Source organism: Pseudophryne corroboree, unplaced genomic scaffold, assembly GCF_028390025.1.
Source record: "Pseudophryne corroboree isolate aPseCor3 unplaced genomic scaffold, aPseCor3.hap2 scaffold_606, whole genome shotgun sequence".
NCBI lineage: Eukaryota > Metazoa > Chordata > Amphibia > Anura > Myobatrachidae > Pseudophryne > Pseudophryne corroboree.
This window is the reverse complement of record NW_026970202.1, coordinates 1-118,754: the sequence shown is the minus strand read 5'-3', so window position 1 is coordinate 118,754 and position 118,754 is coordinate 1. Positions and strand designations below refer to the sequence as shown.

The 118,754-nt window shown below is 40.0% G+C and overlaps 14 non-coding genes and 5 pseudogenes across 14 annotated transcripts; 7 read left to right on the top strand and 12 right to left on the bottom strand.

The window, feature by feature from the left end:
* Nucleotides 1–12,526: 12,526 nt before the first annotated feature.
* On the top strand, nucleotides 12,527–12,690 carry LOC135035423 (U1 spliceosomal RNA). The gene has a single exon (XR_010230460.1). It is a non-coding gene; the product is annotated as a U1 spliceosomal RNA (small nuclear RNA).
* A 59-nt stretch (nucleotides 12,691–12,749) lies between these two features.
* LOC135035586 (U5 spliceosomal RNA) lies at nucleotides 12,750–12,866 on the top strand. The gene has a single exon (XR_010230594.1). It is a non-coding gene; the product is annotated as a U5 spliceosomal RNA (small nuclear RNA).
* A 274-nt stretch (nucleotides 12,867–13,140) lies between these two features.
* On the top strand, nucleotides 13,141–13,256 carry LOC135035575 (U5 spliceosomal RNA). Its single transcript, XR_010230584.1, has one exon. It is a non-coding gene; the product is annotated as a U5 spliceosomal RNA (small nuclear RNA).
* Nucleotides 13,257–13,531: 275 nt separating this feature from the next.
* On the top strand, nucleotides 13,532–13,647 carry LOC135035585 (U5 spliceosomal RNA). The gene has a single exon (XR_010230593.1). It is a non-coding gene; the product is annotated as a U5 spliceosomal RNA (small nuclear RNA).
* A 13,649-nt stretch (nucleotides 13,648–27,296) lies between these two features.
* Nucleotides 27,297–27,475, top strand: LOC135035563 (U1 spliceosomal RNA; annotated as a pseudogene).
* A 2,083-nt stretch (nucleotides 27,476–29,558) lies between these two features.
* Nucleotides 29,559–29,721, bottom strand: LOC135035486 (U1 spliceosomal RNA). Its single transcript, XR_010230522.1, has one exon. It is a non-coding gene; the product is annotated as a U1 spliceosomal RNA (small nuclear RNA).
* Nucleotides 29,722–37,947: 8,226 nt separating this feature from the next.
* Nucleotides 37,948–38,126, bottom strand: LOC135035561 (U1 spliceosomal RNA; annotated as a pseudogene).
* A 3,402-nt stretch (nucleotides 38,127–41,528) lies between these two features.
* On the bottom strand, nucleotides 41,529–41,692 carry LOC135035418 (U1 spliceosomal RNA). Its single transcript, XR_010230456.1, has one exon. It is a non-coding gene; the product is annotated as a U1 spliceosomal RNA (small nuclear RNA).
* Nucleotides 41,693–42,390: 698 nt separating this feature from the next.
* Nucleotides 42,391–42,526, bottom strand: LOC135035526 (U1 spliceosomal RNA; annotated as a pseudogene).
* A 152-nt stretch (nucleotides 42,527–42,678) lies between these two features.
* LOC135035487 (U1 spliceosomal RNA) lies at nucleotides 42,679–42,842 on the bottom strand. The gene has a single exon (XR_010230523.1). It is a non-coding gene; the product is annotated as a U1 spliceosomal RNA (small nuclear RNA).
* Nucleotides 42,843–45,266: 2,424 nt separating this feature from the next.
* LOC135035525 (U1 spliceosomal RNA) lies at nucleotides 45,267–45,430 on the bottom strand. The gene has a single exon (XR_010230559.1). It is a non-coding gene; the product is annotated as a U1 spliceosomal RNA (small nuclear RNA).
* A 152-nt stretch (nucleotides 45,431–45,582) lies between these two features.
* On the bottom strand, nucleotides 45,583–45,746 carry LOC135035416 (U1 spliceosomal RNA). The gene has a single exon (XR_010230454.1). It is a non-coding gene; the product is annotated as a U1 spliceosomal RNA (small nuclear RNA).
* Nucleotides 45,747–46,657: 911 nt separating this feature from the next.
* Nucleotides 46,658–46,836, top strand: LOC135035565 (U1 spliceosomal RNA; annotated as a pseudogene).
* Nucleotides 46,837–55,062: 8,226 nt separating this feature from the next.
* LOC135035485 (U1 spliceosomal RNA) lies at nucleotides 55,063–55,225 on the top strand. The gene has a single exon (XR_010230521.1). It is a non-coding gene; the product is annotated as a U1 spliceosomal RNA (small nuclear RNA).
* Nucleotides 55,226–57,308: 2,083 nt separating this feature from the next.
* On the bottom strand, nucleotides 57,309–57,487 carry LOC135035560 (U1 spliceosomal RNA; annotated as a pseudogene).
* A 12,093-nt stretch (nucleotides 57,488–69,580) lies between these two features.
* LOC135035582 (U5 spliceosomal RNA) lies at nucleotides 69,581–69,696 on the bottom strand. The gene has a single exon (XR_010230590.1). It is a non-coding gene; the product is annotated as a U5 spliceosomal RNA (small nuclear RNA).
* A 275-nt stretch (nucleotides 69,697–69,971) lies between these two features.
* LOC135035574 (U5 spliceosomal RNA) lies at nucleotides 69,972–70,087 on the bottom strand. The gene has a single exon (XR_010230583.1). It is a non-coding gene; the product is annotated as a U5 spliceosomal RNA (small nuclear RNA).
* Nucleotides 70,088–70,361: 274 nt separating this feature from the next.
* On the bottom strand, nucleotides 70,362–70,478 carry LOC135035587 (U5 spliceosomal RNA). The gene has a single exon (XR_010230595.1). It is a non-coding gene; the product is annotated as a U5 spliceosomal RNA (small nuclear RNA).
* A 59-nt stretch (nucleotides 70,479–70,537) lies between these two features.
* LOC135035422 (U1 spliceosomal RNA) lies at nucleotides 70,538–70,701 on the bottom strand. Its single transcript, XR_010230459.1, has one exon. It is a non-coding gene; the product is annotated as a U1 spliceosomal RNA (small nuclear RNA).
* Nucleotides 70,702–118,754: the final 48,053 nt, after the last annotated feature.

The following is a 118,754-nucleotide window of genomic DNA, read 5'->3' as shown; positions in this document are numbered from 1 at the left end:
CTAGGCATTGGAAAATTCAGGGCTATAACGTGTAGATGAAGCACTAACAGGAGGCTTTAAAATTTTCATTCTAGTGTCTTTCGTTTGGGAGAAAAATGTAAAAGTACAATACAGCATTTCCTTGCCGATATCTCTCTTTTGCAAAGAGATAGGCATTGGAAAATTCAGGGATATTACGTGTAGATGAAGCACTAAAAGGAGGCTTTAAAATTTTCATTCTAGTGTCTTTCGTTTGGGAGAAAAATGTAAAAGTACAATGCAGCTTTTCCTTGCCGATATCTCTCTTTTGCAAAGAGATAGGCATTGGAAAATTCAGGGCTATAACGTGTAGATGAAGCACTAACAGGAGGCTTTAAAATTTTCATTCTAGTGTCTTTCGTTTGGGAGAAAAATGCAAAGGTACAATACAGTTTTTCCTTGCCGATATCTCTCTTTTGCAAAGAGATAGGCATTGGAAAATTCAGGGCTATAACGTGTAGATGAAGCACTAATAGGAGGCTTTAAAATTTTCATTCTAGTGTCCTTCGTTTGGGAGAAAAATGCAAAGGTACAATACAGCTTTTCCTTGCCGATATCTCTCTTTTGCAAAAAGATAGGCATTGGAAAATTCAGGGCTATAACGTGTAGATGAAGCACTAACAGGAGGCTTTAAAATTTTCATTCTAGTGTCTTTCGTTTGGGAGAAAAATGCAAAGGTACAATACAGCTTTTTCTTGCCGATATCTCTCTTTTGCAAAGAGATAGGCATTGGAAAATTCAGGGCTATAACGTGTAGATGAAGCACTAACAGGAGGCTTTAAAATTTTCATTCTAGTGTCTTTCGTTTGGGAGAAAAATGCAAAGGTACAATACAGCATTTCCTTGCCGATATCTCTCTTTTGCAAAGAGATAGGCATTGGAAAATTCAGGGCTATTACGTGTAGATGAAGCACTAAAAGGAGGCTTTAAAATTTTCATTCTAGTGTCTTTCGTTTGGGAGAAAAATGTAAAAGTACAATGCAGCTTTTCCTTGCCGATATCTCTCTTTTGCAAAGAGATAGGCATTGGAAAATTCAGGGCTATAACGTGTAGATGAAGCACTAACAGGAGGCTTTAAAATTTTCATTCTAGTGTCTTTCGTTTGGGAGAAAAATGCAAAGGTACAATACAGTTTTTCCTTGCCGATATCTCTCTTTTGCAAAGAGATAGGCATTGGAAAATTCAGGGCTATAACGTGTAGATGAAGCACTAATAGGAGGCTTTAAAATTTTCATTCTAGTGTCCTTCGTTTGGGAGAAAAATGCAAAGGTACAATACAGCTTTTCCTTGCCGATATCTCTCTTTTGCAAAAAGATAGGCATTGGAAAATTCAGGGCTATAACGTGTAGATGAAGCACTAACAGGAGGCTTTAAAATTTTCATTCTAGTGTCTTTCGTTTGGGAGAAAAATGCAAAGGTACAATACAGCTTTTCCTTGCCGATATCTCTCTTTTGCAAAGAGATAGGCATTGGAAAATTCAGGGCTATAACGTGTAGATGAAGCACTAACAGGAGGCTTTAAAATTTTCATTATAGTGTCTTTCGTTTGGGAGAAAAATGCAAAGGTACAATACAGCTTTTCCTTGCCGATATCTCTCTTTTGCAAAGAGATAGGCATGAGAAAATTCAGGGCTATAACGTGTATATGAAGCACTAACAGGAGGCTTTAAAATTTTCATTCTAGTGTCTTTCGTTTGGGAGAAAAATGCAAAGGTACAATACAGCTTTTCCTTGCCGATATCTCTCTTTTGCTAAGAGATAGGCATTGGAAAATTCAGGGCTATAACGTGTAGATGAAGCACTAACAGGAGGCTTTAAAATTTTCATTCTAGTGTCCTTCGTTTGGGAGAAAAATGCAAAGGTACAATACAGCTTTTCCTTGCCGATATCTCTCTTTTGCAAAGAGATAGGCATTGGAAAATTCAGGGCTATAACGTGTAGATGAAGCACTAATAGGAGGCTTTAAAATTTTCATTCTAGTGTCCTTCGTTTGGGAGAAAAATGCAAAGGTACAATACAGCTTTTCCTTGCCGATATCTCTCTTTTGCAAAGAGATAGGCATTGGAAAATTCAGGGCTATAACGTGTAGATGAAGCACTAACAGGAGGCTTTAAAATTTTCATTCTAGTGTCTTTCGTTTGGGAGAAAAATGCAAAGGTACAATACAGCTTTTCCTTGCCGATATCTCTCTTTTGCAAAGAGCTAGGCATTGGAAAATTCAGGGCTATAACGTGTAGATGAAGCACTAACAGTAGACTTTAAAATTTTCATTCTAGTGTCTTTCGTTTGGGAGAAAACTGCAAAGGTACAATACAGCTTTTCCTTGCCAATATCTCTCTTTTGCAAAGAGCTAGGCATTGGAAAATTCAGGGCTATAACGTGTAGATGAAGCACTAACAGGAGGCTTTAAAATTTTCATTCTAGTGTCTTTCGTTTGGGAGAAAAATGCAAAGGTACAATACAGTTTTTCCTTGCCGATATCTCTCTTTTGCAAAGAGATAGGCATTGGAAAATTCAGGGCTATAACGTTTAGATGAAGCACTAACAGGAGGCTTTAAAATTTTCATTCTAGTGTCTTTCGTTTGGGAGAAAAATGCAAAGGTACAATACAGCTTTTCCTTGCCGATATCTCTCTTTTGCAAAGAGATAGGCATTTGAAAATTCAGGGCTATAACGTGTAGATGAAGCACTAACAGGAGGCTTTAAAATTTTCATTCTAGTGTCCTTCGTTTGGGAGAAAAATGCAAAGGTACATTACAGCTTTTCCTTGCCGATATCTCTCTTTTGCAAAGAGATAGGCATTGGAAAATTCAGGGCTATAACGTGTAGATGAAGCACTAACAGGAGGCTTTAAAATTTTCATTCTAGTGTCTTTCGTTTGGGAGAAAAATGCAAAGGTACAATACAGCTTTTCCTTGCCAATATCTCTCTTTTGCAAAGAGCTAGGCATTGGAAAATTCAGGGCTATAACGTGTAGATGAAGCACTAACAGGAGGCTTTAAAATTTTCATTCTAGTGTCTTTCGTTTGGGAGAAAAATGCAAAGGTACAATACAGCTTTTCCTTGCCAATATCTCTCTTTTGCAAAGAGCTAGGCATTGGAAAATGCAGGGCTATAACGTGTAGATGAAGCACTAACAGGAGGCTTTACAATTTTCATTCTAGTGTCTTTCGTTTGGGAGAAAAATGCAAAGGTACAATGCTGCTTTTCCTTGCCGTTATCTCTCTTTTGCAAAGAGATAGGCATTGGAAAATGCAGGGCTATAACGTGTAGATGAAGCACTAACAGGAGGCTTTTAAATTTTCATTCTAGTGTCCTTCGTTTGGGAGAAAAATGCAAAGGTACAATACAGTTTTTCCTTGCCGATATCTCTCTTTTGAAAAGAGATAGGCATTGGAAAATTCAGGGCTATAACGTGTAGATGAAGCACTAACAGGAGGCTTTAAAATTTTCATTCTAGTGTCTTTCGTTTGGGAGAAAAATGCAAAGGTACAATACAGCTTTTCCTTACCAATATCTCTCTTTTGCAAAGAGCTAGGCATTGGAAAATTCAGGGCTATAACGTGTAGATGAAGCACTAACAGGAGGCTTTAAAATTTTCATTCTAGTGTCTTTCGTTTGGGAGAAAAATGCAAAAGTACAATGCAGCTTTTCCTTGCCGATATCTCTCTTTTGCAAAGAGATAGGCATTGGAAAATGCAGGGCTATAACGTGTAGATGAAGCACTAACAGTAGGCTTTAAAAATTTCATTCTAGTGTCTTTCGTTTGGGAGAAAAATGCAAAGGTACAATACAGCTTTTCCTTGCCGATATCTCTCTTTTGCAAAGAGATAGGCATTGGAAAATGCAGGGCTATAACGTGTAGATGAAGCACTAACAGTAGGCTTTAAAAATTTCATTCTAGTGTCTTTCGTTTGGGAGAAAAATGCAAAGGTACAATACAGCTTTTCCTTGCCGATATCTCTCTTTTGCAAAGAGATAGGCATTGGAAAATGCAGGGCTATAACGTGTAGATGAAGCACTAACAGTAGGCTTTAAAAATTTCATTCTAGTGTCTTTCGTTTGGGAGAAAATGCAAAGGTACAATACAGCTTTTCCTTGCCGATATCTCTCTTTTGCAAAGAGATAGGCATTGGAAAATTCAGGGCTATAACGTGTAGATGAAGCACTAACAGGAGGCTTTAAATTTTTCATTCTAGTGTCTTTCGTTTGGGAGAAAAATGCAAAGGTACAATACAGTTTTTCCTTGCCGATATCTCTCTTTTGCAAAGAGATAGGCATTGGAAAATTCAGGGCTATAACGTGTAGATGAAGCACTAACAGGAGGCTTTAAAATTTTCATTCTAGTGTCTTTCGTTTGGGAGAAAAATGCAAAGGTACAATACAGCATTTCCTTGCCGATATCTCTCTTTTGCAAAGAGATAGGCATTGGAAAATTCAGGGCTATTACGTGTAGATGAAGCACTAAAAGGAGGCTTTAAAATTTTCATTCTAGTGTCTTTCGTTTGGGAGAAAAATGTAAAAGTACAATGCAGCTTTTCCTTGCCGATATCTCTCTTTTGCAAAGAGATAGGCATTGGAAAATTCAGGGCTATAACGTGTAGATGAAGCACAAACAGGAGGCTTTAAAATTTTCATTCTAGTGTCTTTCGTTTGGGAGAAAAATGCAAAAGTACAATGCAGCTTTTCCTTGCCGATATCTCTCTTTTGCAAAGAGATAGGCATTGGAAAATTCAGGGCTATAACGTGTATATGAAGCACTAACAGGAGGCTTTAAAATTTTCATTCTAGTGTCTTTCGTTTGGGAGAAAAATGCAAAGGTACAATACAGCTTTTCCTTGCCGATATCTCTCTTTTGCTAAGAGATAGGCATTGGAAAATTCAGGGCTATAACGTGTAGATGAAGCACTAAAAGGAGGCTTTAAAATTTTCATTCTAGTGTCCTTCGTTTGGGAGAAAAATGCAAAGGTACAATACAGCTTTTCCTTGCCGATATCTCTCTTTTGCAAAGAGATAGGCATTGGATAATTCAGGGCTATAACGTGTAGATGAAGCACTAACAGGAGGCTTTAAAATTTTCATTCTAGTGTCTTTCGTTTGGGAGAAAAATGCAAAGGTACAATACAGCATTTCCTTGCCGATATCTCTCTTTTGCAAAGAGATAGGCATTGGAAAATTCAGGGGTATTACGTGTAGATGAAGCACTAAAAGGAGGCTTTAAAATTTTCATTCTAGTGTCTTTCGTTTGGGAGAAAAATGTAAAAGTACAATGCAGCTTTTCCTTGCCGATATCTCTCTTTTGCAAAGAGATAGGCATTGGAAAATTCAGGGCTATAACGTGTATATGAAGCACTAACAGGAGGCTTTAAAATTTTCATTCTAGTGTCTTTCGTTTGGGAGAAAAATGCAAAGGTACAATACAGCTTTTCCTTGCCGATATCTCTCTTTTGCAAAGAGATAGGCATTGGAAAATTCAGGGCTATAACGTGTAGATGAAGCACTAACAGGAGGCTTTAAAATTTTCATTCTAGTGTCTTTCGTTTGGGAGAAAAATGCAAAGGTACAATACAGCTTTTCCTTGCCGATATCTCTCTTTTGCAAAGAGCTAGGCATTTGAAAATTCAGGGCTATAACGTGTAGATGAAGCACTAACAGAAGACTTTAAAATTTTCATTCTAGTGTCTTTCGTTTGGGAGAAAAATGCAAAGGTACAATACAGCTTTTCCTTGCCGATATCTCTCTTTTGCTAAGAGATAGGCATTGGAAAATTCAGGGCTATAACGTGTAGATGAAGCACTAAAAGGAGGCTTTAAAATTTTCATTCTAGTGTCCTTCGTTTGGGAGAAAAATGCAAAGGTACAATACAGCTTTTCCTTGCCGATATCTCTCTTTTGCAAAGAGATAGGCATTGGAAAATTCAGGGCTATAACGTGTAGATGAAGCACTAACAGGAGGCTTTAAAATTTTCATTCTAGTGTCCTTCGTTTGGGAGAAAAATGCAAAGGTACAATACAGCTTTTCCTTGCCAATATCTCTCTTTTGCAAAGAGCTAGGCATTGGAAAATTCAGGGCTATAACGTGTAGATGAAGCACTAACAGGAGGCTTTAAAATTTTCATTCTAGTGTCTTTCGTTTGGGAGAAAAATGCAAAGGTACAATACAGCATTTCCTTGCCGATATCTCTCTTTTGCAAAGAGATGGGCATTGGAAAATTCAGGGCTATTACGTGTAGATGAAGCACTAAAAGGAGGCTTTAAAATTTTCATTCTAGTGTCTTTCGTTTGGGAGAAAAATGTAAAAGTACAATGCAGCTTTTCCTTGCCGATATCTCTCTTTTGCAAAGAGATAGGCATTGGAAAATTCAGGGCTATAACGTGTAGATGAAGCACTAACAGGAGGCTTTAAAATTTTCATTCTAGTGTCTTTCGTTTGGGAGAAAAATGTAAAAGTACAATGCAGCTTTTCCTTGCCGATATCTCTCTTTTGCAAAGAGATAGGCATTGGAAAATTCAGGGCTATAACGTGTATATGAAGCACTAACAGGAGGCTTTAAAATTTTCATTCTAGTGTCTTTCGTTTGGGAGAAAAATGCAAAGGTACAATACAGCTTTTCCTTGCCGATATCTCTCTTTTGCTAAGAGATAGGCATTGGAAAATTCAGGGCTATAACGTGTAGATGAAGCACTAAAAGGAGGCTTTAAAATTTTCATTCTAGTGTCCTTCGTTTGGGAGAAAAATGCAAAGGTACAATACAGCTTTTCCTTGCCGATATCTCTCTTTTGCAAAGAGATAGGCATTGGAAAATTCAGGGCTATAACGTGTAGATGAAGCACTAATAGGAGGCTTTAAAATTTTCATTCTAGTGTCCTTCGTTTGGGAGAAAAATGCAAAGGTACAATACAGCTTTTCCTTGCCGATATCTCTCTTTTGCAAAGAAATAGGCATTGGAAAATTCAGGGCTATAACGTGTAGATGAAGCACTAACAGGAGGCTTTAAAATTTTCATTCTAGTGTCTTTCGTTTGGGAGAAAAATGCAAAGGTACAATACAGCTTTTCCTTGCCGATATCTCTCTTTTGCAAAGAGCTAGGCATTGGAAAATTCAGGGCTATAACGTGTAGATGAAGCACTAACAGTAGACTTTAAAATTTTCATTCTAGTGTCTTTCGTTTGGGAGAAAAATGCAAAGGTACAATACAGCTTTTCCTTGCCAATATCTCTCTTTTGCAAAGAGCTAGGCATTGGAAAATTCAGGGCTATAACGTGTAGATAAAGCACTAACAGGAGGCTTTAAAATTTTCATTCTAGTGTCTTTCGTTTGGGAGAAAAATGCAAAAGTACAATGCTGCTTTTCCTTGCCGATATCTCTCTTTTGCAAAGAGATAGGCATTGGAAAATTCAGGGCTATAACGTGTAGATGAAGCACTAACAGGAGGCTTTAAAATTTTCATTCTAGTGTCCTTCGTTTGGGAGAAAAATGCAAAGGTACAATACAGCTTTTCCTTGCCAATATCTCTCTTTTGCAAAGAGCTAGGCATTGGAAAATTCAGGGCTATAACGTGTAGATGAAGCACTAACAGGAGGCTTTAAAATTTTCATTCTAGTGTCTTTCGTTTGGGAGAAAAATGCAAAGGTACAATACAGCATTTCCTTGCCGATATCTCTCTTTTGCAAAGAGATAGGCATTGGAAAATTCAGGGCTATAACGTGTAGATGAAGCACTAAAAGGAGGCTTTAAAATTTTCATTCTAGTGTCCTTCGTTTGGGAGAAAAATGCAAAGGTACAATACAGCTTTTCCTTGCCGATATCTCTCTTTTGCAAAGAGATAGGCATTGGAAAATTCAGGGCTATAACGTGTAGATGAAGCACTAATAGGAGGCTTTAAAATTTTCATTCTAGTGTCCTTCGTTTGGGAGAAACATGCAAAGGTACAATACAGCTTTTCCTTGCCGATATCTCTCTTTTGCAAAGAGATAGGCATTGGAAAATTCAGGGCTATAACGTGTAGATGAAGCACTAACAGGAGGCTTTAAAATTTTCATTCTAGTGTCTTTCGTTTGGGAGAAAAATGCAAAGGTACAATACAGCTTTTCCTTGCCGATATCTCTCTTTTGCAAAGAGCTAGGCATTGGAAAATTCAGGGCTATAACGTGTAGATGAAGCACTAATAGGAGGCTTTAAAATTTTCATTCTAGTGTCTTTCGTTTGGGAGAAAAATGCAAAAGTACAATGCTGCTTTTCCTTGCCGATATCTCTCTTTTGCAAAGAGATAGGCATTGGAAAATGCAGGGCTATAACATGTAGATGAAGCACTAACAGGAGGCTTTAAAATTTTCATTCTAGTGTCTTTCGTTTGGGAGAAAAATGCAAAGGTACAATACAGCTTTTCCTTGCCAATATCTCTCTTTTGCAAAGAGCTAGGCATTGGAAAATGCAGGGCTATAACGTGTAGATGAAGCACTAACAGGAGGCTTTACAATTTTCATTCTAGTGTCTTTCGTTTGGGAGAAAAATGCAAAGGTACAATGCTGCTTTTCCTTGCCGATATCTCTCTTTTGCAAAGAGATAGGCATTGGAAAATGCAGGGCTATAACGTGTAGATGAAGCACTAACAGGAGGCTTTTAAATTTTCATTCTAGTGTCCTTCGTTTGGGAGAAAAATGCAAAGGTACAATACAGTTTTTCCTTGCCGATATCTCTCTTTTGAAAAGAGATAGGCATTGGAAAATTCAGGGCTATAACGTGTAGATGAAGCACTAACAGGAGGCTTTAAAATTTTCATTCTAGTGTCTTTCGTTTGGGAGAAAAATGCAAAGGTACAATACAGCTTTTCCTTGCCAATATCTCTCTTTTGCAAAGAGCTAGGCATTGGAAAATTCAGGGCTATAACGTGTAGATGAAGCACTAACAGGAGGCTTTAAAATTTTCATTCTAGTGTCTTTCGTTTGGGAGAAAAATGCAAAAGTACAATGCAGCTTTTCCTTGCCGATATCTCTCTTTTGCAAAGAGATAGGCATTGGAAAATGCAGGGCTATAACGTGTAGATGAAGCACTAACAGTAGGCTTTAAAAATTTCATTCTAGTGTCTTTCGTTTGGGAGAAAAATGCAAAAGTACAATGCAGCTTTTCCTTGCCGATATCTCTCTTTTGCAAAGAGATAGGCATTGGAAAATTCAGGGCTATAACGTGTAGATGAAGCACTAATAGGAGGCTTTAAAATTTTCATTCTAATGTCCTTCGTTTGGGAGAAAAATGCAAAGGTACAATACAGCTTTTCCTTGCCGATATCTCTCTTTTGCAAAGAGATAGGCATTGGAAAATTCAGGGCTATAACATGTAGATGAAGCACTAACAGGAGGCTTTAAAATTTTCATTCTAGTGTCTTTCGTTTGGGAGAAAAATGCAAAGGTACAATACAGCTTTTCCTTGCCGATATCTCTCTTTTGCAAAGAGATAGGCATTGGAAAATTCAGGGCTATAACGTGTAGATGAAGCACTAACAGGAGGCTTTAAAATTTTCATTCTAGTGTCCTTCGTTTGGGAGAAAAATGCAAAGGTACAATACAGCTTTTCCTTGCCGATATCTCTCTTTTGCAAAGAGATAGGCATTGGACAAATTCAGGGCTATAACGTGTAGATGAAGCACTAACAGGAGGCTTTAAAATTTTCATTCTAGTGTCTTTCGTTTGGGAGAAAAATGCAAAGGTACAATACAGCTTTTCCTTGCCGATATCTCTCTTTTGCAAAGAGCTAGGCATTGGAAAATTCAGGGCTATAACGTGTAGATGAAGCACTAACAGGAGGCTTTAAAATTTTCATTCTAGTGTCTTTCGTTTGGGAGAAAAATGCAAAGGTACAATACAGCTTTTCCTTGCCAATATCTCTCTTTTGCAAAGAGCTAGGCATTGGAAAATTCAGGGCTATAACGTGTAGATGAAGCACTAACAGGAGGCTTTAAAATTTTCATTCTAGTGTCTTTCGTTTGGGAGAAAAATGCAAAGGTACAATACAGTTTTTCCTTGCCGATATCTCTCTTTTGCAAAGAGATAGGCATTGGAAAATTCAGGGCTATAACGTGTAGATGAAGCACTAACAGGAGGCTTTAAAATTTTCATTCTAGTGTCCTTCGTTTGGGAGAAAAATGCAAAGGTACAATACAGCTTTTCCTTGCCAATATCTCTCTTTTGCAAAGAGCTAGGCATTGGAAAATTCAGGGCTATACCGTGTAGATGAAGCACTAACAGGAGGCTTTTACATTTTCATTCTAGTGTCCTTCGTTTGGGAGAAAAATGCAAAGGTACAATACAGCTTTTCCTTGCCGATATCTCTCTTTTGCAAAGAGCTAGGCATTGGAAAATTCAGGGCTATAACGTGTAGATGAAGCACTAACAGGAGGCTTTAAAATTTTCATTCTAGTGTCTTTCGTTTGGGAGAAAAATGCAAAGGTACAATACAGTTTTTCCTTGCCGATATCTCTCTTTTGCAAAGAGATAGGCATTGGAAAATTCAGGGCTATAACGTGTAGATGAAGCACTAACAGGAGGCTTTAAAATTTTCATTCTAGTGTCCTTCGTTTGGGAGAAAAATGCAAAGGTACAATACAGCTTTTCCTTGCCAATATCTCTCTTTTGCAAAGAGCTAGGCATTGGAAAATTCAGGGCTATACCGTGTAGATGAAGCACTAACAGGAGGCTTTTACATTTTCATTCTAGTGTCCTTCGTTTGGGAGAAAAATGCAAAGGTACAATACAGCTTTTCCTTGCCGATATCTCTCTTTTGCAAAGAGATAGGCATTGGAAAATTCAGGGCTATAACGTGTAGATGAAGCACTAACAGGAGGCTTTAAAATTTTCATTCTAGTGTCTTTCGTTTGGGAGAAAAATGCAAAGGTACAATACAGCTTTTCCTTGCCGATATCTCTCTTTTGCAAAGAGATAGGCATTTGAAAATTCAGGGCTATAACGTATAGATGAAGCACTAACAGGAGGCTTTAAAATTTTCATTCTAGTGTCCTTCGTTTGGGAGAAAAATGCAAAGGTACAATACAGCTTTTCCTTGCCGATATCTCTCTTTTGCAAAGAGATAGGCATTGGAAAATTCAGGGCTATAACGTGTAGATGAAGCACTAATTAGGAGGCTTTAAAATTTTCATTCTAGTGTCCTTCGTTTGGGAGAAAAATGCAAAGGTACAATACAGCTTTTCCTTGCCGATATCTCTCTTTTGCAAAGAGATAGGCATTGGAAAATTCAGGGCTATAACGTGTAGATGAAGCACTAATAGGAGGCTTTAAAATTTTCATTCTAGTGTCTTTCGTTTGGGAGAAAAATGCAAAGGTACAATACAGCTTTTCCTTGCCGATATCTCTCTTTTGCAAAGAGCTAGGCATTGGAAAATTCAGGGCTATAACGTGTAGATGAAGCACTAATAGGAGGCTTTAAAATTTTCATTCTAATGTCCTTCGTTTGGGAGAAAAATGCAAAGGTACAATACAGCTTTTCCTTGTCGATATCTCTCTTTTGCAAAGAGATAGGCATTGGAAAATTCAGGGCTATAACGTGTATATGAAGCACTAACAGGAGGCTTTAAAATTTTCATTCTAGTGTCTTTCGTTTGGGAGAAAAATGCAAAGGTACAATACAGCTTTTCCTTGCCGATATCTCTCTTTTGCAAAGAGCTAGGCATTGGAAAATTCAGGGCTATAACGTGTAGATGAAGCTCTAACAGTAGACTTTAAAATTTTCATTCTAGTGTCTTTCGTTTGGGAGAAAAATGCAAAGGTACAATACAGCTTTTCCTTGCCAATATCTCTCTTTTGCAAAGAGCTAGGCATTGGAAAATTCAGGGCTATAACGTGTAGATGAAGCACTAACAGGAGGCTTTAAAATTTTCATTCTAGTGTCTTTCGTTTGGGAGAAAAATGCAAAGGTACAATACAGCATTTCCTTGCCGATATCTCTCTTTTGCAAAGAGATAGGCATTGGAAAATTCAGGGCTATAACGTGTAGATGAAGCACTAACAGGAGGCTTTAAAATTTTCATTCTAGTGTCTTTCGTTTGGGAGAAAAATCAGCTTGAATGCTTCAGGGGCTGGGGCATAGCCAACATGAGCCCCACACCGAAGGAGGGTGGAGGTGTTTAATGCAAACTAGGGGTCAGACAAGCGCCGCAAAAGGCCACCATGCCCTGCACGCCCCTTTTCTGTTTTCATATGCAGACGAGGGTTGAAGCCAACTTTGACCCACTGCTTGGATGACATCACCATATGCAAATCCATCTGCGGCAGGCCTTCCCCCAGGAATGCTTGCACTAGTTGTTGCATTTGGTTTGTTGTTTGGGGGTGCTTCAGTATTAGGCAGCCTTCTGCCCTCCCATGTTCATCTGAAAATATGTGTTCTCCCTGCAGTTGTTGTCCCCAGATGAGAGTTCCCTTGTGCTGCCTCAGTTGAATCTCCTTAACTTGACAGAGATGTGCCTGAGCAGCGGCCCTCCCCAGCTCTATCCCAAATCATACTTATTTTGCATAGGAGATACCATGGTCATGAAGATTATTCTCCCAGGGTGAGGTTCATTCATTGCATTCTGGGTATGCTGACCCCTGTGATTTCCCCAAATGTGGGAAACTCGACTGCTTTATTTGTGGTAGTGGGGGACTGTGTTTGTGTTTTCCTCTGGTCAGCTCTGGTAAAAGTCAGATTTCTTTGTTTCAGAGCCTTGTTCTTCTTTTGAGAGTTCCCTTGTGCTAGTTCTTCAGAACGAACAAATCTTTTGCCTTTTACTAAAGATTTCCGTGGAGAGGAGCAAAACTGAGTTTTATCTCAATTTTTGCATGCCCCGTCTTATTGGGGTTTCTTTTATCAGTTTAAAGATAGAACGAGTGTGCTTTAATGTAAGCTCATTTGCGTAGAAATGACAGTAAATGTTTGTTTCTTTTCAAACAGAACTTTCTTGACTATACTAATTGCTTGAAAGATCTGGGAGCACATGGAAAAGAGTACAAACCATGTTTATAGCAAGGGGAAGCCTGGTGAGAAATCTGCTTTCTTTCTTTCAAATTGGGTGCTCACTTTGAGCTGAATGAGGACTGCTGGCATGGCACTCAGGCGACAGGTAGAATCTTGGTCATGCTGTGGTTTCTCTTCAGAACGAACAAATCTTTCGCCTTTTACTAAAGATTTCCGTGGAGAGGAGCAAAACTGAGTTTTATCTCAATTTTTGCATGCCCCATCTTATTGGGGTTTTATTTTATTGGTTTAAAGATAGAACGAGTGTGCTTTAATGTAAGCTCATTTGCATAGAAATGACAGTAAATGTTTGTTTCTTTTCAAACAGAACTTTCTTGACCACACTAATTGTTTGAAAGATCTGGGAGCACATGGAAAAGAGTACAAACCATGTTTATAGCAAGGGGAAGCCTGGTGAGAAATCTGCTTTCTTTCATTCAAATTGGGTGCTCACTTTGAGCTGAATGAGAACTGCTGGCATGGCACTCAGGCGACAGGTGGAATCTTGGTCATGCTCTGGTTTCTCTTCAGAACTAACAAATATTTCGCCTTTTATTAAAGATTTCAGTGGAGAGGAGCAAAACTGAGTTTTATCTCAATTTTTGCATGCCCCATATTATTGGGGTTTCTTTTATCAGTTTAAAGACAGAACGAGTGTGCTTTCTTGTTAGCTTTAATGTAAGTTTATTTGCATAACAATGACAGTAAATGTTTGTTTCTTTTCAAACAGAACTTTCTTGACCATGCTACTTGCTTGAAAGATCTGGGAGCACATGGAAAACAGTACAAACCATGCAGTATCACAAGAGCCTTTATTTGATCTTTCATGAAGATAGAGCAGAATTGAGGACACGTCAACAATTTCTGCCGAAGGTGGTTCATCTTTCCACATGGTGCCTTTGGCCACTGACACCTTCGTTGAGTCAAAGTCTCTGGCTGTGGTCAGAACTTTGAAAATTTATGTCACCAGAACGGTTCAGATTAGGAAAACAGAGGCTCTGTTTGTCCTGTATGCTCCCAACATGATTGGGTGTCCTGCTTCCATGCAGACCATTATGCGCTGGATCTGTGGTAAAATTCAGCATGCTCATTCCACGGCAGGATTGCCGTTACTGAATTAGGTGAAGACCCATTCTACTAGAAAGGTGGGTTCATCCTGGGCAGCTGGTCGGGGAGTCTCGGCATTGCAACTTTGCCGAGCAGCTATTTAGTAAACACTTTTGCTAAGTTTTACAAGTTTGATACCTTGGCTGATGATAACCTCAAGTTGGGTCATTCGGTGCTGCAGAGTCGTACGCACTCTCCCACCCGTTCAAGAGCTTTGGTATAACCCCATGGTTCTTAATGTGACCCCAGCATCCTCTAGGTCGTATGAGAAAATAGGATTTTAATACCTACCGGTAAATCCTTTTCTCTTAGTACGTAGAGGATGCTGGGCACCCGTCCCAGTCCATACTGTGTCTGCAGTTATTACTTGTGGTTATACACATGTTGTGTTACGGTTCTGGTCAGCTTTTTGCTGCAATTGTTCATGCCGTTGGCTTGTGTTCTGTTGAATGCCACGTTCTGCGGCATGCTTAAGGTGTGAGCTGGTAAGATGCTCACCTTAGTTTAACAATAAATCCTTTCCTCGAAATGTCCGTCTCCCTGGGCACAGTTCCTATAACTGGAGTCTGGAGGAGGGGCATAGAGGGAGGAGCCAGTTCACACCCTTTGAAAGTCTTAAAGTGCCCATGTCTCTTGCGGATCCCGTCTATACCCCATGGTTCTTAATGTGACCCCAGCATCCTCTACGGACTAAGAGAAAAGGATGCCCTTGTGTACTATCCTGACTTCTCCTCCCGTCTGCTTACTTTGTGCCTTCCAACGCACAATGCGAACTACAGGTGGTGCTGCAGGGCCCACACCCTTTTACTTGCCTTACAGAGCAGCTCTGGAGCTGTTACAGTGCCCAGCTGCTGCAAGAAATCAGCATGAATGCTTCAGGGGATGGGGCATGGCCAACATGAGCCCCACACCAAAGGAGGGTGGGGGTGTTTAATGCGAACTAGGGGTCATCCAAGCACTGCAAAAGGCCGCCATGCCCTGCATGCCCCTTTTCTCTTTTTATATGCAGATGAGGGTTCCAGCCAACTTTGGCCCACTGCTTGGATGACATCACCGTATGCAAATCCGTCTGCTGCAGACCTTCCCCCAGGAATGCTGTTACTAGTTGTTGGATATGGTTTGATATTTGATGGTGCTTCAGTATTAGGCAGCCTTCCGCCATCCCATGTTCATCTGAAAAGATGTGGTCTCCCTGCAGTTGTTGTCCCCAGACGAGAGTTCCCTTGTGCTTCCTCAGTTGAATCTCCTTAACTTGACGGGGGAGGGGCTGCCCGAGCTGCCACCCTCCCCAGCCCTATCCCAACTCATACTTATTTTACATATTAGATCTCTTGATCATGAAGATTGTTCTCACAGGGTGAGGTTCATCCATTATATTTTAAAATAGGAAGGTACAAATTACATATTTGAATTGCATCTATGTGCTGGATTCAAATGTCCCCCCCCCTTCCTTTCTCAATTGTGCCCGTCAGCAGCTATTCTAAGGTTGCTGCCAATGGGTGTGACACATTAATTTCTTCTGTGGGGTACACTGGACTCCACAAGGATTCACATTGGGGTGTAGAGTAGGATCTTGATCTGAGGCACCAACCGGCTCAAAGCTTTTGACTGTTCCCAAGAAGCTCAGTGCATTCTCCTCTATAACCCCGCTTCCATGAACAGGGAGCTCAGTTTGTAGTTGGTGCCTTCAGTAGCAGGCCAATTAACAGGGGCCTGCCTCAGGCAGCCTATTCTTAGCTATTAATTTTGACAAGAAAAGAAGAACTTGTTTTATGAGAATCTACAAGGGCTGCAGCAGGCTAGGTCTAATAGACATCTTTACTGCAGCTTCATCACTCCCAGCGGCGCTATATACTCCCGTGCCCTGGTTGCTGGGTCACTGCAGCGGAGGCTCCGGTTTCATCCTAAGGTCAGTCACACACACACCACCCTTCCGGATCACGAGGCCGCTGATGAAGGGGAGCGAGGCCGTAGGGGGTGGGCCGTGTGCGCACTGCGGTGGACACTGATTACTGGGCAGCCGCTCCACTAGCCACCAGGTACAGTTAAGGAGCACAGGTCTGGGGGTTTTTCTCCTATATTAACCCAATTTTGTACTGCCCGCAGCGCATTGTGATAGGTAATAGGGCCTGATTCAGGTTGGATTGCAATCACAATAAGCGATCCAACTGCAAAAATTGCTAAGAGCATACGCATGTGCCTGCATTTTCTGCGGCACCCCGCAGAGAATGTGATCGCCTCTGCCTGTCAATCGGGGTGGGGAAGGGGGGGAGAGGTGGGTCAGCAACACTCCATTTCCAAGTCAGGGATGGAGCGGTGCGGGGGCAAGGCTTCAAAATGGGGTCTGCAACGGAGGAGACACAGGGGGCGTGGTCACAGCGGCTGTATGACATCACATTCAGCCGCTGTGATCACAAAAATGGTGGCGGCTTCCTGCGCGTATATACAGTCTGCACCAGCAGGAGCCTACACCATTTTTTATGATCACGCTGAACTGCAGTGCGACTGCAATTACAGCATGGTCAAGAAGGGAGGCGTCATGCTGGGTGGCCATGCCCTGTCACTGTGCAGGAGCCAGCACCGCTCACACACTAGTCCCCGGGTGCAGCCCCCAACCCCCGGGACACCCGGAGCAACAAAATGTAGATTCAGGCCACCAGGCCACGCCCCTACCTATGAAACCATGCCTCCTTTTTACCATTGCGCTGCTTATCTGCGCGCACTGCATTACAATCTCCCTCGCCACCTCTCTGTGTGTCACCAGTGATAGTGACACCTCTGCCATGCTTGTAGCAGCTGGTCCTAAGATCTACGCCTCAAACCCTGAGTGTTTGCCCTTGTGACTTGTTGATCATCATAGCGAAGCAGATGCTTACAGAAAACTGCAGGGGCTTAGATTGAAAATAAAAAAATTGATGGGTATAAGGTAGAGAGGAGCGGGTTCGGTTCTCCGAGAACCGAATTCCCCACGAACTCCACGTGGTTTACACTGGTCCGAGGCAGGCTCGGTTGTTCCCGCCTGACTCGGAAAACCTGAACAAGGGAAAATGTCATCATCCCGCTGTCGGATTCTCGCGAGATTCGGATTCCATATAAAGAGCTGCGCGTTGCTGCCATTTTTACTCGTGCATTGAAGAGAGAGCGGAGAGGACGTGGCTATGTTCTCTCAGTGGAAATCTCAATATCAGTGCTCAGTATCAGTGGTTACTTATTGCTGCTCAGTAATACTAGTAGTGTGTCTCTCCTGCTCAGTGTCAGTTCTCAGTAGTATCCTCATCAGTGCTCAGTATCACTGCTCATTGTCTTGTGCTGCATTGTGGTGCTCAGCATACTACAGTACATTACTAATAGTCCAGTGCTGCATCTTGCTGCTCAGTGTCAGTTCTAGTATCCTCATCAGTGCTCACTATCACTGCTCATTGCATTGTGGTGTTCTGTATACTACAATAACATAGTAATATAGTAACATAGTTTTTGAGGTTGAATAGAGGCAAATTGCCCATCGTGTTCAACCTGTTTTAAGTTGTGATGATTCTACATACTTGCTGAATAATGTTTTATGACTAGTTAGCTACTATAACTCATGTTACCCCCGGATTAACCATGTTGATATTTTAAGTATTATAACCTTGGATAGCTTTTTCATTCAGAAATGTATCCATTCCTTTTTTAAATCCAATTACAGAGTCCGCCATTACCACCTTCCCTGGCAGGGAATTCCACATCCTGATTGCCCTAACAGTGAAGAAACCTTTCCTCCATTGCGTTCTGAACTTTCCTCCAGTCGCAGCGAGTGACCACGTGTTCTTTTAATAAATAATTCCTCTGATAACTCTTTGTTATGTATCTTTACATATTTGAAGATATTAATAATATCTCCTCTTAGGCACCTCTTTTCTAGTGTATAAATATTCAGCCTAGTAAGTCTTTCCTTATAGTCCAGTACTTTTAGGCCTTTAATCAATTTAGTCTTCAGGATCTCTTACACTTCCATGAGCAGCAGAGTAGTGCAATGGAAGCATGCTGGGCCCATAACCCAGAGGTCGATTGATCGAAACTATCCTCTGCTATGTGCATTTTTTTTTTTATAATTAAAGTAATCAAAAACTGGGATTGATATTTTGGCTCTTTTATTTTTACTTAAAGTACAATAACTTTTATCATTTTAATTTGTTTTAATAGTATATTGACAGCATTGTTTTCTTTAAAAAATCCACTTAATTTTCTTTACCCTATTACTGAAATGGTAATTGACAAAAACAAACTACATTGTCACCAGAAGAGCAATGCAAAATGTACAAGTGATATATGAAAATCATCTTCCATCTTGAATTTCAATGATGCATTGGGACAACAATTTGTGAGAAACATCTTCACCCACAAAGAAAGATTTTCTTAATTCCTTACCTGTGTGCTGATTAGATATCACCTTGTTTTCACATTAAACAGACTTCCCCGTGAGGAAGCAGCAAGGATGCAGTGACGTTTCCTGGTGTCAACCTGTATTATTTCAGTAGACATTGAAATGAGGATGCATCTTTGATGCCTTTCCAATGAAGCAAGTTTATTTCAGTAATAGGTGAAAAACCATTCCTACAAAGGTGTTAATCAGAGACTTGGCTTTGTGGACACTATTCAGAGAGCAAATTTGTTAGCATAAACATAAAATCAGAAAATGAAGAGCTGTTTAATCACTCAATTGGACTTTTCTGCCAGCATATTTTTTTTCTCTGCAACCCACTGCTAAATTGTGCTTCCTAGCTGTTTTTTTATAAAATCACTTAATCAAATCTAACTCTGATTACATCAGAGAAGGCCAGGTACCCTACACCATAAGGGGGGTTTTTGAAATTTTGACTTGTCTACTTAAAGATCACCAAAATCTGATTACAAGGTCAATTACATCCCTGGGTGGGATTGAACCACCAACCTTTTGGTTAATAGCCAAACATGCTAACCGATTGCGCCACAGAGACACCTTGCAAAAGTCAATACTGACAAAGGCTAATAATCATTCATCTAGAACGTTTCCTAGAAAAACTTTAAAAAGTCAATAATCTGGAGAATTTTTGTAAGAAACACATTGGTACTTTCCCATGATGAGTGAGTGCTTCAGGATTTCTTGCACTTACATGGGCTATTAACCAAAAGGTTGGTGGTTCAATCCCACCCAGGGATGTAATTGACCTTGTCATCAGATTTTGGTGATCTTTAAGTAGACAAGTCAAAATTTCAAACCCCCTCTTATGGTGTAGGGTACCTGGCCTTCTCTGACGTAATCAGAGTTAGATTTAATTAAGTGATTTTATAAAAAACAGCTAGGAAGCACAATTTAGCAGTGGGTTGCAGAGAAAAAAATAACATTTTAAACCTACCGGTAATTTTTTTTTCTCGTAGTCCGTAGAAGATGATGGGGACTCCGTAAGGACCATGGGGGATAGACGGGCTCCGCAGCAGACATGGGCACTTTAAGAAAGACTTTAGATCTGGGTGTGCACTGGCTCCTCCCTCTATGCCCCTCCTCCATACCTCAGTTAGAGAAACTGTGCCCAGAGGAGACAGACAGTTCGAGGAAAGGATTTTTGTTAATCCAAGGTCAAGATTCATACCAGCCACACCAATCACACCGTATAACTTGTGATATACTACCCAGTTAACAGTATGAATCAAATCTAACTCTGATTACATCAGAGAAGGCCAGGTACCCTACACCATAACAGGGGTTTTCGAAATTTTGACTTGTCTACTTAAAGATCAACAAAATCTGATTACAAGTTCAATTACGTCCCTGGGTGGGATTGAACCACCAACCTTTTGGTTAATAGCCGTACACACTAACTGATTGCGCCACAGCGAAACTTTGCAAAAGTACATACTGACAAAGGCTAATAAGCATTCATCTAGAACGATTCCTAGAAAAACTTTAAAAAGTCAATAATCTGGAGAGTTTTTGTAAGATGTTTCTTCCAGCAACCAATGAAGAAACACATTGGTACTTTCGCATGATGAGTGAGTGCTTCAGGATCTCTTGCACTTACATGTGCAGCAGAGTACTGTAATGGAAGCATGCTGGGTCCATAACCCAGAGGTAGGCAGATTGAAACTATCCTCTGCTATATGACTTGTCTACTTAAATATTACCAAAATTTGATGACAAGGTCAATTACGTCCCTGGATGGGATTGAACCACCAACCTTTTGATTAATAGCTGAACACACTAACCGATTGCGCCACAGAGACACTTTGCAAAAAGTACATACTGACAAAGACTAATAAGCATTCATCTAGAACGTTTCCTAGAAAAACTTTAAAAAGTCAATAATCTGGAGAGTTTTTGTAAGATGTTTCTTCCAGCAACCAATGAAGAAACACATTGGTACTTTCCCATGATGAGTGAGTGCTTCAGGATCTCTTGCACTTACATGTGCAGCAGAGTACTGCAATGGAAGCATGCTGGGCCCATTACCCAGAGGTAGGCAGATTGAAACTATCCTTTGCTATATGCATTTTTTTTTTGTTCATTAAAGTAATCCAAAACTGGGATTGATATTTTAGCTTTTATTTTTACTTAAAGTACAATAACTTTTACCATTTTAATTTGTTTTAATAGTATATTGACAGTGTTGTTTTCTTTCAAAAATCCAATTAATTTTCTTTACCCGATTATTAAAATGGTAATTGACAAAAACAAACTACATTGTCACCAGAAGAGCAATACAAAATGTACAAGTGATATATTAAAATCATCTTTCCAGCTTGAATTTCAATGATGCATTGGGGCAACGATTTTGTGAGAAACATCTTCACCCTTAAATAAAGATTTTCTTTATTCCTTACCTGTGTGCTAATTAGATATCACCTTGTTTTCACATTAAACAGACTTCCACATGAGAAAGCAGCAAGGATGCAGTGGCGTTAATGTTTCCTGGTGTCAACCTGTATTATTTCAGTAGATATTGAAATGAGGATGCATCTTGCTGCCTTTCCAATGAAGCAAGTTTAATTTAGTAATAGGTGAAAAACCATCCCTACAAATATGTTAATCAGATACTTGGCTTTGTGGACACTTTTCAGAGAACAAATTAGTTAGCATAAAAATAAAGCCAGAAAATGAAGAGCTGTTTAATCACTCAATTGGATTTTTCTGCCAGCATATTTCTTTTTCTCTGCAACCCACTGCTAAATTGTGCTTCCTAGCTGTTTTTTTATAAAATCACTGATTCAAATCTAACTCTGATTACATCAGAGTAGGCCAGGTACCCTACACCATAAGAAGGGGGTTTGAAATTTTGACTTGTCTACTTAAAGATCACCAAAATCTGATAACAAGGTCAATTACATCGTTGGGTGGGATTGAACCACCAACCCTTTGATTAATAACCAAACACACTAACCGATTGCGCCACAGAGACACTTTACAAACATACATACTGACAAAGGCTAATAAGCATTCATCTAGAACGTTTCCTAGAAAAACTTTAAAAAGTCAATAATCTGGAGAGTTTTTGTAAGATGTTTCTTCCATCAACCAACGAAGAAACACATTGGTACTTTCCCATGATGAGTGAGTGCTTCAGGATCTCTTGCACTTACATGTGCAGCAGAGTACTGCAATGGAAACATGCTGGGCCCATAACCCAGAGGTAGGCAGATTGAAACTATCCTCTGCTATATGCATTTTTTTTTGTTAATTAAAGTAATCCAAAACTGGGATTGATATTTTTGCTCTTTTATTTTTACTTAAAGTACAATAACTTTTACCATTTTAATTTGTTTTAATAGTATATTGACAGTATTGTTTTCTTTCAAAAATCCACTTAATTTTCTTTACCCTATTATTAAAATGGTAATTGACAAAAACAAACTACATTGTCACCAGAAGAGCAATACAAAATGTACAAGTGATATATTAAAATCATCTTTCCAGCTTGAATTTCAATGATGCATTGGGGCAACGATTTTGTGAGAAACACCTTCACCCTTAAATAAAGATTTTCTTAATTCCTTACCTGTGTGCTAATTAGATATCACCTTGTTTTCACATTAAACAGACTTCCACATGCGAAAGCAGCAAGGATGCAGTGGCGTTTATGTTTCCTGGTGTCAACCTGTATTATTTCAGTAGACATTGAAATGAGGATGCATCTTGCTGCCTTTCCAATGAAGCAAGTTTAATTCAGTAATAGGTGAAAAACCATTCCTACAAAGGTGTTAATCAGAGACTTGGCTTTGTGGACACTTTTCAGAGAGCAAATTTGTTAGCATAAACATAAAATCAGAAAATGAAGAGCTGTTTAAACAGCTACTGCCTGAGGGTCTCTTGACCTGGTGCAATACCTCTGTAGCTTTTTGTTGAGGCGGGACGCCATCATGTCTATCTGGAACAGTCCCCACCGACTTGCAATCTGTGCGAAGACTTCCTGATGGAGTCCCCACTCTCCTGGATGTAGGTCGTGTCTGCTGAGGAAGTCTGCTTCCCAGTTGTCCACTCCCGGAATGAACACTGCTGACAGTGCGCTTACATGATTCTCCGCCCAGCGAAGAATTCTGGTGGCTTCCGCCATCGCCACTCTGCTCCTTGTGCCGCCTTGGCGGTTTACATGAACTACTGCGGTGACGTTGTCTGACTGGATCAGAACTGGTTGGTCGCGAAGTAAGGTCTCCGCTTGACATAGGGCGTTGTATATGGCCCTTAGCTCCAGGATGTTGATGTGAAGACAAGTCTCCTGACTTGACCAAAGACCTTGGAAATTTCTTCCCTGTGTGGCTGCTCCCCAACCTCGGAGGCTCGCGTTCGTGGTCACCAGGATCCAGTCCTGAATGCCGAACCTGCGGCCCTCTAGAAGGTGAGCACTCTGCAGCCACCACAGGAGAGATACCCTGCCCCTGGGGGACAGGGTGATCAACTGATGAATCTGTAGATGTGACCCGGACCACTTGTCCAGTAGGTCCCATTGCAAGATCCTCGCATGGAACCTGCCGAAGGGAATGGCCTCGTATGATGCCACCATCATTCCCAGGACTCGAGTGCAGTGATGCACTGACACCTGTTTTGGTTTCAATAGGTTCCTGACCAGAGTCATGAGTTCCTGGGCCTTTTCTATCGGAAGATAAACCCTTTTCTGGTCCGTATCCAGAATAATGCCCAAGCAAAGTCAGACGAGTCGTAGGAACCAACTGCGACTTCGGGATATTGAGAATCCAGCCGTTTTGCTGTAACACCTTCAATGAAAGTTATACGCTGTTCAGCAACTGCTCTCTTGATCTCGCTTTTATGAGGAGATCGTTCAAGTACGGGATAATTGTGACACCTTGCTTTCGCAGGAGCACCATAATTTCCGTCATTACCTTGGTGAAAATTCTCGGAGAAAATTCTGGAGAGACCAAACGGCAACGTCTGAAATTGGTAATGACAATACTGTACCGCAAATCTTAGGTACGCCTGATGAGGTGGATAAATGAGTACATGAAGGTATGCATCCTTTATGTCCAGAGATATCATAAAATCCCCCCCTTCTAGGCTGGCGATGACCGCTCTTAGCGATTCCATCTTGAACTTGAACCTTTTCAAGTATAGGTTCAGGGATTTTAAATTTAATATGGGTCTGACCAAACCGTCCGGTTTTGGGACTACAAACAGGGTCGAATAATTTCCCTTTCCTTGTTGAAGCAGGGGAACCTTGACCACCACCTGTTGAAGATACAATTTGTGAATTGCATTTAACACTATCTCCCTTTCCTGGGGAGAAGATGGTAGGGCCGATTTGAAAAACCGGCGAGGAGGCACCTCTTCGAATTTCAGCTTGTAACCCTGAGAAACAATTTCTATTGCCTAGGGATCCACCTGCGAATGAACCCAGATGTGGCTGAAAACACGAAGACGTGCCCCCAACTGGGCGGACTCCTTTAGCGGAGCCCCAGCGTCATGCGGTGGATTTTGTAGAGGCCGGGGAGGACTTCTGTTCCTGGGAACTAGCTGTGTTGTGCAGCTTCTTCCCTCTGCCCTTACCTCTGGCAAGAAAGGACGCACCTCGTACTTTCTTGTTTCTCTGTGATCGAAAGGACTGCATTTGATAATGTGGTGCTTTCTTAGGCTGTGAGGGAATATAAGGCAAAAAATTTGATTTACCAGCTGTAGCTGTGGAGACAAGGTCCGAGAGACCTTCCCCAAACAATTCCTCACACCTGTAAGGTAAAACCTCCATATGCCTTTTTGAGTCGGCATCACCTGTCCATTGCCGGGTCCATAGGACTCGTCTAGCAGAAATCGACATAGCGTTTATTCTAGAACCCAGTAGACTAATGTCACTTTGAGCATCTCTCATATATAGGACAGCATCTTTTATATGCCCTATGGTCAATAACATAGCATCCTTATCTAGGGTCTCAATCTCTGCTGATAAGGTATCTGTCCATGCTGCCACCGCGCTACAACCTCGGCCGACGCAATTGCCGGTCTGAGTAAGGTACCAGAATGTGTGTAAATGGACTTTAGGGTAACCTCCTGCTTGCGGTCAGCAGGGTCCCTGATGGTAGCCGTATCCTGGGATGGCAGCGCTACCTTTTTGGATAAGCGTGTCAATGCTTTATCCACCCTAGGGGAGGATTCCCACCGTATCCTGTCCATTGGCGGGAAAGGATACGCCATAAGAATCCTTTTGGGAATCTGCAGCTTTTTGTCTGGAGATTCCCAAGCTTTTTCACATAATTCGTTCAACTCATGTGAGGGGGGAAAGGTTATCTCAGGTTTCTTTCCCTTATACATGTGTACCCTCGTGTCAGGGACAGGGGACTCTGTGATGTGCAAAACATCTTTTATTGCAATAATCATATATCGAATACATTTAGCCAATTTTGGTTGTAACTTTGCATCATCGTAGTCGACACTGGAGTCAGAATCTGTGTCGGTATCTGTGTCAACTATTTGGGATAGTGGGCGCTTTTGAGACCCCGAAGGTCCCTGCGACATAGGGACAGGCATGGGTTGACTCCCTGACTGTTCCCTAGCTTCAGCTTTGTCTAATCTCTTGTGTAATAAGTTTACATTAGCACTTAAAACATTCCACATATCCATCCAGTCAGGTGTCGGCGTTGTCGATGGAGACACCACATTAATTTGCTCCTGCTCCTCTCTAGGAGAGCCTTCTACCTCAGACATGTCGACACACGTGTACCGACACACCATACACTCAGGGAATCCTCTTATCTGAGGACAGTTCCCCAACAAGGCCCTTTGGAGAGACAGAGAGAGAAAGTATGCCAGCACACACCCCAGCGCTATATGACCCAGGAAAAAAACACAATCATTTTATGTTTACCCAGTAGCGCTGTATTTCCATATATATATGCGCCTAATTATGTGCCCCCTCTTCTTTAAGACCCTCTTTCTACCGTGGTATAAGCAGGGGAGAGTCCATGGAGCTTCCCCTCAGCGGTGCTGTGGAGAAAATGGCGCTGGGGAGTGCTGAGGGAGAAGCCCCACCCCCTCAGCGACGGGCTTCTGTCCCGCTCAAATAGCCCCCCCCATAAAAAAATGGCGGGGGCTCTTATATATATATACAGTGCCTAGCTGCATATATATTTATTTTGCCAAAGAGAGGTCTATATTGCTGCCCAGGGCGTCCCCCCTGCGCCCTTCACCCTTACACTGACTGCCGTGTGTGAGGTGTATGGGAGCAATGGAGCACAGCTTTACTGCTGTGCGTTACCTCAGTGAAGATCATGAAGTCTTCCGCCGCCTCTGAAGTCTTCTTTTCTTCTCATACTCACCCGGCTTCCATCTTCCGGCTCTGCGAGGGGGACGGCGGCGCGGCTCTGGGACGGACGGCGAGGGTGAGACCTGCGTACCGATCCCTCTGGAGCTAATGCTGTACAGTAGCCTAAGAAGCAGAGCCTATCAACTCACAGAAGTAGGTGTGCATCTCTCCCCTCCGCCCCTCGATGCAGGGAGTCTGTTGCCAGCAGGCTCCCTGAAAATAAAAAAATCTAACAAATATACTTTCTGTCAGGAAACTCAGGAGAGCTCCCTGAAAAGCACCCAGTCTCCTCTGGGCACAGTAGTAAACTGAGGTCTGGAGGAGGGGCATAGAGGGAGGAGCCAGTGCACACCCAGATCTAAAGTCTTTCTTAAAGTGCCCATGTCTCCTGCGGAGCCCGTCTATCCCCCATGGTCCTTACGGAGTCCCCAGCATCCTCTAGGACGTAAGAGAAAAATTATGCTGGCAGAAAAATCCAATTGAGTGATTAAACAGCTCCAGAGCTGCTCTGTAAGGCAAGTAAAAGGGTGTGGGCCCTGCAGCACTACCTGTAGTTTGCATTGTGCATTGGAAGCCTAGTTTGCTGTCTGTTTCCACTTCTTTTTTCTTGATCCCCTCCCGTCTATACCCTTGTGCACTATCCTGACTTCTCCTCCCGTCTGCTTACTTTGTGCCTTCCAATGCACAATGCAAACTACAGGTAGTGCTGCAGGGCCCACACCCTTTTACTTGCCTTACAGAGCAGCTCTTGAGCTGTTACAGTGCCCAGCTGCTGCAAGAAATCAGCGTGAATGCTTCAGGGGCTGGGGCATGGCCAACATGAGCCCCACACCGAAGGAGGGTGGGGGTGTTTAATGCGAACTAGGGGTCTTGCACAATGCGAACTACAGGTAGTGCTGCAGGGCCCACACCCTTTTACTTGCCTTACAGAGCAGCTCTGGAGCTGTTACAGTGCCCAGCTGCTGCAAGAAATCAGCTTGAATCCTTCAGGGGCTGGGGCATAGCCAACATGAGCCCCACACCGACAGAGGGTGGAGGTGTTTAATGCGAACTAGGGGTCATCCAAGTGCCGCAAAAGGCCGCCATGCCCTGCACGCCCCTTTTCTCTTTTCATATGCAGACGAGGGTTGAAGCCAACTTTGACCCACTGCTTGGATGACATCGCCATATGCAAATCCATCTGCTGCAGGCCTTCCCCCAGGAATGCTTGCACTAGTTGTTGCATTTGGTTTGTTGTTTGGGGGTGCTTCAGTATTAGGCAGCCATCTGCCCTCCCATGTTCATCTGAAAATATGTGTTCTCCCTGCAGTTGTTGTCCCCAGATGAGAGTTCCCTTGTGCTGCCTCAGTTGAATCTCCTTTACTTGACAGAGATGTGCCTGAGCAGCGGCCCTCCCCAGCCCTATCCCAAATCATACTTATTTTGCATAGGAGATACCATGGTCATGAAGACTGTTCTCCCAGGGTGCGGTTCATTCATTGCATTCTGGGTATGCTGACCCCTGTGATTTCCCCAAATGTGGGAAACTCGACTGCATTATTTAATGCGAACTAGGGGTCATCCAAGCACCGCAAAAGGCCGCCATGCCCTGCATACCCCTTTTCTCTTTTCATAAGCAGACGAGGTTTGAAGCCAACCTTGACCCACTGCTTGGATGACATCACTTGCTGCCTTTCCAATGAAGCAAGTTTAATTTAATAATAGGTGAAAAACCATCCCTACAAAGGTGTTAATAAGATACTTGGCTTTGTGGACACTTTTCAGAGCACAAATTTGTTAGCATAAAAATAAAGCCAGAAAATGAAGAGCTGTTTAATCACTCAATTGGATTTTTCTGCCAGCATATTTCTTTTTCTCTGCAACCCACTGCTAAATTGTGCTTCGTGGCTGTTTTTTTTATAAAATCACTTAATCAAATCTAACTCTGATTACATCAGAGAAGGCCAGGTACCCTACACCATAACAGGGGTTTTCGAAATTTTGACTTGTCTACTTAAAGATCACCAAAATCTGATAACAAGGTCAATTACGTCCCTAGGTGGGATTGAACCACCAACCTTTTGGTTAACAACTGAACACGCTAACTGTTTGTGCCTCAGAGACACTTTGCGAAAGTACATACTGACAAAGGCTAATAAGCATTCATCTAGAACGTTTCCTAGAAAAACTTTAAAAAGTCAATAATCTGGAGAGTTTTTGTAAGATGTTTCTTCCATCAACCAATGAAGAAACACATTGGTACTTTCCCATGATGAGTGAGTGCTTCAGGATCTCTTGCACTTACATGTGCAGCAGAGTACTGTAATGGAAGCATGCTGGGTCCATAACCCAGAGGTAGGCAGATTGAAACTATCCTCTGCTATATGCATTGTTTTTTGTTAATTAAAGTAATCCAAAACTGGGATTGATATTTTTGCTCTTTTATTTTTACTTAAAGTACAATAACTTTTACCATTTTAATTTGTTTTAATAGTATATTGACAGTATTGTTTTCTTTCAAAAATCCACTTAATTTTCTTTACCCTATTATTAAAATGGTAATTGACAAAAACAAACTACATTGTCACCAGAAGAGCAGTACAAAATATACAAGTGATATATTAAAATCATCTTTCCAGCTTTAATTTCAATGATGCCTTGGTGCAACAATTTTGTGAGAAACATCTTCACCCATAAAGAAAGATTTTCTTAATTCCTTACCTGTGTGCTGATTAGATATCACCTTGTTTTCACATTAAACAGACTTCCCCATGAGGAAGCAGCAAGGATGCAGTGACGTTTATGTTTCCTGGTGTCAACCTGTATTATTTCAGTAGACATTGAAATGAGGATGCATCTTGCTTCCTTTCCAATGAAGCAAGTTTAATTCAGTAATAGGTGGATAATCATTCCTACAAAGGTGTTAATCAGAGACTTGGCTTTGTGGACACTTTTCAGAGAGCAAATTTGTTAGCATAAACATAAAATCAGAAAATGAAGAGCTGTTTAATCACTCAATTGGACTTTTCTGCCAGCATAATTTTTTTTCTCTGCAACCCACTGCTAAATTGTGCTTCCTAGCTGTTTTTTATAAAATCACTTAATCAAATCTAACTCTGATTACATCAGAGAAGGCCGGGTACCCTACACCATAAGAGGGGGTTTGAAATTTTGACTTGTCTACTTAAAGATCACCAAAATCTGATAACAAGGTCAATTACGTCCCTGGGTGGGATTGAATCACCAACCTTTAGGTTAATAGCCATACACACTGACTGATTGCGCCACAGCGACACTTTGCAAAAGTACATACTGACAAAGGCTAATAAGCATTCATCTAGAACGTTTCCTAGAAAAACTTTAAAAAGTCAATAATCTGGAGAATTTTTGTAAGAAACACATTGGTACTTTCCCATGATGAGTGAGTGCTTCAGGATCTCTTGCACTTACATGGGCTATTAACCAAAAGGTTCCCACCCAGTGATGTAATTGACCTTGTGATCAGATTTTGGTGATCTTTAAGTAGACAAGTCAAAATTTCAAACCCCCTCTTATGGTGTAGGGTACCTGGCCTTCTCTGACGTAATCAGAGTTAGATTTAATTAAGGTGCGCAAGGACATAGAAGGGAGCGGTTTAAGAAAAGAGAAGTGGAAACAGACAGCAAACTAGGCTGGAGAGAGACCTGAGACAAAGAGATCTGAATTATACGAGAGCCGACCAGGGGAAACACAAATTATGCAGTCAAGTTTCCCACATTTGGGGAAATCGCAGGAGCAGCACACCCAGAGTGCAATGGGTGAGCCTTGCCCTGGGAGAAGCACCTTCATGATCATAGTATCTCACCTGGCAGGTAAGTAGGAGTTGGGCTAGTGCTGGGGAGGGTCGCTGCTCGGGTACGCCCCTGTCAAGTGAAGGAGATCCAACTGAGGCAGCACAAGGGAACTCTCGAAAGAAGAACAAGGCTAGAGGAAGATCTGAGACAAAGAAATCTGACTTTTACCAGAGCTGACCAGAGGAAAGCACAAACACAGTCCCCCACTACCACCAGGAAACATTAACGCCACTGCATCCTTGCTGCTTTCTCATGTGGAAGTCTATTTAATGTGAAAACAAGGTGCTATCTAATTAGCACACAGAAAAGAAAATTAAGTGAATTTTTGAAAGAAAACAATACTGTCAATATACTATTAAAACAAATTAAAATGGTAAAAGTTATTGTACTTTAAGTAAAAATAAAAGAGCAAAAATGTCAATCCCAGTTTTGGATTACTTTAATTAACAAAAAAAATGCATATAGCAGAGGATAGTTTCAATCTGCCTACCTCTGGGTTATGGACCCAGCATGCTTCCATTACAGTACTCTGCTGCACATGTAAGTGCAAGAGATCCTGAAGCACTCACTCATCATGGGAAAGTACCAATGTGTTTCTTCATTGGTTGATGGAAGAAACATCTTACAAAAACTCTCCACATTATTGACTTTTTAAAATGTTTCTAGGAAACGTTCTAGATGAATGCTTATTAGCCTTTTTCAGTATATGCTTTTGCAAAGTGTCGCTGTGGCGCAATCAGTTAGTGTGTAAGGCTATTAACCAAAAAGTTGGTGGTTCAATCCCACCCAGGGACGTAATTGACCTTGTTATCAGATTTTGGTGATCTTTATGTAGACAAGTAAAAATTTCAAACCCCCTCTTATGGTGTAGGGTACCTGGCCTTCTCTGATGTAATCAGAGTTAGATTTGATTCAGTGATTTTATAAAAAACAGCTAGGAAGCACAATTTAGCAGTGGGTTGCAGAGAAAAAGAAATATGCTGGCAAAAAAATCCAATTGAGTGATTAAACAGCTCTTCATTTTCTGGCTTTATTTTTATGCTAACAAATTTGTTCTGTGAAAAGTGTCCACAAAGCCAAGTCTCTGATTAACACCTTTGTAGGGATGGTTTTTCACCTATTACTAAATTAAACTTGCTTCATTGGAAAGGCAGCAAGATGCATCCTCATTTCAATATCTACGGAAATAATACAGGTTGACACCAGGAAACATTAACGCCACTGCATCTTTGCTGTTTTCTCATGTGGAAGTCTGTTTAATGTGAAAACAAGGTGATATCTAATTAGCACACAGGTAAGGAATTAAGAAAATCTTTATTTAAGGGTGAAGATGTTTCTCACAAAATCGTTGCCCCAATGCATCATTGAAATTCAAGCTGGAAAGATGATTTTAATATATCACTTGTACATTTTGTATTGCTCTTCTGGTGACAATGTAGTTTGTTTTTGTCAATTACCATTTTAATAATCGGGTAAAGAAAATTAATTGGATTTTTGAAAGAAAACAATACTGTCAATATACTATTAAAACAAATTAAAATGGTAAAAGTTATTGTACTTTAAGTAAAAATAAAAGAGCAAAAATATCAATCCCAGTTTTGGATTACTTTAATTAACAAAAAAAAATGCATATAGCAGAGGATAGTTTCAATCTGCCTACCTCTGGGTTATGGACCCAGCATGCTTCCATTACAGTACTCTGCTGCACATGTAAGTGCAAGAGGTCCTGAAGCACTCACTTATCATGGGAAAGTACCAATGTGTTTCTTCATTGGTTGATGGAAGAAACATCTTACAAAAACTCTCCACATTATTGACTTTTTAAAATGTTTCTAGGAAGCGTTCTAGATGAATGCTTATTAGCCTTTGTCAGTATGTAGTTTTGCAAAGTGTCGCTGTGGCGCAATCAGTTAGTGTGTATGGTTATTAACCAAAAGGTTGGTGGTTCAATCCCACCCAGGGACGTAATTGACCTTGTTATCAGATTTTGGTGATCTTTAAGTAGACAAGTCAAAATTTCAAACCCCCTGTTATGGTGTAGGGTACCTGGCCTTCTCTGATGTAATCAGAGTTAGATTTGATTCAGTGATTTTATAAAAACAGCTAGGAAGCACAATTTAGCAGTGGGTTGCAGAGAAAAAGAAATATGCTGGCAAAAAAATCCAATTGAGTGATTAAACAGCTCTCCATTTTCTGGCTTTATTTTTATGCTAACAAATTTGTTCTCTGAAAAGTGTCCACAAAGCCAAGTCTCTGATTAACACCTTTGTAGGGATGGTTTTTCACCTATTACTAAATTAAACTTGCTTCATTGGAAAGGCAGCAAGATGCATCCTCATTTCAATGTCTACTGAAATAATACAGGTTGACACCAGGAAACATTAACGCCACTGCATCCTTGCTGCTTTCGCATGTTGAAGTCTGTTTAATGTGAAAACAAGGTGATATCTAATTAGCACACAGGTAAGGAATTAAGAAAATCTTTATTCAAGGGTGAAGGTGTTTCTCACAAAATCGTTACCCCAATGCATCATTGAAATTCAAGCTGGAAAGATGATTTTAATATATCACTTGTACATTTTGTATTGCTCTTCTGGTGACAATGTAGTTTGTTTTTGTCAATTACCATTTTAATAATAGGGTAAAGAAAATTAAGTGGATTTTTGAAAGAAAACAATACTGTCAATATACTATTAAAACAAATTAAAAAGGTAAAAGTTATTGCACTTTAAGTAAAAATAAAAGAGCAAAAATATCAATCCCAGTTTTGGATTACTTTAATTAACAAAAAAAAATGCATATAGCAGAGGATAGTTTCAATCTGCCTACCTCTGGGTTATGGGCCCAGCATTTTTCCATTGCAGTACTCTGCTGCACATGTAAGTGCAAGAGATCCTGAAGCACTCACTCATCATGGGAAAGTACCAATGTGTTTCTTCGTTGGTTGATGGAAGAAACATCTTACAAAAACGCTCCAGATTATTGACTTTTTAAAGTTTTTCTAGGAAACGTTCTAGATGAATGCTTATTAGCCTTTGTCAGTATGTACGTTTGTAAAGTGTCTCTGTGGCGCAATCTGTTGGTGTGTTTGGTTATTAATCACAGGGTTGGTGGTTCAATCCCACGCAGGGATGTAATTGACCTTGTTATCAGATTTTGGTGATCTTTAAGTAGACAAGTCAAAATTTCAAACCCCCTTCTTATGGTGTAGGGTACCTGGCCTACTCTGATGTAATCAGAGTTAGATTTGAATCAGTGATTTTATAAAAAAAACAGCTAGGAAGCACAATTTAGCAGTGGGTTGCAGAGAAAAAGAAATATGCTGGCAGAAAAATCCAATTGAGTGATTAAACAGCTCTTCATTTTCTGGCTTTATTTTTATGCTAACGAATTTGTTCTCTGAAAAGTGTCCACAAAGCCAAGTATCTGATTAACATATTTGTAGGGATGGTTTTTCACCTATTACTAAATTAAACTTGCTTCATTGGAAAGGCAGCAAGATGCATCCTCATTTCAATATCTACTGAAATAATACAGGTTGACACCAGGAAACATTAACGCCACTGCATCCTTGCTGCTTTCTCATGTGGAAGTCTGTTTAATGTGAAAACAAGGTGATATCTAATTAGCACACAGGTAAGGAATTAAGAAAATCTTTATTTAAGGGTGAAGATGTTTCTCACAAAATCGTTGCCCCAATGCATCATTGAAATTCAAGCTGGAAAGATGATTTTAATATATCACTTGTACATTTTGTATTGCTCTTCTGGTGACAATGTAGTTTGTTTTTGTCAATTACCATTTTAATAATCGGGTAAAGAAAATTAATAGGATTTTTGAAAGAAAACAATACTGTCAATATACTATTAAAACAAATTAAAATGGTAAAAGTTATTGTACTTTAAGTAAAAATAAAAGCTAAAATATCAATCCCAGTTTTGGATTACTTTAATGAACAAAAAAAAAATGCATATAGCAAAGGATAGTTTCAATCTGCCTACCTCTGGGTTATGGGCCCAGCATGCTTCCATTGCAGTACTCTGCTGCACATGTAAGTGCAAGAGATCCTGAAGCACTCACTCATCATGCGAAAGTACCAATGTGTTTCTTCATTGGTTGCTGGAAGAAACATCTTACAAAAACTCTCCAGATTATTGACTTTTTAAAGTTTTTCTAGGAAACGTTCTAGATGAATGCTTATTAGTCTTTGTCAGTATGTACTTTTCGCAAAGTGTCTTTGTGGCGCAATCGGTTAGTGTGTTCAGCTATTAATTAAAAGGTTGGTGGTTCAATCCCATCCAGGGACGTAATTGACCTTGTGATCAGATTTTGGTAATATTTAAGTAGACAAGTCAAAATTGCAAACCCCCTCTTATGGTGTAGGGTACCTGGCCTTCTCTGATGTAATCAGAGTTAGATTTGATTAAGTGATTTTATAAAAAAACAGCTAGGAAGCACAATTTAGCAGTGGGTTGCAGAGAAAAAGAAAAATGCTGGCAGAAAAATCCAATTAAGTGATTAAACAGCTCTTCATTTTCTGGCTTTATTTTTATGATTACAAATTTGTTCTCTGAAAAGTGTCCACAAAGCCAAGTATCTGATTAACATCTTTGTAGGGATGGTTTTTCACCTATTACTAAATTAAACTTGCTTCATTGGAAAGGCAGCAAGATGCATCCTCATTTCAATATCTACGGAAATAATACAGGTTGACACCAGGAAACATTAACGCCACTGCATCTTTGCTGTTTTCTCATGTGGAAGTCTGTTTAATGTGAAAACAAGGTGATATCTAATTAGCACACAGGTAAGGAATTAAGAAAATCTTTATTTAAGGGTGAAGATGTTTCTCACAAAATCGTTGCCCCAATGCATCATTGAAATTCAAGCTGGAAAGATGATTTTAATATATCACTTGTACATTTTGTATTGCTCTTCTGGTGACAATGTAGTTTGTTTTTGTCAATTACCATTTTAATAATCGGGTAAAGAAAATTAAGTGGATTTTTGAAAGAAAACAATACTGTCAATATACTCTTAAAACAAATTAAAATGGTAAAAGTTATTGTACTTTAAGTAAAAATAAAAGAGTAAAAATATCAATCCCAGTTTTGGATTACTTTAATTAACAAAAAAAAATGCATATAGCAGAGGATAGTTTCAATCTGCCTACCTCTGGGTTATGGACCCAGCATGCTTCCATTACAGTACTCTGCTGCACATGTAAGTGCAAGAGGTCCTGAAGCACTCACTTATCATGGGAAAGTACCAATGTGTTTCTTCATTGGTTGATGGAAGAAACATCTTACAAAAACTCTCCACATTATTGACTTTTTAAAATGTTTCTAGGAATCGTTCTAGATGAATGCTTATTAGCCTTTGTCAGTATGTACTTTTGCAAAGTGTAGCTGTGGCGCAATCAGTTAGTGTGTAAGGCTATTAACCAAAAGGTTGGTTGTTCAATCCCACCCAGGGACTTAATTGACCTTGTTATCAGATTTTGGTGATCTTTAAGTAGACAAGTCAAAATTTCAAACCCCCTGTTATGGTGTAGGGTACCTGGCCTTCTCTGATGTAATCAGAGTTAGATTTGATTCAGTGATTTTATAAAAACAGCTAGGAAGCACAATTTGGCAGTGGGTTGCAGAGAAAAAGAAATATGCTGGCAGAAAAATCCAATTGAGTGATTAAACAGCTCTTCATTTTCTGGCTTTATTTTTATACTAACTAATTTGTTCTCTGAAAAGTGTCCACAAAGCCAAGTATCTGATTAACATATTTGTAGGGATGGTTTTTCACCTATTACTAAATTAAACTTGCTTCATTGGAAAGGCAGCAAGATGCATCCTCATTTCAATATCTACTGAAATAATACAGGTTGATACCAGGAAACATTAACGCCACTGCATCCTTGCTGCTTTCTCATGTGGAAGTCTGTTTAATGTGAAAACAAGGTGATATCTAATTAGCACACAGGTAAGGAATTAAGAAAATCTTTATTTAAGGGTGAAGATGTTTCTCACAAAATCGTTGCCCCAATGCATCATTGAAATTCAAGCTGGAAAGATGATTTTAATATATCACTTGTACATTTTGTATTGCTCTTATGGTGACAATGTAGTTTGTTTTTGTCAATTACCATTTTAATAATAGGGTAAAGAAAATTAAGTGGATTTTTGAAAGAAAACAATACTGTCAATATACTATTAAAACAAATTAAAATGGTAAAAGTTATTGTACTTTAAGTAAAAATAAAAGCTAAAATATCAATCCCAGTTTTGGATTACTTTAATGAACAAAAAAAAAAATTCATATAGCAAAGGATAGTTTCAATCTGCCTACCTCTGGGTTATGGGCCCAGCATGCTTCCATTGCAGTACTCTGCTGCACATGTAAGTGCAAGAGATCCTGAAGCACTCACTCATCATGCGAAAGTACCAATGTGTTTCTTCATTGGTTGCTGGAAGAAACATCTTACAAAAACTCTCCAGATTATTGACTTTTTAAAGTTTTTCTAGGAAACGTTCTAGATGAATGCTTATTAGTCTTTGTCAGTATGTGCTTTTTGCAAAGTGTCGCTGTGGCGCAATCAGTTAGTGTGTAAGGCTGTTAACCAAAAGGTTGGTGGTTCAATCCCACCCAGGGACTTAATTGACCTTGTTATCAGATTTTGGTGATATTTAAGTAGACAAGTCAAAATTGCAAACCCCCTCTTATGGTATCGGGTACCTGGCCTTCTCTGATGTAATCAGAGTTAGATTTGATTAAGTGATTTTATAAAAAAACAGCTAGGAAGCACAATTTAGCAGTGGGTTGCAGAGAAAAAGAAAAATGCTGGCAGAAAAATCCAATTGAGTGATTAAACAGCTCTTCATTTTCTGGCTTTATTTTTATGATTACAAATTTGTTCTCTGAAAAGTGTCCACAAAGCCAAGTATCTGATTAACATCTTTGTAGGGATGGTTTTTCACCTATTACTAAATTAAACTTGCTTCATTGGAAAGGCAGCAAGATGCATCCTCATTTCAATATCTACGGAAATAATACAGGTTGACCCCAGGAAACATTAACGCCACTGCATCTTTGCTGTTTTCTCATGTGGAAGTCTGTTTAATGTGAAAACAAGGTGATATCTAATTAGCACACAGGTAAGGAATTAAGAAAATCTTTATTTAAGGGTGAAGATGTTTCTCACAAAATCGTTGCCCCAATGCATCATTGAAATTCAAGCTGGAAAGATGATTTTAATATATCACTTGTACATTTTGTATTGCTCTTCTGGTGACAATGTAGTTTGTTTTTGTCAATTACCATTTTAATAATCGGGTAAAGAAAATTAATTGGATTTTTGAAAGAAAACAATACTGTCAATATACTATTAAAACAAATTAAAATGGTAAAAGTTATTGTACTTTAAGTAAAAATAAAAGAGCAAAAATATCAATCCCAGTTTTGGATTACTTTAATTAACAAAAAAAAATGCATATAGCAGAGGATAGTTTCAATCTGCCTACCTCTGGGTTATGGACCCAGCATGCTTCCATTACAGTACTCTGCTGCACATGTAAGTGCAAAAGATCCTGAAGCACTCACTCATCATGGGAAAGTACCAATGTGTTTCTTCATTGGTTGATGGAAGAAACATCTTACAAAAACTCTCCACATTATTGACTTTTTAAAATGTTTCTAGGAATCGTTCTAGATGAATGCTTATTAGCCTTTGTCAGTATGTACTTCTGCAAAGTGTCGCTGTGGCGCAATCAGTTAGTGTGTAAGGCTGTTAACCAAAAGGTTGGTGGTTCAATCCCACCCAGGGACTTAATTGACCTTGTTATCAGATTTTGGTGATCTTTAAGTAGACAAGTCAAAATTTCAAACCCCCTGTTATGGTGTAGGGTACCTGGCCTTCTCTGATGTAATCAGAGTTAGATTTGATTCAGTGATTTTATAAAAACAGCTAGGAAGCACAATTTAGCAGTGGGTTGCAGAGAAAAAGAAATATGCTGGCAGAAAAATCCAATTGAGTGATTAAACAGCTCTTCATTTTCTGGCTTTATTTTTATGCTAACAAATTTGTGCTCTGAAAAGTGTCCACAAAGCCAAGTATCTGATTAACACCTTTGTAGGGATGGTTTTTCACCTATTATTAAATTAAACTTGCTTCATTGGAAAGGCAGCAAGTGATGTCATCCAAGCAGTGGGTCAAAGTTGGCTTCAAACCTCGTCTGCTTATGAAAAGAGAAAAGGGGTATGCAGGGCATGGCGGCCTTTTGCGGTGCTTGGATGACCCCTAGTTCGCATTAAATAATGCAGTCGAGTTTCCCACATTTGGGGAAATCACAGGGGTCAGCATACCCAGAATGCAATGAATGAACCGCACCCTGGGAGAACAGTCTTCATGACCATGGTATCTCCTATGCAAAATAAGTATGATTTGGGATAGGGCTGGGGAGGGCCGCTGCTCAGGCACATCTCTGTCAAGTAAAGGAGATTCAACTGAGGCAGCACAAGGGAACTCTCATCTGGGGACAACAACTGCAGGGAGAACACATATTTTCAGATGAACATGGGAGGGCAGAAGGCTGCCTAATACTGAAGCACCCTCAAACAACAAACCAAATGCAACAACTAGTGCAAGTATTCCTGGGGGAAGGCCTGCAGCAGATGGATTTGCATATGGCGATGTCATCCAAGCAGTGGGTCAAAGTTGGCTTCAACCCTCGTCTGCATATGAAAAGAGAAAAGGGGCGTGCAGGGCATGGCGGCCTTTTGCGGCACTTGGATGACCCCTAGTTCGCATTAAACACCTCCACCCTCCGTCGGTGTGGGGCTCATGTTGGCTATGCCCCAGCCCCTGAAGGATTCAAGCTGATTTCTTGCAGCAGCTGGGCACTGTAACAGCTCCAGAGCTGCTCTGTAAGGCAAGTAAAAGGGTGTGGGCCCTGCAGCACTACCTGTAGTTTGCATTGTGCATTGGAAGGCACAAAGTAAGCAGACGGGAGGAGAAGTCAGGATAGTGCACAAGGGTATAGACGGGAGGGGCTCAAGAAAAAAGAAGTGGAAACAGACAGCAAACTAGGCTTCCAATGCACAATGCAAACTACAGGTAGTGCTGCAGGGCCCACACCCTTTTACTTGCCTTACAGAGCAGCTCTGGAGCTGTTTAATCACTCAATTGGATTTTTCTGCCAGCATAATTTTTCTCTTACGTCCTAGAGGATGCTGGGGACTCCGTAAGGACCATGGGGGATAGACGGGCTCCGCAGGAGACATGGGCACTTTAAGAAAGACTTTAGATCTGGGTGTGCACTGGCTCCTCCCTTTATGCCCCTCCTCCAGACCTCAGTTTACTACTGTGCCCAGAGGAGACTGGGTGCTTTTCAGGGAGCTCTCCTGAGTTTCCTGACAGAAAGTATATTTGTTAGATTTTTTTATTTTCAGGGAGCCTGCTGGCAACAGACTCCCTGCATCGAGGGGCGGAGGGGAGAGATGCACACCTACTTCTGTGAGTTGATAGGCTCTGCTTCTTAGGCTACTGTACAGCATTAGCTCCAGAGGGATCGGTACGCAGGTCTCACCCTCGCCGTCCGTCCCAGAGCCGCGCCGCCGTCCCCCTCGCAGAGCCGGAAGATAGAAGCCGGGTGAGTATGAGAAGAAAAGAAGACTTCAGAGGCGGCGGAAGACTTCATGATCTTCACTGAGGTAACGCACAGCAGTAAAGCTGTGCTCCATTGCTCCAATACACCTCACACACGGCAGTCAGTGTAAGGGTGAAGGGCGCAGGGGGGACGCCCTGGGCAGCAATATAGACCACTCTTTGGCAAAATAAATATATATGCAGCTAGGCACTGTATATATATATATAAGAGCCCCCGCCATTTTTTTACTATATTTGAGCGGGACAGAAGCCCATCGCTGAGGGGGTGGGGCTTCTCCCTCAGCACTCACCAGCGCCATTTTCTCCACAGCACCGCTGAGGGGAAGCTCCACGGACTCTCCCCTGCTTATACCACGGTAGAAAGAGGGTCTTAAAGAAGAGGGGGGCACATAATTAGGCGCATATATATATGGAAATACAGCGCTACTGGGTAAACATAAAATTATTGTGTTTTTTTCCTGGGTCATATAGCGCTGGGGTGTGTGCTGGCATACTCTCTCTCTCTGTCTCTCCAAAGGGCCTTGTTGGGGAACTGTCCTCAGATAAGAGGATTCCCTGAGTGTATGGTGTGTCGGTACACGTGTGTCGACATGTCTGAGGTAGAAGGCTCTCCTAGAGAGGAGCAGGAGCAAATTAATGTGGTGTCTCCATCGACAACGCCGACACCTGACTGGATGGATATGTGGAATGTTTTAAGTGCTAATGTAAACTTATTACACAAGAGATTAGACAAAGCTAAAGCTAGGGAACAGTCAGGGAGTCAACCCATGCCTGTCCCTATGTCGCAGGGACCTTCGGGGTCTCAAAAGCGCCCACTATCCCAAATAGTTGACACAGATACCGACATAGTGTCGACTACGATGATGCAAAGTTACAGCCAAAATTGGCTAAATGTATTCGATATATGATTATTGCAATAAAAGATGTTTTGCACATCACAGAGTCCCCTGTCCCTGACACGAGGGTACACATGTATAAGGGAAAGAAACCTGAGATAACCTTTCCCCCCTCACATGAGTTGAACGAATTATGTGAAAAAGCTTGGGAATCTCCAGACAAAAAGCTGCAGATTCCCAAAAGGATTCTTATGGCGTATCCTTTCCCGCCAATGGACAGGATACGGTGGGAATCCTCCCCTAGGGTGGATAAAGCATTGACACGCTTATCCAAAAAGGTAGCGCTGCCATCCCAGGATACGGCTACCATCAGGGACCCTGCTGACCGCAAGCAGGAGGTTACCCTAAAGTCCATTTACACACATTCTGGTACCTTACTCAGACCGGTAATTGCGTCGGCCGGGGTTGTAGCGCAGTGGCAGCATGGACAGATACCTTATCAGCAGAGATTGAGACCCTAGATAAGGATGCTATGTTATTGACCATAGGGCATATAAAAGATGCTGTCCTATATATGAGAGATGCTCAAAGTGACATTAGTCTACTGGGTTCTAGAATAAACGCTATGTCGATTTCTGCTAGACGAGTCCTATGGACCCGGCAATGGACAGGTGATGCCGACTCAAAAAGGCATATGGAGGTTTTACCTTACAGGGGTGAGGAATTGTTTGGGGAAGGTCTCTCGGACCTAGTCTCCACAGCTACAGCTGGTAAATCAAATTTTTTGCCTTATATTCCCTCACAGCCTAAGAAAGCACCACATTATCAAATGCAGTCCTTTCGATCACAGAGAAACAAGAAAGTACGAGGTGCGTCCTTTCTTGCCAGAGGTAAGGGCAGAGGGAAGAAGCTGCACAACACAGCTAGTTCCCAGGAACAGAAGTCCTCCCCGGCCTCTACAAAATCCACCGCATGACGCTGGGGCTCCGCTAAAGGAGTCCGCCCAGTTGGGGGCACGTCTTCGAGTTTTCAGCCACATCTGGGTTCATTCGCAGGTGGATCCCTAGGCAATAGAAATTGTTTCTCAGGGTTACAAGCTGAAATTCGAAGAGGTGCCTCCTCGCCGGTTTTTCAAATCGGCCCTACCATCTTCTCCCCAGGAAAGGGAGATAGTGTTAAATGCAATTCACAAATTGTATCTTCAACATATGCCGCTGTTCGGGCACCCCCCTGTCAAGTGAAAGAGATCCAACTGAGGCAGCACAAGGGAACTCTCGAAAGAAGAACAAGGCTAGAGGAAGATCTGAGACAAAGAAATCAGACTTTTTCCAGAGCTGACCAGAGGAAAGCACAAACACAGTCCCCCACTACCACAAATAATGCAGTCGAGTTTCCCACATTTGGGGAAATCACAGGGGTCAGCATACCCAGAATGCAATGAATGAACCTCACCCTGGGAGAAAAATCTTCATGACCATGGTATCGCCTATGCAAAATAAGTATGATTTGGGATAGGGCTGGGGAGGGCCGCTGCTCAGGCACATCTCTGTCAAGTAAAGGAGATTCAACTGAGGCAGCACAAGGGAACTCTCATCTGGGGACAACAACTGCAGGGAGAACACATATTTTCAGATGAACATGTGAGGGCAGAAGGCTGCCTAATGCTGAAGCACCCCCAAACAACAAACCAAATGCAACAACTAGTGCAAGCATTCCTGGGGGAAGGCCTGCAGCAGATGGATTTGCATGTGGTGATGTCATCCAAGCAGTGGGTCAAAGTTGGCTTCAACCCTCGTCTGCATATGAAAAGAGAAAAGGGGCGTGCAGGGCATGGCGGCCTTTTGCAGCGCTTGGATGACCCCTAGTTCGCATTACACACCTCCACCCTCCTTCGGTGTGGGGCTCATGTTGGCTATGCCCCAGCCCCTGAAGCATTCAAGCTGATTTCTTGCAGCAGCTGGGCACTGTAACTGCTCCAGAGCTACTCTGTAAGGCAAGTAAAAGGGTGTGGGCCCTGCAGCACTACCTGTAGTTCGCATTGTGCGTTGGAAGGCACGAAGTAAGCAGACGGGAGAAGTCAGGATAGTGCGCAAGGGCATAGAAGGGAGCGGCTCAAGAAAAGAGAAGTGGAAACAGACAGCAAACTAGGCTGTAGAGAGACCTGAGACAAAGAGATCTGAATTATACGAGAGCCGACGAGGGGAAACACAAATTATGCAGTCAAGTTTCCCACATTTGGGGAAATCGCAGGAGCAGCACACCCAGAGTGCAATGGTTGAGCCTTGCCCTGGGAGAAGCACCTTCATGATCATAGTATCTCACCTGGCAGGTAAGTAGGAGTTGGGCTAGAGCTGGGGAGGGTCGCTGCTCGGGTTCCCCCCTGTGAAGTGAAGGAGATCCAACTGAGGCAGCACCAGGGAACTCTCGAAAGAAGAACAAGGCTAGAGGAAGATCTGAGACAAAGAAATCTGACTTTTACCAGAGCTGACCAGAGGAAAGCACAAACACAGTCCCCCACTACCACAAATAATGCAGTCGAGTTTCCCACATTTGGGAAAATCACAGGGGTCAGCATACCCAGAATGCAATGAATGAACCTCACCCTGGGAGAACAATCTTCATGACCATGGTATCTCCTATGCAAAATAAGTATGATTTGGGATAGGGCTGGTGAGGGCCGCTGCTCAGGCACATCTCTGTCAAGTAAAGGAGATTCAACTGAGGCAGCACAAGGGAACTCTCATCTGGGGACAACAACTGCAGGGAGACCACATCTTTTCAGATGAACATGGGAGGGCGGAAGGCTGCCTAATACTGAAGCACCATCAAATATCAAACCATATGCAACAACTAGTACAAGCACTCCTGGGGGAAGGTCTGCAGCAGACGGATTTGCATACGGTGATGTTATCCAAGCAGTGGGCCAAAGTTGACTGGAACCCTCATCTGCATATGAAAAGAGAAAAGGGGCATGCAGGGCATGGCGGCCTTTTGCAGTGCTTGGATGACCCCTAGTTCGCATTAAACACCCCCACCCTCCTTTGGTGTGGGGCTCATGTTGGCCATGCCCCATCCCCTGAAGCATTCAAGCTGATTTCTTGCAGCAGCTGGGCACTGTAACAGCTCCAGAGCTGTTCTGTAAGGCAAGAAAAAGGGTGTGGGCCCTGCAGCACCACCTGTTGTTCGCATTGTGCGTTGGAAGGCACAAATTAAGCAGACGGGAGGAGAAGTCAGGATAGTGCGCAAGGGCATACTTTTCTCTTAGTCCGGGGGCAAGGCTTCAAAATGGGGTCTGCAACGGAGGAGACACAGGGGGCGTGGTCACAGCAGCTTTTCTCTACAGCCTGCACCAGCAGGAGCCTACACCATTTTTTATGATCACGCTGAACTGCAGTGCGACTGCAATTACAGCATGGTCAAGAAGGGAGGCGTCATGCTGGGTGGCCATGCCCTGTCACTGTGCAGGAGCCAGCACAGCTCACACACTAGTCCCCGGGTGCAGCCCCCAACCCCCGGGACACCCGGAGCAACAAAATGTAGATTCAGGCCACCAGGCCACGCCCCTACCTATGAAACCATGCCTCCTTTTTACCATTGCGCTGTTTATCTGCGCGCACTGCATTACAATCTCCCTCGCCACCTCTCTGGGTGTCACCAGTGATAGTGACACCTCTGCCATGCTTGTAGCAGCTGGTCCTAAGATCTACGCCTCAAGCCCTGAGTGTTTGCCCTTGTGACTTGTTGATCATCATAGCGAAGCAGATGCTTACAGAAAACTGCAGGGGCTTAGATTGAAAATAAAAAAATTGATGGGTATAAGGTAGAGAGGAGCGGGTTCGGTTCTCCGAGAACCGAATTCCCCACGAACTCCACGTGGTTTACACTGGTCCGAGGCAGGCTCGGTTGTTCCCGCCTGACTCGGAAAACCTGAACAAGGGAAAATGTCATCATCCCGCTGTCGGATTCTTGCGAGATTCGGATTCCATATAAAGAGCTGCGCGTTGCTGCCATTTTTACTCGTGCATTGAAGAGAGAGCGGAGAGGACGTGGCTATGTTCTCTCAGTGGAAATCTCAATATCAGTGCTCAGTATCAGTGGTTACTTATTGCTGCTCAGTAATACTAGTAGTGTGTCTCTCCTGCTCAGTGTCAGTTCTCAGTAGTATCCTCATCAGTGCTCAGTATCACTGCTCATTGTCTTGTGCTGCATTGTGGTGCTCAGCATACTACAGTACATTACTAATAGTCCAGTGCTGCATCTTGCTGCTCAGTGTCAGTTCTAGTATCCTCATCAGTGCTCACTATCACTGCTCATTGCATTGTGGTGTTCTGTATACTACAGTAACATAGTAATATAGTATATATAGAGGAGCGGGTTCGGTTCTCCGAGAACCGAATTCCCTACAAACTCCACGTGGTTTACACTGGTCCGAGGCAGGCTCGGTTGTTCCCGCCTGACTCGGAAAACCTGAACAAGGGAAAATGTCATCATCCCGCTGTCGGATTCTCGCGAGATTCGGATTCCATATAAAGAGCTGCGCGTTGCCGCCATTTTTACTCGTGCATTGAAGAGAGAGCGGAGAGGACGTGGCTATGTTCTCTCAGTGGAAATCTCAATATCAGTGCCCAGTATCAGTGGTTACTTATTGCTGCTCAGTAATACTAGTAGTGTGTCTCTCCTGCTCAGTGTCAGTTCTCAGTAGTATCCTCATCAGTGCTCAGTATCACTGCTCATTGTCTTGTGCTGCATTGTGGTGCTCAGCATACAACAGTACATTACTAATAGTCCAGTGCTGCATCTTGCTGCTCATGTTGGCTATGCCCCAGCCCCTGAAGCATTCAAGCTGATTTCTTGCAGCAGCTGGGCACTGTAACAGCTCCAGAGCTGCTCTGTAAGGCAAGTAAAAGGGTGTTGGCCCTGCAGCACTACCTGTAGTTTGCATTGTGCGTTGGAAGGCACAAAGTAAGCAGACAGGAGAAGTCAGGAGAGTGCACAAGGGCATAGAAGGCAGGGGCTCAAGAAAAGAGAAGTGGAAACAGACAGCAAACTAGGCTGGAGAGAGACCTGAGACAAAGAGATCTGAATTATACGAGTAGCCGACCAGAGGAAACACAAATTATGCAGTCAAGTGTCCCACATTTGGGGAAATCGTAGGAGCAGCACACCCAGAGTGCAATGGGTGAGCCTTGCCCTGGGAGAAGCACCTTCCTGATCATAGTATCTCACTTGGCAGGTAAGTAGGAGTTGGGCTTGAGCTGGGGAGGGTCGCTGCTCGGGCTCCCCCCTGTCAAGTGAAGGAGATCCAACTGAGGCAGCACAAGGAAACTCTCGAAAAAAGAACAAGGCTAGAGGAAGATCTGAGACAAAGAAATCTGACTTTTACCAGAGCTGACCAGAGGAAAGCACAAACACAGTCCCCCACTACCACAAATAATGCAGTCGAGTTTCCCACATTTGGGGAAATCACAGGGGTCAGCATACCCAGAATGCAATGAATGAACCTCACCCTGGGAGAACAATCTTCATGACCATGGTATCTCCTATGCAAAATAAGTATGATTTGGGATAGGGCTGGGGAGGGCCGCTGCTCAGGCACATCTCTGTCAAGTTAAGGAGATTCAACTGAGGCAGCACAAGGGAACTCTCATCTGGGGACAACAACTGCAGGGAGAACACATATTTTCAGATGAACATGGGAGAGCAGAAGGCTGCCTAATACTGAAGCACCCCAAACAACAAACCAAATGCAACAACTAGTACAAGCATTCCTGGGGGAAGGTCTGCAGAAGACGGATTTGCATACGGTGATGTTATCCAAGCAGTGGGCCAAAGTTGACTGGAACCCTCATCTGCATATGAAAAGAGAAAAGGGGCATGCAGGGCATGGCGGCCTTTTGCAGTGCTTGGATGACCCCTAGTTCGCATTAAACACCTCCCCCCTCCAGGTAGTGCTGCAGGGCCCACACCCTTTTACTTGCCTTACAGAGCAGCTCTGGAGCTGTTACAGTGCCCAGCTGCTGCAAGAAATCAGCTTGAATCCTTCAGGGGCTGGGGCATAGCCAACATGAGCCCCACACCGACGGAGGGTGGAGGTGTTTAATGCGAACTAGGGGTCATCCAAGTGCCGCAAAAGGCCGCCATGCCCTGCACGCCCCTTTTCTCTTTTCATATGCAGACGAGGGTTGAAGCCAACTTTGACCCACTGCTTGGATGACATCGCCATATGCAAATCCATCTGCTGCAGGCCTTCCCCCAGGAATACTTGCACTAGTTGTTGCATTTGGTTTGTTGTTTGGGGGTGCTTCAGTATTAGGCAGCCTTCTGCCCTCCCATGTTCATCTGAAAATATGTGTTCTCCCTGCAGGTGTTGTCCCCAGATGAGAGTTCCCTTGTGCTGCCTCAGTTGAATCTCCTTTACTTGACAGAGATGTGCCTGAGCAGCGGCCCTCCCCAGCCCTATCCCAAATCATACTTATTTTGCATAGGAGATACCATGGTCATGAAGACTGTTCTCCCAGGGTGCAGTTCATTCATTGCATTCTGGGTATGCTGACCCCTGTGATTTCCCCAAATGTGGGAAACTCGACTGCATTATTTAATGCGAACTAGGGGTCATCCAAGCACCGCAAAAGGCCGCCATGCCCTGCATACCCCTTTTCTCTTTTCATAAGCAGACGAGGTTTGAAGCCAACTTTGACCCACTGCTTGGATGACATCACTTGCTGCCTTTCCAATGAAGCAAGTTTAATTTAATAATAGGTGAAAAACCATCCCTACAAAGGTGTTAATCAGATACTTGGCTTTGTGGACACTTTTCAGAGCACAAATTTGTTAGCATAAAAATAAAGCCAGAAAATGAAGAGCTGTTTAATCACTCAATTGGATTTTTCTGCCAGCATATTTCTTTTTCTCTGCAACCCACTGCTAAATTGTGCTTCCTAGCTGTTTTTATAAAATCACTGAATCAAATCTAACTCTGATTACATCAGAGAAGGCCAGGTACCCTACACCATAACAGGGGGTTTGAAATTTTGACTTGTCTACTTAAAGATCACCAAAATCTAATAACAAGGTCAATTAAGTCCCTGGGTGGGATTGAACCACCAACCTTTTGGTTAACAGCCTTACACACTAACTGATTGCGCCACAGCGACACTTTGCAGAAGTACATACTGACAAAGGCTAATAAGCATTCATCTAGAACGATTCCTAGAAACATTTTAAAAAGTCAATAATGTGGAGAGTTTTTGTAAGATGTTTCTTCCATCAACCAATGAAGAAACACATTGGTACTTTCCCATGATGAGTGAGTGCTTCAGGATCTTTTGCACTTACATGTGCAGCAGAGTACTGTAATGGAAGCATGCTGGGTCCATAACCCAGAGGTAGGCAGATTGAAACTATCCTCTGCTATATGCATTTTTTTTTGTTAATTAAAGTAATCCAAAACTGGGATTGATATTTTTGCTCTTTTATTTTTACTTAAAGTACAATAACTTTTACCATTTTAATTTGTTTTAATAGTATATTGACAGTATTGTTTTCTTTCAAAAATCCAATTAATTTTCTTTACCCGATTATTAAAATGGTAATTGACAAAAACAAACTACATTGTCACCAGAAGAGCAATACAAAATGTACAAGTGATATATTAAAATCATCTTTCCAGCTTGAATTTCAATGATGCATTGGGGCAACGATTTTGTGAGAAACATCTTCACCCTTAAATAAAGATTTTCTTAATTCCTTACCTGTGTGCTAATTAGATATCACCTTGTTTTCACATTAAACAGACTTCCACATGAGAAAACAGCAAAGATGCAGTGGCGTTAATGTTTCCTGGTGTCAACCTGTATTATTTCCGTAGATATTGAAATGAGGATGCATCTTGCTGCCTTTCCAATGAAGCAAGTTTAATTTAGTAATAGGTGAAAAACCATCCCTACAAAGATGTTAATCAGATACTTGGCTTTGTGGACACTTTTCAGAGAACAAATTTGTAATCATAAAAATAAAGCCAGAAAATGAAGAGCTGTTTAATCACTCAATTGGATTTTTCTGCCAGCATTTTTCTTTTTCTCTGCAACCCACTGCTAAATTGTGCTTCCTAGCTGTTTTTTTATAAAATCACTTAATCAAATCTAACTCTGATTACATCAGAGAAGGCCAGGTACCCTATACCATAAGAGGGGGTTTGCAATTTTGACTTGTCTACTTAAATATCACCAAAATCTGATAACAAGGTCAATTAAGTCCCTGGGTGGGATTGAACCACCAACCTTTTGGTTAACAGCCTTACACACTAACTGATTGCGCCACAGCGACACTTTGCAAAAAGCACATACTGACAAAGACTAATAAGCATTCATCTAGAACGTTTCCTAGAAAAACTTTAAAAAGTCAATAATCTGGAGAGTTTTTGTAAGATGTTTCTTCCAGCAACCAATGAAGAAACACATTGGTACTTTCGCATGATGAGTGAGTGCTTCAGGATCTCTTGCACTTACATGTGCAGCAGAGTACTGCAATGGAAGCATGCTGGGCCCATAACCCAGAGGTAGGCAGATTGAAACTATCCTTTGCTATATGAATTTTTTTTTTTGTTCATTAAAGTAATCCAAAACTGGGATTGATATTTTAGCTTTTATTTTTACTTAAAGTACAATAACTTTTACCATTTTAATTTGTTTTAATAGTATATTGACAGTATTGTTTTCTTTCAAAAATCCACTTAATTTTCTTTACCCTATTATTAAAATGGTAATTGACAAATACAAACTACATTGTCACCATAAGAGCAATACAAAATGTACAAGTGATATATTAAAATCATCTTTCCAGCTTGAATTTCAATGATGCATTGGGGCAACGATTTTGTGAGAAACATCTTCACCCTTAAATAAAGATTTTCTTAATTCCTTACCTGTGTGCTAATTAGATATCACCTTGTTTTCACATTAAACAGACTTCCACATGAGAAAGCAGCAAGGATGCAGTGGCGTTAATGTTTCCTGGTATCAACCTGTATTATTTCAGTAGATATTGAAATGAGGATGCATCTTGCTGCCTTTCCAATGAAGCAAGTTTAATTTAGTAATAGGTGAAAAACCATCCCTACAAATATGTTAATCAGATACTTGGCTTTGTGGACACTTTTCAGAGAACAAATTAGTTAGTATAAAAATAAAGCCAGAAAATGAAGAGCTGTTTAATCACTCAATTGGATTTTTCTGCCAGCATATTTCTTTTTCTCTGCAACCCACTGCCAAATTGTGCTTCCTAGCTGTTTTTATAAAATCACTGAATCAAATCTAACTCTGATTACATCAGAGAAGGCCAGGTACCCTACACCATAACAGGGGGTTTGAAATTTTGACTTGTCTACTTAAAGATCACCAAAATCTGATAACAAGGTCAATTAAGTCCCTGGGTGGGATTGAACAACCAACCTTTTGGTTAATAGCCTTACACACTAACTGATTGCGCCACAGCTACACTTTGCAAAAGTACATACTGACAAAGGCTAATAAGCATTCATCTAGAACGATTCCTAGAAACATTTTAAAAAGTCAATAATGTGGAGAGTTTTTGTAAGATGTTTCTTCCATCAACCAATGAAGAAACACATTGGTACTTTCCCATGATAAGTGAGTGCTTCAGGACCTCTTGCACTTACATGTGCAGCAGAGTACTGTAATGGAAGCATGCTGGGTCCATAACCCAGAGGTAGGCAGATTGAAACTATCCTCTGCTATATGCATTTTTTTTTGTTAATTAAAGTAATCCAAAACTGGGATTGATATTTTTGCTCTTTTATTTTTACTTAAAGTACAATAACTTTTACCATTTTAATTTGTTTTAAGAGTATATTGACAGTATTGTTTTCTTTCAAAAATCCACTTAATTTTCTTTACCTGATTATTAAAATGGTAATTGACAAAAACAAACTACATTGTCACCAGAAGAGCAATACAAAATGTACAAGTGATATATTAAAATCATCTTTCCAGCTTGAATTTCAATGATGCATTGGGGCAACGATTTTGTGAGAAACATCTTCACCCTTAAATAAAGATTTTCTTAATTCCTTACCTGTGTGCTAATTAGATATCACCTTGTTTTCACATTAAACAGACTTCCACATGAGAAAACAGCAAAGATGCAGTGGCGTTAATGTTTCCTGGTGTCAACCTGTATTATTTCCGTAGATATTGAAATGAGGATGCATCTTGCTGCCTTTCCAATGAAGCAAGTTTAATTTAGTAATAGGTGAAAAACCATCCCTACAAAGATGTTAATCAGATACTTGGCTTTGTGGACACTTTTCAGAGAACAAATTTGTAATCATAAAAATAAAGCCAGAAAATGAAGAGCTGTTTAATCACTTAATTGGATTTTTCTGCCAGCATTTTTCTTTTTCTCTGCAACCCACTGCTAAATTGTGCTTCCTAGCTGTTTTTTTATAAAATCACTTAATCAAATCTAACTCTGATTACATCAGAGAAGGCCAGGTACCCTACACCATAAGAGGGGGTTTGCAATTTTGACTTGTCTACTTAAATATTACCAAAATCTGATCACAAGGTCAATAACGTCCCTGGATGGGATTGAACCACCAACCTTTTGATTAATAGCTGAACACACTAACCGATTGCGCCACAGAGACACTTTGCGAAAAGTACATACTGACAAAGACTAATAAGCATTCATCTAGAACGTTTCCTAGAAAAACTTTAAAAAGTCAATAATCTGGAGAGTTTTTGTAAGATGTTTCTTCCAGCAACCAATGAAGAAACACATTGGTACTTTCGCATGATGAGTGAGTGCTTCAGGATCTCTTGCACTTACATGTGCAGCAGAGTACTGCAATGGAAGCATGCTGGGCCCATAACCCAGAGGTAGGCAGATTGAAACTATCCTTTGCTATATGCATTTTTTTTTTGTTCATTAAAGTAATCCAAAACTGGGATTGATATTTTAGCTTTTATTTTTACTTAAAGTACAATAACTTTTACCATTTTAATTTGTTTTAATAGTATATTGACAGTATTGTTTTCTTTCAAAAATCCTATTAATTTTCTTTACCCGATTATTAAAATGGTAATTGACAAAAACAAACTACATTGTCACCAGAAGAGCAATACAAAATGTACAAGTGATATATTAAAATCATCTTTCCAGCTTGAATTTCAATGATGCATTGGGGCAACGATTTTGTGAGAAACATCTTCACCCTTAAATAAAGATTTTCTTAATTCCTTACCTGTGTGCTAATTAGATATCACCTTGTTTTCACATTAAACAGACTTCCACATGAGAAAGCAGCAAGGATGCAGTGGCGTTAATGTTTCCTGGTGTCAACCTGTATTATTTCAGTAGATATTGAAATGAGGATGCATCTTGCTGCCTTTCCAATGAAGCAAGTTTAATTTAGTAATAGGTGAAAAACCATCCCTACAAATATGTTAATCAGATACTTGGCTTTGTGGACACTTTTCAGAGAACAAATTCGTTAGCATAAAAATAAAGCCAGAAAATGAAGAGCTGTTTAATCACTCAATTGGATTTTTCTGCCAGCATATTTCTTTTTCTCTGCAACCCACTGCTAAATTGTGCTTCCTAGCTGTTTTTTTTATAAAATCACTGATTCAAATCTAACTCTGATTACATCAGAGTAGGCCAGGTACCCTACACCATAAGAAGGGGGTTTGAAATTTTGACTTGTCTACTTAAAGATCACCAAAATCTGATAACAAGGTCAATTACATCCCTGCGTGGGATTGAACCACCAACCCTGTGATTAATAACCAAACACACCAACAGATTGCGCCACAGAGACATTTTACAAACGTACATACTGACAAAGGCTAATAAGCATTCATCTAGAACGTTTCCTAGAAAAACTTTAAAAAGTCAATAATCTGGAGAGTTTTTGTAAGATGTTTCTTCCATCAACCAACGAAGAAACACATTGGTACTTTCCCATGATGAGTGAGTGCTTCAGGATCTCTTGCACTTACATGTGCAGCAGAGTACTGCAATGGAAAAATGCTGGGCCCATAACCCAGAGGTAGGCAGATTGAAACTATCCTCTGCTATATGCATTTTTTTTTGTTAATTAAAGTAATCCAAAACTGGGATTGATATTTTTGCTCTTTTATTTTTACTTAAAGTGCAATAACTTTTACCTTTTTAATTTGTTTTAATAGTATATTGACAGTATTGTTTTCTTTCAAAAATCCACTTAATTTTCTTTACCCTATTATTAAAATGGTAATTGACAAAAACAAACTACATTGTCACCAGAAGAGCAATACAAAATGTACAAGTGATATATTAAAATCATCTTTCCAGCTTGAATTTCAATGATGCATTGGGGTAACGATTTTGTGAGAAACACCTTCACCCTTGAATAAAGATTTTCTTAATTCCTTACCTGTGTGCTAATTAGATATCACCTTGTTTTCACATTAAACAGACTTCAACATGCGAAAGCAGCAAGGATGCAGTGGCGTTAATGTTTCCTGGTGTCAACCTGTATTATTTCAGTAGACATTGAAATGAGGATGCATCTTGCTGCCTTTCCAATGAAGCAAGTTTAATTTAGTAATAGGTGAAAAACCATCCCTACAAAGGTGTTAATCAGAGACTTGGCTTTGTGGACACTTTTCAGAGAACAAATTTGTTAGCATAAAAATAAAGCCAGAAAATGAAGAGCTGTTTAATCACTCAATTGGATTTTTTTGCCAGCATATTTCTTTTTCTCTGCAACCCACTGCTAAATTGTGCTTCCTAGCTGTTTTTATAAAATCACTGAATCAAATCTAACTCTGATTACATCAGAGAAGGCCAGGTACCCTACACCATAACAGGGGGTTTGAAATTTTGACTTGTCTACTTAAAGATCACCAAAATCTGATAACAAGGTCAATTACGTCCCTGGGTGGGATTGAACCACCAACCTTTTGGTTAATAACCATACACACTAACTGATTGCGCCACAGCGACACTTTGCAAAAGTACATACTGACAAAGGCTAATAAGCATTCATCTAGAACGCTTCCTAGAAACATTTTAAAAAGTCAATAATGTGGAGAGTTTTTGTAAGATGTTTCTTCCATCAACCAATGAAGAAACACATTGGTACTTTCCCATGATAAGTGAGTGCTTCAGGACCTCTTGCACTTACATGTGCAGCAGAGTACTGTAATGGAAGCATGCTGGGTCCATAACCCAGAGGTAGGCAGATTGAAACTATCCTCTGCTATATGCATTTTTTTTTGTTAATTAAAGTAATCCAAAACTGGGATTGATATTTTTGCTCTTTTATTTTTACTTAAAGTACAATAACTTTTACCATTTTAATTTGTTTTAATAGTATATTGACAGTATTGTTTTCTTTCAAAAATCCACTTAATTTTCTTTACCCGATTATTAAAATGGTAATTGACAAAAACAAACTACATTGTCACCAGAAGAGCAATACAAAATGTACAAGTGATATATTAAAATCATCTTTCCAGCTTGAATTTCAATGATGCATTGGGGCAACGATTTTGTGAGAAACATCTTCACCCTTAAATAAAGATTTTCTTAATTCCTTACCTGTGTGCTAATTAGATATCACCTTGTTTTCACATTAAACAGACTTCCACATGAGAAAGCAGCAAGTTTGCAGTGGCGTTAATGTTTCCTGGTGTCAACCTGTATTATTTCTGTAGATATTGAAATGAGGATGCATCTTGCTGCCTTTCCAATGAAGCAAGTTTAATTTAGTAATAGGTGAAAAACCATCCCTACAAAGGTGTTAATCAGAGACTTGGCTTTGTGGACACTTTTCACAGAACAAATTTGTTAGCATAAAAATAAAGCCAGAAAATGAAGAGCTGTTTAATCACTCAATTGGATTTTTTTGCCAGCATATTTCTTTTTCTCTGCAACCCACTGCTAAATTGTGCTTCCTAGCTGTTTTTTATAAAATCACTGAATCAAATCTAACTCTGATTACATCAGAGAAGGCCAGGTACCCTACACCATAAGAGGGGGTTTGAAATTTTTACTTGTCTACATAAAGATCACCAAAATCTGATAACAAGGTCAATTACGTCCCTGGGTGGGATTGAACCACCAACTTTTTGGTTAATAGCCTTACACACTAACTGATTGCGCCACAGCGACACTTTGCAAAAGCATATACTGAAAAAGGCTAATAAGCATTCATCTAGAACGTTTCCTAGAAACATTTTAAAAAGTCAATAATGTGGAGAGTTTTTGTAAGATGTTTCTTCCATCAACCAATGAAGAAACACATTGGTACTTTCCCATGATGAGTGAGTGCTTCAGGATCTCTTGCACTTACATGTGCAGCAGAGTACTGTAATGGAAGCATGCTGGGTCCATAACCCAGAGGTAGGCAGATTGAAACTATCCTCTGCTATATGCATTTTTTTTGTTAATTAAAGTAATCCAAAACTGGGATTGACATTTTTGCTCTTTTATTTTTACTTAAAGTACAATAACTTTTACCATTTTAATTTGTTTTAATAGTATATTGACAGTATTGTTTTCTTTCAAAAATTCACTTAATTTTCTTTTCTGTGTGCTAATTAGATAGCACCTTGTTTTCACATTAAATAGACTTCCACATGAGAAAGCAGCAAGGATGCAGTGGCGTTAATGTTTCCTGGTTGTAGTGGGGGACTGTGTTTGTGCTTTCCTCTGGTCAGCTCTGGTAAAAGTCAGATTTCTTTGTCTCAGATCTTCCTCTAGCCTTGTTCTTCTTTCGAGAGTTCCCTTGTGCTGCCTCAGTTGGATCTCCTTCACTTGACAGGGGCGTACCCGAGCAGCGACCCTCCCCAGCACTAGCCCAACTCCTACTTACCTGCCAGGTGAGATACTATGATCATGAAGGTGCTTCTCCCAGGGCAAGGCTCACCCATTGCACTCTGGGTGTGCTGCTCCTGCGATTTCCCCAAATGTGGGAAACTTGACTGCATAATTTGTGTTTCCCCTGGTCGGCTCTCGTATAATTCAGATCTCTTTGTCTCAGGTCTCTCTCCAGCCTAGTTTGCTGTCTGTTTCCACTTCTCTTTTCTTAAACCGCTCCCTTCTATGTCCTTGCGCACCTTAATTAAATCTAACTCTGATTACGTCAGAGAAGGCCAGGTACCCTACACCATAAGAGGGGGTTTGAAATTTTGACTTGTCTACTTAAAGATCACCAAAATCTGATCACAAGGTCAATTACATCACTGGGTGGGAACCTTTTGGTTAATAGCCCATGTAAGTGCAAGAGATCCTGAAGCACTCACTCATCATGGGAAAGTACCAATGTGTTTCTTACAAAAATTCTCCAGATTATTGACTTTTTAAAGTTTTTCTAGGAAACGTTCTAGATGAATGCTTATTAGCCTTTGTCAGTATGTACTTTTGCAAAGTGTCGCTGTGGCGCAATCAGTCAGTGTGTATGGCTATTAACCTAAAGGTTGGTGATTCAATCCCACCCAGGGACGTAATTGACCTTGTTATCAGATTTTGGTGATCTTTAAGTAGACAAGTCAAAATTTCAAACCCCCTCTTATGGTGTAGGGTACCCGGCCTTCTCTGATGTAATCAGAGTTAGATTTGATTAAGTGATTTTATAAAAAACAGCTAGGAAGCACAATTTAGCAGTGGGTTGCAGAGAAAAAAAATTATGCTGGCAGAAAAGTCCAATTGAGTGATTAAACAGCTCTTCATTTTCTGATTTTATGTTTATGCTAACAAATTTGCTCTCTGAAAAGTGTCCACAAAGCCAAGTCTCTGATTAACACCTTTGTAGGAATGATTATCCACCTATTACTGAATTAAACTTGCTTCATTGGAAAGGAAGCAAGATGCATCCTCATTTCAATGTCTACTGAAATAATACAGGTTGACACCAGGAAACATAAACGTCACTGCATCCTTGCTGCTTCCTCATGGGGAAGTCTGTTTAATGTGAAAACAAGGTGATATCTAATCAGCACACAGGTAAGGAATTAAGAAAATCTTTCTTTATGGGTGAAGATGTTTCTCACAAAATTGTTGCACCAAGGCATCATTGAAATTAAAGCTGGAAAGATGATTTTAATATATCACTTGTATATTTTGTACTGCTCTTCTGGTGACAATGTAGTTTGTTTTTGTCAATTACCATTTTAATAATAGGGTAAAGAAAATTAAGTGGATTTTTGAAAGAAAACAATACTGTCAATATACTATTAAAACAAATTAAAATGGTAAAAGTTATTGTACTTTAAGTAAAAATAAAAGAGCAAAAATATCAATCCCAGTTTTGGATTACTTTAATTAACAAAAAACAATGCATATAGCAGAGGATAGTTTCAATCTGCCTACCTCTGGGTTATGGACCCAGCATGCTTCCATTACAGTACTCTGCTGCACATGTAAGTGCAAGAGATCCTGAAGCACTCACTCATCATGGGAAAGTACCAATGTGTTTCTTCATTGGTTGATGGAAGAAACATCTTACAAAAACTCTCCAGATTATTGACTTTTTAAAGTTTTTCTAGGAAACGTTCTAGATGAATGCTTATTAGCCTTTGTCAGTATGTACTTTCGCAAAGTGTCTCTGAGGCACAAACAGTTAGCGTGTTCAGTTGTTAACCAAAAGGTTGGTGGTTCAATCCCACCTAGGGACGTAATTGACCTTGTTATCAGATTTTGGTGATCTTTAAGTAGACAAGTCAAAATTTCGAAAACCCCTGTTATGGTGTAGGGTACCTGGCCTTCTCTGATGTAATCAGAGTTAGATTTGATTAAGTGATTTTATAAAAAAAACAGCCACGAAGCACAATTTAGCAGTGGGTTGCAGAGAAAAAGAAATATGCTGGCAGAAAAATCCAATTGAGTGATTAAACAGCTCTTCATTTTCTGGCTTTATTTTTATGCTAACAAATTTGTGCTCTGAAAAGTGTCCACAAAGCCAAGTATCTTATTAACACCTTTGTAGGGATGGTTTTTCACCTATTATTAAATTAAACTTGCTTCATTGGAAAGGCAGCAAGTGATGTCATCCAAGCAGTGGGTCAAGGTTGGCTTCAAACCTCGTCTGCTTATGAAAAGAGAAAAGGGGTATGCAGGGCATGGCGGCCTTTTGCGGTGCTTGGATGACCCCTAGTTCGCATTAAATAATGCAGTCGAGTTTCCCACATTTGGGGAAATCACAGGGGTCAGCATACCCAGAATGCAATGAATGAACCGCACCCTGGGAGAACAGTCTTCATGACCATGGTATCTCCTATGCAAAATAAGTATGATTTGGGATAGGGCTGGGGAGGGCCGCTGCTCAGGCACATCTCTGTCAAGTAAAGGAGATTCAACTGAGGCAGCACAAGGGAACTCTCATCTGGGGACAACAACTGCAGGGAGAACACATATTTTCAGATGAACATGGGAGGGCAGAAGGCTGCCTAATACTGAAGCACCCCCAAACAACAAACCAAATGCAACAACTAGTGCAAGCATTCCTGGGGGAAGGCCTGCAGCAGATGGATTTGCATATGGCGATGTCATCCAAGCAGTGGGTCAAAGTTGGCTTCAACCCTCGTCTGCATATGAAAAGAGAAAAGGGGCGTGCAGGGCATGGCGGCCTTTTGCGGCACTTGGATGACCCCTAGTTCGCATTAAACACCTCCACCCTCTGTCGGTGTGGGGCTCATGTTGGCTATGCCCCAGCCCCTGAAGGATTCAAGCTGATTTCTTGCAGCAGCTGGGCACTGTAACAGCTCCAGAGCTGCTCTGTAAGGCAAGTAAAAGGGTGTGGGCCCTGCAGCACTACCTGTAGTTCGCATTGTGCAAGACCCCTAGTTCGCATTAAACACCCCCACCCTCCTTCGGTGTGGGGCTCATGTTGGCCATGCCCCAGCCCCTGAAGCATTCACGCTGATTTCTTGCAGCAGCTGGGCACTGTAACAGCTCAAGAGCTGCTCTGTAAGGCAAGTAAAAGGGTGTGGGCCCTGCAGCACTACCTGTAGTTTGCATTGTGCATTGGAAGGCACAAAGTAAGCAGACGGGAGGAGAAGTCAGGATAGTGCACAAGGGTATAGACGGGAGGGGATCAAGAAAAAAGAAGTGGAAACAGACAGCAAACTAGGCTTCCAATGCACAATGCAAACTACAGGTAGTGCTGCAGGGCCCACACCCTTTTACTTGCCTTACAGAGCAGCTCTGGAGCTGTTTAATCACTCAATTGGATTTTTCTGCCAGCATAATTTTTCTCTTACGTCCTAGAGGATGCTGGGGACTCCGTAAGGACCATGGGGGATAGACGGGCTCCGCAGGAGACATGGGCACTTTAAGAAAGACTTTAGATCTGGGTGTGCACTGGCTCCTCCCTCTATGCCCCTCCTCCAGACCTCAGTTTACTACTGTGCCCAGAGGAGACTGGGTGCTTTTCAGGGAGCTCTCCTGAGTTTCCTGACAGAAAGTATATTTGTTAGATTTTTTTATTTTCAGGGAGCCTGCTGGCAACAGACTCCCTGCATCGAGGGGCGGAGGGGAGAGATGCACACCTACTTCTGTGAGTTGATAGGCTCTGCTTCTTAGGCTACTGTACAGCATTAGCTCCAGAGGGATCGGTACGCAGGTCTCACCCTCGCCGTCCGTCCCAGAGCCGCGCCGCCGTCCCCCTCGCAGAGCCGGAAGATAGAAGCCGGGTGAGTATGAGAAGAAAAGAAGACTTCAGAGGCGGCGGAAGACTTCATGATCTTCACTGAGGTAACGCACAGCAGTAAAGCTGTGCTCCATTGCTCCCATACACCTCACACACGGCAGTCAGTGTAAGGGTGAAGGGCGCAGGGGGGACGCCCTGGGCAGCAATATAGACCTCTCTTTGGCAAAATAAATATATATGCAGCTAGGCACTGTATATATATATAAGAGCCCCCGCCATTTTTTTATGGGGGGGGCTATTTGAGCGGGACAGAAGCCCGTCGCTGAGGGGGTGGGGCTTCTCCCTCAGCACTCCCCAGCGCCATTTTCTCCACAGCACCGCTGAGGGGAAGCTCCATGGACTCTCCCCTGCTTATACCACGGTAGAAAGAGGGTCTTAAAGAAGAGGGGGCACATAATTAGCGCATATATATATGGAAATACAGCGCTACTGGGTAAACATAAAATGATTGTGTTTTTTTCCTGGGTCATATAGCGCTGGGGTGTGTGCTGGCATACTTTCTCTCTCTGTCTCTCCAAAGGGCCTTGTTGGGGAACTGTCCTCAGATAAGAGGATTCCCTGAGTGTATGGTGTGTCGGTACACGTGTGTCGACATGTCTGAGGTAGAAGGCTCTCCTAGAGAGGAGCAGGAGCAAATTAATGTGGTGTCTCCATCGACAACGCCGACACCTGACTGGATGGATATGTGGAATGTTTTAAGTGCTAATGTAAACTTATTACACAAGAGATTAGACAAAGCTGAAGCTAGGGAACAGTCAGGGAGTCAACCCATGCCTGTCCCTATGTCGCAGGGACCTTCGGGGTCTCAAAAGCGCCCACTATCCCAAATAGTTGACACAGATACCGACACAGATTCTGACTCCAGTGTCGACTACGATGATGCAAAGTTACAACCAAAATTGGCTAAATGTATTCGATATATGATTATTGCAATAAAAGATGTTTTGCACATCACAGAGTCCCCTGTCCCTGACACGAGGGTACACATGTATAAGGGAAAGAAACCTGAGATAACCTTTCCCCCCTCACATGAGTTGAACGAATTATGTGAAAAAGCTTGGGAATCTCCAGACAAAAAGCTGCAGATTCCCAAAAGGATTCTTATGGCGTATCCTTTCCCGCCAATGGACAGGATACGGTGGGAATCCTCCCCTAGGGTGGATAAAGCATTGACACGCTTATCCAAAAAGGTAGCGCTGCCATCCCAGGATACGGCTACCATCAGGGACCCTGCTGACCGCAAGCAGGAGGTTACCCTAAAGTCCATTTACACACATTCTGGTACCTTACTCAGACCGGCAATTGTGTCGGCCGAGGTTGTAGCGCGGTGGCAGCATGGACAGATACCTTATCAGCAGAGATTGAGACCCTAGATAAGGATGCTATGTTATTGACCATAGGGCATATAAAAGATGCTGTCCTATATATGAGAGATGCTCAAAGTGACATTAGTCTACTGGGTTCTAGAATAAACGCTATGTCGATTTCTGCTAGACGAGTCCTATGGACCCGGCAATGGACAGGTGATGCCGACTCAAAAAGGCATATGGAGGTTTTACCTTACAGGTGTGAGGAATTGTTTGGGGAAGGTCTCTCGGACCTTGTCTCCACAGCTACAGCTGGTAAATCAAATTTTTTGCCTTATATTCCCTCACAGCCTAAGAAAGCACCACATTATCAAATGCAGTCCTTTCGATCACAGAGAAACAAGAAAGTACGAGGTGCGTCCTTTCTTGCCAGAGGTAAGGGCAGAGGGAAGAAGCTGCACAACACAGCTAGTTCCCAGGAACAGAAGTCCTCCCCGGCCTCTACAAAATCCACCGCATGACGCTGGGGCTCCGCTAAAGGAGTCCGCCCAGTTGGGGGCACGTCTTCGTGTTTTCAGCCACATCTGGGTTCATTCGCAGGTGGATCCCTAGGCAATAGAAATTGTTTCTCAGGGTTACAAGCTGAAATTCGAAGAGGTGCCTCCTCGCCGGTTTTTCAAATCGGCCCTACCATCTTCTCCCCAGGAAAGGGAGATAGTGTTAAATGCAATTCACAAATTGTATCTTCAACAGGTGGTGGTCAAGGTTCCCCTGCTTCAACAAGGAAAGGGAAATTATTCGACCCTGTTTGTAGTCCCAAAACCGGACGGTTTGGTCAGACCCATATTAAATTTAAAATCCCTGAACCTATACTTGAAAAGGTTCAAGTTCAAGATGGAATCGCTAAGAGCGGTCATCGCCAGCCTAGAAGGGGGGGATTTTATGATATCTCTGGACATAAAGGATGCATACCTTCATGTACTCATTTATCCACCTCATCAGGCGTACCTAAGATTTGCGGTACAGTATTGTCATTACCAATTTCAGACGTTGCCGTTTGGTCTCTCCAGAATTTTCTCCGAGAATTTTCACCAAGGTAATGACGGAAATTATGGTGCTCCTGCGAAAGCAAGGTGTCACAATTATCCCGTACTTGAACGATCTCCTCATAAAAGCGAGATCAAGAGAGCAGTTGCTGAACAGCGTATAACTTTCATTGAAGGTGTTACAGCAAAACGGCTGGATTCTCAATATCCCGAAGTCGCAGTTGGTTCCTACGACTCGTCTGACTTTGCTTGGGCATTATTCTGGATACGGACCAGAAAAGGGTTTATCTTCCGATAGAAAAGGCCCAGGAACTCATGACTCTGGTCAGGAACCTATTGAAACCAAAACAGGTGTCAGTGCATCACTGCACTCGAGTCCTGGGAATGATGGTGGCATCATACGAGGCCATTCCCTTCGGCAGGTTCCATGCGAGGATCTTGCAATGGGACCTACTGGACAAGTGGTCCGGGTCACATCTACAGATTCATCAGTTGATCACCCTGTCCCCCAGGGCCAGGGTATCTCTCCTGTGGTGGCTGCAGAGTGCTCACCTTCTAGAGGGCCGCAGGTTCGGCATTCAGGACTGGATCCTGGTGACCACGAACGCGAGCCTCCGAGGTTGGGGAGCAGCCACACAGGGAAGAAATTTCCAAGGTCTTTGGTCAAGTCAGGAGACTTGTCTTCACATCAACATCCTGGAGCTAAGGGCCATATACAACGCCCTATGTCAAGCGGAGACCTTACTTCGCGACCAACCAGTTCTGATCCAGTCAGACAACGTCACCGCAGTAGTTCATGTAAACCGCCAAGGCGGCACAAGGAGCAGAGTGGCGATGGCGGAAGCCACCAGAATTCTTCGCTGGGCGGAGAATCATGTAAGCGCACTGTCAGCAGTGTTCATTCCGGGAGTGGACAACTGGGAAGCAGACTTCCTCAGCAGACACGACCTACATCCAGGAGAGTGGGGACTCCATCAGGAAGTCTTCGCACAGATTGCAAGTCGGTGGGGACTGTTCCAGATAGACATGATGGCGTCCCGCCTCAACAAAAAGCTACAGAGGTATTGCACCAGGTCAAGAGACCCTCAGGCAGTAGCTGTTTAAACAGCTCTTCATTTTCTGATTTTATGTTTATGCTAACAAATTTGCTCTCTGAAAAGTGTCCACAAAGCCAAGTCTCTGATTAACACCTTTGTAGGAATGGTTTTTCACCTATTACTGAATTAAACTTGCTTCATTGGAAAGGCAGCAAGATGCATCCTCATTTCAATGTCTACTGAAATAATACAGGTTGACACCAGGAAACATAAACGCCACTGCATCCTTGCTGCTTTCGCATGTGGAAGTCTGTTTAATGTGAAAACAAGGTGATATCTAATTAGCACACAGGTAAGGAATTAAGAAAATCTTTATTTAAGGGTGAAGGTGTTTCTCACAAAATCGTTGCCCCAATGCATCATTGAAATTCAAGCTGGAAAGATGATTTTAATATATCACTTGTACATTTTGTATTGCTCTTCTGGTGACAATGTAGTTTGTTTTTGTCAATTACCATTTTAATAATAGGGTAAAGAAAATTAAGTGGATTTTTGAAAGAAAACAATACTGTCAATATACTATTAAAACAAATTAAAATGGTAAAAGTTATTGTACTTTAAGTAAAAATAAAAGAGCAAAAATATCAATCCCAGTTTTGGATTACTTTAATTAACAAAAAAAAATGCATATAGCAGAGGATAGTTTCAATCTGCCTACCTCTGGGTTATGGACCCAGCATGCTTCCATTACAGTACTCTGCTGCACATGTAAGTGCAAGAGATCCTGAAGCACTCACTCATCATGCGAAAGTACCAATGTGTTTCTTCATTGGTTGCTGGAAGAAACATCTTACAAAAACTCTCCAGATTATTGACTTTTTAAAGTTTTTCTAGGAATCGTTCTAGATGAATGCTTATTAGCCTTTGTCAGTATGTACTTTTGCAAAGTTTCGCTGTGGCGCAATCAGTTAGTGTGTACGGCCATTAACCAAAAGGTTGGTGGTTCAATCCCACCCAGGGACGTAATTGAACTTGTAATCAGATTTTGTTGATCTTTAAGTAGACAAGTCAAAATTTCGAAAACCCCTGTTATGGTGTAGGGTACCTGGCCTTCTCTGATGTAATCAGAGTTAGATTTGATTCATACTGTTAACTGGGTAGTATATCACAAGTTATACGGTGTGATTGGTGTGGCTGGTATGAATCTTGACCTTGGATTAACAAAAATCCTTTCCTCGAACTGTCTGTCTCCTCTGGGCACAGTTTCTCTAACTGAGGTATGGAGGAGGGGCATAGAGGGAGGAGCCAGTGCACACCCAGATCTAAAGTCTTTCTTAAAGTGCCCATGTCTGCTGCGGAGCCCGTCTATCCCCCATGGTCCTTACGGAGTCCCCATCATCCTCTACGGACTACGAGAAAAAAAAATTACCGGTAGGTTTAAAATGTTATTTTTTTCTCTGCAACCCACTGCTAAATTGTGCTTCCTAGCTGTTTTTTATAAAATCACTTAATTAAATCTAACTCTGATTACGTCAGAGAAGGCCAGGTACCCTACACCATAAGAGGGGGTTTGAAATTTTGACTTGTCTACTTAAAGATCACCAAAATCTGATGACAAGGTCAATTACATCCCTGGGTGGGATTGAACCACCAACCTTTTGGTTAATAGCCCATGTAAGTGCAAGAAATCCTGAAGCACTCACTCATCATGGGAAAGTACCAATGTGTTTCTTACAAAAATTCTCCAGATTATTGACTTTTTAAAGTTTTTCTAGGAAACGTTCTAGATGAATGATTATTAGCCTTTGTCAGTATTGACTTTTGCAAGGTGTCTCTGTGGCGCAATCGGTTAGCATGTTTGGCTATTAACCAAAAGGTTGGTGGTTCAATCCCACCCAGGGATGTAATTGACCTTGTAATCAGATTTTGGTGATCTTTAAGTAGACAAGTCAAAATTTCAAAAACCCCCCTTATGGTGTAGGGTACCTGGCCTTCTCTGATGTAATCAGAGTTAGATTTGATTAAGTGATTTTATAAAAAAACAGCTAGGAAGCACAATTTAGCAGTGGGTTGCAGAGAAAAAAAATATGCTGGCAGAAAAGTCCAATTGAGTGATTAAACAGCTCTTCATTTTCTGATTTTATGTTTATGCTAACAAATTTGCTCTCTGAAAAGTGTCCACAAAGCCAAGTCTCTGATTAACACCTTTGTAGGAATGGTTTTTCACCTATTACTGAAATAAACTTGCTTCATTGGAAAGGCATCAAAGATGCATCCTCATTTCAATGTCTACTGAAATAATACAGGTTGACACCAGGAAACGTCACTGCATCCTTGCTGCTTCCTCACGGGGAAGTCTGTTTAATGTGAAAACAAGGTGATATCTAATCAGCACACAGGTAAGGAATTAAGAAAATCTTTCTTTGTGGGTGAAGATGTTTCTCACAAATTGTTGTCCCAATGCATCATTGAAATTCAAGATGGAAGATGATTTTCATATATCACTTGTACATTTTGCATTGCTCTTCTGGTGACAATGTAGTTTGTTTTTGTCAATTACCATTTCAGTAATAGGGTAAAGAAAATTAAGTGGATTTTTTAAAGAAAACAATGCTGTCAATATACTATTAAAACAAATTAAAATGATAAAAGTTATTGTACTTTAAGTAAAAATAAAAGAGCCAAAATATCAATCCCAGTTTTTGATTACTTTAATTATAAAAAAAAAAATGCACATAGCAGAGGATAGTTTCGATCAATCGACCTCTGGGTTATGGGCCCAGCATGCTTCCATTGCACTACTCTGCTGCTCATGGAAGTGTAAGAGATCCTGAAGACTAAATTGATTAAAGGCCTAAAAGTACTGGACTATAAGGAAAGACTTACTAGGCTGAATATTTATACACTAGAAAAGAGGTGCCTAAGAGGAGATATTATTAATATCTTCAAATATGTAAAGATACATAACAAAGAGTTATCAGAGGAATTATTTATTAAAAGAACACGTGGTCACTCGCTGCGACTGGAGGAAAGTTCAGAACGCAATGGAGGAAAGGTTTCTTCACTGTTAGGGCAATCAGGATGTGGAATTCCCTGCCAGGGAAGGTGGTAATGGCGGACTCTGTAATTGGATTTAAAAAAGGAATGGATACATTTCTGAATGAAAAAGCTATCCAAGGTTATAATACTTAAAATATCAACATGGTTAATCCGGGGGTAACATGAGTTATAGTAGCTAACTAGTCATAAAACATTATTCAGCAAGTATGTAGAATCATCACAACTTAAAACAGGTTGAACACGATGGGCAATTTGCCTCTATTCAACCTCAAAAACTATGTTACTATATTACTATGTTATTGTAGTATACAGAACACCACAATGCAATGAGCAGTGATAGTGAGCACTGATGAGGATACTAGAACTGACACTGAGCAGCAAGATGCAGCACTGGACTATTAGTAATGTACTGTAGTATGCTGAGCACCACAATGCAGCACAAGACAATGAGCAGTGATACTGAGCACTGATGAGGATACTACTGAGAACTGACACTGAGCAGGAGAGACACACTACTAGTATTACTGAGCAGCAATAAGTAACCACTGATACTGAGCACTGATATTGAGATTTCCACTGAGAGAACATAGCCACGTCCTCTCCGCTCTCTCTTCAATGCACGAGTAAAAATGGCAGCAACGCGCAGCTCTTTATATGGAATCCGAATCTCGCGAGAATCCGACAGCGGGATGATGACATTTTCCCTTGTTCAGGTTTTCCGAGTCAGGCGGGAACAACCAAGCCTGCCTCGGACCAGTGTAAACCACGTGGAGTTCGTGGGGAATTCGGTTCTCGGAGAACCGAACCCGCTCCTCTCTACCTTATACCCATCAATTTTTTTATTTTCAATCTAAGCCCCTGCAGTTTTCTGTAAGCATCTGCTTCGCTATGATGATCAACAAGTCACAAGGGCAAACACTCAGGGTTTGAGGCGTAGATCTTAGGACCAGCTGCTACAAGCATGGCAGAGGTGTCACTATCACTGGTGACACACAGAGAGGTGGCGAGGGAGATTGTAATGCAGTGCGCGCAGATAAGCAGCGCAATGGTAAAAAGGAGGCATGGTTTCATAGGTAGGGGCGTGGCCTGGTGGCCTGAATCTACATTTTGTTGCTCCGGGTGTCCCGGGGGTTGGGGGCTGCACCCGGGGACTAGTGTGTGAGCGGTGCTGGCTCCTGCACAGTGACAGGGCATGGCCACCCAGCATGACGCCTCCCTTCTTGACCATGCTGTAATTGCAGTCGCACTGCAGTTCAGCGTGATCATAAAAAATGGTGTAGGCTCCTGCTGGTGCAGACTGTATGTGCGCGCAGGAAGCCGCCACCATTTTTGTGATCACAGCGGCTGAATGTGATGTCATACAGCCGCTGTGACCACGCCCCCTGTGTCTCCTCCGTTGCAGACCCCATTTTGAAGCCTTGCCCCCGCACCGCTCCATCCCTGACTTGGAAATGGAGTGTTGCTGACCCACCTCTCCCCCCCTTCCCCACCCCGATTGACAGGCAGAGGCGATCACATTCTCTGCGGGGTGCCGCAGAAAATGCAGGCACATGCGTATGCTCTTAGCAATTTTTGCAGTTGGATCGCTTATTGTGATTGCAATCCAACCTGAATCAGGCCCTATTACCTATCACAATGCGCTGCGGGCAGTACAAAATTGGGTTAATATAGGAGAAAAACCCCCAGACCTGTGCTCCTTAACTGTACCTGGTGGCTAGTGGAGCGGCTGCCCAGTAATCAGTGTCCACCGCAGTGCGCACACGGCCCACCCCCTACGGCCTCGCTCCCCTTCATCAGCGGCCTCGTGATCCGGAAGGGTGGTGTGTGTGTGACTGACCTTAGGATGAAACCGGAGCCTCCGCTGCAGTGACCCAGCAACCAGGGCACGGGAGTATATAGCGCCGCTGGGAGTGATGAAGCTGCAGTAAAGATGTCTATTAGACCTAGCCTGCTGCAGCCCTTGTAGATTCTCATAAAACAAGTTCTTCTTTTCTTGTCAAAATTAATAGCTAAGAATAGGCTGCCTGAGGCAGGCCCCTGTTAATTGGCCTGCTACTGAAGGCACCAACTACAAACTGAGCTCCCTGTTCATGGAAGCGGGGTTATAGAGGAGAATGCACTGAGCTTCTTGGGAACAGTCAAAAGCTTTGAGCCGGTTGGTGCCTCAGATCAAGATCCTACTCTACACCCCAATGTGAATCCTTGTGGAGTCCAGTGTACCCCACAGAAGAAATTAATGTGTCACACCCATTGGCAGCAACCTTAGAATAGCTGCTGACGGGCACAATTGAGAAAGGAAGGGGGGGGGACATTTGAATCCAGCACATAGATGCAATTCAAATATGTAATTTGTACCTTCCTATTTTAAAATATAATGGATGAACCTCACCCTGTGAGAACAATCTTCATGATCAAGAGATCTAATATGTAAAATAAGTATGAGTTGGGATAGGGCTGGGGAGGGTGGCAGCTCGGGCAGCCCCTCCCCCGTCAAGTTAAGGAGATTCAACTGAGGAAGCACAAGGGAACTCTCGTCTGGGGACAACAACTGCAGGGAGACCACATCTTTTCAGATGAACATGGGATGGCGGAAGGCTGCCTAATACTGAAGCACCATCAAATATCAAACCATATCCAACAACTAGTAACAGCATTCCTGGGGGAAGGTCTGCAGCAGACGGATTTGCATACGGTGATGTCATCCAAGCAGTGGGCCAAAGTTGGCTGGAACCCTCATCTGCATATAAAAAGAGAAAAGGGGCATGCAGGGCATGGCGGCCTTTTGCAGTGCTTGGATGACCCCTAGTTCGCATTAAACACCCCCACCCTCCTTTGGTGTGGGGCTCATGTTGGCCATGCCCCATCCCCTGAAGCATTCATGCTGATTTCTTGCAGCAGCTGGGCACTGTAACAGCTCCAGAGCTGCTCTGTAAGGCAAGTAAAAGGGTGTGGGCCCTGCAGCACCACCTGTAGTTCGCATTGTGCGTTGGAAGGCACAAAGTAAGCAGACGGGAGGAGAAGTCAGGATAGTACACAAGGGCATCCTTTTCTCTTAGTCCGTAGAGGATGCTGGGGTCACATTAAGAACCATGGGGTATAGACGGGATCCGCAAGAGACATGGGCACTTTAAGACTTTCAAAGGGTGTGAACTGGCTCCTCCCTCTATGCCCCTCCTCCAGACTCCAGTTATAGGAACTGTGCCCAGGGAGACGGACATTTCAAGGAAAGGATTTATTGTTAAACTAAGGTGAGCATCTTACCAGCTCACACCTTAAGCATGCCGCAGAACGTGGCATTCAACAGAACACAAGCCAACGGCATGAACAATTGCAGCAAAAAGCTGACCAGAACCGTAACACAACATGTGTATAACCACAAGTAATAACTGCAGACACAGTATGGACTGGGACGGGTGCCCAGCATCCTCTACGTACTAAGAGAAAAGGATTTACCGGTAGGTATTAAAATCCTATTTTCTCATACGACCTAGAGGATGCTGGGGTCACATTAAGAACCATGGGGTTATACCAAAGCTCTTGAACGGGTGGGAGAGTGCGTACGACTCTGCAGCACCGAATGACCCAACTTGAGGTTATCATCAGCCAAGGTATCAAACTTGTAAAACTTAGCAAAAGTGTTTACTAAATAGCTGCTCGGCAAAGTTGCAATGCCGAGACTCCCCGACCAGCTGCCCAGGATGAACCCACCTTTCTAGTAGAATGGGTCTTCACCTAATTCAGTAACGGCAATCCTGCCGTGGAATGAGCATGCTGAATTTTACCACAGATCCAGCGCATAATGGTCTGCATGGAAGCAGGACACCCAATCATGTTGGGAGCATACAGGACAAACAGAGCCTCTGTTTTCCTAATCTGAACCATTCTGGTGACATAAATTTTCAAAGTTCTGACCACAGCCAGAGACTTTGACTCAATGAAGGTGTCAGTGGCCAAAGGCACCATGTGGAAAGATGAACCACCTTCGGCAGAAATTGTTGACGTGTCCTCAATTCTGCTCTATCTTCATGAAAGATCAAATAAAGGCTCTTGTGATACTGCATGGTTTGTACTGTTTTCCATGTGCTCCCAGATCTTTCAAGCAAGTAGCATGGTCAAGAAAGTTCTGTTTGAAAAGAAACAAACATTTACTGTCATTGTTATGCAAATAAACTTACATTAAAGCTAACAAGAAAGCACACTCGTTCTGTCTTTAAACTGATAAAAGAAACCCCAATAATATGGGGCATGCAAAAATTGAGATAAAACTCAGTTTTGCTCCTCTCCACGGAAATCTTTAATAAAAGGCGAAATATTTGTTAGTTCTGAAGAGAAACCAGAGCATGACCAAGATTCCACCTGTCGCCTGAGTGCCATGCCAGCAGTTCTCATTCAGCTCAAAGTGAGCACCCAATTTGAATGAAAGAAAGCAGATTTCTCACCAGGCTTCCCCTTGCTATAAACATGGTTTGTACTCTTTTCCATGTGCTCCCAGATCTTTCAAACAATTAGTGTGGTCAAGAAAGTTCTGTTTGAAAAGAAACAAACATTTACTGTCATTTCTATGCAAATGAGCTTACATTAAAGCACACTCGTTCTATCTTTAAACCAATAAAATAAAACCCCAATAAGATGGGGCATGCAAAAATTGAGATAAAACTCAGTTTTGCTCCTCTCCACGGAAATCTTTAGTAAAAGGCGAAAGATTTGTTCGTTCTGAAGAGAAACCACAGCATGACCAAGATTCTACCTGTCGCCTGAGTGCCATGCCAGCAGTCCTCATTCAGCTCAAAGTGAGCACCCAATTTGAAAGAAAGAAAGCAGATTTCTCACCAGGCTTCCCCTTGCTATAAACATGGTTTGTACTCTTTTCCATGTGCTCCCAGATCTTTCAAGCAATTAGTATAGTCAAGAAAGTTCTGTTTGAAAAGAAACAAACATTTACTGTCATTTCTACGCAAATGAGCTTACATTAAAGCACACTCGTTCTATCTTTAAACTGATAAAAGAAACCCCAATAAGACGGGGCATGCAAAAATTGAGATAAAACTCAGTTTTGCTCCTCTCCACGGAAATCTTTAGTAAAAAGCAAAAGATTTGTTCGTTCTGAAGAACTAGCACAAGGGAACTCTCAAAAGAAGAACAAGGCTCTGAAACAAAGAAATCTGACTTTTACCAGAGCTGACCAGAGGAAAACACAAACACAGTCCCCCACTACCACAAATAAAGCAGTCGAGTTTCCCACATTTGGGGAAATCACAGGGGTCAGCATACCCAGAATGCAATGAATGAACCTCACCCTGGGAGAATAATCTTCATGACCATGGTATCTCCTATGCAAAATAAGTATGATTTGGGATAGAGCTGGGGAGGGCCGCTGCTCAGGCACATCTCTGTCAAGTTAAGGAGATTCAACTGAGGCAGCACAAGGGAACTCTCATCTGGGGACAACAACTGCAGGGAGAACACATATTTTCAGATGAACATGGGAGGGCAGAAGGCTGCCTAATACTGAAGCACCCCCAAACAACAAACCAAATGCAACAACTAGTGCAAGCATTCCTGGGGGAAGGCCTGCCGCAGATGGATTTGCATATGGTGATGTCATCCAAGCAGTGGGTCAAAGTTGGCTTCAACCCTCGTCTGCATATGAAAACAGAAAAGGTGCGTGCAGGGCATGGTGGCCTTTTGCGGCGCTTGTCTGACCCCTAGTTTGCATTAAACACCTCCACCCTCCTTCGGTGTGGGGCTCATGTTGGCTATGCCCCAGCCCCTGAAGCATTCAAGCTGATTTTTCTCCCAAACGAAAGACACTAGAATGAAAATTTTAAAGCCTCCTGTTAGTGCTTCATCTACACGTTATAGCCCTGAATTTTCCAATGCCTATCTCTTTGCAAAAGAGAGATATCGGCAAGGAAAAGCTGTATTGTACCTTTGCATTTTTCTCCCAAACGAAAGACACTAGAATGAAAATTTTAAAGCCTCCTGTTAGTGCTTCATCTACACGTTATAGCCCTGAATTTTCCAATGCCTAGCTCTTTGCAAAAGAGAGATATTGGCAAGGAAAAGCTGTATTGTACCTTTGCATTTTTCTCCCAAACGAAAGACACTAGAATGAAAATTTTAAAGTCTACTGTTAGAGCTTCATCTACACGTTATAGCCCTGAATTTTCCAATGCCTAGCTCTTTGCAAAAGAGAGATATCGGCAAGGAAAAGCTGTATTGTACCTTTGCATTTTTCTCCCAAACGAAAGACACTAGAATGAAAATTTTAAAGCCTCCTGTTAGTGCTTCATATACACGTTATAGCCCTGAATTTTCCAATGCCTATCTCTTTGCAAAAGAGAGATATCGACAAGGAAAAGCTGTATTGTACCTTTGCATTTTTCTCCCAAACGAAGGACATTAGAATGAAAATTTTAAAGCCTCCTATTAGTGCTTCATCTACACGTTATAGCCCTGAATTTTCCAATGCCTAGCTCTTTGCAAAAGAGAGATATCGGCAAGGAAAAGCTGTATTGTACCTTTGCATTTTTCTCCCAAACGAAAGACACTAGAATGAAAATTTTAAAGCCTCCTGTTAGTGCTTCATCTACACGTTATAGCCCTGAAATTTCCAATGCCTATCTCTTTGCAAAAGAGAGATATCGGCAAGGAAAAGCTGTATTGTACCTTTGCATTTTTCTCCCAAACGAAGGACACTAGAATGAAAATTTTAAAGCCTCCTATTAGTGCTTCATCTACACGTTATAGCCCTGAATTTTCCAATGCCTATCTCTTTGCAAAAGAGAGATATCGGCAAGGAAAAGCTGTATTGTACCTTTGCATTTTTCTCCCAAACGAAGGACACTAGAATGAAAATTTTAAAGCCTCCTGTTAGTGCTTCATCTATACGTTATAGCCCTGAATTTTCAAATGCCTATCTCTTTGCAAAAGAGAGATATCGGCAAGGAAAAGCTGTATTGTACCTTTGCATTTTTCTCCCAAACGAAAGACACTAGAATGAAAATTTTAAAGCCTCCTGTTAGTGCTTCATCTACACGTTATAGCCCTGAATTTTCCAATGCCTATCTCTTTGCAAAAGAGAGATATCGGCAAGGAAAAGCTGTATTGTACCTTTGCATTTTTCTCCCAAACGAAGGACACTAGAATGAAAATGTAAAAGCCTCCTGTTAGTGCTTCATCTACACGGTATAGCCCTGAATTTTCCAATGCCTAGCTCTTTGCAAAAGAGAGATATTGGCAAGGAAAAGCTGTATTGTACCTTTGCATTTTTCTCCCAAACGAAGGACACTAGAATGAAAATTTTAAAGCCTCCTGTTAGTGCTTCATCTACACGTTATAGCCCTGAATTTTCCAATGCCTATCTCTTTGCAAAAGAGAGATATCGCAAAGGAAAAACTGTATTGTACCTTTGCATTTTTCTCCCAAACGAAAGACACTAGAATGAAAATTTTAAAGCCTCCTGTTAGTGCTTCATCTACACGTTATAGCCCTGAATTTTCCAATGCCTAGCTCTTTGCAAAAGAGAGATATCGGCAAGGAAAAGCTGTATTGTACCTTTGCATTTTTCTCCCAAACGAAGGACACTAGAATGAAAATGTAAAAGCCTCCTGTTAGTGCTTCATCTACACGGTATAGCCCTGAATTTTCCAATGCCTAGCTCTTTGCAAAAGAGAGATATTGGCAAGGAAAAGCTGTATTGTACCTTTGCATTTTTCTCCCAAACGAAGGACACTAGAATGAAAATTTTAAAGCCTCCTGTTAGTGCTTCATCTACACGTTATAGCCCTGAATTTTCCAATGCCTATCTCTTTGCAAAAGAGAGATATCGGCAAGGAAAAACTGTATTGTACCTTTGCATTTTTCTCCCAAACGAAAGACACTAGAATGAAAATTTTAAAGCCTCCTGTTAGTGCTTCATCTACACGTTATAGCCCTGAATTTTCCAATGCCTAGCTCTTTGCAAAAGAGAGATATTGGCAAGGAAAAGCTGTATTGTACCTTTGCATTTTTCTCCCAAACGAAAGTCACTAGAATGAAAATTTTAAAGCCTCCTGTTAGTGCTTCATTTACACGTTATAGCCCTGAATTTTCCAATGCCTAGCTCTTTGCAAAAGAGAGATATCGGCAAGGAAAAGCTGTATTGTACCTTTGCATTTTTCTCCCAAACGAAAGACACTAGAATGAAAATTTTAAAGCCTCCTGTTAGTGCTTCATCTACACGTTATAGCCCTGAATTTGTCCAATGCCTATCTCTTTGCAAAAGAGAGATATCGGCAAGGAAAAGCTGTATTGTACCTTTGCATTTTTCTCCCAAACGAAGGACACTAGAATGAAAATTTTAAAGCCTCCTGTTAGTGCTTCATCTACACGTTATAGCCCTGAATTTTCCAATGCCTATCTCTTTGCAAAAGAGAGATATCGGCAAGGAAAAGCTGTATTGTACCTTTGCATTTTTCTCCCAAACGAAAGACACTAGAATGAAAATTTTAAAGCCTCCTGTTAGTGCTTCATCTACATGTTATAGCCCTGAATTTTCCAATGCCTATCTCTTTGCAAAAGAGAGATATCGGCAAGGAAAAGCTGTATTGTACCTTTGCATTTTTCTCCCAAACGAAGGACATTAGAATGAAAATTTTAAAGCCTCCTATTAGTGCTTCATCTACACGTTATAGCCCTGAATTTTCCAATGCCTATCTCTTTGCAAAAGAGAGATATCGGCAAGGAAAAGCTGCATTGTACTTTTGCATTTTTCTCCCAAACGAAAGACACTAGAATGAAATTTTTAAAGCCTACTGTTAGTGCTTCATCTACACGTTATAGCCCTGCATTTTCCAATGCCTATCTCTTTGCAAAAGAGAGATATCGGCAAGGAAAAGCTGCATTGTACTTTTGCATTTTTCTCCCAAACGAAAGACACTAGAATGAAAATTTTAAAGCCTCCTGTTAGTGCTTCATCTACACGTTATAGCCCTGAATTTTCCAATGCCTAGCTCTTTGCAAAAGAGAGATATTGGCAAGGAAAAGCTGTATTGTACCTTTGCATTTTTCTCCCAAACGAAAGACACTAGAATGAAAATTTTAAAGCCTCCTGTTAGTGCTTCATCTACACGTTATAGCCCTGAATTTTCCAATGCCTATCTCTTTTCAAAAGAGAGATATCGGCAAGGAAAAACTGTATTGTACCTTTGCATTTTTCTCCCAAACGAAGGACACTAGAATGAAAATTTAAAAGCCTCCTGTTAGTGCTTCATCTACACGTTATAGCCCTGCATTTTCCAATGCCTATCTCTTTGCAAAAGAGAGATATCGGCAAGGAAATGCTGTATTGTACCTTTGCATTTTTCTCCCAAACGAAAGACACTAGAATGAAAATTTTAAAGCCTCCTGTTAGTGCTTCATCTACACGTTATAGCCCTGAATTTTCCAATGCCTAGCTCTTTGCAAAAGAGAGATATTGGCAAGGAAAAGCTGTATTGTACCTTTGCATTTTTCTCCCAAACGAAGGACACTAGAATGAAAATTTTAAAGCCTCCTGTTAGTGCTTCATCTACACGTTATAGCCCTGAATTTTCCAATGCCTATCTCTTTGCAAAAGAGAGATATCGGCAAGGAAAAGCAGCATTGTACTTTTGCATTTTTCTCCCAAACGAAAGACACTAGAATGAAAATTTTAAAGCCTCCTGTTAGTGCTTTATCTACACGTTATAGCCCTGAATTTTCCAATGCCTAGCTCATTGCAAAAGAGAGATATTGGCAAGGAAAAGCTGTATTGTACCTTTGCATTTTTCTCCCAAACGAAAGACACTAGAATGAAAATTTTAAAGTCTACTGTTAGTGCTTCATCTACACGTTATAGCCCTGAATTTTCCAATGCCTAGCTCTTTGCAAAAGAGAGATATCGGCAAGGAAAAGCTGTATTGTACCTTTGCATTTTTCTCCCAAACGAAAGACACTAGAATGAAAATTTTAAAGCCTCCTGTTAGTGCTTCATCTACACGTTATAGCCCTGAATTTTCCAATGCCTATTTCTTTGCAAAAGAGAGATATCGGCAAGGAAAAGCTGTATTGTACCTTTGCATTTTTCTCCCAAACGAAGGACACTAGAATGAAAATTTTAAAGCCTCCTATTAGTGCTTCATCTACACGTTATAGCCCTGAATTTTCCAATGCCTATCTCTTTGCAAAAGAGAGATATCGGCAAGGAAAAGCTGTATTGTACCTTTGCATTTTTCTCCCAAACGAAGGACACTAGAATGAAAATTTTAAAGCCTCCTTTTAGTGCTTCATCTACACGTTATAGCCCTGAATTTTCCAATGCCTATCTCTTAGCAAAAGAGAGATATCGGCAAGGAAAAGCTGTATTGTACCTTTGCATTTTTCTCCCAAACGAAAGACACTAGAATGAAAATTTTAAAGCCTCCTGTTAGTGCTTCATATACACGTTATAGCCCTGAATTTTCCAATGCCTATCTCTTTGCAAAAGAGAGATATCGGCAAGGAAAAGCTGCATTGTACTTTTACATTTTTCTCCCAAACGAAAGACACTAGAATGAAAATTTTAAAGCCTCCTGTTAGTGCTTCATCTACACGTTATAGCCCTGAATTTTCCAATGCCTATCTCTTTGCAAAAGAGAGATATCGGCAAGGAAAAGCTGCATTGTACTTTTACATTTTTCTCCCAAACGAAAGACACTAGAATGAAAATTTTAAAGCCTCCTTTTAGTGCTTCATCTACACGTAATAGCCCTGAATTTTCCAATGCCTATCTCTTTGCAAAAGAGAGATATCGGCAAGGAAATGCTGTATTGTACCTTTGCATTTTTCTCCCAAACGAAAGACACTAGAATGAAAATTTTAAAGCCTCCTGTTAGTGCTTCATCTACACGTTATAGCCCTGAATTTTCCAATGCCTAGCTCTTTGCAAAAGAGAGATATTGGCAAGGAAAAGCTGTATTGTACCTTTGCATTTTTCTCCCAAACGAAGGACACTAGAATGAAAATTTTAAAGCCTCCTGTTAGTGCTTCATCTACACGTTATAGCCCTGAATTTTCCAATGCCTATCTCTTTGCAAAAGAGAGATATCGGCAAGGAAAAGCAGCATTGTACTTTTGCATTTTTCTCCCAAACGAAAGACACTAGAATGAAAATTTTAAAGCCTCCTGTTAGTGCTTTATCTACACGTTATAGCCCTGAATTTTCCAATGCCTAGCTCTTTGCAAAAGAGAGATATTGGCAAGGAAAAGCTGTATTGTACCTTTGCATTTTTCTCCCAAACGAAAGACACTAGAATGAAAATTTTAAAGTCTACTGTTAGTGCTTCATCTACACGTTATAGCCCTGAATTTTCCAATGCCTAGCTCTTTGCAAAAGAGAGATATCGGCAAGGAAAAGCTGTATTGTACCTTTGCATTTTTCTCCCAAACGAAAGACACTAGAATGAAAATTTTAAAACCTCCTGTTAGTGCTTCATCTACACGTTATAGCCCTGAATTTTCCAATGCCTATTTCTTTGCAAAAGAGAGATATCGGCAAGGAAAAGCTGTATTGTACCTTTGCATTTTTCTCCCAAACGAAGGACACTAGAATGAAAATTTTAAAGCCTCCTTTTAGTGCTTCATCTACACGTTATAGCCCTGAATTTTCCAATGCCTATCTCTTAGCAAAAGAGAGATATCGGCAAGGAAAAGCTGTATTGTACCTTTGCATTTTTCTCCCAAACGAAAGACACTAGAATGAAAATTTTAAAGCCTCCTGTTAGTGCTTCATATACACGTTATAGCCCTGAATTTTCCAATGCCTATCTCTTTGCAAAAGAGAGATATCGGCAAGGAAAAGCTGCATTGTACTTTTACATTTTTCTCCCAAACGAAAGACACTAGAATGAAAATTTTAAAGCCTCCTGTTAGTGCTTCATCTACACGTTATAGCCCTGAATTTTCCAATGCCTATCTCTTTGCAAAAGAGAGATATCGGCAAGGAAAAGCTGCATTGTACTTTTACATTTTTCTCCCAAACGAAAGACACTAGAATGAAAATTTTAAAGCCTCCTTTTAGTGCTTCATCTACACGTAATAGCCCTGAATTTTCCAATGCCTATCTCTTTGCAAAAGAGAGATATCGGCAAGGAAATGCTGTATTGTACCTTTGCATTTTTCTCCCAAACGAAAGACACTAGAATGAAAATTTTAAAGCCTCCTGTTAGTGCTTCATCTACACGTTATAGCCCTGAATTTTCCAATGCCTAGCTCTTTGCAAAAGAGAGATATTGGCAAGGAAAAGCTGTATTGTACCTTTGCATTTTTCTCCCAAACGAAGGACACTAGAATGAAAATTTTAAAGCCTCCTGTTAGTGCTTCATCTACACGTTATAGCCCTGAATTTTCCAATGCCTATCTCTTTGCAAAAGAGAGATATCGGCAAGGAAAAGCTGTATTGTACCTTTGCATTTTTCTCCCAAACGAAGGACACTAGAATGAAAATTTTAAAGCCTCCTTTTAGTGCTTCATCTACACGTTATAGCCCTGAATTTTCCAATGCCTATCTCTTAGCAAAAGAGAGATATCGGCAAGGAAAAGCTGTATTGTACCTTTGCATTTTTCTCCCAAACGAAAGACACTAGAATGAAAATTTTAAAGTCTACTGTTAGTGCTTCATCTACACGTTATAGCCCTGAATTTTCAAATGCCTAGCTCTTTGCAAAAGAGAGATATCGGCAAGGAAAAGCTGTATTGTACCTTTGCATTTTTCTCCCAAACGAAAGACACTAGAATGAAAATTTTAAAGCCTCCTGTTAGTGCTTCATATACACGTTATAGCCCTGAATTTTCCAATGCCTATCTCTTTGCAAAAGAGAGATATCGGCAAGGAAAAGCTGCATTGTACTTTTACATTTTTCTCCCAAACGAAAGACACTAGAATGAAAATTTTAAAGCCTCCTGTTAGTGCTTCATCTACACGTTATAGCCCTGAATTTTCCAATGCATATCTCTTTGCAAAAGAGAGATATCGGCAAGGAAAAGCTGCATTGTACTTTTACATTTTTCTCCCAAACGAAAGACACTAGAATGAAAATTTTAAAGCCTCCTTTTAGTGCTTCATCTACACGTAATACCCCTGAATTTTCCAATGCCTATCTCTTAGCAAAAGAGAGATATCGGCAAGGAAAAGCTGTATTGTACCTTTGCATTTTTCTCCCAAACGAAAGACACTAGAATGAAAATTTTAAAGCCTCCTGTTAGTGCTTCATATACACGTTATAGCCCTGAATTTTCCAATGCCTATCTCTTTGCAAAAGAGAGATATCGGCAAGGAAAAGCTGCATTGTACTTTTGCATTTTTCTCCCAAACGAAAGACACTAGAATGAAAATTTTAAAGCCTCCTGTTTGTGCTTCATCTACACGTTATAGCCCTGAATTTTCCAATGCCTATCTCTTTGCAAAAGAGAGATATCGGCAAGGAAAAGCTGCATTGTACTTTTACATTTTTCTCCCAAACGAAAGACACTAGAATGAAAATTTTAAAGCCTCCTTTTAGTGCTTCATCTACACGTAATAGCCCTGAATTTTCCAATGCCTATCTCTTTGCAAAAGAGAGATATCGGCAAGGAAATGCTGTATTGTACCTTTGCATTTTTCTCCCAAACGAAAGACACTAGAATGAAAATTTTAAAGCCTCCTGTTAGTGCTTCATCTACACGTTATAGCCCTGAATTTTCCAATGCCTATCTCTTTGCAAAAGAGAGATATCGGCAAGGAAAAACTGTATTGTACCTTTGCATTTTTCTCACAAACGAAAGACACTAGAATGAAAAATTTAAAGCCTCCTGTTAGTGCTTCATCTACACGTTATAGCCCTGAATTTTCCAATGCCTATCTCTTTGCAAAAGAGAGATATCGGCAAGGAAAAGCTGTATTGTACCTTTGCATTTTTCTCCCAAACGAAAGACACTAGAATGAAATTTTTAAAGCCTACTGTTAGTGCTTCATCTACACGTTATAGCCCTGCATTTTCCAATGCCTATCTCTTTGCAAAAGAGAGATATCGGCAAGGAAAAGCTGTATTGTACCTTTGCATTTTTCTCCCAAACGAAAGACACTAGAATGAAATTTTTAAAGCCTACTGTTAGTGCTTCATCTACACGTTATAGCCCTGCATTTTCCAATGCCTATCTCTTTGCAAAAGAGAGATATCGGCAAGGAAAAGCTGCATTGTACTTTTGCATTTTTCTCCCAAACGAAAGACACTAGAATGAAAATTTTAAAGCCTCCTGTTAGTGCTTCATCTACACGTTATAGCCCTGAATTTTCCAATGCCTAGCTCTTTGCAAAAGAGAGATATTGGTAAGGAAAAGCTGTATTGTACCTTTGCATTTTTCTCCCAAACGAAAGATACTAGAATGAAAATTTTAAAGCCTCCTGTTAGTGCTTCATCTACACGTTATAGCCCTGAATTTTCCAATGCCTATCTCTTTTCAAAAGAGAGATATCGGCAAGGAAAAACTGTATTGTACCTTTGCATTTTTCTCCCAAACGAAGGACACTAGAATGAAAATTTAAAAGCCTCCTGTTAGTGCTTCATCTACACGTTATAGCCCTGCATTTTCCAATGCCTATCTCTTTGCAAAAGAGAGATAACGGCAAGGAAAAGCAGCATTGTACCTTTGCATTTTTCTCCCAAACGAAAGACACTAGAATGAAAATTGTAAAGCCTCCTGTTAGTGCTTCATCTACACGTTATAGCCCTGCATTTTCCAATGCCTAGCTCTTTGCAAAAGAGAGATATTGGCAAGGAAAAGCTGTATTGTACCTTTGCATTTTTCTCCCAAACGAAAGACACTAGAATGAAAATTTTAAAGCCTCCTGTTAGTGCTTCATCTGCACGTTATAGCCCTGCATTTTCCAATGCCTATCTCTTTGCAAAAGAGAGATATCGGCAAGGAAAAGCAGCATTGTACTTTTGCATTTTTCTCCCAAACGAAAGACACTAGAATGAAAATTTTAAAGCCTCCTGTTAGTGCTTCATCTACATGTTATAGCCCTGCATTTTCCAATGCCTATCTCTTTGCAAAAGAGAGATATCGGCAAGGAAAAGCAGCATTGTACTTTTGCATTTTTCTCCCAAACGAAAGACACTAGAATGAAAATTTTAAAGCCTCCTGTTAGTGCTTCATCTACACGTTATAGCCCTGAATTTTCCAATGCCTATCTCTTTGCAAAAGAGAGATATCGGCAAGGAAAAGCAGCATTGTACTTTTGCATTTTTCTCCCAAACGAAAGACACTAGAATGAAAATTTTAAAGCCTCCTGTTAGTGCTTCATCTACACGTTATAGCCCTGAATTTTCCAATGCCTAGCTCTTTGCAAAAGAGAGATATTGGCAAGGAAAAGCTGTATTGTACCTTTGCATTTTTCTCCCAAACGAAAGACACTAGAATGAAAATTTTAAAGCCTCCTGTTAGTGCTTCATCTACACGTTATAGCCCTGAATTTTCCAATGCCTATCTCTTTGCAAAAGAGAGATATCGGCAAGGAAAAGCTGTAATGTACCTTTGCATTTTTCTCCCAAACGAAGGACACTAGAATGAAAATTTTAAAGCCTCCTGTTAGTGCTTCATCTACACGTTATAGCCCTGAATTTTCAAATGCCTATCTCTTTGCAAAAGAGAGATATCGGCAAGGAAAAGCTGTATTGTACCTTTGCATTTTTCTCCCAAACGAAAGACACTAGAATGAAAATTGTAAAGCCTCCTGTTAGTGCTTCATCTAAACGTTATAGCCCTGAATTTTCCAATGCCTATCTCTTTGCAAAAGAGAGATATCGGCAAGGAAAAACTGTATTGTACCTTTGCATTTTTCTCCCAAACGAAAGACACTAGAATGAAAATTTTAAAGCCTCCTGTTAGTGCTTCATCTACACGTTATAGCCCTGAATTTTCCAATGCCTAGCTCTTTGCAAAAGAGAGATATTGGCAAGGAAAAGCTGTATTGTACCTTTGCAGTTTTCTCCCAAACGAAAGACACTAGAATGAAAATTTTAAAGTCTACTGTTAGTGCTTCATCTACACGTTATAGCCCTGAATTTTCCAATGCCTAGCTCTTTGCAAAAGAGAGATATCGGCAAGGAAAAGCTGTATTGTACCTTTGCATTTTTCTCCCAAACGAAAGACACTAGAATGAAAATTTTAAAGCCTCCTGTTAGTGCTTCATCTACACGTTATAGCCCTGAATTTTCCAATGCCTATCTCTTTGCAAAAGAGAGATATCGGCAAGGAAAAGCTGTATTGTACCTTTGCATTTTTCTCCCAAACGAAGGACACTAGAATGAAAATTTTAAAGCCTCCTATTAGTGCTTCATCTACACGTTATAGCCCTGAATTTTCCAATGCCTATCTCTTTGCAAAAGAGAGATATCGGCAAGGAAAAGCTGTATTGTACCTTTGCATTTTTCTCCCAAACGAAGGACACTAGAATGAAAATTTTAAAGCCTCCTGTTAGTGCTTCATCTACACGTTATAGCCCTGAATTTTCCAATGCCTATCTCTTAGCAAAAGAGAGATATCGGCAAGGAAAAGCTGTATTGTACCTTTGCATTTTTCTCCCAAACGAAAGACACTAGAATGAAAATTTTAAAGCCTCCTGTTAGTGCTTCATATACACGTTATAGCCCTGAATTTTCTCATGCCTATCTCTTTGCAAAAGAGAGATATCGGCAAGGAAATGCTGCATTGTACTTTTACATTTTTCTCCCAAACGAAAGACACTAGAATGAAAATTTTAAAGCCTCCTGTTAGTGCTTCATCTACACGTTATAGCCCTGAATTTTCCAATGCCTATCTCTTTGCAAAAGAGAGATATCGGCAAGGAAAAGCTGCATTGTACTTTTACATTTTTCTCCCAAACGAAAGACACTAGAATGAAAATTTTAAAGCCTCCTTTTAGTGCTTCATCTACACGTAATAGCCCTGAATTTTCCAAAGCCTATCTCTTTGCAAAAGAGAGATATCGGCAAGGAAATGCTGTATTGTACCTTTGCATTTTTCTCCCAAACGAAAGACACTAGAATGAAAATTTTAAAGCCTCCTGTTAGTGCTTCATCTACACGTTATAGCCCTGAATTTTCCAATGCCTAGCTCTTTGCAAAAGAGAGATATTGGCAAGGAAAAGCTGTATTGTACCTTTGCATTTTTCTCCCAAACGAAAGACACTAGAATGAAAATTTTAAAGCCTCCTGTTAGTGCTTCATCTACACGTTATAGCCCTGAATTTTCCAATGCCTATCTCTTTGCAAAAGAGAGATATCGGCAAGGAAAAGCTGTATTGTACCTTTGCATGTTTCTCCCAAACGAAGGACACTAGAATGAAAATTTTAAAGCCTCCTATTAGTGCTTCATCTACACGTTATAGCCCTGAATTTTCCAATGCCTATCTCTTTGCAAAAGAGAGATATCGGCAAGGAAAAGCTGTATTGTACCTTTGTATTTTTCTCCCAAACGAAGGACACTAGAATGAAAATTTTAAAGCCTTCTGTTAGTGCTTCATCTACACGTTATAGCCCTGAATTTTCAAATGCCTATCTCTTTGCAAAAGAGAGATATCGGCAAGGAAAAGCTGTATTGTACCTTTGCATTTTTCTCCCAAACGAAAGACACTTGAATGAAAATTTTAAAGCCTCCTGTTAGTGCTTCATCTACACGTTATAGCCCTGAATTTTCCAATGCCTAGCTCTTTGCAAAAGAGAGATATTGGCAAGGAAAAGCTGTATTGTACCTTTGCATTTTTCTCCCAAACGAAGGACACTAGAATGAAAATTTTAAAGCCTCCTGTTAGTGCTTCATCTACACGTTATAGCCCTGAATTTTCCAATGCCTATCTCTTTGCAAAAGAGAGATATCGGCAAGGAAAAGCAGCATTGTACTTTTGCATTTTTCTCCCAAACGAAAGACACTAGAATGAAAATTTTAAAGCCTCCTATTAGTGCTTCATCTACACGTTATAGCCCTGAATTTTCCAATGCCTAGCTCTTTGCAAAAGAGAGATATCGGCAAGGAAAAGCTGTATTGTACCTTTGCATTTTTCTCCCAAACGAAAGACACTAGAATGAAAATTTTAAAGCCTCCTGTTAGTGCTTCATCTACACGTTATAGCCCTGAATTTTCCAATGCCTATCTCTTTGCAAAAGAGAGATATCGGCAAGGAAAAGCTGTATTGTACCTTTGCATGTTTCTCCCAAACGAAGGACACTAGAATGAAAATTTTAAAGCCTCCTATTAGTGCTTCATCTACACGTTATAGCCCTGAATTTTCCAATGCCTATCTCTTTGCAAAAGAGAGATATCGGCAAGGAAAAGCTGTATTGTACCTTTGCATTTTTCTCCCAAACGAAGGACACTAGAATGAAAATTTTAAAGCCTTCTGTTAGTGCTTCATCTACACGTTATAGCCCTGAATTTTCAAATGCCTATCTCTTTGCAAAAGAGAGATATCGGCAAGGAAAAGCTGTATTGTACCTTTGCATTTTTCTCCCAAACGAAAGACACTAGAATGAAAATTTTAAAGCCTCCTGTTAGTGCTTCATCTACACGTTATAGCCCTGAATTTTCCAATGCCTATCTCTTTGCAAAAGAGAGATATCGGCAAGGAAAAACTGTATTGTACCTTTGCATTTTTCTCCCAAACGAAAGACACTAGAATGAAAATTTTAAAGCCTCCTGTTAGTGCTTCATCTACACGTTATAGCCCTGAATTTTCCAATGCCTATCTCTTTGCAAAAGAGAGATATCGGCAAGGAAAAGCAGCATTGTACTTTTGCATTTTTCTCCCAAACGAAAGACACTAGAATGAAAATTTTAAAGCCTCCTGTTAGTGCTTTATCTACACGTTATAGCCCTGAATTTTCCAATGCCTAGCTCTTTGCAAAAGAGAGATATTGGCAAGGAAAAGCTGTATTGTACCTTTGCATTTTTCTCCCAAACGAAAGACACTAGAATGAAAATTTTAAAGTCTACTGTTAGTGCTTCATCTACACGTTATAGCCCTGAATTTTCCAATGCCTAGCTCTTTGCAAAAGAGAGATATCGGCAAGGAAAAGCTGTATTGTACCTTTGCATTTTTCTCCCAAACGAAAGACACTAGAATGAAAATTTTAAAACCTCCTGTTAGTGCTTCATCTACACGTTATAGCCCTGAATTTTCCAATGCCTATTTCTTTGCAAAAGAGAGATATCGGCAAGGAAAAGCTGTATTGTACCTTTGCATTTTTCTCCCAAACGAAGGACACTAGAATGAAAATTTTAAAGCCTCCTATTAGTGCTTCATCTACACGTTATAGCCCTGAATTTTCCAATGCCTATCTCTTTGCAAAAGAGAGATATCGGCAAGGAAAAGCTGTATTGTACCTTTGCATTTTTCTCCCAAACGAAGGACACTAGAATGAAAATTTTAAAGCCTCCTTTTAGTGCTTCATCTACACGTTATAGCCCTGAATTTTCCAATGCCTATCTCTTAGCAAAAGAGAGATATCGGCAAGGAAAAGCTGTATTGTACCTTTGCATTTTTCTCCCAAACGAAAGACACTAGAATGAAAATTTTAAAGCCTCCTGTTAGTGCTTCATATACACGTTATAGCCCTGAATTTTCCAATGCCTATCTCTTTGCAAAAGAGAGATATCGGCAAGGAAAAGCTGCATTGTACTTTTACATTTTTCTCCCAAACGAAAGACACTAGAATGAAAATTTTAAAGCCTCCTGTTAGTGCTTCATCTACACGTTATAGCCCTGAATTTTCCAATGCCTATCTCTTTGCAAAAGAGAGATATCGGCAAGGAAAAGCTGCATTGTACTTTTACATTTTTCTCCCAAACGAAAGACACTAGAATGAAAATTTTAAAGCCTCCTTTTAGTGCTTCATCTACACGTAATAGCCCTGAATTTTCCAATGCCTATCTCTTTGCAAAAGAGAGATATCGGCAAGGAAATGCTGTATTGTACCTTTGCATTTTTCTCCCAAACGAAAGACACTAGAATGAAAATTTTAAAGCCTCCTGTTAGTGCTTCATCTACACGTTATAGCCCTGAATTTTCCAATGCCTAGCTCTTTGCAAAAGAGAGATATTGGCAAGGAAAAGCTGTATTGTACCTTTGCATTTTTCTCCCAAACGAAGGACACTAGAATGAAAATTTTAAAGCCTCCTGTTAGTGCTTCATCTACACGTTATAGCCCTGAATTTTCCAATGCCTATCTCTTTGCAAAAGAGAGATATCGGCAAGGAAAAGCTGTATTGTACCTTTGCATTTTTCTCCCAAACGAAGGACACTAGAATGAAAATTTTAAAGCCTCCTTTTAGTGCTTCATCTACACGTTATAGCCCTGAATTTTCCAATGCCTATCTCTTAGCAAAAGAGAGATATCGGCAAGGAAAAGCTGTATTGTACCTTTGCATTTTTCTCCCAAACGAAAGACACTAGAATGAAAATTTTAAAGTCTACTGTTAGTGCTTCATCTACACGTTATAGCCCTGAATTTTCAAATGCCTAGCTCTTTGCAAAAGAGAGATATCGGCAAGGAAAAGCTGTATTGTACCTTTGCATTTTTCTCCCAAACGAAAGACACTAGAATGAAAATTTTAAAGCCTCCTGTTAGTGCTTCATATACACGTTATAGCCCTGAATTTTCCAATGCCTATCTCTTTGCAAAAGAGAGATATCGGCAAGGAAAAGCTGCATTGTACTTTTACATTTTTCTCCCAAACGAAAGACACTAGAATGAAAATTTTAAAGCCTCCTGTTAGTGCTTCATCTACACGTTATAGCCCTGAATTTTCCAATGCATATCTCTTTGCAAAAGAGAGATATCGGCAAGGAAAAGCTGCATTGTACTTTTACATTTTTCTCCCAAACGAAAGACACTAGAATGAAAATTTTAAAGCCTCCTTTTAGTGCTTCATCTACACGTAATACCCCTGAATTTTCCAATGCCTATCTCTTTGCAAAAGAGAGATATCGGCAAGGAAATGCTGTATTGTACCTTTGCATTTTTCTCCCAAACGAAAGACACTAGAATGAAAATTTTAAAGCCTCCTGTTAGTGCTTCATCTACACGTTATAGCCCTGAATTTTCCAATGCCTATCTCTTTGCAAAAGAGAGATATCGGCAAGGAAAAGCTGTATTGTACCTTTGCATTTTTCTCCCAAACGAAGGACACTAGAATGAAAATTTTAAAGCCTCCTTTTAGTGCTTCATCTACACGTTATAGCCCTGAATTTTCCAATGCCTATCTCTTAGCAAAAGAGAGATATCGGCAAGGAAAAGCTGTATTGTACCTTTGCATTTTTCTCCCAAACGAAAGACACTAGAATGAAAATTTTAAAGCCTCCTGTTAGTGCTTCATATACACGTTATAGCCCTGAATTTTCCAATGCCTATCTCTTTGCAAAAGAGAGATATCGGCAAGGAAAAGCTGCATTGTACTTTTGCATTTTTCTCCCAAACGAAAGACACTAGAATGAAAATTTTAAAGCCTCCTGTTTGTGCTTCATCTACACGTTATAGCCCTGAATTTTCCAATGCCTATCTCTTTGCAAAAGAGAGATATCGGCAAGGAAAAGCTGCATTGTACTTTTACATTTTTCTCCCAAACGAAAGACACTAGAATGAAAATTTTAAAGCCTCCTTTTAGTGCTTCATCTACACGTAATAGCCCTGAATTTTCCAATGCCTATCTCTTTGCAAAAGAGAGATATCGGCAAGGAAATGCTGTATTGTACCTTTGCATTTTTCTCCCAAACGAAAGACACTAGAATGAAAATTTTAAAGCCTCCTGTTAGTGCTTCATCTACACGTTATAGCCCTGAATTTTCCAATGCCTATCTCTTTGCAAAAGAGAGATATCGGCAAGGAAAAACTGTATTGTACCTTTGCATTTTTCTCACAAACGAAAGACACTAGAATGAAAAATTTAAAGCCTCCTGTTAGTGCTTCATCTACACGTTATAGCCCTGAATTTTCCAATGCCTATCTCTTTGCAAAAGAGAGATATCGGCAAGGAAAAGCTGTATTGTACCTTTGCATTTTTCTCCCAAACGAAAGACACTAGAATGAAATTTTTAAAGCCTACTGTTAGTGCTTCATCTACACGTTATAGCCCTGCATTTTCCAATGCCTATCTCTTTGCAAAAGAGAGATATCGGCAAGGAAAAGCTGTATTGTACCTTTGCATTTTTCTCCCAAACGAAAGACACTAGAATGAAATTTTTAAAGCCTACTGTTAGTGCTTCATCTACACGTTATAGCCCTGCATTTTCCAATGCCTATCTCTTTGCAAAAGAGAGATATCGGCAAGGAAAAGCTGCATTGTACTTTTGCATTTTTCTCCCAAACGAAAGACACTAGAATGAAAATTTTAAAGCCTCCTGTTAGTGCTTCATCTACACGTTATAGCCCTGAATTTTCCAATGCCTAGCTCTTTGCAAAAGAGAGATATTGGTAAGGAAAAGCTGTATTGTACCTTTGCATTTTTCTCCCAAACGAAAGATACTAGAATGAAAATTTTAAAGCCTCCTGTTAGTGCTTCATCTACACGTTATAGCCCTGAATTTTCCAATGCCTATCTCTTTTCAAAAGAGAGATATCGGCAAGGAAAAACTGTATTGTACCTTTGCATTTTTCTCCCAAACGAAGGACACTAGAATGAAAATTTAAAAGCCTCCTGTTAGTGCTTCATCTACACGTTATAGCCCTGCATTTTCCAATGCCTATCTCTTTGCAAAAGAGAGATAACGGCAAGGAAAAGCAGCATTGTACCTTTGCATTTTTCTCCCAAACGAAAGACACTAGAATGAAAATTGTAAAGCCTCCTGTTAGTGCTTCATCTACACGTTATAGCCCTGCATTTTCCAATGCCTAGCTCTTTGCAAAAGAGAGATATTGGCAAGGAAAAGCTGTATTGTACCTTTGCATTTTTCTCCCAAACGAAAGACACTAGAATGAAAATTTTAAAGCCTCCTGTTAGTGCTTCATCTGCACGTTATAGCCCTGCATTTTCCAATGCCTATCTCTTTGCAAAAGAGAGATATCGGCAAGGAAAAGCAGCATTGTACTTTTGCATTTTTCTCCCAAACGAAAGACACTAGAATGAAAATTTTAAAGCCTCCTGTTAGTGCTTCATCTACATGTTATAGCCCTGCATTTTCCAATGCCTATCTCTTTGCAAAAGAGAGATATCGGCAAGGAAAAGCAGCATTGTACTTTTGCATTTTTCTCCCAAACGAAAGACACTAGAATGAAAATTTTAAAGCCTCCTGTTAGTGCTTCATCTACACGTTATAGCCCTGAATTTTCCAATGCCTATCTCTTTGCAAAAGAGAGATATCGGCAAGGAAAAGCAGCATTGTACTTTTGCATTTTTCTCCCAAACGAAAGACACTAGAATGAAAATTTTAAAGCCTCCTGTTAGTGCTTCATCTACACGTTATAGCCCTGAATTTTCCAATGCCTAGCTCTTTGCAAAAGAGAGATATTGGCAAGGAAAAGCTGTATTGTACCTTTGCATTTTTCTCCCAAACGAAAGACACTAGAATGAAAATTTTAAAGCCTCCTGTTAGTGCTTCATCTACACGTTATAGCCCTGAATTTTCCAATGCCTATCTCTTTGCAAAAGAGAGATATCGGCAAGGAAAAGCTGTAATGTACCTTTGCATTTTTCTCCCAAACGAAGGACACTAGAATGAAAATTTTAAAGCCTCCTGTTAGTGCTTCATCTACACGTTATAGCCCTGAATTTTCAAATGCCTATCTCTTTGCAAAAGAGAGATATCGGCAAGGAAAAGCTGTATTGTACCTTTGCATTTTTCTCCCAAACGAAAGACACTAGAATGAAAATTGTAAAGCCTCCTGTTAGTGCTTCATCTAAACGTTATAGCCCTGAATTTTCCAATGCCTATCTCTTTGCAAAAGAGAGATATCGGCAAGGAAAAACTGTATTGTACCTTTGCATTTTTCTCCCAAACGAAAGACACTAGAATGAAAATTTTAAAGCCTCCTGTTAGTGCTTCATCTACACGTTATAGCCCTGAATTTTCCAATGCCTAGCTCTTTGCAAAAGAGAGATATTGGCAAGGAAAAGCTGTATTGTACCTTTGCAGTTTTCTCCCAAACGAAAGACACTAGAATGAAAATTTTAAAGTCTACTGTTAGTGCTTCATCTACACGTTATAGCCCTGAATTTTCCAATGCCTAGCTCTTTGCAAAAGAGAGATATCGGCAAGGAAAAGCTGTATTGTACCTTTGCATTTTTCTCCCAAACGAAAGACACTAGAATGAAAATTTTAAAGCCTCCTGTTAGTGCTTCATCTACACGTTATAGCCCTGAATTTTCCAATGCCTATCTCTTTGCAAAAGAGAGATATCGGCAAGGAAAAGCTGTATTGTACCTTTGCATTTTTCTCCCAAACGAAGGACACTAGAATGAAAATTTTAAAGCCTCCTATTAGTGCTTCATCTACACGTTATAGCCCTGAATTTTCCAATGCCTATCTCTTTGCAAAAGAGATATCGGCAAGGAAAAGCTGTATTGTACCTTTGCATTTTTCTCCCAAACGAAGGACACTAGAATGAAAATTTTAAAGCCTCCTGTTAGTGCTTCATCTACACGTTATAGCCCTGAATTTTCCAATGCCTATCTCTTAGCAAAAGAGAGATATCGGCAAGGAAAAGCTGTATTGTACCTTTGCATTTTTCTCCCAAACGAAAGACACTAGAATGAAAATTTTAAAGCCTCCTGTTAGTGCTTCATCTACACGTTATAGCCCTGAATTTTCCAATGCCTATCTCTTTGCAAAAGAGAGATATCGGCAAGGAAAAGCTGTATTGTACCTTTGCATGTTTCTCCCAAACGAAGGACACTAGAATGAAAATTTTAAAGCCTCCTATTAGTGCTTCATCTACACGTTATAGCCCTGAATTTTCCAATGCCTATCTCTTTGCAAAAGAGAGATATCGGCAAGGAAAAGCTGTATTGTACCTTTGCATTTTTCTCCCAAACGAAGGACACTAGAATGAAAATTTTAAAGCCTTCTGTTAGTGCTTCATCTACACGTTATAGCCCTGAATTTTCAAATGCCTATCTCTTTGCAAAAGAGAGATATCGGCAAGGAAAAGCTGTATTGTACCTTTGCATTTTTCTCCCAAACGAAAGACACTAGAATGAAAATTTTAAAGCCTCCTGTTAGTGCTTCATCTACACGTTATAGCCCTGAATTTTCCAATGCCTATCTCTTTGCAAAAGAGAGATATCGGCAAGGAAAAACTGTATTGTACCTTTGCATTTTTCTCCCAAACGAAAGACACTAGAATGAAAATTTTAAAGCCTCCTGTTAGTGCTTCATCTACACGTTATAGCCCTGAATTTTCCAATGCCTAGCTCTTTGCAAAAGAGAGATATTGGCAAGGAAAAGCTGTATTGTACCTTTGCATTTTTCTCCCAAACGAAAGAAACTAGAATGAAAATTTTAAAGTCTACTGTTAGTGCTTCATCTACACGTTATAGCCCTGAATTTTCCAATGCCTAGCTCTTTGCAAAAGAGAGATATCGGCAAGGAAAAGCTGTATTGTACCTTTGCATTTTTCTCCCAAACGAAAGACACTAGAATGAAAATTTTAAAGCCTCCTGTTAGTGCTTCATCTACACGTTATAGCCCTGAATTTTCCAATGCCTATCTCTTTGCAAAAGAGAGATATCGGCAAGGAAAAGCTGTATTGTACCTTTGCATTTTTCTCCCAAACGAAGGACACTAGAATGAAAATTTTAAAGCCTCCTATTAGTGCTTCATCTACACGTTATAGCCCTGAATTTTCCAATGCCTATCTCTTTGCAAAAGAGAGATATCGGCAAGGAAAAGCTGTATTGTACCTTTGCATTTTTCTCCCAAACGAAGGACACTAGAATGAAAATTTTAAAGCCTCCTATTAGTGCTTCATCTACACGTTATAGCCCTGAATTTTCCAATGCCTATCTCTTTGCAAAAGAGAGATATCGGCAAGGAAAAGCTGTATTGTACCTTTGCATTTTTCTCCCAAACGAAGGACACTAGAATGAAAATTTTAAAGCCTCCTTTTAGTGCTTCATCTACACGTTATAGCCCTGAATTTTCCAATGCCTATCTCTTAGCAAAAGAGAGATATCGGCAAGGAAAAGCTGTATTGTACCTTTGCATTTTTCTCCCAAACGAAAGACACTAGAATGAAAATTTTAAAGCCTCCTGTTAGTGCTTCATATACACGTTATAGCCCTGAATTTTCCAATGCCTATCTCTTTGCAAAAGAGAGATATCGGCAAGGAAAAGCTGCATTGTACTTTTACATTTTTCTCCCAAACGAAAGACACTAGAATGAAAATTTTAAAGCCTCCTGTTAGTGCTTCATCTACACGTTATAGCCCTGAATTTTCCAATGCCTATCTCTTTGCAAAAGAGAGATATCGGCAAGGAAAAGCTGCATTGTACTTTTACATTTTTCTCCCAAACGAAAGACACTAGAATGAAAATTTTAAAGCCTCCTTTTAGTGCTTCATCTACACGTAATAGCCCTGAATTTTCCAATGCCTATCTCTTTGCAAAAGAGAGATATCGGCAAGGAAATGCTGTATTGTACCTTTGCATTTTTCTCCCAAACGAAAGACACTAGAATGAAAATTTTAAAGCCTCCTGTTAGTGCTTCATCTACACGTTATAGCCCTGAATTTTCCAATGCCTAGCTCTTTGCAACAGAGAGATATTGGCAAGGAAAAGCTGTATTGTACCTTTGCATTTTTCTCCCAAACGAAGGACACTAGAATGAAAATTTTAAAGCCTCCTGTTAGTGCTTCATCTACACGTTATAGCCCTGAATTTTCCAATGCCTATCTCTTTGCAAAAGAGAGATATCGGCAAGGAAAAGCTGTATTGTACCTTTGCATTTTTCTCACAAACGAAAGACACTAGAATGAAAAATTTAAAGCCTCCTGTTAGTGCTTCATCTACACGTTATAGCCCTGAATTTTCCAATGCCTATCTCTTTGCAAAAGAGAGATATCGGCAAGGAAAAGCTGTATTGTACCTTTGCATTTTTCTCCCAAACGAAAGACACTAGAATGAAATTTTTAAAGCCTACTGTTAGTGCTTCATCTACACGTTATAGCCCTGCATTTTCCAATGCCTATCTCTTTGCAAAAGAGAGATATCGGCAAGGAAAAGCTGTATTGTACCTTTGCATTTTTCTCCCAAACGAAAGACACTAGAATGAAATTTTTAAAGCCTACTGTTAGTGCTTCATCTACACGTTATAGCCCTGCATTTTCCAATGCCTATCTCTTTGCAAAAGAGAGATATCGGCAAGGAAAAGCTGCATTGTACTTTTGCATTTTTCTCCCAAACGAAAGACACTAGAATGAAAATTTTAAAGCCTCCTGTTAGTGCTTCATCTACACGTTATAGCCCTGAATTTTCCAATGCCTAGCTCTTTGCAAAAGAGAGATATTGGTAAGGAAAAGCTGTATTGTACCTTTGCATTTTTCTCCCAAACGAAAGATACTAGAATGAAAATTTTAAAGCCTCCTGTTAGTGCTTCATCTACACGTTATAGCCCTGAATTTTCCAATGCCTATCTCTTTTCAAAAGAGAGATATCGGCAAGGAAAAACTGTATTGTACCTTTGCATTTTTCTCCCAAACGAAGGACACTAGAATGAAAATTTAAAAGCCTCCTGTTAGTGCTTCATCTACACGTTATAGCCCTGCATTTTCCAATGCCTATCTCTTTGCAAAAGAGAGATAACGGCAAGGAAAAGCAGCATTGTACCTTTGCATTTTTCTCCCAAACGAAAGACACTAGAATGAAAATTGTAAAGCCTCCTGTTAGTGCTTCATCTACACGTTATAGCCCTGCATTTTCCAATGCCTAGCTCTTTGCAAAAGAGAGATATTGGCAAGGAAAAGCTGTATTGTACCTTTGCATTTTTCTCCCAAACGAAAGACACTAGAATGAAAATTTTAAAGCCTCCTGTTAGTGCTTCATCTGCACGTTATAGCCCTGCATTTTCCAATGCCTATCTCTTTGCAAAAGAGAGATATCGGCAAGGAAAAGCAGCATTGTACTTTTGCATTTTTCTCCCAAACGAAAGACACTAGAATGAAAATTTTAAAGCCTCCTGTTAGTGCTTCATCTACATGTTATAGCCCTGCATTTTCCAATGCCTATCTCTTTGCAAAAGAGAGATATCGGCAAGGAAAAGCAGCATTGTACTTTTGCATTTTTCTCCCAAACGAAAGACACTAGAATGAAAATTTTAAAGCCTCCTGTTAGTGCTTCATCTACACGTTATAGCCCTGAATTTTCCAATGCCTATCTCTTTGCAAAAGAGAGATATCGGCAAGGAAAAGCAGCATTGTACTTTTGCATTTTTCTCCCAAACGAAAGACACTAGAATGAAAATTTTAAAGCCTCCTGTTAGTGCTTCATCTACACGTTATAGCCCTGAATTTTCCAATGCCTAGCTCTTTGCAAAAGAGAGATATTGGCAAGGAAAAGCTGTATTGTACCTTTGCATTTTTCTCCCAAACGAAAGACACTAGAATGAAAATTTTAAAGCCTCCTGTTAGTGCTTCATCTACACGTTATAGCCCTGAATTTTCCAATGCCTATCTCTTTGCAAAAGAGAGATATCGGCAAGGAAAAGCTGTAATGTACCTTTGCATTTTTCTCCCAAACGAAGGACACTAGAATGAAAATTTTAAAGCCTCCTGTTAGTGCTTCATCTACACGTTATAGCCCTGAATTTTCAAATGCCTATCTCTTTGCAAAAGAGAGATATCGGCAAGGAAAAGCTGTATTGTACCTTTGCATTTTTCTCCCAAACGAAAGACACTAGAATGAAAATTGTAAAGCCTCCTGTTAGTGCTTCATCTAAACGTTATAGCCCTGAATTTTCCAATGCCTATCTCTTTGCAAAAGAGAGATATCGGCAAGGAAAAACTGTATTGTACCTTTGCATTTTTCTCCCAAACGAAAGACACTAGAATGAAAATTTTAAAGCCTCCTGTTAGTGCTTCATCTACACGTTATAGCCCTGAATTTTCCAATGCCTAGCTCTTTGCAAAAGAGAGATATTGGCAAGGAAAAGCTGTATTGTACCTTTGCAGTTTTCTCCCAAACGAAAGACACTAGAATGAAAATTTTAAAGTCTACTGTTAGTGCTTCATCTACACGTTATAGCCCTGAATTTTCCAATGCCTAGCTCTTTGCAAAAGAGAGATATCGGCAAGGAAAAGCTGTATTGTACCTTTGCATTTTTCTCCCAAACGAAAGACACTAGAATGAAAATTTTAAAGCCTCCTGTTAGTGCTTCATCTACACGTTATAGCCCTGAATTTTCCAATGCCTATCTCTTTGCAAAAGAGAGATATCGGCAAGGAAAAGCTGTATTGTACCTTTGCATTTTTCTCCCAAACGAAGGACACTAGAATGAAAATTTTAAAGCCTCCTATTAGTGCTTCATCTACACGTTATAGCCCTGAATTTTCCAATGCCTATCTCTTTGCAAAAGAGATATCGGCAAGGAAAAGCTGTATTGTACCTTTGCATTTTTCTCCCAAACGAAGGACACTAGAATGAAAATTTTAAAGCCTCCTGTTAGTGCTTCATCTACACGTTATAGCCCTGAATTTTCCAATGCCTATCTCTTAGCAAAAGAGAGATATCGGCAAGGAAAAGCTGTATTGTACCTTTGCATTTTTCTCCCAAACGAAAGACACTAGAATGAAAATTTTAAAGCCTCCTGTTAGTGCTTCATCTACACGTTATAGCCCTGAATTTTCCAATGCCTATCTCTTTGCAAAAGAGAGATATCGGCAAGGAAAAGCTGTATTGTACCTTTGCATGTTTCTCCCAAACGAAGGACACTAGAATGAAAATTTTAAAGCCTCCTATTAGTGCTTCATCTACACGTTATAGCCCTGAATTTTCCAATGCCTATCTCTTTGCAAAAGAGAGATATCGGCAAGGAAAAGCTGTATTGTACCTTTGCATTTTTCTCCCAAACGAAGGACACTAGAATGAAAATTTTAAAGCCTTCTGTTAGTGCTTCATCTACACGTTATAGCCCTGAATTTTCAAATGCCTATCTCTTTGCAAAAGAGAGATATCGGCAAGGAAAAGCTGTATTGTACCTTTGCATTTTTCTCCCAAACGAAAGACACTAGAATGAAAATTTTAAAGCCTCCTGTTAGTGCTTCATCTACACGTTATAGCCCTGAATTTTCCAATGCCTATCTCTTTGCAAAAGAGAGATATCGGCAAGGAAAAACTGTATTGTACCTTTGCATTTTTCTCCCAAACGAAAGACACTAGAATGAAAATTTTAAAGCCTCCTGTTAGTGCTTCATCTACACGTTATAGCCCTGAATTTTCCAATGCCTAGCTCTTTGCAAAAGAGAGATATTGGCAAGGAAAAGCTGTATTGTACCTTTGCATTTTTCTCCCAAACGAAAGAAACTAGAATGAAAATTTTAAAGTCTACTGTTAGTGCTTCATCTACACGTTATAGCCCTGAATTTTCCAATGCCTAGCTCTTTGCAAAAGAGAGATATCGGCAAGGAAAAGCTGTATTGTACCTTTGCATTTTTCTCCCAAACGAAAGACACTAGAATGAAAATTTTAAAGCCTCCTGTTAGTGCTTCATCTACACGTTATAGCCCTGAATTTTCCAATGCCTATCTCTTTGCAAAAGAGAGATATCGGCAAGGAAAAGCTGTATTGTACCTTTGCATTTTTCTCCCAAACGAAGGACACTAGAATGAAAATTTTAAAGCCTCCTATTAGTGCTTCATCTACACGTTATAGCCCTGAATTTTCCAATGCCTATCTCTTTGCAAAAGAGAGATATCGGCAAGGAAAAGCTGTATTGTACCTTTGCATTTTTCTCCCAAACGAAGGACACTAGAATGAAAATTTTAAAGCCTCCTATTAGTGCTTCATCTACACGTTATAGCCCTGAATTTTCCAATGCCTATCTCTTTGCAAAAGAGAGATATCGGCAAGGAAAAGCTGTATTGTACCTTTGCATTTTTCTCCCAAACGAAGGACACTAGAATGAAAATTTTAAAGCCTCCTTTTAGTGCTTCATCTACACGTTATAGCCCTGAATTTTCCAATGCCTATCTCTTAGCAAAAGAGAGATATCGGCAAGGAAAAGCTGTATTGTACCTTTGCATTTTTCTCCCAAACGAAAGACACTAGAATGAAAATTTTAAAGCCTCCTGTTAGTGCTTCATATACACGTTATAGCCCTGAATTTTCCAATGCCTATCTCTTTGCAAAAGAGAGATATCGGCAAGGAAAAGCTGCATTGTACTTTTACATTTTTCTCCCAAACGAAAGACACTAGAATGAAAATTTTAAAGCCTCCTGTTAGTGCTTCATCTACACGTTATAGCCCTGAATTTTCCAATGCCTATCTCTTTGCAAAAGAGAGATATCGGCAAGGAAAAGCTGCATTGTACTTTTACATTTTTCTCCCAAACGAAAGACACTAGAATGAAAATTTTAAAGCCTCCTTTTAGTGCTTCATCTACACGTAATAGCCCTGAATTTTCCAATGCCTATCTCTTTGCAAAAGAGAGATATCGGCAAGGAAATGCTGTATTGTACCTTTGCATTTTTCTCCCAAACGAAAGACACTAGAATGAAAATTTTAAAGCCTCCTGTTAGTGCTTCATCTACACGTTATAGCCCTGAATTTTCCAATGCCTAGCTCTTTGCAACAGAGAGATATTGGCAAGGAAAAGCTGTATTGTACCTTTGCATTTTTCTCCCAAACGAAGGACACTAGAATGAAAATTTTAAAGCCTCCTGTTAGTGCTTCATCTACACGTTATAGCCCTGAATTTTCCAATGCCTATCTCTTTGCAAAAGAGAGATATCGGCAAGGAAAAGCTGTATTGTACCTTTGCATTTTTCTCCCAAACGAAGGACACTAGAATGAAAATTTTAAAGCCTCCTTTTAGTGCTTCATCTACACGTTATAGCCCTGAATTTTCCAATGCCTATCTCTTAGCAAAAGAGAGATATCGGCAAGGAAAAGCTGTATTGTACCTTTGCATTTTTCTCCCAAACGAAAGACACTAGAATGAAAATTTTAAAGTCTACTGTTAGTGCTTCATCTACACGTTATAGCCCTGAATTTTCAAATGCCTAGCTCTTTGCAAAAGAGAGATATCGGCAAGGAAAAGCTGTATTGTACCTTTGCATTTTTCTCCCAAACGAAAGACACTAGAATGAAAATTTTAAAGCCTCCTGTTAGTGCTTCATCTACACGTTATAGCCCTGAATTTTCCAATGCCTATCTCTTTGCAAAAGAGAGATATCGGCAAGGAAAAGCTGTATTGTACCTTTGCATTTTTCTCCCAAACGAAAGACACTAGAATGAAAAATTTTAAAGCCTCCTGTTAGTGCTTCATATACACGTTATAGCCCTGAATTTTCCAATGCCTAGCTCTTTGCAAAAGAGAGATATTGGCAAGGAAAAGCTGTATTGTACCTTTGCATTTTTCTCCCAAACGAAAGAAACTAGAATGAAAATTTTAAAGTCTACTGTTAGTGCTTCATCTACACGTTATAGCCCTGAATTTTCCAATGCCTAGCTCTTTGCAAAAGAGAGATATCGGCAAGGAAAAGCTGTATTGTACCTTTGCATTTTTCTCCCAAACGAAGGACACTAGAATGAAAATTTTAAAGCCTCCTATTAGTGCTTCATCTACACGTTATAGCCCTGAATTTTCCAATGCCTATCTCTTTGCAAAAGAGAGATATCGGCAAGGAAAAGCTGTATTGTACCTTTGCATTTTTCTCCCAAACGAAGGACACTAGAATGAAAATTTTAAAGCCTCCTATTAGTGCTTCATCTACACGTTATAGCCCTGAATTTTCCAATGCCTATCTCTTTGCAAAAGAGAGATATCGGCAAGGAAAAGCTGTATTGTACCTTTGCATTTTTCTCCCAAACGAAGGACACTAGAATGAAAATTTTAAAGCCTCCTTTTAGTGCTTCATCTACACGTTATAGCCCTGAATTTTCCAATGCCTATCTCTTAGCAAAAGAGAGATATCGGCAAGGAAAAGCTGTATTGTACCTTTGCATTTTTCTCCCAAACGAAAGACACTAGAATGAAAATTTTAAAGCCTCCTGTTAGTGCTTCATATACACGTTATAGCCCTGAATTTTCCAATGCCTATCTCTTTGCAAAAGAGAGATATCGGCAAGGAAAAGCTGCATTGTACTTTTACATTTTTCTCCCAAACGAAAGACACTAGAATGAAAATTTTAAAGCCTCCTGTTAGTGCTTCATCTACACGTTATAGCCCTGAATTTTCCAATGCCTATCTCTTTGCAAAAGAGAGATATCGGCAAGGAAAAGCTGCATTGTACTTTTACATTTTTCTCCCAAACGAAAGACACTAGAATGAAAATTTTAAAGCCTCCTTTTAGTGCTTCATCTACACGTAATAGCCCTGAATTTTCCAATGCCTATCTCTTTGCAAAAGAGAGATATCGGCAAGGAAAAGCTGTATTGTACCTTTGCATTTTTCTCCCAAACGAAAGACACTAGAATGAAAATTTTAAAGCCTCCTGTTAGTGCTTCATCTACACGTTATAGCCCTGAATTTTCCAATGCCTATCTCTTTGCAAAAGAGAGATATCGGCAAGGAAAAGCTGTATTGTACCTTTGCATTTTTCTCCCAAACGAAAGACACTAGAATGAAAAATTTTAAAGCCTCCTGTTAGTGCTTCATCTACACGTTATAGCCCTGAATTTTCCAATGCCTAGCTCTTTGCAAAAGAGAGATATTGGCAAGGAAAAGCTGTATTGTACCTTTGCATTTTTCTCCCAAACGAAAGAAACTAGAATGAAAATTTTAGTCTACTGTTAGTGCTTCATCTACACGTTATAGCCCTGAATTTTCCAATGCCTAGCTCTTTGCAAAAGAGAGATATCGGCAAGGAAAAGCTGTATTGTACCTTTGCATTTTTCTCCCAAACGAAAGACACTAGAATGAAAATTTTAAAGCCTCCTGTTAGTGCTTCATCTACACGTTATAGCCCTGAATTTTCCAATGCCTATCTCTTTGCAAAAGAGAGATATCGGCAAGGAAAAGCTGTATTGTACCTTTGCATTTTTCTCCCAAACGAAGGACACTAGAATGAAAATTTTAAAGCCTCCTATTAGTGCTTCATCTACACGTTATAGCCCTGAATTTTCCAATGCCTATCTCTTTGCAAAAGAGAGATATCGGCAAGGAAAAGCTGTATTGTACCTTTGCATTTTTCTCCCAAACGAAGGACACTAGAATGAAAATTTTAAAGCCTCCTTTTAGTGCTTCATCTACACGTTATAGCCCTGAATTTTCCAATGCCTATCTCTTAGCAAAAGAGAGATATCGGCAAGGAAAAGCTGTATTGTACCTTTGCATTTTTCTCCCAAACGAAAGACACTAGAATGAAAATTTTAAAGCCTCCTGTTAGTGCTTCATATACACGTTATAGCCCTGAATTTTCCAATGCCTATCTCTTTGCAAAAGAGAGATATCGGCAAGGAAAAGCTGCATTGTACTTTTACATTTTTCTCCCAAACGAAAGACACTAGAATGAAAATTTTAAAGCCTCCTGTTAGTGCTTCATCTACACGTTATAGCCCTGAATTTTCCAATGCCTATCTCTTTGCAAAAGAGAGATATCGGCAAGGAAAAGCTGCATTGTACTTTTACATTTTTCTCCCAAACGAAAGACACTAGAATGAAAATTTTAAAGCCTCCTTTTAGTGCTTCATCTACACGTAATAGCCCTGAATTTTCCAATGCCTATCTCTTTGCAAAAGAGAGATATCGGCAAGGAAATGCTGTATTGTACCTTTGCATTTTTCTCCCAAACGAAAGACACTAGAATGAAAATTTTAAAGCCTCCTGTTAGTGCTTCATCTACACGTTATAGCCCTGAATTTTCCAATGCCTAGCTCTTTGCAACAGAGAGATATTGGCAAGGAAAAGCTGTATTGTACCTTTGCATTTTTCTCCCAAACGAAGGACACTAGAATGAAAATTTTAAAGCCTCCTGTTAGTGCTTCATCTACACGTTATAGCCCTGAATTTTCCAATGCCTATCTCTTTGCAAAAGAGAGATATCGGCAAGGAAAAGCTGTATTGTACCTTTGCATTTTTCTCCCAAACGAAGGACACTAGAATGAAAATTTTAAAGCCTCCTTTTAGTGCTTCATCTACACGTTATAGCCCTGAATTTTCCAATGCCTATCTCTTAGCAAAAGAGAGATATCGGCAAGGAAAAGCTGTATTGTACCTTTGCATTTTTCTCCCAAACGAAAGACACTAGAATGAAAATTTTAAAGTCTACTGTTAGTGCTTCATCTACACGTTATAGCCCTGAATTTTCAAATGCCTAGCTCTTTGCAAAAGAGAGATATCGGCAAGGAAAAGCTGTATTGTACCTTTGCATTTTTCTCCCAAACGAAAGACACTAGAATGAAAATTTTAAAGCCTCCTGTTAGTGCTTCATCTACACGTTATAGCCCTGAATTTTCCAATGCCTATCTCTTTGCAAAAGAGAGATATCGGCAAGGAAAAGCTGTATTGTACCTTTGCATTTTTCTCCCAAACGAAAGACACTAGAATGAAAAATTTTAAAGCCTCCTGTTAGTGCTTCATATACACGTTATAGCCCTGAATTTTCCAATGCCTATCTCTTTGCAAAAGAGAGATATCGGCAAGGAAAAGCTGCATTGTACTTTTACATTTTTCTCCCAAACGAAAGACACTAGAATGAAAATTTTAAAGCCTCCTGTTAGTGCTTCATCTACACGTTATAGCCCTGAATTTTCCAATGCCTATCTCTTTGCAAAAGAGAGATATCGGCAAGGAAAAGCTGCATTGTACTTTTACATTTTTCTCCCAAACGAAAGACACTAGAATGAAAATTTTAAAGCCTCCTTTTAGTGCTTCATCTACACGTAATACCCCTGAATTTTCCAATGCCTATCTCTTTGCAAAAGAGAGATATCGGCAAGGAAATGCTGTATTGTACCTTTGCATTTTTCTCCCAAACGAAAGACACTAGAATGAAAATTTTAAAGCCTCCTGTTAGTGCTTCATCTACACGTTATAGCCCTGAATTTTCCAATGCCTATCTCTTTGCAAAAGAGAGATATCGGCAAGGAAAAGCTGTATTGTACCTTTGCATTTTTCTCCCAAACGAAGGACACTAGAATGAAAATTTTAAAGCCTCATTTTAGTGCTTCATCTACACGTTATAGCCCTGAATTTTCCAATGCCTATCTCTTAGCAAAAGAGAGATATCGGCAAGGAAAAGCTGTATTGTACCTTTGCATTTTTCTCCCAAACGAAAGACACTAGAATGAAAATTTTAAAGCCTCCTGTTAGTGCTTCATATACACGTTATAGCCCTGCATTTTCCAATGCCTATCTCTTTGCAAAAGAGAGATATCGGCAAGGAAAAGCAGCATTGTACTTTTGCATTTTTCTCCCAAACGAAAGACACTAGAATGAAAATTTTAAAGCCTCCTGTTAGTGCTTCATCTACACGTTATAGCCCTGAATTTTCCAATGCCTATCTCTTTGCAAAAGAGAGATATCGGCAAGGAAAAACTGTATTGTACCTTTGCATTTTTCTCCCAAACGAAAGACACTAGAATGAAAATTTTAAAGCCTCCTGTTAGTGCTTCATCTACACGTTATAGCCCTGAATTTTCCAATGCCTAGCTCTTTGCAAAAGAGAGATATTGGCAAGGAAAAGCTGTATTGTACCTTTGCATTTTTCTCCCAAACGAAAGACACTAGAATGAAAATTTTAAAGTCTACTGTTAGTGCTTCATCTACACGTTATAGCCCTGAATTTTCCAATGCCTAGCTCTTTGCAAAAGAGAGATATCGGCAAGGAAAAGCTGTATTGTACCTTTGCATTTTTCTCCCAAACGAAAGACACTAGAATGAAAATTTTAAAGCCTCCTGTTAGTGCTTCATCTACACGTTATAGCCCTGAATTTTCCAATGCCTATCTCTTTGCAAAAGAGAGATATCGGCAAGGAAAAGCTGTATTGTACCTTTGCATTTTTCTCCCAAACGAAGGACACTAGAATGAAAATTTTAAAGCCTCCTATTAGTGCTTCATCTACACGTTATAGCCCTGAATTTTCCAATGCCTATCTCTTTGCAAAAGAGAGATATCGGCAAGGAAAAGCTGTATTGTACCTTTGCATTTTTCTCCCAAACGAAGGACACTAGAATGAAAATTTTAAAGCCTCCTTTTAGTGCTTCATCTACACGTTATAGCCCTGAATTTTCCAATGCCTATCTCTTAGCAAAAGAGAGATATCGGCAAGGAAAAGCTGTATTGTACCTTTGCATTTTTCTCCCAAACGAAAGACACTAGAATGAAAATTTTAAAGCCTCCTGTTAGTGCTTCATATACACGTTATAGCCCTGAATTTTCCAATGCCTATCTCTTTGCAAAAGAGAGATATCGGCAAGGAAAAGCTGTATTGTACCTTTGCATTTTTCTCCCAAACGAAAGACACTAGAATGAAAATTTTAAAGCCTCCTGTTAGTGCTTCATATACACGTTATAGCCCTGAATTTTCCAATGCCTATCTCTTTGCAAAAGAGAGATATCGGCAAGGAAAAGCTGCATTGTACTTTTACATTTTTCTCCCAAACGAAAGACACTAGAATGAAAATTTTAAAGCCTCCTGTTAGTGCTTCATCTACACGTTATAGCCCTGAATTTTCCAATGCCTATCTCTTTGCAAAAGAGAGATATCGGCAAGGAAAAGCTGCATTGTACTTTTACATTTTTCTCCCAAACGAAAGACACTAGAATGAAAATTTTAAAGCCTCCTTTTAGTGCTTCATCTACACGTAATACCCCTGAATTTTCCAATGCCTATCTCTTTGCAAAAGAGAGATATCGGCAAGGAAATGCTGTATTGTACCTTTGCATTTTTCTCCCAAACGAAAGACACTAGAATGAAAATTTTAAAGCCTCCTGTTAGTGCTTCATCTACACGTTATAGCCCTGAATTTTCCAATGCCTATCTCTTTGCAAAAGAGAGATATCGGCAAGGAAAAGCTGTATTGTACCTTTGCATTTTTCTCCCAAACGAAGGACACTAGAATGAAAATTTTAAAGCCTCCTTTTAGTGCTTCATCTACACGTTATAGCCCTGAATTTTCCAATGCCTATCTCTTAGCAAAAGAGAGATATCGGCAAGGAAAAGCTGTATTGTACCTTTGCATTTTTCTCCCAAACGAAAGACACTAGAATGAAAATTTTAAAGCTTCCTGTTAGTGCTTCATATACACGTTATAGCCCTGAATTTTCCAATGCCTATCTCTTTGCAAAAGAGAGATATCGGCAAGGAAAAGCTGCATTGTACTTTTACATTTTTCTCCCAAACGAAAGACACTAGAATGAAAATTTTAAAGCCTCCTGTTAGTGCTTCATCTACACGTTATAGCCCTGAATTTTCCAATGCCTATCTCTTTGCAAAAGAGAGATATCGGCAAGGAAAAGCTGCATTGTACTTTTACATTTTTCTCCCAAACGAAAGACACTAGAATGAAAATTTTAAAGCCTCCTTTTAGTGCTTCATCTACACGTAATAGCCCTGAATTTTCCAATGCCTATCTCTTTGCAAAAGAGAGATATCGGCAAGGAAATGCTGTATTGTACCTTTGCATTTTTCTCCCAAACGAAAGACACTAGAATGAAAATTTTAAAGCCTCCTGTTAGTGCTTCATCTACACGTTATAGCCCTGAATTTTCCAATGCCTATCTCTTTGCAAAAGAGAGATATCGGCAAGGAAAAGCTGTATTGTACCTTTGCATTTTTCTCCCAAACGAAAGACACTAGAATGAAAATTTTAAAGCCTCCTGTTAGTGCTTCATCTACACGTTATAGCCCTGAATTTTCCAATGCCTATCTCTTTGCAAAAGAGAGATATCGGCAAGGAAAAGCTGTATTGTACCTTTGCATTTTTCTCCCAAACGAAAGACACTAGAATGAAAATTTTAAAGCCTCCTGTTAGTGCTTCATCTACACGTTATAGCCCTGAATTTTCCAATGCCAATCTCTTTGCAAAAGAGAGATATCGGCAAGGAAAAGCTGTATTGTACCTTTGCATTTTTCTCCCAAACGAAGGACACTAGAATGAAAATTTTAAAGCCTCCTATTAGTGCTTCATCTACACGTTATAGCCCTGAATTTTCCAATGCCTATCTCTTTGCAAAAGAGAGATATCGGCAAGGAAAAACTGTATTGTACCTTTGCATTTTTCTCCCAAACGAAAGACACTAGAATGAAAATTTTAAAGCCTCCTGTTAGTGCTTCATCTACTCGTTATAGCCCTGAATTTTCCAATGCCTATCTCTTTGCAAAAGAGAGATATCGGCAAGGAAAAGCTGTATTGTACCTTTGCATTTTTCTCCCAAACGAAAGACACTAGAATGAAATTTTTAAAGCCTACTGTTAGTGCTTCATCTACACGTTATAGCCCTGCATTTTCCAATGCCTATCTCTTTGCAAAAGAGAGATATCGGCAAGGAAAAGCTGCATTGTACTTTTGCATTTTTCTCCCAAACGAAAGACACTAGAATGAAAATTTTAAAGCCTCCTTTTAGTACTTCATCTACACGTAATACCCCTGAATTTTCCAATGCCTATCTCTTTGCAAAAGAGAGATATCGGCAAGGAAATGCTGTATTGTACCTTTGCATTTTTCTCCCAAACGAAAGACACTAGAATGAAAATTTTAAAGCCTCCTGTTAGTGCTTCATCTACACGTTATAGCCCTGAATTTTCCAATGCCTATCTCTTAGCAAAAGAGAGATATCGGCAAGGAAAAGCTGTATTGTACCTTTGCATTTTTCTCCCAAACGAAAGACACTAGAATGAAAATTTTAAAGCCTCCTGTTAGTGCTTCATATACACGTTATAGCCCTGCATTTTCCAATGCCTATCTCTTTGCAAAAGAGAGATATCGGCAAGGAAAAGCAGCATTGTACTTTTGCATTTTTCTCCCAAACGAAAGACACTAGAATGAAAATTTTAAAGCCTCCTGTTAGTGCTTCATCTACACGTTATAGCCCTGAATTTTCCAATGCCTATCTCTTTGCAAAAGAGAGATATCGGCAAGGAAAAACTGTATTGTACCTTTGCATTTTTCTCCCAAACGAAAGACACTAGAATGAAAATTTTAAAGCCTCCTGTTAGTGCTTCATCTACACGTTATAGCCCTGAATTTTCCAATGCCTAGCTCTTTGCAAAAGAGAGATATTGGCAAGGAAAAGCTGTATTGTACCTTTGCATTTTTCTCCCAAACGAAAGACACTAGAATGAAAATTTTAAAGTCTACTGTTAGTGCTTCATCTACACGTTATAGCCCTGAATTTTCCAATGCCTAGCTCTTTGCAAAAGAGAGATATCGGCAAGGAAAAGCTGTATTGTACCTTTGCATTTTTCTCCCAAACGAAAGACACTAGAATGAAAATTTTAAAGCCTCCTGTTAGTGCTTCATCTACACGTTATAGCCCTGAATTTTCCAATGCCTATCTCTTTGCAAAAGAGAGATATCGGCAAGGAAAAGCTGTATTGTACCTTTGCATTTTTCTCCCAAACGAAGGACACTAGAATGAAAATTTTAAAGCCTCCTATTAGTGCTTCATCTACACGTTATAGCCCTGAATTTTCCAATGCCTATCTCTTTGCAAAAGAGAGATATCGGCAAGGAAAAGCTGTATTGTACCTTTGCATTTTTCTCCCAAACGAAGGACACTAGAATGAAAATTTTAAAGCCTCCTTTTAGTGCTTCATCTACACGTTATAGCCCTGAATTTTCCAATGCCTATCTCTTAGCAAAAGAGAGATATCGGCAAGGAAAAGCTGTATTGTACCTTTGCATTTTTCTCCCAAACGAAAGACACTAGAATGAAAATTTTAAAGCCTCCTGTTAGTGCTTCATATACACGTTATAGCCCTGAATTTTCCAATGCCTATCTCTTTGCAAAAGAGAGATATCGGCAAGGAAAAGCTGTATTGTACCTTTGCATTTTTCTCCCAAACGAAAGACACTAGAATGAAAATTTTAAAGCCTCCTGTTAGTGCTTCATATACACGTTATAGCCCTGAATTTTCCAATGCCTATCTCTTTGCAAAAGAGAGATATCGGCAAGGAAAAGCTGCATTGTACTTTTACATTTTTCTCCCAAACGAAAGACACTAGAATGAAAATTTTAAAGCCTCCTGTTAGTGCTTCATCTACACGTTATAGCCCTGAATTTTCCAATGCCTATCTCTTTGCAAAAGAGAGATATCGTCAAGGAAAAGCTGCATTGTACTTTTACATTTTTCTCCCAAACGAAAGACACTAGAATGAAAATTTTAAAGCCTCCTTTTAGTGCTTCATCTACACGTAATACCCCTGAATTTTCCAATGCCTATCTCTTTGCAAAAGAGAGATATCGGCAAGGAAATGCTGTATTGTACCTTTGCATTTTTCTCCCAAACGAAAGACACTAGAATGAAAATTTTAAAGCCTCCTGTTAGTGCTTCATCTACACGTTATAGCCCTGAATTTTCCAATGCCTATCTCTTTGCAAAAGAGAGATATCGGCAAGGAAAAGCTGTATTGTACCTTTGCATTTTTCTCCCAAACGAAGGACACTAGAATGAAAATTTTAAAGCCTCCTTTTAGTGCTTCATCTACACGTTATAGCCCTGAATTTTCCAATGCCTATCTCTTAGCAAAAGAGAGATATCGGCAAGGAAAAGCTGTATTGTACCTTTGCATTTTTCTCCCAAACGAAAGACACTAGAATGAAAATTTTAAAGCTTCCTGTTAGTGCTTCATATACACGTTATAGCCCTGAATTTTCCAATGCCTATCTCTTTGCAAAAGAGAGATATCGGCAAGGAAAAGCTGCATTGTACTTTTACATTTTTCTCCCAAACGAAAGACACTAGAATGAAAATTTTAAAGCCTCCTGTTAGTGCTTCATCTACACGTTATAGCCCTGAATTTTCCAATGCCTATCTCTTTGCAAAAGAGAGATATCGGCAAGGAAAAGCTGCATTGTACTTTTACATTTTTCTCCCAAACGAAAGACACTAGAATGAAAATTTTAAAGCCTCCTTTTAGTGCTTCATCTACACGTAATAGCCCTGAATTTTCCAATGCCTATCTCTTTGCAAAAGAGAGATATCGGCAAGGAAATGCTGTATTGTACCTTTGCATTTTTCTCCCAAACGAAAGACACTAGAATGAAAATTTTAAAGCCTCCTGTTAGTGCTTCATCTACACGTTATAGCCCTGAATTTTCCAATGCCTATCTCTTTGCAAAAGAGAGATATCGGCAAGGAAAAGCTGTATTGTACCTTTGCATTTTTCTCCCAAACGAAAGACACTAGAATGAAAATTTTAAAGCCTCCTGTTAGTGCTTCATCTACACGTTATAGCCCTGAATTTTCCAATGCCTATCTCTTTGCAAAAGAGAGATATCGGCAAGGAAAAGCTGTATTGTACCTTTGCATTTTTCTCCCAAACGAAAGACACTAGAATGAAAATTTTAAAGCCTCCTGTTAGTGCTTCATCTACACGTTATAGCCCTGAATTTTCCAATGCCAATCTCTTTGCAAAAGAGAGATATCGGCAAGGAAAAGCTGTATTGTACCTTTGCATTTTTCTCCCAAACGAAGGACACTAGAATGAAAATTTTAAAGCCTCCTATTAGTGCTTCATCTACACGTTATAGCCCTGAATTTTCCAATGCCTATCTCTTTGCAAAAGAGAGATATCGGCAAGGAAAAACTGTATTGTACCTTTGCATTTTTCTCCCAAACGAAAGACACTAGAATGAAAATTTTAAAGCCTCCTGTTAGTGCTTCATCTACTCGTTATAGCCCTGAATTTTCCAATGCCTATCTCTTTGCAAAAGAGAGATATCGGCAAGGAAAAGCTGTATTGTACCTTTGCATTTTTCTCCCAAACGAAAGACACTAGAATGAAATTTTTAAAGCCTACTGTTAGTGCTTCATCTACACGTTATAGCCCTGCATTTTCCAATGCCTATCTCTTTGCAAAAGAGAGATATCGGCAAGGAAAAGCTGCATTGTACTTTTGCATTTTTCTCCCAAACGAAAGACACTAGAATGAAAATTTTAAAGCCTCCTGTTAGTGCTTCATCTACACGTTATAGCCCTGAATTTTCCAATGCCTAGCTCTTTGCAAAAGAGAGATATTGGCAAGGAAAAGCTGTATTGTACCTTTGCATTTTTCTCCCAAACGAAAGACACTAGAATGAAAATTTTAAAGCCTCCTGTTAGTGCTTCATCTACACGTTATAGCCCTGAATTTTCCAATGCCTATCTCTTTTCAAAAGAGAGATATCGGCAAGGAAAAACTGTATTGTACCTTTGCATTTTTCTCCCAAACGAAGGACACTAGAATGAAAATTTAAAAGCCTCCTGTTAGTGCTTCATCTACACGTTATAGCCCTGCATTTTCCAATGCCTATCTCTTTGCAAAAGAGAGATATCGGCAAGGAAAAGCAGCATTGTACCTTTGCATTTTTCTCCCAAACGAAAGACACTAGAATGAAAATTGTAAAGCCTCCTGTTAGTGCTTCATCTACACGTTATAGCCCTGCATTTTCCAATGCCTAGCTCTTTGCAAAAGAGAGATATTGGCAAGGAAAAGCTGTATTGTACCTTTGCATTTTTCTCCCAAACGAAAGACACTAGAATGAAAATTTTAAAGCCTCCTGTTAGTGCTTCATCTGCACGTTATAGCCCTGCATTTTCCAATGCCTATCTCTTTGCAAAAGAGAGATATCGGCAAGGAAAAGCAGCATTGTACTTTTGCATTTTTCTCCCAAACGAAAGACACTAGAATGAAAATTTTAAAGCCTCCTGTTAGTGCTTCATCTACATGTTATAGCCCTGCATTTTCCAATGCCTATCTCTTTGCAAAAGAGAGATATCGGCAAGGAAAAGCAGCATTGTACTTTTGCATTTTTCTCCCAAACGAAAGACACTAGAATGAAAATTTTAAAGCCTCCTGTTAGTGCTTCATCTACACGTTATAGCCCTGAATTTTCCAATGCCTATCTCTTTGCAAAAGAGAGATATCGGCAAGGAAAAGCTGTATTGTACCTTTGCATTTTTCTCCCAAACGAAAGACACTAGAATGAAAATTTTAAAGCCTCCTGTTAGTGCTTCATCTACACGTTATAGCCCTGAATTTTCCAATGCCTATCTCTTTGCAAAAGAGAGATATCGGCAAGGAAAAGCTGTATTGTACATTTGCATTTTTCTCCCAAACGAAAGACACTAGAATGAAAATTTTAAAGCCTACTGTTAGTGCTTCATCTACACGTTATAGCCCTGCATTTTCCAATGCCTATCTCTTTGCAAAAGAGAGATATCGGCAAGGAAAAACTGTATTGTACCTTTGCATTTTTCTCCCAAACGAAGGACACTAGAATGAAAATTTAAAAGCCTCCTGTTAGTGCTTCATCTACACGTTATAGCCCTGAATTTTCCAATGCCTAGCTCTTTGCAAAAGAGAGATATTGGCAAGGAAAAGCTGTATTGTACCTTTGCATTTTTCTCCCAAACGAAAGACACTAGAATGAAAATTTTAAAGTCTACTGTTAGTGCTTCATCTACACGTTATAGCCCTGAATTTTCCAATGCCTAGCTCTTTGCAAAAGAGAGATATCGGCAAGGAAAAGCTGTATTGTACCTTTGCATTTTTCTCCCAAACGAAAGACACTAGAATGAAAATTTTAAAGCCTCCTGTTAGTGCTTCATCTACACGTTATAGCCCTGAATTTTCCAATGCCTATCTCTTTGCAAAAGAGAGATATCGGCAAGGAAAAGCTGTATTGTACCTTTGCATTTTTCTCCCAAACGAAGGACACTAGAATGAAAATTTTAAAGCCTCCTATTAGTGCTTCATCTACACGTTATAGCCCTGAATTTTCCAATGCCTATCTCTTTGCAAAAGAGAGATATCGGCAAGGAAAAGCTGTATTGTACCTTTGCATTTTTCTCCCAAACGAAGGACACTAGAATGAAAATTTTAAAGCCTCCTGTTAGTGCTTCATCTACACGTTATAGCCCTGAATTTTCCAATGCCTATCTCTTAGCAAAAGAGAGATATCGGCAAGGAAAAGCTGTATTGTACCTTTGCATTTTTCTCCCAAACGAAAGACACTAGAATGAAAATTTTAAAGCCTCCTGTTAGTGCTTCATATACACGTTATAGCCCTGAATTTTCTCATGCCTATCTCTTTGCAAAAGAGAGATATCGGCAAGGAAAAGCTGCATTGTACTTTTACATTTTTCTCCCAAACGAAAGACACTAGAATGAAAATTTTAAAGCCTCCTGTTAGTGCTTCATCTACACGTTATAGCCCTGAATTTTCCAATGCCTATCTCTTTGCAAAAGAGAGATATCGGCAAGGAAAAGCTGCATTGTACTTTTACATTTTTCTCCCAAACGAAAGACACTAGAATGAAAATTTTAAAGCCTCCTTTTAGTGCTTCATCTACACGTAATAGCCCTGAATTTTCCAATGCCTATCTCTTTGCAAAAGAGAGATATCGGCAAGGAAATGCTGTATTGTACCTTTGCATTTTTCTCCCAAACGAAAGACACTAGAATGAAAATTTTAAAGCCTCCTGTTAGTGCTTCATCTACACGTAATAGCCCTGAATTTTCCAATGCCTAGCTCTTTGCAAAAGAGAGATATTGGCAAGGAAAAGCTGTATTGTACCTTTGCATTTTTCTCCCAAACGAAGGACACTAGAATGAAAATTTTAAAGCCTCCTGTTAGTGCTTCATCTACACGTAATAGCCCTGAATTTTCCAATGCCTATCTCTTTGCAAAAGAGAGATATCGGCAAGGAAAAGCAGCATTGTACTTTTGCATTTTTCTCCCAAACGAAAGACACTAGAATGAAAATTTTAAAGCCTCCTATTAGTGCTTCATCTACACGTTATAGCCCTGAATTTTCCAATGCCTAGCTCTTTGCAAAAGAGAGATATCGGCAAGGAAAAGCTGTATTGTACCTTTGCATTTTTCTCCCAAACGAAAGACACTAGAATGAAAATGTTAAAGCCTCCTGTTAGTGCTTCATCTACACGTTATAGCCCTGAATTTTCCAATGCCTATCTCTTTGCAAAAGAGAGATATCGGCAAGGAAAAGCTGTATTGTACATTTGCATGTTTCTCCCAAACGAAGGACACTAGAATGAAAATTTCAAAGCCTCCTATTAGTGCTTCATCTACACGTTATAGCCCTGAATTTTCCAATGCCTATCTCTTTGCAAAAGAGAGATATCGGCAAGGAAAAGCTGTATTGTACCTTTGCATTTTTCTCCCAAACGAAGGACACTAGAATGAAAATTTTAAAGCCTTCTGTTAGTGCTTCATCTACACGTTATAGCCCTGAATTTTCAAATGCCTATCTCTTTGCAAAAGAGAGATATCGGCAAGGAAAAGCTGTATTGTACCTTTGCATTTTTCTCCCAAACGAAAGACACTAGAATGAAAATTTTAAAGCCTCCTGTTAGTGCTTCATCTACACGTTATAGCCCTGAATTTTCCAATGCCTATCTCTTTGCAAAAGAGAGATATCGGCAAGGAAAAACTGTATTGTACCTTTGCATTTTTCTCCCAAACGAAAGACACTAGAATGAAAATTTTAAAGCCTCCTGTTAGTGCTTCATCTACACGTTATAGCCCTGAATTTTCCAATGCCTAGCTCTTTGCAAAAGAGAGATATTGGCAAGGAAAAGCTGTATTGTACCTTTGCATTTTTCTCCCAAACGAAAGACACTAGAATGAAAATTTTAAAGTCTACTGTTAGTGCTTCATCTACACGTTATAGCCCTGAATTTTCCAATGCCTAGCTCTTTGCAAAAGAGAGATATCGGCAAGGAAAAGCTGTATTGTACCTTTGCATTTTTCTCCCAAACGAAAGACACTAGAATGAAAATTTTAAAGCCTCCTGTTAGTGCTTCATCTACACGTTATAGCCCTGAATTTTCCAATGCCTATCTCTTTGCAAAAGAGAGATATCGGCAAGGAAAAGCTGTATTGTACCTTTGCATTTTTCTCCCAAACGAAGGACACTAGAATGAAAATTTTAAAGCCTCCTATTAGTGCTTCATCTACACGTTATAGCCCTGAATTTTCCAATGCCTATCTCTTTGCAAAAGAGAGATATCGGCAAGGAAAAGCTGTATTGTACCTTTGCATTTTTCTCCCAAACGAAGGACACTAGAATGAAAATTTTAAAGCCTCCTTTTAGTGCTTCATCTACACGTTATAGCCCTGAATTTTCCAATGCCTATCTCTTAGCAAAAGAGAGATATCGGCAAGGAAAAGCTGTATTGTACCTTTGCATTTTTCTCCCAAACGAAAGACACTAGAATGAAAATTTTAAAGCCTCCTGTTAGTGCTTCATATACACGTTATAGCCCTGAATTTTCCAATGCCTATCTCTTTGCAAAAGAGAGATATCGGCAAGGAAAAGCTGCATTGTACTTTTACATTTTTCTCCCAAACGAAAGACACTAGAATGAAAATTTTAAAGCCTCCTGTTAGTGCTTCATCTACACGTTATAGCCCTGAATTTTCCAATGCCTATCTCTTTGCAAAAGAGAGATATCGGCAAGGAAAAGCTGCATTGTACTTTTACATTTTTCTCCCAAACGAAAGACACTAGAATGAAAATTTTAAAGCCTCCTTTTAGTGCTTCATCTACACGTAATAGCCCTGAATTTTCCAATGCCTATCTCTTTGCAAAAGAGAGATATCGGCAAGGAAAAGCTGTATTGTACCTTTGCATTTTTCTCCCAAACGAAGGACACTAGAATGAAAATTTTAAAGCCTCCTTTTAGTGCTTCATCTACACGTTATAGCCCTGAATTTTCCAATGCCTATCTCTTAGCAAAAGAGAGATATCGGCAAGGAAAAGCTGTATTGTACCTTTGCATTTTTCTCCCAAACGAAAGACACTAGAATGAAAATTTTAAAGTCTACTGTTAGTGCTTCATCTACACGTTATAGCCCTGAACTTTCAAATGCCTAGCTCTTTGCAAAAGAGAGATATCGGCAAGGAAAAGCTGTATTGTACCTTTGCATTTTTCTCCCAAACGAAAGACACTAGAATGAAAATTTTAAAGCCTCCTGTTAGTGCTTCATCTACACGTTATAGCCCTGAATTTTCCAATGCCTATCTCTTTGCAAAAGAGAGATATCGGCAAGGAAAAGCTGTATTGTACCTTTGCATTTTTCTCCCAAACGAAAGACACTAGAATGAAAATTTTAAAGCCTCCTGTTAGTGCTTCATATACACGTTATAGCCCTGAATTTTCCAATGCCTATCTCTTTGCAAAAGAGAGATATCGGCAAGGAAAAGCTGCATTGTACTTTTACATTTTTCTCCCAAACGAAAGACACTAGAATGAAAATTTTAAAGCCTCCTGTTAGTGCTTCATCTACACGTTATAGCCCTGAATTTTCCAATGCCTATCTCTTTGCAAAAGAGAGATATCGGCAAGGAAAAGCTGCATTGTACTTTTACATTTTTCTCCCAAACGAAAGACACTAGAATGAAAATTTTAAAGCCTCCTTTTAGTGCTTCATCTACACGTAATACCCCTGAATTTTCCAATGCCTATCTCTTTGCAAAAGAGAGATATCGGCAAGGAAATGCTGTATTGTACCTTTGCATTTTTCTCCCAAACGAAAGACACTAGAATGAAAATTTTAAAGCCTCCTGTTAGTGCTTCATCTACACGTTATAGCCCTGAATTTTCCAATGCCTATCTCTTTGCAAAAGAGAGATATCGGCAAGGAAAAGCTGTATTGTACCTTTGCATTTTTCTCCCAAAAGAAGGACACTAGAATGAAAATTTTAAAGCCTCCTTTTAGTGCTTCATCTACACGTTATAGCCCTGAATTTTCCAATGCCTATCTCTTAACAAAAGAGAGATATCGGCAAGGAAAAGCTGTATTGTACCTTTGCATTTTTCTCCCAAACGAAAGACACTAGAATGAAAATTTTAAAGCCTCCTGTTAGTGCTTCATATACACGTTATAGCCCTGAATTTTCCAATGCCTATCTCTTTGCAAAAGAGAGATATCGGCAAGGAAAAGCTGCATTGTACTTTTACATTTTTCTCCCAAACGAAAGACACTAGAATGAAAATTTTAAAGCCTCCTGTTAGTGCTTCATCTACACGTTATAGCCCTGAATTTTCCAATGCCTATCTCTTTGCAAAAGAGAGATATCGGCAAGGAAAAGCTGCATTGTACTTTTACATTTTTCTCCCAAACGAAAGACACTAGAATGAAAATTTTAAAGCCTCCTTTTAGTGCTTCATCTACACGTAATAGCCCTGAATTTTCCAATGCCTATCTCTTTGCAAAAGAGAGATATCGGCAAGGAAATGCTGTATTGTACCTTTGCATTTTTCTCCCAAACGAAAGACACTAGAATGAAAATTTTAAAGCCTCCTGTTAGTGCTTCATCTACACGTTATAGCCCTGAATTTTCCAATGCCTAGCTCTTTGCAAAAGAGAGATATTGGCAAGGAAAAGCTGTATTGTACCTTTGCATTTTTCTCCCAAACGAAAGACACTAGAATGAAAATTTTAAAGCCTCCTGTTAGTGCTTCATCTACACGTTATAGCCCTGAATTTTCCAATGCCTATCTCTTTGCAAAAGAGAGATATCGGCAAGGAAAAACTGTATTGTACCTTTGCATTTTTCTCCCAAACGAAAGACACTAGAATGAAAATTTTAAAGCCTCCTGTTAGTGCTTCATCTACACGTTATAGCCCTGAATTTTCCAATGCCTAGCTCTTTGCAAAAGAGAGATATTGGCAAGGAAAAGCTGTATTGTACCTTTGCATTTTTCTCCCAAACGAAAGACACTAGAATGAAAATTTTAAAGTCTACTGTTAGTGCTTCATCTACACGTTATAGCCCTGAATTTTCCAATGCCTAGCTCTTTGCAAAAGAGAGATATCGGCAAGGAAAAGCTGTATTGTACCTTTGCATTTTTCTCCCAAACGAAAGACACTAGAATGAAAATTTTAAAGCCTCCTGTTAGTGCTTCATCTACACGTTATAGCCCTGAATTTTCCAATGCCTATCTCTTTGCAAAAGAGAGATATCGGCAAGGAAAAGCTGTATTGTACCTTTGCATTTTTCTCCCAAACGAAGGACACTAGAATGAAAATTTTAAAGCCTCCTATTAGTGCTTCATCTACACGTTATAGCCCTGAATTTTCCAATGCCTATCTCTTTGCAAAAGAGAGATATCGGCAAGGAAAAGCTGTATTGTACCTTTGCATTTTTCTCCCAAACGAAGGACACTAGAATGAAAATTTTAAAGCCTCCTTTTAGTGCTTCATCTACACGTTATAGCCCTGAATTTTCCAATGCCTATCTCTTAGCAAAAGAGAGATATCGGCAAGGAAAAGCTGTATTGTACCTTTGCATTTTTCTCCCAAACGAAAGACACTAGAATGAAAATTTTAAAGCCTCCTGTTAGTGCTTCATATACACGTTATAGCCCTGAATTTTCCAATGCCTATCTCTTTGCAAAAGAGAGATATCGGCAAGGAAAAGCTGCATTGTACTTTTACATTTTTCTCCCAAACGAAAGACACTAGAATGAAAATTTTAAAGCCTCCTGTTAGTGCTTCATCTACACGTTATAGCCCTGAATTTTCCAATGCCTATCTCTTTGCAAAAGAGAGATATCGGCAAGGAAAAGCTGCATTGTACTTTTACATTTTTCTCCCAAACGAAAGACACTAGAATGAAAATTTTAAAGCCTCCTTTTAGTGCTTCATCTACACGTAATACCCCTGAATTTTCCAATGCCTATCTCTTTGCAAAAGAGAGATATCGGCAAGGAAATGCTGTATTGTACCTTTGCATTTTTCTCCCAAACGAAAGACACTAGAATGAAAATTTTAAAGCCTCCTGTTAGTGCTTCATCTACACGTTATAGCCCTGAATTTTCCAATGCCTATCTCTTTGCAAAAGAGAGATATCGGCAAGGAAAAGCTGTATTGTACCTTTGCATTTTTCTCCCAAAAGAAGGACACTAGAATGAAAATTTTAAAGCCTCCTTTTAGTGCTTCATCTACACGTTATAGCCCTGAATTTTCCAATGCCTATCTCTTAACAAAAGAGAGATATCGGCAAGGAAAAGCTGTATTGTACCTTTGCATTTTTCTCCCAAACGAAAGACACTAGAATGAAAATTTTAAAGCCTCCTGTTAGTGCTTCATATACACGTTATAGCCCTGAATTTTCCAATGCCTATCTCTTTGCAAAAGAGAGATATCGGCAAGGAAAAGCTGCATTGTACTTTTACATTTTTCTCCCAAACGAAAGACACTAGAATGAAAATTTTAAAGCCTCCTGTTAGTGCTTCATCTACACGTTATAGCCCTGAATTTTCCAATGCCTATCTCTTTGCAAAAGAGAGATATCGGCAAGGAAAAGCTGCATTGTACTTTTACATTTTTCTCCCAAACGAAAGACACTAGAATGAAAATTTTAAAGCCTCCTTTTAGTGCTTCATCTACACGTAATAGCCCTGAATTTTCCAATGCCTATCTCTTTGCAAAAGAGAGATATCGGCAAGGAAATGCTGTATTGTACCTTTGCATTTTTCTCCCAAACGAAAGACACTAGAATGAAAATTTTAAAGCCTCCTGTTAGTGCTTCATCTACACGTTATAGCCCTGAATTTTCCAATGCCTAGCTCTTTGCAAAAGAGAGATATTGGCAAGGAAAAGCTGTATTGTACCTTTGCATTTTTCTCCCAAACGAAGGACACTAGAATGAAAATTTTAAAGCCTCCTGTTAGTGCTTCATCTACACGTTATAGCCCTGAATTTTCCAATGCCTATCTCTTTGCAAAAGAGAGATATCGGCAAGGAAAAACTGTATTGTACCTTTGCATTTTTCTCCCAAACGAAAGACACTAGAATGAAAATTTTAAAGCCTCCTGTTAGTGTTTCATCTACACGTTATAGCCCTGAATTTTCCAATGCCTAGCTCTTTGCAAAAGAGAGATATCGGCAAGGAAAAGCTGTATTGTACCTTTGCATTTTTCTCCCAAACGAAAGACACTAGAATGAAAATTTTAAAGCCTCCTGTTAGTGCTTCATCTACACGTTATAGCCCTGAATTTTCCAATGCCTATCTCTTTGCAAAAGAGAGATATCGGCAAGGAAAAGCTGTATTGTACCTTTGCATTTTTCTCCCAAACGAAGGACACTAGAATGAAAATTTTAAAGCCTCCTATTAGTGCTTCATCTACACGTTATAGCCCTGAATTTTCCAATGCCTATCTCTTTGCAAAAGAGAGATATCGGCAAGGAAAAGCTGTATTGTACCTTTGCATTTTTCTCCCAAACGAAGGACACTAGAATGAAAATTTTAAAGCCTCCTGTTAGTGCTTCATCTACACGTTATAGCCCTGAATTTTCCAATGCCTATCTCTTAGCAAAAGAGAGATATCAGCAAGGAAAAGCTGTATTGTACCTTTGCATTTTTCTCCCAAACGAAAGACACTAGAATGAAAATTTTAAAGCCTCCTGTTAGTGCTTCATATACACTTTATAGCCCTGAATTTTCTCATGCCTATCTCTTTGCAAAAGAGAGATATCGGCAAGGAAAAGCTGCATTGTACTTTTACATTTTTCTCCCAAACGAAAGACACTAGAATGAAAATTTTAAAGCCTCCTGTTAGTGCTTCATCTACACGTTATAGCCCTGAATTTTCCAATGCCTATCTCTTTGCAAAAGAGAGATAATGGCAAGGAAAAGCGGCATTGTACTTTTACATTTTTCTCCCAAACGAAAGACACTAGAATGAAAATTTTAAAGCCTCCTTTTGGTGCTTCATCTACACGTAATAGCCCTGAATTTTCCAATGCCTATCTCTTTGCAAAAGAGAGATATCGGCAAGGAAATGCTGTATTGTACCTTTGCATTTTTCTCCCAAACGAAAGACACTAGAATGAAAATTTTAAAGCCTCCTGTTAGTGCTTCATCTACACGTTATAGCCCTGAATTTTCCAATGCCTAGCTCTTTGCAAAAGAGAGATATTGGCAAGGAAAAGCTGTAATGTACCTTTGCATTTTTCTCCCAAACGAAGGACACTAGAGTGAAAATTTTAAAGCCTCCTGTTAGTGCTTCATCTACACGTTATAGCCCTGAATTTTCCAATGCCTATCTCTTTGCAA